At 46.1% G+C, this 144,179-nt stretch overlaps 1 protein-coding gene across 1 annotated transcript; it reads right to left on the bottom strand.

Moving 5' to 3' along the window:
• Window positions 1-27,758: 27,758 nt before the first annotated feature.
• Window positions 27,759-134,381, bottom strand: SKI (SKI proto-oncogene). The gene is made up of 8 exons (XM_082777067.1): window positions 133,857-134,381; window positions 132,816-133,737; window positions 42,954-43,079; window positions 42,348-42,463; window positions 40,343-40,605; window positions 39,055-39,356; window positions 36,398-36,628; window positions 27,759-32,711 (listed from the first exon to the last, which is right to left on the bottom strand). Exons 2-8 carry the CDS (start codon window positions 133,725-133,727, stop codon window positions 32,523-32,525), a joined length of 2,139 nt encoding a protein of 712 aa, XP_082633193.1. The 5' UTR covers window positions 133,728-133,737; window positions 133,857-134,381; the 3' UTR covers window positions 27,759-32,522.
• Window positions 134,382-144,179: the final 9,798 nt, after the last annotated feature.

Here is a 144,179-nt window from a genome sequence, read left to right as displayed (position 1 = left end):
GATTTTATAAGTGAACTATATTAGCTGGTGTTATTAAATAATTTAATTCATTAGAATATCCAGAGTAGTTTACCTCTCCCTCTGGTTAACGCACTGTAGGTTGGCTATGGCTTTCTTATGGGATCTATTCAAGTTTCCTTCCCAAAACCATTACTTAAGTACGATAAGGGCAGGAACAGGCTAAACAAAAATAAAAAAGAAGACCCTCTTGCCTTTCACAGTGAAACTTGGCTTACTGAGTACATTTGTTTGCTTTTCTCATCTATTTTCTTTTGATCAGAACCATCTGACCCTCGTGTTTAAAGGAACGTTCTTTTCAGTTTTGAAGTCTGCCTGTTATAACATCAGTTCTGCAGCCTGCAGCAAAGGAGCAGGCAGATGCAGACTCAGCTGATACTTACAGGTCTGTCTCTCTTGGCATGCAGAATCCACACCTGGAGCGTATCAGCAGTGCCCTTGGTGCCTGCACAGGGGGTAAAAATCCAGGTTGTAAAGTTACAGATCCCTCAGTTTGTCAGAATTTTTCTTACAAGTGCAAAATATGGTACATGGTTTTCATGCATTAATCTTTCTTCTTAGATTTCAAAATGAGTAAGAAAGCTGCTGTTCCAAACACTATTTTCCTCTTCATGAAAAAATATTCCCTGCCTTTCCATTACACAAGCTATTTCGAAAGGCAAAATCAAAAATACTTAGATGCCAGGAGGAGTGCACCCAGCAGCATAAGAAAAGTATGCTAAGAGGTCAGCCAGCATGTACCCATTTCATGCACAGAACCAAGATCAATAGTTTAGCAGTGAGATCATGAAGCCTTCAGGAGGAAATGAGAAGAACTGTGATGGGGATTGCTGTGCTATCTGGGCTCTGTGCTTTATGTTCAAAGAGCTCTAAGGGCAGAACAGAGCAGTGGACAGTTTGTGTTTAGTTTATTGCAGAATGTCAGAATAGAGAGAAGTTCTTTTCTTGGGTCCTGTTTGTTCCTCTCTGACGGTGCAGTTCATTTGTCAGTCAAGCAGCTCTAAGTGGGTTTTGCCTCAGAACTCAATGGCATTGTCATTTGGAGCTCATTTAAAAGCCAGTCCTTGTTCTTTGCAGTGAACCGTAAACATGTACCTTCTTATTTGTGAATGGGTTACCAGTCGGAAAGAATTGAGTAGTCACAAGGGTTGCTGCCTCCAGTTTGGAATTCCTGTCTCTCAATTCAGAACTTAAATCTCTTCTAGAATTCCAGAAACTTCTCAGACTGCTGCTCACCATTTCATTGCATAAACATACCCCTGGTTTAATTTCTAGTTTAAATAGCTTTTGTCAGTCTGAGATAGGAACTGACCTGAGCCATTCATTCTGGTGTGATCTGTCTCTGGTTCTATGTGCTTCCGAAGTGTCTCATGTAAACAGGCAACGCGTTCAAGGTGAGGTTCTGCTGACTACACAGAGCTCTCACTGCAGTCAGTGACCAGATACTTCGTTGGACACTATTCCTAGAATCTTATTTCCTTACCGGGCATAAAATAGGTCACTTGGTGTCTTTGAATTCTGCAGTGAATCTGTGCAGGTGACCTCACAGCAGCGTCCTACAATCTGGCATGGGGGGTTGGAGCAGCAACAATTTCTTCCCAGCATGAACCTGCCACTGCCCTGCCTGGTTTTTCCGATTTACTGATTTTTCCGTAAACATTTAGCTTATGTTTGTGGCAAACTCTCCATTCTGGCCATCACACAAACCTTGTTTTCAAAACAATATTACTTTTAGTAAACAACAGTTTCGTTATTTAAACAAATTAAACAGAAAAAATATAGATGATTAATTACTAGCAATGAAATAGAGTCATGCTGTTGCTACATCAGGAACAACTTTGCCCTTTTCTTTGGAAAAAATGTTTCAAGAATTTTGTTCCTCCATACTATGTTAGAATTGTTTTATAATTCAGTATGCTCAAATTCCAGCTGATAATCCACTGTGTGCGACTGAAGAATTCCTGTCTAAACTGCAGCAAACCTAGCAGCAGCTGTTGCTGTCTTCTCTAAGAATTACTTAGGAACTTTTTCCCAAAAGTGCAAAATTTCTTCTTTTTAGGAGTGCCTGTCTCGAGCTGATGATTTGTAGTTAAGAACTATGTGGGAATGTGATCTAACCAGCTAAATAATACATTAGCCTCACTATGAGTGCGTTGTTCGCATTCACACTCTATGCTAAATGATCAGGTCCTGTATGCTGCAGCTCGTGTTAGCTGCAGTTAGTCTCCGATATATTGGTGATAAGATGATCTTTAGGTACCAAGAGGCTGGATGTGCATGATGATCTTAGCTGCAGACAGGACAGAATTATAATGGAGGGAAATTTCAACTGTATGTTTTGGCATTACACTGTGTTGAAGTCATTTTACGTTAATAAGTTGGAGCCTCAGCTTTTTCTTACGTATACATGTACATGGGCATGCGAGGTTTGATCTCAAGCATGCTTTTTGGGGCATACAAGAACTTTCAGCAAAAATTGCTCAGATCCATTCCGAATAATGGACAGAATTTGAACTAGGATTATTCTGGAGGTGATATTCTATCTGTCGTATCTGGCAGGCTCAGTCCTGAACCCTGACCACAAGGTCTATTCATACACTGTACGTGTGTCTCTGACATAGTGATAATCTTGTAGAACTGTTTTTTATTGTTTGGACATGTATGGGTGTGGGCTCACGCATAACCCAAGGCTTCGGTAGTGCTATGTACAATTATTTGAGATCATTGCCCATGTGCCCAAAAGAAGACTAACAGAAATAAAAAAGCAATAGAAAATTTTATTTTTATTTTCTCTTTCCCATTGCCTTGATGTTTCATGGTTTGGCTAAGACCTTTCTATTTTTCCCTTTGAGTTGCTACCATACGGCTTTTTATGTAGACCTCTTTGGAACTGTTCTTTGATTTCTAGGCTATTTAAGCCAAAATTCTATTCATTTTTTCCTGGCAGCAGCTAGTTCACAGCAAGTACATTAATTACAATTTGTGCTTGTCAAAGACTGTGCCTTCAATTTTTTGCGTTAGTAGAATTGATCTTTTCTCTAGCCCAGTTACGCCATCGCAGAACAGCCATAGAGACAGGATGCACGTTAAGATGCCGAGAACAAAGTATCACCCTGGAAGCATCAATTTAAGCCTTATCGTGCTCATATGCCCCTACAGAGGCACCTGATTTGCAACAGTGCAGTTTACCAACACAGGCCGTTTTGAGCAGATCTGAGAAATTAGTATTTTGTACCCAACTGGAACAACTGTCAGAATTGTAAGGTCTCTTGCTATTAGCTTGACATGAGCCACAAAGGTCTTCATGCTGAAAGATAGTTGGGATGGCAGGGTACTGCCCTCATGCTGGGGATCATGCTGTCCCACTGCAAATGTCTCAAAGCCCTCAGTACCTTTTTTTCACCTCTTCTTATACTGTTAAATAAGATTAAACAGATCCTGTTTAACGCATGCATTATTTCACCACTTCAAGCAGGTGACCCAAAGAAAATCTGCAAACGCTTTACGAAGTTACTTATAGAACAAAATATGGATATAAAATTAACATAATATGTTAAATATTGATATTTAACAGAAAATCCAGGTGTGGTTCTATCCTTGGGCCTTAGTAGAGTGTCTGTCACTGGGATATTTTTTCATTTCATCTTAAGGGAGGACCTTGTTTTCATGTCTTTGAGTTGGATTTACAAGCTGGCAGAAACAATTACAAAATGCTACCACTGGTTTGTTTCATTTTTATGCATAGTAAGGGAAAACAAATTTTCCTGTTACAACAGGTATTGAAAAGTTTCACCGCTGGGTACTGGGTGAGAACCCTAAAGCAAGCATGTGGAACGGTGTCACCGATACGGATGGGAATGTGTCCCAAGATCCTTGGCAGCTGGTCTCTTCCCCTATTAATGATACAGTACAATTAACTATTGCATAAAGGTTTGTCATTACACGGATTTCTAAGGAGGGTATATATAATTTTTTCCATTTTACTGATTGAGGAAGTTAAGACCTCAAGAACGGAAGTGATTATTCACAGAGGCTGGAGAGGAAATTTACTCCCAAATTCTATATAATAGACCGTGTAGACCATGTAACAGGCCCTGAAATAACCGTTGCATTTCAGATATGCATGTGTTGCTTTCCATTCCAAAGAAATAAAATATCCATTGCTCTTCTTTTTAACCAATATCCCTCTTTTTTTTTTTCTTTTTTTTTTTCTTTCTTTTTTTTTCTTTTTTTTTTTCTTTTTTTTTTTTTCTTTCCAGCTAGTAACTTGGATTCAGAAAACACAGGTGATTTGTGCCCAGCAACATGTTGGTGAGTCAGTTAAATTTCACACTTGACTAAAAGGAGTACGAACAGTGGTCCTGCTGTAAGGTTTTCCTTACCAGACAGTTGCAGCAGAACAAGAAGCATGCAGCTGTCCAGCTGACACACCACTAACATGCATGTGACAACAGGTGAAGTTGTAGCTTTCAGCGAGCTAGCAGGGAGAACGTAGCCCACTATAGGGAAGGTGAAGAAGAGGAAACAGTGCTAGGAAAAGGGTGTCAGAGGAGCAGGGAATACAGAAACCCCTTTATTTGCTCTGAGACTTCAGGTCTCAGCCCACTTCTTGGGAACTGCAAGTGTCAGTTATTCAGCAGAAGAGTAATCACGTTTTATGACAAGCACTACTTGTCCCTTTTGATGGCCTTGTGCAAAACACTAAAGGGGAAACATCTTAAAACAGCTTGTCTCAGAGCAGCTAAATGAATTTGGTCTCTTTTGAAAAAGCGTTTGCCTCTGTGGGGCCCTTATACGGCATGGGGATGATGAACCAGATGCTGACAGGTCTTTTGGACAGTTTGTGCCTTTTCTGCTTATATGCCATAAGGAAACTTGATGGTCTTGATTGTGTTGCCAAACTAAACCCAGCTATGATGGGCATTCTCTGGGGTCAAGGGGAGTTTCCTGTGCCAAGTGCCATTCAACGTGTGGCCCACTGAATTCAGGGAGATCAATGCCATTAACTGTTCTGAATTCGGGGATCATTCGTGCTTTCAATCCACAGGTACTAAAGCAGGCAGCACTGGCTGCAGAGCATTGGTGAAAAAGTCAACTTCCCACTGGCTGTAAATCAAGGCTGCCACAGTCAGTTAAAGTCAGAAAATGGGATGGCTGGAGCCGGGGGGGAGAGGAGGAAGGCTGCGGGGTCCTGCAGCTGTCTTCACATTCTCTCTCAAGCAGAATTTCTTCAATTAGAAGCAAGGATTTTATGCAGGAAAACTTGGAAGAAATCAGATTGCACAAATGCCTTTTTTTTTTTTTCTAGGAGCTGCCATAAGTTGCATTATTGAGTGTTATTTTATTCCTCTTTTTTCTCTCTCTACAGAACTGCAAAAGTGACAGTGCTTTAAATGGAAAGATTTGCAGCAAGCCATCAGTCATTGTGCATGGAGGATATATCTCCTGGTTTAGTCTTGCTCGTGCTTCCATAAATCAGCATAGCTAAAATATTTGTGGTTGTCTGTAGGAGATTTATGCAGGTGGGAGATTAGAGTCAGTCTGTCATTTTTGTGGGGGAAGTGAGAGATGGAACAGGCTGGGGAATGCTGGCTTGCAGGAAGGAAGGATTTATAATAATGTCAGTGGATATTTAGGGGTTCCATAGAGACAATTAGCAAAAAGTCTGCGTGTGTCTGTGTGTGTGCATGGATCTCTGATTTGGAAACAGGCAGTTGTTTCCTTGCATCATTTTTGAGTTAATCTATTTGGAGTGTGACATTATGTGGAGACATTCCTCTTCTCAGCTCTGCATTCAGTCTTGGGGGACGAAGGGGGAGGGTGTTGTATTTTTTAGGTCTAAAGTGTTACGTATATGGTTTGTGCCCTACTTTTGCTGGCACATGCCTGTCTTGCAGATTGGCTGCATTAGTAACTGTCAGGTTAAAAGGATCTTGTAGCCTGCCCCTGCCACACAGTAACTTGAGGTAAGCTTGGGTACTTTGCTAACCACAGTGACTGGGTGAGTTCATCTGCACAGAGGATGAAGAGGAAGGAGCGGCATGAGAAATGCACGTTCTAAATCTCATCAGCTATGAATGCACCCCCCAACTTCACTTGAGACCAGCTGACATCCCAGCACTGTCTCTGTGCAACAGAAGTGGCCCACCAGGAGCGCTAAGGATGGAAGTGTCCTCTGGGCCTCTGCCTGGGAATCGTCCTTGTGCAATCTGAGGCAAAGGCCAGCACTAAACTGGGTGCTGGTCATCACGGTGGCTTCTCTTTCACCTCATTCCTAAAGAGATCTACCTTGTTCCTAAGGACTTTCTAGTTTAGGGAAGGTTTAGCAGGCAATGTTGGATGCTGCAGAGTCCTGACACCTTGTGAATAGATTTTGGAAATCTTAAAAAAAAAAATTAAAAAAAATCTGAGTAAAATACGCTACTGAAAAGTTCTCTAGCCTTCTTTCTCCTTTTCTGTAAAAATGTGTTTCTGCTTTTCCAAATACCTCTGGTTTGCACCCTCTGATTCCAGTTTTTTGTCGTTGTTATTTTGTTTTGTTTTTCCAGTTTTACTTCAAAGTGAGCTGTAATATGATATAACCGGTCAGCAACAGCCAGCCTGCTTTCAGAGCACAGCCCAGGGAGGCCTGTATAATTCCAGCAGACGTTTCTGCATGGTCCTGCCCTGAATACCTTTGTTTAGGATTTGAGGAAGGGGCAAACTCCACCTACAGGACTCCCAAAATCAACTCCCCGACCAGTGGTACCAGGAGCTGACTAGGTGAGCAATGACCCCTTAGTTTGTTGAGCCAAAGTGAAACTCTCCAATGCTTTACAAGTAGAGGAGAGATGCTGTGTTAGTACTATTTAGGATTTTTGTAAAAAGAAAGAAAGAAAGAATGAAAATATTAACTGCTTTGCTGAAGTAGCATTGCTGTGCTGTGTCACTATCATCTATTCTATTAAAAGTAAGTAAAAAATAATTTCCAGGAATATGTGTAATATGAAGGAACTAGTGGTTAAATCAGATTTTTCCTGTTATCCATCTTTGCCAAGACCCTATAAATCTTTGCAGTTGTAGAGACAGCCTAAAAAAACTGCTAACGTTTTCAACTACAGAGCATAACACTGAATAAGGATAGCTGAAAATTTTCTGTCAAAACTGTGTTTAATGGAAAGTGGAGTTTTGATAAAATAGCATTTTCACCAAAAATATCTGCTTTCCATGGAGAATGTTAGTTTTTCACTGTAATATTTTGACAGAGAATTTAAAATCTTGGGATGAAATACGTACAGCTGTTCAAGTCCGTCTAGTGCCACTCATATTTCTTCACCTCTTCAGATCTGAGGTATTTTGCCAGCTCTTCGATTTTTAACATTGTGACACTTGGGAATTTTCTTCAAGCCCATCTCTAGAGTCATGGCACAGGGCTATTAGCTTTCCTGTTCAAAACACTGAGTTTCTACAGCTTCTGAGGGTAGAGGGAAAAAAAAAAACTTGTGAAAATGCTAGTGTACCAGGAACTGGAAATCAAAGAAAGCAAATGAAAGTGCTATTTTTTTGTTTCAAATAACTTTCAAGATTTTTAAGCAATTTTAAAATAATTTTCTACATGGGAAGTGTTTCACAATCTAAAGATTTTGAATAACTTGAAGTTGGTGATGCTTTCCTACACGAATTAATTGAGAGAATGCTGTATCGGGCTGAAGAAACTTTGATATGTCAGGATTAGCCATGGATTTATTTTGTGACATCTGTCAAGGCATTTTCTTGACTCCATCTTCAGTCAGTAGTTTAAGATCCCTCTAAGACTGTTGCTGCCGTAAAGGTTCTTCTTGTTCCTGGCCCGGGTTCACCAGCTCTGCTACCAGTGTTAATTTTAGGTCATTTAACACAGCTGTGAAGTTACACTTCATGTGTCTCCAAGGCTTCTGGGTGAAAGACACTATCTAAAAACTCCAATTTAGTATTGTAAGCGTCAATTCCACCTTTTAGAGCTTTCAAAATTACAAATTTTTAAATGGTGCATTTTTAATGATATTTCTTATACATACACTCTCCTCTGACAATGACGGAAAGTGTTTTCAGAAGGAAAGAAAACCTTTACATTGTGGTGCCTTTGCCCTTCACCTCAGTGCTGTAGGAAATTGAATATAACAAATCACATGTGCATTATGCATGAAAATTGAAACAAACACAACCTGTTCAACCAGCGCATTGAAAGGGAGAGCAACCAGCTAGATGAGGTTGCTTTTTGTTTTTCTGTTTAATTGGCAAATGTGTCTATTTCTGGCACTTAAGCTTCCTTGTTTTCAAACGTGAGGCTTAAGTGATTAGCTACACTGATATCTCTTCAAAAAAAACGCAGTGCATTCTGGACAGAAAACCAGTAAAATGTGTTAACTTCTGGCCTTTAACAAAAGTCCTATCAATGTGCACTGTCATGGGCGAAGGGGGGCCTGCCTTATTAACTGGCTTAGCTCATGGGGATAGGGAGATGTGGCATTCGTCAATTAAAAGGCACTTAGGAAGAACTGCAGGACAAGCAGCCCTGTTTGCAGGAAGGGCCTTCTTGTGCATTTTTCTGTTCTAAAAAAAAAAAAAACAACAAACAAGAAAAACCAAAGCAAAACAGCATGTTACAATGTGAACAAATAATTTGTTCAGTGTGCAAATTTTGGTCAAGTCTGCTGTCACTGTGAAAATCCAGAGAGAGCCCATCCAAGATCAGGATTTTATAGTTAGGTGTGTACAAATAACAGTTGACATCTGCTTTTAAGCCCTGATAGTTTTAGATCCTGATCCCCCAGCTAGATGTGCATCTGCTTAATTTCACCCAGTTCCTCATCATTTTAACTGAAATTGTGTAATCTTGAGTAGCTTTTTTGTAATACAAATCACCATGGTCCTATACAAACAGAAAACTCAGCTGTGCCACACCAGTGGCAATTAGGTTATGGGAGGATTTTTCAGAGGACTGTATTCTAAATGCATTTCTCTGACAGTGCTTTTTTCAAAGTTTCAGATGTATTATCTGTTAACCACACTCTATATTGGGAATATATTAAAAAAAAAAAGCCTCCTTAGTTTTCTGCTGAAAAGTGAATGATAAAATGTCTCTCCCTTACCAGGCTGTGGTGAAAGCTATTAGAAGTATGTAAAATATTGTGCAATCTGGATATGCCTGCCCATCAGAAGTAAGTTGTGCTTGTAGCACAGATACGCAAGCATCAAACAGCTCTGTTCCGGCAGATCTAGATTAACAGCAAAGGCAGCATAGCAGGAGCCAGCCTACGGACCTGTCGTGAGGGGGAACCACCCAGGATGCTTTGTTTGGGAGGCTGTGGTATGAGATCCTTACCAGCATCGCTCTCCATGCTAGCTAAATTAAATTCAGGTAAGAGCAGCTATACTGGGTCAGGCAAAAGTTTTGGCTAGCCAGACATCCTGCCTCAGAGAATTGCCAGTGTCCTGTGCCCAGGAAGGAGCAGGAGAACAGACCAAACATCTGGTGCTACTCACCCAGTACGGAGCCCACGTTTCAAGGTGTTGAGCCAAACCCACTGCCTTTTATGTAGTATTTCTTGGTGCTACTTCTCTCGTACAAAGACAGGATGAGGGAGCTGGGCTTGTTCAGCCTGGAGCAGAGAAGGCTCCAGGGAGACCTTACAGAGTCCTTCCAGCACCTAAAGGGGGCTACAGGAGAGCTGGGGAGGGACTGTCTGGGAGTGCAGCAATAGAAAAGAGGGAATGGCTTTAAACTAAAAGGGGAGATTTAGATTTGGTGTAAGGAAGAAAATCTTTACTCTGAGGGCAATGAGGCCCTGGCCGAGGCTGCCCAGAGAAGCTGAGTGCCCAAGGCTAGACTGGATGGGTCTTGGGGCAGCCCAGGATGGGGGGAGGTGGTGTGTCCATGGCAGGGGTTGGAACAAGGTTAGCTTTAAGGTCCTTGCCAACCCATTCTCCAATTCTTGTGTTTGTCCAGTTGCTTTCTGAATTTTAGTATCCACAGTATGCTGTGGCAAGGACTTCACTGTTTACTGCATAGAGATAGTTCAGCGCCTTTAACCATCTCTTCTCCATTTTGTGTACCTTTTCCAGTCCTACTATTGTCTTTTCTTTTAAATCGTGTGTGTGTGTGTGGAATGGAGCGGGGTGTGGACAGATGGACAAAAATGGGCATAGTCATAGACTTACAGAGTGCTCCATTTTTCTTTCCTAGTGATTCCCTGGGTTCTCTTTGCAGAACGTTTCTGTTGCAGCACTAAGATGTAGCTGCACAGCAGCTAGCATTGGTTTGCCTCTCTGTGTTAGAATTACACCTTTGGTGTACTGATCAAGAGACAAAGAGGGTGAAAGAGGTGAAGAGGAAGAAAAGGGAAGCCTCAGAGTTTGTGGGCAGGAAGCAGTGCTGTGTTTGTGCTTTCACTAGCAAAAGTACTTAGTAACATTTCTCATTATAGATGGTGTTAGTTCATGCTTTGACATCCCTTTTTTAATTCCAGAGTTAAAATCTTCCTCCAGAGGTGTTTGTGTTCAGTCCTGTCTTCCTTAACTGCTGGGGTTGTCGTTGTTTGTTGCAGGCTAACAGCAGCTTGAGGGTGTACAACAGAGGCTTAATGAACACCGAGCTTTCTGTCAAGTGTGGAATGGTGCTCATTCCAAACTGGACCAGGAAGCCCTTTCAGGCAGTATTGTTACTGTATAGTGATTTCTGCCATAAATAAGCCTATATTTTTTTATTTTGCAAGGGTTCTCTGTTCAGAAGATACTGTCCAAGTAGCAAGGCTTTATTCTAGTAAGCATCTGGAAATCTTAGGCTGTGTCCATGCTAGTAAAATCAGGGATGCCTGGGAATGTTCCCAGGAATGTTCTTCAACCGTGGAACATGATACCATACTGCTGAAGTGCTGAAATGTTTCTGGGCAGAATTCTGGCCCATGCCAGCTAGTGTTTTTCTAAACGGTTCCCAGGTAGGGCTTGGAGTGGGAGACCGTTCTCAAAAAGCAGTTTATACACAGACACCCGGTGTCAGAATCTTATGAACTGAGGAGAGTTTTCTCATATAGACACAAGCCATTCCCTGTCAGCTGCCCTTAGTGTTTGGGAACATTCCCACACATTTAATTTACTAGTGTAAGTATCTGTTACACCAAGTTAAAATCTGGCTAGTCTCCCTCTTCCCCCATCCCTTATTTTTTTTCTTCTCATGTCATCTTTTTAAAGGATGTGATAGTACTGCTGAACGTATCTCAGGAGGTTGTTTACATGTTTATTTTAGATTTTGCTTCAGCGGGTGTCATTGTAGCTGATTCTGTGTTCAGAAATCTCCTTTGATCAGACAGAAGTATTTATGGCAATTAAAAATGGTGTTCATGGGCATGAACTTCGTGCAGCAGGGTGTGGGAATAAGTAATATGCTTTTGAAAAAAAATAATTATGTTATAGTGGCTGTAAAGACAGATCAAAGATGTACTTCAGAGCAACATTCATACGTAGCAGGAAGTTCCCACTCCAAAATACTACAGTTTAGAGCAGCAGTTCAACCAAAGTAATGCCTTAGGTTCACTCTTTGTTTATTTGAGGGTCCAGTAAAGGCAGGGTAGCGGTGAAAATAAATTCAGACACATGTGAAAGTGAATGCATGGAGTAACTACGGGATAATGACAGACTGCAGGCATCTTTTTGAGCATGGTCATCAGAAACTGTGGCTCTTCGTTTTCCATTTGTTTAAATTTATTACCTTGATTATAAATCCCTGCTAAGATGATGATGATCAAAACTGTGTTTACAAGTTCTGAGTAATTTGAAGTTCATTGGATTTGCCAATATGAATTAAAAAGAAGTGTTTCCATCTTTGGCTTCCAGGGAGGGAATTCAGGGGTTGACTCCCTGTTAGTTTCTGGCAGGATCTCAAATAACCGACAATGAAGTGCTCATAAACAGGCCTGGGTGATGCTGGTGAATGAGTGTCTGGGCATTTAGAGCGCACGATGTACCAGTAATAGGGCCAGGCTGGAAAGTGGAATTGAGACGTGGAAGAAATAAACTCTCTACTGCCAGGAGCTGCATGCTTGCAGGGATTTTCCTCACTGAGCACGAGCAGCCTTGCAGCTCCTTTAAAACAAGACATCAAGCAGATGCCAGTTTACTGGTTTCCATGGGAACTGTTACTTCCATGTGCAAATGCTGTGACCTCAGTGACCACTTGAGGACTAATAGAAAGAAAGTTGGTAAAGAGCTGGGTCTGACACTATTGCACTGAAGCCTGCAAACTGTTCTTATCTGATGGACTTCAGCCTTGGCAGGATGGCTCATCTGACATTTCATCTGAGGCCACCAGTACCCAGCCACAAACTTAACTTCTGATCAGAGAGAGGGTAGCTGTCCTCAACCCCAGCTCACAGAGGACTTTCCTACTGAGTCACAGGCAAAGTGTGAGGCATTACCAATTTGAAAACTTTTCAGAGCCCATGAATTTAAATGCAGGGCCTTCCAGTTGCTTCAGTGGGCCTCGAGTCCAGCCCCCAGAACAGAACTTCAAACATCCAAGCAGCCATGGCAAAATCACAGCGCTCATAAAAGACAATTTCCCAGATTTATTTGAAACCAAGTTTTTGCATTGTTTGAGATGAAATGCTTATCAACGTTTATAAGCCTCCCTGGTAAATTTTACCCATGTGTTGGGGGAATTCCCTGCAGGGGGTGGTAAATGTTGAGGAAAGAGCTATAATGTAATTGTGAAAGCATGAGAAACCATAGAGGGTTTTTCAAATGAATTTTCAGCTTCGTTCACAGCTTGGCTGAAGAGCAGCTGTGGGAAACAAACCCCCTGAGAACTGAAACCTCTGAGTCTAGCTCAGAGTTGCAATCTTCTATAAAGCAGGGAATTTAAGCGTTTCAGTGTTGGGGAAATGAAACTGACCCATGCCCTATTTCACTAGGTGCAAATGCAGCCTTTCTGTATGGCTTGGACTTTATTAAAGACAAATTTTCAAGATACAGAAAGAAGAAACAGTTAATTTAAATTTCCTCTAGCACTGACACATCTGAGAAGGGAAATATTTTTGTTTAAAATTTCAGAACTAACCATCAGTAGCTTAATTTAGAGAGACCTTGAGCATTATTTCTGAAAGCATTGGGTCCCTGTAGCTGCTACTGAGTCAGCAGGAGAGACATGGATATTCATCATATGGTGAGGGAACAAAGATGGCTTAGTTTTTGTGCCCCTCCAAACTTTGGTCCTTCTTGAAACTGACATTCTATCAGAGAAGCAGAAGTACATACAGGCTTTTCATATCTGTCAGTGAAACTAGGGGATACTGGGGTGGAAAAAAAAAGCCTGAAACGTGGTCTCTGGAAAACAGTGAAACAGAAAACTTAAAATACATTTTTGTGAACAAGACTGTAAACTAGGAATCAGCACAGAAAGGAGTTTCAGCACCGGATAATAATTACATTTGATTGTTATATATGTACATAGAGGTGTGTATGTTATTATGAGGTCTTTAGAAGCAGTTGTTATCAGATCAGATCTCTTAAGGCTTTGAAGGAAGTCCTGTGTCAGAACACAGAGAATTACAAGTTAGTGAGATACAGAAAATGGACGCGTTGTATTCCCATTCAGCTGTAATGCAGGCTAAAAAAAGAAAAGGGTTGTTTCAAGCACTGGTCATTTATAATAAATTTGATTGCACTTTAAAATCAGTGCCACTAGGATCCAGATTCTCAGAGACTCTGAAGCTCTTTACTGTCCAATTATGTAAATTGGAACAAGACACCTGTACATCTTTTGAAGGTCTGTGACTTTATTATAGTGGCAATTAAAAGATAAAGAGGCAGGGTGTTTTTAAGCCTGCCTGTTGTTCTGATAACCTCATCTCCTAGCATCTACCCTACAAGACCTCTTCAGCTTTTATCTCCAAATACCAAGTTCTTTGAACCAATTTTCATTTGTTCTTGGACAGATAAGCAGTATCTTTATAATATCCACTCACTACACTGTCTTCATTGACGCATATAGCCTGGGTGGTTAAGTCTTTATCAGATTAGCACTTATCAGACTGCACAAATGCAGCCAGGACACTATTCTTGTATCTCCAGAGTTACGTTAACAGACTGGTGTGTCCTGTAGGCTAACACAGTCTCCATTAAGGAAAGCATTTAAGCACATGCTTAAGTACGTGAGCAGTCCTGTTTAGAGGTAGCACAGTTACTCTGTGCTTTGTTAAGGATATGCCTAAACATTTCCTCAGATTAGAGCTCGAGGTTGGCTGGCTAGTCATGGAAGTATGCGTCTGTACAGGAACAGAAAGGATGTAATTGTCAAGATGGAAATAGGTTCTGATGTTGCATAGATAAATGTGAAATGTAAGCGCCTATTGTAAGTGGTATTGTTGGAAGAGGAAGTATCAGTTTTTCCTGATAGTACACAAGGAGTTCTGAAGCATGAAAAATTTTGGCAAAGGAAACAGTTGTGCTGAAGAAAGCACTGTTGCACAGATGCACTGAATTGTAAACTCCAGCTAAATCAGATTTAATGCAAGAAGACCACTTCTGTAATGGATACAGTGGTTAACTGAAATGTGGCAGAAACACACATGATTTGAATTCACACTGAGCAGCAAAAATTCACAGAAAAACCTTATCAACGCAGGCTGCGGCCAGGACCAAGCGATGTTGCTTTCAGAATACAGAGACATTTTATACTTTGTGATTCTCTTGTGGTGTAGAAATGCAGAGAGGACACCAATGCCTCCTGCTAGCACCGCCTGCACAGTTGGCAGTCGAGACATGGATTTAGGGGAAAGAACAATAGGTCACCTGTTCTCCTGCCCTCCAACCTGAACTGCTCAGCAGCTCTCCAATCACTGATGTAGCTGAGATTGACGGGTGACCAAGAACTGTGCAGTTCCTACAGTGTGTGCTTACAGAGGTGACAGGAGTTCAGCCCCCCAAGGGGAAAGTTTGGCTGCGGGACTTTCCCAATTTGCAATTGAGGTTGCTTTGGGGAGGACAAAGGGAAGAGAAAAAAAGCCCTGGAACATTGGCTACGGTTGTGGGTCATGACCTGTGACACTGAGACAAAACCATGCCCTGGTGATTTCTGCAAGATAACTTAGGGCTTTGGCTCTCCAGAATTTCAGCTGTGTGCAAAAGATAAAAACAGGTCTTTGCTAAAAAGGGAGGAGAATCTGTGTTTTCGGAACCATTTCCCTGGGTAGGGTACCTTTTCAGGGTTGGTTGGGACACAAGTCTCAGATAAATAGCATTGGCTGAAAAGAGATGATAATGCATCTCTTTTTGTACCCTGGCTTTAAAAGGTATCACTCATGGTCTCTGAGGTGTCTGAAGGTACCAGTATGTTCAGCAGGTCCAGTTCACATGTGACTTTCTTACTCTCGCCCCTAAAAGTCCCAAAGGAGTGAAGCTATTCGTTTGTATTCTCCCAAAGTGGGCAGGAAATACTCTCGGATGTTCATCAAGAAAAGCACCAATCGTACAAGCATGCCTGAAACTCGAGTCTTAACATATCCCTGCCTTTCTTCCATGCGTTTCAGTGCAGTCATTTGTGTCTGTACAAATTAGTGGTGAGTAGCTGACTTGCTTTGATCACACCAACTGGAGATAATGAAAAATCAGGCCTAAGAAATGGGATATGTTCTTGGAGGAGCAATGCTCTGCTTTGTTCAGTAAGGAGTCAGAGCTAATGCCCCACTGGGGGCTGCAGTTTGGTGGGTCCAGCTCGTGGTAGGTGTGAGCCCGCCACAGTTCATGTGGGGAATCTTTGTTTCTGCCTTATGAGTAGGTTTAATCTTTGATCTGCAGAGATCCTTGGACCGATCTCCAGTGTGGCCATGAAGATAACAGCCATCATACATCGTAATGAATTATGCCGAGTTTCAATTCGTAGACGTTTTGTAAATGATTAATAGCTGTTTTAGTAAATAATTGTTAACCCTAGCATGTGTAGTACCCTGACCTGTAAAATGTTTATAACATCTGTGAATAGTTTATTGCCTCCATATAAAGTGCTTATAAATGGAAACTTTGGATGACGTGTGACTGAGTGCAGAACAGAAAAGCAGAGGCCGGGGGTTGGCCGCTGTTACCCTGATCCACCCAGTGCTCACGACACAGTGGGGATCCGAGGACGCTGTAGCTCTGTGAGTAGAGGCAGGAAATTGTCTCCCTTTGCACTTGGGCTATTTGGTGTACGTTATCTAGAACTTGTCAGAGCCCTTTGGTCGCTAATACACATGGGATTTATCTTGTGAGTACAGATGAGTAGCTATTATTATGACTGGCAGCCGGAGGGGAAGGGGGAAATGCTGCCGGTTTCAGTGCTCGAAGGCACTGCATGGTTCTCAGCGGGGATGTGTTACGTTTCCTTCGCTGGTTTGTGTGGTGTTGGAAGAGTCAGTTCCCTCCTTTCTCAGTGCCGTTCTTTTTCCAACCACTTTGACCTAACTATATAGCCCATAAATCATTGGAGGCTGGGTCTGAATCTCATACCCAGCCTGAGCCTCCGAATTCTACCCAAATGTAAATAATCAACAATATACTAAAATATGAATAATAAAAATCACAAATATTTTAAAGAATAATTGCGATAAACATGTTTTACTTTATTTTCTCCTTCCTCTTTCATTTAATGATGCTTTTGTGTCTGGCTTGGAGCACCCACGTTCCCTCCGTTTGGATTGGCTTCTGGTGTGAAGTTTAGCAGCTGTACCTTTTTTTTCATGTGTTCTCTCTCGCTGCTGCTGTATGTGAAATTGCAGCTTTCTGTATGACAGACGGTTTCTTACGTGGCTGCATTAGCCAGAAAACACGGCAATCCCAGATAGAAATCTGGGCTGCTATTATCTGAGGCTAGAAGGACCTATGCCCCATCTGTCCAAATCCCTAGGCTCTAAGGGGTATGGATACTGTAGTGTTCAGTTAAATCTGAATTAACTTCTGCATCCTGCCATCGTGTTGGTTTTTCATGGGGTCTTTTCCTTCCACAGGCCCAGTCATGGGCCTAAACTAACAAAAGGAAAACATTGGCATAAAAATCAGACTCTCTTCTCTTGATCGAGGCATCAAAAACAAGAAGAACCCAGTACATGATCAGGTGAAGCCAATGTTATCTTGTCCCTGCAAATGGCTCCCTGAGGTATATAAAAATGGAAAAATATAAACACAAATATTAGAAATACTTTTTTCCTTGAGTAAGACAGTCTTATGTCTTCTTCCCCAGTCCAAGAGCTGTCTTTTGAGAGAGAGCAAGGTGAAGTCTCTCTTCTTGATGAGTGCCCTGCTAGAAAAGTGTGGAAGTTCCTGATGTCATGGATTGTTACTGGCTGTTTGGTGGTAGACAAAGCAGACTGTCCTAGCTTCCTGGTCCAAAGGTAACGTCTGATCAAAGTGATAGTGTATCTTGAAAAAAGGAAACCAACTAAAAATAATGTGTAAAAGTCTGTGGACTTTACTCCACTCTGATTCATACATAAAACTCCAGTTTTACAGCTACAGTGAATAACCTTTTGGATCAATTTATAATCTTACCCGATTCTGTAAAGTACTGCTATTGGTAACTGGCATGAGTAAGTGGTGAGCTACATATGGGTGCTGTTTTAAGGGCTTCCCAAACTGGTTTCCTGTTTTTCTGCTAAGCTACATAATGTTGTATCTACTTAGATTCTAACAATATGGGATCTGAGTTCAGTCTGAAATAAAAGGGCAGGCTCTCTGGAAAACTTGAGTTAGGACCTAATTATTGGACAGAATATAAAAAAATTATAGCTTCTCAAGCATTTCTAGAGACCTTAGGTACAAAACATTGTTGGGTTTGTTTGGCTTCTTGTTTTTGTGTTTTGTTTGTTTTGTTTTCTTTTGTTTTCTCACAGGGCCAACTTCTCCATCTTTCAGTCTAAGTAACTTGTTTGAGCTCAAATGGATGTCTTGTGCTGCATCACAGGCATAGGAGAATCTCTGAGAAGTAGAGAGCTGACAAAATGATGCAGTATCTGTTTGAACTGGTTGCTTTATTTTTGATAAATACCTGGATTGTTGTGCTGCTGAGTCATTGGAGAATGGAGACGAAGAAGGAAGAAAGGGTTATTAGCAATTCTGAACTCTTTTTGGGTGCAGTTTATTTAGCACCTCTGCAAGATTTAACATGATAACTCTTTAAATCTTAGCACACTACTCAGAGAGGTAGAATGTCATAAAGGTGTCTGGTAAACAGATGTTACATTCTTTATAAGCTGCTAGGAAGGTGTGCATCATTCTGAACAAATATAGAAGCAGCTGCAGCTTTGGAAGCTTTAATTTCCTGAACAAATACTTCAGAGACCTATTCCACTTTGGTAATTGTGGCTTGGTAATCTACAGATACAAGTGAAGCATAGCTTACAGTAATAGACACTATCTTTTATTAAACCAACTGATAATATTGGAAAAATAGATTAACATTCAGCCAGGTAAGTCCTTCTTCAGATGATCTATTAATACTTTCTCAACTATGCACCTGGCTAATGAATGTACGTAATGCAGAGGGAATCTTTGTGCAGGTTTATGACAGTTGGGTACATGTTGTAGCATTTTCTTACTAGTTCAGCTCCTTTAAAAAGCATGATGGTAAACAACAATAGAAGTCTTCTTGGGAGGGTTTCATCGAAGTGTTGATGAGACAAAATCCAGAAACTTACAGTAAAATCAGTATTAAACACATTGTCAAAAACATCTGAAATTAGCTTAGGGAAAATTAATGCGTATAAATCTGCCTGATTTTTCTTCTAAGAGGGAAACCATAACCTAGCAGTAATAGATCAGACTAGTTTGCTGTCAAGATTCTCTGTTTACTGGTAGTGATGAAGTGTTACATGCTCTACTAATCGTGATATACATCTTCTGACTGCAGCAAGGGCACCAGAAGATCCTTGGAATTCAGAGCTGCAAAGTTTGTTATCAGACTAACTCCGTACGGTTAGTAGAGGAAGATGTGTTGTTCAGTGTTTTCACTTTCTGGCTTATAACCTGAGACACTCTGGGGAGATGGTTTTCAGGAAAGCTGAGTGGCTGAAGCTCTTATAATGTTGGATAGGGAAAATTAGCGCCTGTCTTTAAATAATATTTTTTTTTTTTAAATAAAATTAAAATGGGCATCCTGCTGAAGATCAGGCTAGGATATTGTGAAACAAAACAACTCAAGACTCTTGCCTGAGCTATCAAAACTGCTATGAGGTTTAAAAGCAACATGTGCAGGGAGGGAAGAAGTGTCTTGCTGGATGAGTATTACAACATGTTCTGTGCTGCAACACATAGGCTCGGAGGGGTGAGCTAAGTGGGGATTTCCACCATGAGTAAAACTCTTCCTTCTTGGAGGTATAATTCAGGCCTTTTCATTACCTATCTCTGGGTTGGTTCATTCGCCTTCCATGTAGTTGGCCATCTATCATTTTTGACAGAGAAATTGCTATGACAAAATGCTAAAAGCTCTTGCTCTGGGCTATTTTTAATGTACTGTAGGTGAAAGATCAAAACACATTTTTGGAAGATTTATATGCTGTACCCTTGCACCGTGCTGGATAGGATAAACAGGAGCTGACAAACTGCAGGACAGGAGATTTAAACCATTGACCTCTGACATAAGGAGTCCTCACAACTGTATGTTACCACATTTATGTTCAGGAGCTAAAGGCTTCGCTCTAAGGGAATCTCATAAATGCTTAGTAGAGGTATAGGAACACAGTTCTTATTCAGTCTTTAAGCTTTATTGTGGTGATCAGTAGTTAAATCTCCTTTCAGGCCATTGTGGATTTTAGTGCAGAGTATTTGTGAGCAATTTCAAGTCTTTGTGTGCACAATAACACATCCCTTTTTCTTGAAAAAGGTGTAGCTACTTAGTGTCAGCTTGAGCAGCCTCGCTATTTTAAGCTGAACAATCGTCCAGTCTTTCAAACTACTTCCCCACACTGGGATCTCTGTTAAATATGTCCATTTCTGAAACAAAAACCCTGATAAAGCAAAAAGCTCTGGGATATATCAAACGCTGCTTCCAAATTATGTATATGCTTCAGTGTTCTGCTGAGCTAAACCCCCACTTCTGCAGTGCATCACGATGCGGGAGAACGGGAGGATGGATGCATCCAGCTGCTCCTCTGCCTGTGAGACAGGTGGCATCCAGTACGTTATCAAGCCTTTTTGGAAAACAGGTGTGAGTGAAGAAGAGGGGTGAAGCTGATGCCATGGAAAGTGCATTGAAAAGCGATGTCGAAAGGAAAGGACTTAGCTAAACGCAAGTTGAGGCACTGCTCTTGTTAATCAGCAGGCTGTAGCCTGGCCTGTGTAGGAGATCACAGTACTTCATTGCCTTTCTTGCTGTCTGCTTTTTTTTCAGGCAACCCTGGCTAGCCAGCTGACCCTCTGAGTTCAGGCAGAGAGTCTCTGTGCAGTCTTGGTCACTGCTCATGGTGTTCACGATGTGTGCTTCCGAAATTATACATCATTATGAGGGGCACATAACCAATTAGTATATGGATTTGTTCTGCATGTGCAAATCTTTTCTTGGGCTAAGGAAGAGTCATACAGAGACTTGGCTGAAGAAAAAAAGAAAATAGTTTAATCTTAAATGGTAATTGCCATCCTCTGGCTAATGATAAGCAATATTATGGCCTGCATATCAGGTGCAATTAAGCAATAAGACACAACAAGGTGTATGTTACAGAGAGATAACGCAGTGTTTAAGAGCCAATGACCTCCAAAGCACATTATCTCCCAGCTGCACAAGCCCTACAGTCAGCTTGTACATGTATGCTAGCAAATCCACTGCCCCCTCTTCCCCGCCTTCATTCGGGTTTTCAAGGTGCAAAAATTGTGAAGGATTTTCTTAATTTTTGTTGTATCACATAATATTTTTTAAAAGCTGTCTTTTTTTACATTAGTCAACTTCTGCACATTTGACAAGCCCGTGTGAAGCGTTAGAAGGGATCCTTCACTTGAGTTCTGGGAAATTAGCATCACGTAAAACAAGGCCTGTCCACCCTTCGCTAGACACGGAGGTGTGGGGTGTGCAGGAAGGGTTTTCACTGATGATGCAAGCACCAGACTGTCAGTAACTCTTAATTTGCTCCAGGAAAGACTTCATGTTGTTTTCAAAGATAGCAGGGGGAGCTTTGAGCTGGAACATCATTTCAGATGAAACTTGCTTCAAAGTAGGATTGATTTTTGGTTAGAATTAAAGGCTGGAGGTGTGAAGCTCGCACTGTTTGTACTCAATACACAGACCTCTCCGATCGAGGTGCCATTTCCATGGAAGTGTTCCACACAGATTGACCGAGCCATGGTGCTGTGTGAAGGGTCTCAGTTAAAACCAGGGCTGGCAGCGCGGCGTGGCACTGACAACAACTTTGTTGATGGACAAGATGGGAGGGCAGTCGTCTTGCAGCCCAAGCTGCCCCATATGTTGTCAGAAGCAAGGAGAGGTTCTTGGGGTCTGAGCCTGTCTGCACCCTGGTTTCAGCTGGATGTCCTAGGTAGTGCTGTAATAACAATAAAAATAAATGACGTTAGGCTTGATGTAAGACCAGAGAGACAGGACAGAGGCAATAGGAACAGCTGTCTGTTCCTCACAATCCTTGTGCTGGGTGAGACTGTTTCTGATTACAGCTATAGCACTGTAAATGCCTGCTAGATGTCTGGTGATAATCCATTCAAAGCAATTACAAGGCATCCGTCACCAGCAGGGTCTGAGCCACAGGCCTCTTATCTGGGAAAATTGATGGAAGGGAAAGAGGCAGTGAGGGAAGAAATCAATGCCTTTCACCAATGTTATCTGCCAAATTGAATTAAGCAGCATGGGATCCCGGCTTTGTACACGATGAGAGTCAGAGCTTAAAGAATCTGTTTACAGCAAGCTCGGATTGTGGGCAGGGCAGGTGAGGGAGCCACACTTGGCTTCTGCTGACCTGCAATTTCTTGGGCAGCCCGAACACCCAGTAACGTCTGTGGGGCTCGGGTGGGCAGAAGGAGTCCGGAACATAACGTACAGAACACTTAACCTCATAGCACCAGTTCCAGTTGTGAACCTTGTGTCTTCTGGGGTCTTAACGTGTTGTTTCATGCTCCTTCTCTTTTTATGTGTAGCACAAAGTATCCCATCGCTCATCGTGTTCTGATTTTCACGTGTGGAGTATTGTAGGGAAAGCAACTCCAGCGATGGAAGCAGAGGTGCAGCAGCTGCACACTTCAGTGGCAGTACAAGCAAAGCTCCACTGCCTACAGACGTGTGTGGTGAGCCTTCTGGCAGTGCACTGATGCAACAGAGAACGTAATCCAGGACTGGTATTTACTGAAAGTCAACAGGTCTTGAGTTCAAGGGCAAGGACGCAGCCTACAGATGGTGCTTTATTCTTTGTTTGTGCTCGGTTGCTTGCTTGTTGTTTGTTTGTTTGTTTGTTTTTGGTGTGAAAGGAAATGCCACGCATTGTTGTGGGCTCTGGTGTTCTGTGTTCATTAGTTTGTCACTTCACTTACCTTATGGGTTGGGAAGGTAACTGAAATGAATTCTGTGTGTCTTCACAGAACGTCGTACTGGTTCCCTGTTTTACAAAGCAGTGTTGAAGTCCAAGACACAGACTGAGGAGTGCTTAACAACGTCAACGTTTTTCCTGAGGTAACGATCACTCGGACTCATAGTTCTTAAGGCATTTGTAGAAATAAGCAGATTTTTTAACAAATCTGACCTTTGCAGCCATAAAACCTATTTTTTCCTTTGATCCATGTAGGTTAGCTACCTTTTCTGTGGTTTCCTCTTGCCTTGCACATTGTTGTTGTTTTGGTGTTGTTTTTTTTTAAAGGTTCATACCTATGGGACATACAAGACTAGAGCTTTGTGATAAGTGCTTTGTGATAGAAGGGCCAGAGGACTGAGGTGGCTGGGTCGGAACAGGCTCAGGGGAAGTATTTAAAAGCACAAAATTCTCAAGCTTGCAGATTAAGGACTGACTCAGCAGACAACAAATACAAAAGTAAATCCAAAAAGATGAGCCAGATAACCCACAGATACTGTACAGAACAATTCAACTAAATCAGTTCAGTGCAGGGAGCTGTGGAAACTTTTTTTTCCTCCCAAATACAAGTCTGTGGGAATTTGCATTGCAGTCAGGTATACTTAAAGTGCACATAAGCCATCTAATAAAAATTCCACTGGAGTGTACGTCATACATCTGGGTTTTATTATATTTGTGCTCTCTTCCCACTGACAGTGCCTTTATAACTGGATTACTCACATATCATCATTAACTGTGACACTCCTGGGTTTTTACTGCTTCCCTGGTTCCTATCATCTTCTGCAAGTTTTATCCCTTCCTTGCAGATGTGCCAAGATGTATTTCTTTAATATCTTTTCAGCAAATGAACATGGGAGCACATAAAAAGTGTGGCTTGGATAGCACGGGCAGTAACGAGGGCTCTCATCATTTCTACCAAACTCTGTATCAAACTTCCACCCCGCTATGCACACATTAAGGTTTCCCTTTGCTCTATGCAAGGTATAAATAAGGGGTGCTGCTTCCAGTGAAATGGAAATGACTGAGCCATGGTACTGAGCTGTAGTTTGATCCTGGTTTTGATATTCTGGAGCCATTTTTTCAGTTGTTCTCCACACAAGGGTGTTAATTGAGGATGTGTACTGTGGCCGATCTGAGGTCTTTGTTTTTTCTGGTGGCCGAATGGCACAACCTGTTGAATAAGACATGAAGACTTTTTTGTTTCAGGACCCAGGAAATTATATTTTTTTAATTTCTGATCTCTAGCAACTAGTTGGTGCTAGATGTTGGTTCATCTCACTTCGCGGCTGTTTTTTTCCCCCACTCTCCTCATTGCTGTCCCTGCTTGAATGAAAGCTCCTTCTTCACCATGCTCCTTCTTCAACCCTGCAGATTCCCTGTGGGAGCTGGCCTGAGGTGCCAGCTGTGCTCTTAGCCTCCCATTGAGAACTCCGGAGACCTGCGGGGCCCAGGCTGGGTGACCTTGTGCTGCCGTGTGAACAGCGGGGCTGGCAGGTGGGTCTGGGCGTATCGGTCACTTCCAACCAGTCAGCAGTGCACGTACCTGCAGGGCTTCTTGCAATGCAGAAAATATATCTAATCATAACAGTCTAACAGCCATCATATGCAAAAACATTGCCTCCTCTGTTGGTCCTTCTGTGTAGCTTACACTGGGAGTGTAGAAAGAGAAAATGTATTGACACGCAATGCACCACTGCAGTGACAAGGTGAGTGCATGTTTGTGGAGGCACTAGATTCGTATCTACTTGGCTCCCAGTATTTTGGTTCTTATATTAAGAATTTTCAAAACCCAATTATTCTCTTAATCAAAAAACCAAGACAGTTTGACTGGTCTCTGCTACCAATAGGTGTTGCTGCACTCAGAGTTCCTTGGTGACAGAACATATAATAATCTTTTCAGCCTGCTGTTCAGAATTATCAATCCAAATCTGGGTTTATACTTTGTTTCTGTAATGGAGTAGCAGGAAAATCAGTTGCTTTGACAAGTAACACCAGGAGAGATGGCTGATCTCGTCGGTGTGTAGCTCTGCTTCAGGCAGCCAGGTTCCTTGAATGGTAACAAGTGCTCTGTGACTTAATAAAACGTGTTAGATAATAAGATCTACTACAGAACTACCTCCATGAAACAGACTAAGTCATTTTCCATTAACTCATATTGTTATTGAACAAGCAATCCCAATGAATTTGCTTCATTTTCCCTTTCTCACTATCTGTATTTTGCCCTGTATTGTAGAGACCAGTCTTGCTCTGGTTCTTATGTGCAAGCGTAAGCGTGTAAGCTGGTTCTTATCTCAAGCGATGTGTTGATGAAATGTTGCAAAGGTCCTTGCTACCCCTTGAACTGTTGCATGGATAGGGGCACATTGCCAAAAGGAATATGCAAGGAAAATGGAGTAAAATAAAAGCTTTTCAGGAGTGACAGTGAGCATTTTGAACACCTCAGTTTCTTGCTGCCCAGCAAGAAACTCTGACAGGCACCTAACTTAATGGCTTTGGAAAATATGATTCTTCTCAGTATGTTCCCAGTTGTCTGTTCAGACCCAAACCACTTCTGAACACCTAATTTACAATGTCAAATTAAACTGGCATCCTTGATACACAGCTGTAGCTGGCAAATAGAAGTTTTTGTTTTTTCCTATGATTTTCATTTCTATATATAAGCAAGTTAGTAAAAAAGAGAAAAAAAAGAAAAGAAAAGAAAAGAAAAGAAAAGAAAAGAAAAGAAAAGAAAAGAAAAGAAAAGAAAAGAAAAGAAAAGAAAAGAAAAAAAAAAGAATAATTGTGGTTTTGTGTGTTTGTTTGTTTTTTGGGCTGGGTCGAGTGCCAAAATTCACCTTTAGCTCTGTGGGCATGTCATAGTCGTCTTAAGTATCCATCTTCCATCCAAAAGACTTGAGCACAGGAGAGTGGAGGAGGCAAATGAAATATGCAGGTTTTTGCTTCATGTGTTTGTGCCTGTAATCTAGGTCAGTAAAATGAAAACTCCTAGAATACAGAGTAGCCAGATAAATTTGGGAGAGCTGCACAGGGACAGTCCAAGAATAAGGAAGGTGTCCAATAGGGCTGGAGACAGACATCTGAGATTTCCGTATGTGAGGCCAAGCCTTTTTTCCAAGTTAGCCTCAGCTAACTTCAAAAAGAAACTAAAACAAACAAGGTTTGCTCCCAAGTTCATTTGAAAACTGTGTTAAGTAAATGCTATGCCTTATCTGCGTTGGCAACCTAGCACTAACCCAGGACTGGTACAGATGCAGTTCTGTCTATAGTAACAAAAATACAACCTGTTCTCATAGGGGAATCATTCTCCCACCAGCAAGGACTTCTGTGGTCCAAAACATCGCCCCACAGCAAAACTGCTTTAGCACTGGGTGTTAGGTGAGCTTGAAGCCATTTTCTTGGTTTGGAAAATGCTGAGTCTTGACTTTATTGACTCGCATGATCATTTTGAAGTGTTCTTTAGCAGTGTAGTAGAACCCTTTTAATCTGTGGCTATGTGAATTTAGGTTAATCTACTGATTTGCAATACGATGGTAAATGAGGCTGAAGTTTGTCACCGTGTTCCTAAAGGAAGGAATTTTACTATTATTTCTTGTGAAGAAAATGAGCTGGTGAGCTCTATAAGGAGCTGGGAGTATGATTGCTGGGTATGCCCACTGCTAATATCCAGGTGGTAGAAACAGGAAATAAACCAACACCTTAGAAAACAAGGCTGGATGAGTCAGAAATAAGTAGATTTTTTAAAGCTCTGTTTGATCATTCTCTGGCTTTTCCACTGTTTTACAAGGGCACATTAAGAAATGTACCAGAGCTGTGGAAATTCTGCAGCCATTTCTCAGAAAACCATGAGAGAATTACTTTAACATATGTTTCCATCTCCTGCTTTTTGCATTTTTCCCCTGTTGTATTTCTTTTTCTTTGACCTGGTACAAACTTTTATATGCTTACATGTCTCACTGTTCAAAAGAAATTTGACTTAATTCATTGTTAAAATTTCCCCACGGAGAGATACGCATCATTTCCAATTAAATTCCTTTCGCCTTACAATAGTCACATGCAGACCTGAAAACAATTGTCTGTTTAAATGATGCCTTAAGAAGCCTCATTACTAGGCTGGCTGGGAAACAACGTGAAGAAGGTGCCATGTTTTTAATGCCCAGCCGCAGGTTGGTTGTGTGCCTGAGAATGTTGAAGGCAGTAAAAGTTGGATTTTTTTTGGTGTGCCAGAAGAGATAAACCATGGCAGGAAATGTGAACTTCCTTCCAACATCTAAGACAATTTAATACTACTTCCACCTATAGGCAAAATGTTTTTTGTTGGTTTTAGGGGGTGTGTGGGTGTGCATTTAGCAGATGAATACGTGGCTAAGTTGCATGATCTCAAAACTGGAATGTAGGAACTTGGCTTGCGTGCTAAAATGGGTTAGCTATATTTTATAGGATATGACTACATGCAGGCAGCAAATATACATAGAGTATTATTAGCACGTAATAATAAAGTGTTCTGTCATCAGACTTGAGAGGTGGCACATGCCACGTGGCGACATCTGGCCGATGTTAGTCACAAGGTTTCTCTCTGTTCCTACATAGCTATGTAAGAGTGGCCCCACGCAACACCCCCAGAGGGAAGCCTGCAGAGGAAAAGCAGAGGGCGGCTGCGGTAGCTCAGCCCCGAGCGCTTCCACGCCTCCGTCACCACCAGGCTGCAGCTGGCAGAGCCAAGTGCCCAGCCTTAGAGGTCTCGAGGAGGTCCCAGTGTCCCGAGTCCACCACCCGTGGCTTCGTGGTCAGTTGCCATCACCGATGGCATTGCAGATGCCGAGCACCTTTTTCCTCTGCGGGGTTTAAGCTGTTCTTGGAAGAACGTGCAGCTGGCACTGGCAGCTTCCCAGCAGCGAAGCAAGGCAGGGTTTGGTATTAGTGCTGTTTCCTCTGTTTGTGCTTTAGGTAAATACACTCATGTCACCTGGGAAATTAACTCAAGGGAAATGAGTACAAATTAACTACCTGTGTGCACATGCAGAGCAGAGTTTCTGTTAGCTTGCGGTGTTTAAATTCAAATACTTTGAGAAGTCTTGACTTTTCAAACAGAGGCACTGAGCACCTTTTCATATACCTGTGAGGTCTCTGGCATTTGCCTGTCCTGAACAATTAGGGCACAGCTGCAAGCACAGAAAACTCAAAAACCGTAGCATATCTATTTATTTTTTTCTGGACAAACAATTTTATTTTAGGTAATGCGTCTATACACTGTACATTCAGTCACTGTGGTATATAAGCATAGCTATTTTCATACATAATCTCATAAAGTCCTTTATTTTACAATATTATCTGCTTCAAGGGGAGGGGATGTGGAAAAGGGAGTGGAAAAGGACTATCAAGGTACACAGCGAAATAGATAAATATGCCAAGCTTTTTTCTTATTTTTTTTTAAATCAGGCATTTATAAACAAGAAAGCATACATTACTTACATAAAAATAGTTCTAGAATAGTAGAGTAAGTCATAATATTGTCATTAGCAGCAGCATAGGAGAGACCAGGATAACAAAAATGTGCTGAAATGCTATTGGCTATTATAAATGTAAAGATTTATTTTTCTTCAATTGAAAAAATGTCATTTCTGTGATTTCTTTTGATTAAAAAATGAACAACAAAAAGAAAAACAACAAAAAAACAAACCAACAAAAAACTTCTCTCTAAAACACCTGGACTGATGAGAGGGCAGAATGGAAAGAAAAATCAGCCTTTTGGTAATAAAATACTTTACAGTGAAAATATGGACAAATAAAATGCAAATGATGGAGAAAGGTTAACCCACATTTAAAACTTGCAAAAAGATTTTTTTGTTTTGTTTTTCCTAACAGACAGCAAAGATTCGTCTTAGTTAAAAACACAACTCATAAAACAAGACAACTACCAGGTAAGAAAGAGTTTTGAAAAAGTAAACACCATATACACTTATAATACAACAGTGTAAAATGAAAAAAAGTATTTACATGTTGAATTTACTGTTAACTTTTTTTTTTTTTTACATTGGCTAGTTCTGTTTGAAAAGCAGAATATTATGTTATACTAGTTAGCTGCTCCATAGATATGAATGTTATTGCTGTTGTTTTTTTTTTTTCCCTTCGTTAAGTCTTCTTTCAGTAATAGAAACAATGAGTAATTAAACTGAATATACAAGTAATATATTTTTTAAGTACAGGGAGAGTCAACAGCCTGTATGAAACACCTCTTCTCCCTTTTAACTTCTTAAAGGAAACTAAAGAGCAAATGAAATGAGAAGATATGACTTTACAATTCCTACACTCACAGGTTGGAGTGCAACTGGAATGCAGCAGGGACTCAACAGTAAGTCGAAAGAAGAGCAATTTCATCTGAAAGGGCTAACAAGTGTTTTACTGAAGTGTAGCAGACACAGAAATTACACACAGAACTCCCTCACCTCAAGCACCTTCACAGAATTTTTCCTCTAAAGATTCCCACCTTTTCGACAGATATTTTCTAGAATTAGTGTCTCTATGGCTTTATGCTGGGAAAATTATTTTAAAATAAATTACGTGCACAGAAATTCTGAATTAAAAATAAATTATATATTCTGCAGAAATAATAAAGATTTTGTTGTTAACATATACTTAGGAAAGTCACAAAATCATTTAAGATGGATTCCTATCCTGTGAAACTCTCCTGTCAATTCACTGCTGGTGTAGAAGGTTTTAACCAGTTTTCTTGCACCTTTTTTAATCACATTGATTATTAAGCCTTAATTTACAGAGACATGTTTTACTAGGATGTTTCCACTCATCTGTTGTACTTAGTAGAATTATCACAATGCATGGCAAAAGAAGAAAACATTTTTATAACAACGGTAAGTAACTTCATTTTGGAAAAATCTTTCCTTAAATGTCTCACCCCATTTATGTGTGACACAGAGGTGGTGGTTGTTTGACAGTTAAAGAACAGTAAATAGTCTTAGCAGTTCTATTTTCTTATTGAAAAAAAATGCAGAATTCATTTTGGAGGATAAAAGCATCATATGCACAGAAGAAACTGAGACGTTGAGTAAGTACGCTCCCTCAGCCACATGAAAGAACAACTACGTTGTGCCACAGGTAAGGGGGCTGCATCTGTTAAAAATCAACAACAAATGGAGCTGGACGTGCTGCCATTGTTTGTTGAGTTGTAAGGGGAGAGACGCAATCAAAGGTCAGGGGAAAAATGAACACTATTAAAAAAGACAGGTTTCAAGGAAGCTGACAGTGCGTGTGGGAATAGATTTGTTCTGTGTGTAATTTCTTAACATGGCAGTAAAACGTAGCAAATAGGAGACTTGAAATGCACAATGATCAACTAAAGCTAAAATTGTTTAGTTTCCCTTGAAGAAATAAGTGAATAATACAAATCTGGAAATCATAAGGCTGAGAACATTTTTTATGCATACTGCATAACAAAATAAACCCTTTACATAAGACAGTAATAATGCCCATTAATGAATATACGTATGGCAGAGATTTTAATTCCATGCATATGATTTAATAATCGCAGAAAAAAAAAAACATACAAAGAACCAAAAAAGAAAAAAAATCCCACATTTAAAAAAAACAACACTGCCTAAGCATAATCAAAAATCCTTTTGCATTGCACTTTAGAGGAGGAGATCTGCATCTAGCCTCAGTCTCCAGCATCGCAAACACACAGGGCAAGCCCTGTATAAACGGACAGGTTCACGTAATTTACTTGGTGTAACTGTTTCTTGCTCCCGACAGTTCTACATTGTCCCAGTAATCCTACGCCTTTCGTATTTTGTCTTTTTGTACCTAAAACATATATATGAACTTCTTTGTTAATGCTCACAGTTATTATAATGGTTATTATAATGGTTTCAAGCAAACAGCTCTTGTTTAAAAAAAAAAAAAAACAAACACCTCTAATGTACTGTAAGTAAATACTGTAATTTTAGGATTGGAAGCCGCTTTCTGTCTACTGGGAAATAATTTTTAAGCTTACATAGTTTGTATTAATGTCCAAAAGCAAATAAAGATTACTGGAAATACATTTATTTGTTTAGAATAACTTCTGGGTATGATGATGCATAGGGTTTTATATTTTTTTTGTTTTTCTTTTTATTCCTTAAGGTTAAAAAAAAAAAAAAAAGTGTCAGCATTGCCTATATAAGATGCTGAGAGGAAAAATGAACTGGAAGGCACATCTGCAGCCCCAGATCAAATTTTCACTTTATGCTGATAAGCTCGAGTATGTAAGAGGTGAGTGTTTATGGGTGAAAATAACTTGTCTCTTGTTCGGTAAAGCACCAACTTTATTTGATAAGCACTTCTGGGAGCATCTCTGCTGCTTCCCAACTCCTATAACACGGCCATGCAAAACAGGTTTAAAATGCAACCAGTAGTGCACTGGTCTGGTGGTTTTGTATTTGGTGGCATTCCGGACCTGCTGAGCACGTGCTTTGCATAAATGTAAATGATGATGTGAGGTGTCACGTGCTGGAAAATCGTGTGGATGATGTTAACATCTGCAGGGTAGAATCTAGAATGCTTAACTTGTAAACTTTCAAAATATGGAATAAAATGCAGAGTAAGATTCTGACAAAGTGCAGTTTAAAAAAAATATTAACAACAACGACAATAATAACAATAATAATAAGACAAAGTGATGGCATGCTGCATTTTTATTCCGGGGCTGCGGCTTGGATCCCAAAATTAAAGTAATTTCTTTTTTTAAAAACAAAAGTTTTTCTTTTAAAAAAGATGTAGGCTTATTCACAGCAGCAAAAATGTTGTTTCTCTTTTCTGTAGTATCCAATAATGCAATGTTGCACTCTCCTTGGGCACAGAAATCCTGACAAACAGTTCAGAATAAAAGCAGGTAAATACTGAATTTTATGGTAAGATGGTGCAACAAAGATGAGTTTTCCAGAAAACTGAAAGCTGAAGTAAAGATTTCAGAATGACTTCAAAACACGTGTCTTCTGCTTTATTTCTTAACCGACTAAACAGATCATCCATTTCCTTCCTTTATTTCCTTCTTTCTTTTCCTAAAGCTGAAGTGGCTCTTGGATGAAGTGAGTCTTTGAACACATCAATTAATGAAGATGTCTTTAGAAAATATGGCATGATTTGCAAACACTGAAGTCTGTAAGGCTGGGTTTGTAATTCTAAAGCATACATCTTCTCTTCCCGCCCTCCCCCCCCCACCCTTACAATCCTGCATCTTCCTTTCTTCTTGTGTTCAGGACAGGAAATGAAGGTAATTGTTTCTAAGGAAAAATATCAACTCGGAAAAGCACTCTGAAGTTCTCATACAAGCACAGGACAGGATTAAAACTGTGATGGCTTCCTAGATGGCTGGAAAACTGCTAATGAAATGGCATCATCACCAGAGGGCTTCTACATGAAGAATCCCAAAGCCTTTAACAAGTCATTAAAAATTGTGCATCGAAGGTTTTTTGTTTTGCTTTCAAAGGTTCATTATAAAAAATCTTGTTAATTTTTTAATACCAAGTCTGTGTAATGAATTATTTTAAATAGCTTATAACAAAAGTTTGTTTTTAAATTCCAAAATGTTCCAACAGGCAGAAGGGCAACATAAAAACACTGCCATGCTTGCCTTTCACTCTGATTTTAGTTGGACGATGCTGCTTGCTTGGAGTTTGCCAGTAGAAAATTTGCTGTGGACTTAAAAGTATTTTGTTTATAAACACTTTGTGTTTTATAGGCACAGTAAGATGTTGTGCTATATGGATTGGAAAAAAAAAAAAAAAAGAGGTGTAATTCAGTGCTTCTGTTATAAAGAGTAACGTTTGCCTTCCAACTAATAAGAATCCATATTCATAGCTCCGTGTGCTAAGACACAACTACTCACACATGCACTTACACACGTACCCACACATCCTCCCTTACTGTGCATATATGTCATTCTGTAGAGGAAATAGACGATGCTCTGTCTAGTTAGTTCTCAATGTTGCTCGTTGTGTTTTCACTGGTGGGTTGACTGCTTGATTTAGGCCACAGCTGTTCCTGAAGTTCCTTGACTACTTTTTCCAAGTGTTCTCGAGCCTCCCTCTCATGCATCAGGTCAGCTCGGAGCTGCTCCCTGTCCGCCTCTGCATGCTGAAGCTTAACCTGTAGGTCCTCAATCTAGGGAAAAGCATATGAAGAAACATAATGAATGACTCCAGCATTTCAGTTCAATTGTGATTTTGTAGACTTAAACAGAGACTAGTAGCTTAAACAAGGCCAAAAGAATAATAAAGCCCTGTAGTGCCTGCCAGACAGAAGACTATCAGCACTGAAGTGAGAAGGGGATTCTCTTTTCCCCATGTTATTTCCATGCAGGACTGTACCATTAGCCATGTGCATTACATGAACCATTTACCTTAGAAATGCTGAAATATTTCTGGTGGCTAACTCCAGAAAGGAAGGAGAGGGGTTTAAGATGCAAACATATTTAAGAGTACCTTAGTTTCCTAGAAGTCTAATCGATACATGTCTTCAACCATTACTCTTATTTCTTTATCAGACACCAATTCAGCAAAGTAAAGTAGAAGCTAAATTTGCCCAGGCAGTGACTTACTTTCAGTTATTTTATAATGCTTAATACAAGTGACCAAAACATTCTTGGCTGCCTATGTAAAAGACCCTTGCATCAGCCCTGTAATGTCCAACAAAAACAAGTGTTATGTCCTCCCGCGACCAGGACCCCTCCCGTCTCCCACAGTAAATGTGAGGGACTGCAACGAGGCAAGATGGCCCCATGCATAGCACCTTACTAATTTTGACTAAAATTTGCACTGTTTCAGTTCAGCCATACAAAGCTGGACTTTTAGGGTAGGCATGGGGTAAAACGCGTCCTAACGTGCAGTAACTTCACACAGACAAGGCCTCGAAGAACTCCCTGTTCCCAAGACCCTTAGACGGGGTCGTTGGTGAGCTCTTACAGCCCTGTTCCAGCTCACAACAGGACATGCAGGCACCCTCAGCCTCCCCACAGGCCTCAGAAGGAAAGCTTCTCGGTTGTTGCTTATTGATAACAAAAGCAGAGAAAAGCCCCAGTACTGAGGGATGAATAAACACAAAGAAAAAAAGGCACCTTTTTGAAATACACAATTTTAGGCCACCAACAGGTAAGATGGGCAGTTACCAGGAGCTGCCATTTAACAAAAGAAAGGAAAACTCTTGTGTTTTGGGCTAAAATGAAGGCTTCCCTACCCCCTCCATCCCTATTTGGATCTTAGTGTCAAGACAAAATGAGCACGAGGCCTAACCCACAGCGCTGCTCAATTACAGGTCACCAGCTAACAGGTTCAGCTTGCACAAAGTCTGAATTTAATGCCTTATTTCCTCGCCTGCCTGATGCTGTGTGTCCCAGACTAAGCCTGTGTGAAGAATTGTGGTTTCCTCAAAAGTACCAACAAGTGACAAGCACAATACAACTAAGTGACAAACTTCCTGTATGCATTTGCCAAAGTAGAGTTAAGAGAAACTGATGTACAAAGTCTTATTTTAAAATTTCTAACACAACTTTGGAAGTCATACTGACTTCTGGTAAAATTCAGTTGTTGCAGTTGGTTACTTTTCTATGAAGAGCCATGCAGAACTCTCTGAGGAAGCTGCTCAGTAATGTGTTTATTCCAGACCCTGAACCATTAGGTGCCCTCTAATATTTTGCTCAAGCACAGCACTGCTTTATCTTGCCTGCCTGCACTGTACTCTGGTGCTAGGACAGGCAGTGACAGACATCCAACAGGACCCTGCAGGCAATATTGCAAATATGCCTGGTCCTTAGGAAAGACAAAACTGCTGCACAGTCAGCTCCTTGAATTCTGGTTTTAGCCTTTTACTTTACTTTTAGCATTTACTCCCACCCAAGGAAGGTAATGTAGTAGGGGATTGAACAGCCCCACTGTCACAGCTTCCATGCCTATTTCATGCCTCTTTCATTCAGCAAGGGGGGACACACCTGCAGGGTTGTGACGCTCTATTCAGAGTGTATGGAGTTGGAGTTCACTTTTATCTGCACTTGTTGTTGCCTTTTTTTTTTTTTTTTTTGGTTTTTTTTTTTTTTTTAAGCTAAAGTGGAAGTCAACTGCAGGTAACGCCCAGTACAGCAGCTCTCACTTTGGTTATGTTTAGTCTGGACACCTCTTATCAGTGAGACATCCTGTGATGCTAGAGAGGAAGCCCACATCATTTCCTGCTTCTGGTCTCCTGGTTAGCCATGTCTCATAGTGGTAACAAGCAGACCACTCCCCTTCCCGTTATTGAGAGCCTGGGGTTAGAAGGATTTCTGATTTCTATTGCTTTTCCTTTTTCCTCCTTCCTTAAAGTAACCACATCAAGTGTTTGCAGCTTATGCTCTAGGTGTAGCAGCTCCTAACACATGTGTACGTAGCAGCACACGTGGCAGAGCAGCTGCTGTAGTGAGTGCAGGCTACAAGAATTCCCTTTAACATTAATTCAGGTGGTTACACCAGGCAGGTTAGTTCCCTTGCAAATGCACAATACCTCTGTGGCATTTGCATCTCTGCCTGCAGGAGTTTAAATTTAAGCAAGCAAGCCCCATTTTTCAGAGACCTGTTGCTAACTCTGGCCCATGCCTTATATTACGCATTTCTCAGCCAAGCTTTCAGTTCGGGAACCACTGATGGGGAACCAGTGGTCTGACAGAGGGCTATTTAGGTGGGAACAGGTCAGAGCAAGACTACTGGGGAGGCTGATACAGCAAGGAAAGGAGGCTTAGGAGGAGGAAAGCTTAGGAGGCTTAGGAAAGGAGGAAAGCAAGGAAGGCTGCTTAGGAGCCCCCCTCCACAGAGGAGGTCTGGTTTCAGGGGTTAACAATGGGTATGGGACTGTGCCCTTTTATAGGAAATGCATTACTGGGCAGCTGGGACTGTTTTATCGGAGGAAGGGGAAGGCAGGGCATGCGATGGATTGCTCCTCAGGGCTGTTTCTCATGGAAAGCCAGGAGGCTGCCATCCTGCTTTCAGCTCAGCCTGTTACGCTGGGTCATTTCAGAGGCTTGCAGCAGTGGATGCCTTGCACCCACGTGCCCTGCAACACCAGGGCAAAGCAAGGCAGCTTAAGGACACGCAGCCTGAGCCCTGGGGTCACTCGGCTTTGGTTAGTTTAAATAAGCTTAAAAATCTTACATGAGAACCTGATGCAGAGAGGGTGGGGACGGATTTTTTAGTTTGAAAGCCTAAAGTACCCATGTCGCATGTGATGACATGTTCCTGCATTCCTAGAACTTTGTCACTGGGCTCACACTGGAGGGTTTCCTAGACCTGACACTTGGTCTTCTTGGGCTGTACGGCCCTAACAGCACTCTGGCCTGGCTGCAGCTTGCTTACTGATGGGCCCTGCCACCTCCTCCTGTCTTGAATAGATCCTGCAGGTCTGGCTTGACCTTTACGAAAAACACTGTCAGGTAAAGTGACTCTGCCTATTATTTATAGTATTGAAATGGATCCCCATACACTGGCATGGCCAACAGAGTATTAGTGGAACAGAAATCACGTCTGGCACTTGTCTTAGTTCCCTGTAAATGGTGACTTTCAACTGACAGACGTGTGAAGTTCTGGGCAGAGCTGGGGGACTGCCACAGCTGCCGAAGTGCAGGCATGTTAGTAAACCCTGCAATTAGGACTAGGGCTGTAAACCGACACAATGGAGGCACAGAAATTCTATGGAGAGGAGTTGGACTTCATCAAATTAGACAAAATGAGACCACTGGCAACCAAGGCAAAACAGACACTGGAAGTACCCCTGAGAACTGCCGCAGCAGTAAGCTGACATGCCAATAGCTTTCCGCGTTCAGGTCTTACCTGGGCAGAGTACTTGGCCCGAAGCCTGCCTGCTTCACAGCCCTTGTCACAAACTCGGATCTGCCTGGCTTGTTCCAGTTCCCTCTTTAGCCGTATCCGAGACTCGTTGGCTTCCTTCATTTTCTTCTCGTTCTCAGCTCTCAGACGTTCAATCTCTTTCCTTAAGTTGCGCTTCGCCTCTGTTGCTTCTCTCAGTTTCTCCTTCTTAGCCACTCGTAGGAACTCCAGCTCCTAGAAGACACAAGCAGTAAACGTGTGAGAACGGAGGCGCAGGGACCACATCGGTGCAAGGGCACAGAACCGCAAAAGGAAGCAATTCCAACTGAAGCCCTCCCTTCTGGTTAACACCATGGCTCACGTCTAAACCTCGTTCTAAACTTTCTGCAAGCTTTTCTCCTGTAAATCAACAGGAGATCCTACGCCCAAGATACATACCCTGAATTCTTGGATAATAAAAAGCTGTGCTGCATTCACATTTTGCTTTGTCAAGCAAAATAGCTGTGACCATCTGTGACTGAATAAAGATGAACTGGAGTTGGAGACAGCTACCAGCAACATGCTGCTGCACACTAGTTCGAGGTTTCAAACAACCCAACTGCAATGCCTGCGCTTCTTGAACTGGAGATGTACCATGTGAAGACAGATGCCATTGGTGGATGCCCTTTGTGCACAGCAAAGCTGAACAGGACAGGTTATTAGTTGCTGAAGAAATCAATAAGCAACTCCATCTTACGAAGCTCCCCAAAAGAACACTTAAGGCAAGTATGAGAAATCACCACCTGTATATGTTCTTTCTAAGGAAACTTGTTCTGCTGTAGGTAAGTGGTGCATAGTCCTAGGTCTCCTGGCAGCCAGCCAGCCAGCACGCTGCTCTGTGACATTTGGGAAACTGCAGGCTAAAACCTTAAGCTAAATCGAAACCATGCTTTGCTCTGGAAAGTGCCGCCTCTCACTGTCCAGGTTCTTAATAGGAACTGCTGCCATGAAATCCCATCCCCGGGGGAGCCATTAGTGGGAGTGATAATGACAGGGAGACTAACGGGACAAAGGAAGAAACCCCTAAGTTGTTAAAAAGTTGATGTGAAAAGACAGGTTCAACACTATACTTTGAAAAATGTGGCTGACTAAAGGCCTGTCTCCTAAATGGTTAAACTAGAAACTAAAGTTCTTTCTCTTTCTTTTTTTTTTTTTCTTTTTTTTTTTTTTCTTTTTTTTTTTTTTCCAGAAGCAGCATTTCCTCTCTGTCAGACACAAACCCTCATGGCAGCATGTTTCTGTTAAGTAACACTGCAGTCGGGTCATGGGAAATTCACTCTTTTGACAATCTCACTTCCTAGCCAGGCCATTGTTAGCTCAGCCCTGCCTCTGGAAGCCTGCACACATGTACTTTCTCTGGCCGTGCAACTGGAAACCCACAGCTGCCCAACTGGAAACTGACAGCAATACCACATTCCCTCTCTTTGTGCCATGTTGCTGGATTTAATGCCCCAGTGCTCAGTTCTGCTGCTTCACCACCTACCTCCTATCATTCCTATTTTACTTTGAGTATGTGCTGTTGACTTAGTTAACAAGTTTGACAATTAGCTTTACGTATATACACTACATCTAAATGTTTAGCTGTACTTTTAAATACACGAAATTAAACAAATTTACTGAAATATGAGAGAGAAGCAATTTCCTCGAGATGACAAAAAGCGCAGCTCAGTTGAAGACAGCTCTCAGCTGCCATTCTCTGGGACTGGGGGCACACAAATCCCATCCCTGAGCCCCTGCCCTTTACTCTGTTCCCCAGGACCAGGCAGTCTGCACACCCCTGCCTCTGCCCAGCTGCACAAGTAGCAGTGTTCTGTCTCCAGGCTCGATGAAGCCGGGCCCTTCTTGTCCTGTGGGCACCCCAGGTCCATCTCAAGGCCCACACTTCTCCCTTGGTTACAGCTCCACGTACAGTGTTCAAAGGCAAATCTCCTGAACTGGCGCTGTCTGCCATTGCTGTGCAGTAATTTTGCCCTGTGTCAAGTGAAGCAGAAGTTCCCCTGCCATTCTGTTCAGCCACCGTGACTTGCTAACAGCCAGCAGCAGCACGTATTTGCAGCTTTTTTGTCCAACTTCTCTTTCTTTGATGTGACATATCAAGGATTTAGAGAAATAAGGAGCTTCTCTACTCAATGGAACAGGAAACGTTCAGTGAGGCAAGGTCACTGGAAAGCTTAGCAGGACTTGTAGACTCTTCACCAGAGCTTCTGCAAGCGTCTCTGTCCCAAGGATACCTTCCCTCCAGCAGCTGGGCAATACCAGGATTTTTAAAAATCTTTTAAACTACAAATAAAGCCTCCATAATGACAGGAATGTTTCTTGTTCAGTGAAATTAAAATAAAATAAACTGTACTGGAATAGAAGATTTTTTCTCAGTAATAGATGTTGATTTTGGTAACCATGGACTTAGACCCTAAAGTAAAAACAGGTGACAAGCTTAAAAAAAATGTAAGAATGATTCCTGCATACTTCAGTTTCCCAGATGAATTTACCAACAGTTCTCCAGTAAAGGCTGTTGCTATTTGGGAAAAATAAGGCATTTTTTTAACCGTGAGACTACCTAATGGTTTCTATCTGGAAGCGTATCTACAGACAGTGATAACAAAGCTATTCTGCGACTTTACCTGATGTAGGCTGCGTTTGGCTTGCAAGGCAGCATTTAGCTTCTCTTCCTGCTTCACTCTCATTTTAACAACTTCATGAAGGAATTTTTCTTTGGCTTCTTTTGTATCTAGGCCACTGTCCAGGGCCTGCCTTAGGTGCTCCAGCTCAGCTTCCAACCCACTGTTGTGAGAGTCAGAATGTGTTGCAACCTCATATGAACTGTTGACTGTGACTGGGGCTTGCATCCCAGGTGAGCTCATGTCCTTTGCAGAGCTGGATGAAGTAAAGGATGGGGAGGAGAGCGAGGATAAGGAGGAGGTGACTGAAAAATAGAAATATCTAAAATTAATCAAAAAATGTATAAAACAAATATAACTTAAAATATGCTGAGGCCCTTTTCTAAAGAAGAGACATTCAATAATTAATGAAAAAATGGAAGAAAGAAAACTCTAATTTTATATTTTGACACCTGGAATGTGATGACAATGCAAACCCGATTAACTTATGGGACCAACTTACAATTTGCCTGAGTTGTGCACTTTGGGATTTTTGTCACAAACAGTGTTTTCTCTGTGTGTATAAAGAAACCGGTTCCTTCATGGAAACCTGCGTGAGCCTGATGTTTTCAGTGGGTAAAATTTCTTCTTTTGCATAAACGGCACGTAGCAAATGAGGAAGCCAGCAGCAGCAGTTTCTAAGTGACTTAATAATGAGGTGACGGCAATATCTTCATCTTTCGCTGAGGAGCCCAAGGTGTGAATGCTTTCTAAGAACAAACTGACTCTTGATCTCTGCTTTGTGTATACAGCTCCATGGATGCAGTACTGAAACCGAGCACGTCCTCTGCCTGACGGAAAACTGTGTGTGAGTATGTGCATTCTGGAATTGTTACGGGCTTCTCGTGCATATCCCACAAAGGCCTTTATAGAGAGCTCTTGATCAGATAGCAAAGCATCACTATTTTTCTATGAACAACAACCCATTATGTCCGCCTCTGCACAACACTTACCTGCTCTAACGAAAGGCTATCTGCTTTAGTGAAAGCCTCCAGGTTTGTAGACACTTGTGGTTCAGGTACTTCTTTTTGTTGAGGCACCTCTGTTCCTCTCCCAAGAAAACACCCCCTCAACATATGTCCCAATCTTATTTTTCATTATTACTACAGACCGTTTGTACATGCTGTGGAGGCACTAGGCTTCCTGCATTCTGTTTAAACACAACCTAAATTTAGTATATAACTCCGGTGGATTACTAAGGAAAATCCAGCACAAATAAAACAAAATAAAAGGAGGTGTAACTGTCACTTACATTCTTCCCTGGTTTCTACTTCAATTTCTGCTTCTGATTCCTTATCCTCTTCAGGGGCAGTAACAGTGGCCACTGGTTCTGGGATAGTCTGGTTCTCTGCAGCAAGTTTTCTTTTCCGCGGCTGGACGGTGCTGCTCAATGGCTCACTGCTCCGCGACACTACTGTGGCACAGGGGGGGTTGCTCACGATTTTCTGTTGGGCTGGAGGTGCAAGTGCCACATTGGGGGCCACAGCATTCTCAAAGCTTTTGTAGGAGTAAAAACTGTTGGAGAGGGGGAGGCAAAAGGAAGGAGAATAGAGTCATATTCTTGGCTTTAAAACACCTCCCAGTCCATGTGCTACACTGAAACTGCAAGACACAAGACACTTACAGGTGACAGTGAGGTTCCATCCATTTGCACCAGCTAAGAATCTGGCTATGTATTTCTTAAGCGTTATGCACTCACTTAACTGTAGAAATGATTTATACTGCTAATTTCCATCCAATTCAGGAGGGATCGTATTTGAAGTACCACGTATTCTAAAGGCACCAAACAGATTAGATCCCGAGTCTAAAAGTTATTATGCTGTTTCCTCATGATCTTCAAGCATTATTGATTTTCCTAGTCAGACTTCTTTAGTTCTGTCTGTCCACAAATATTTTGTAAACTTGGAAACAGTACTTCCTTAAGAAAGGCCACAGGAGTGCAAAAAGCATGTTCTTGAGTATCTGTAATTTCTTGACACAGAATGCATCTGAGTGCACGTACGTAAAGTCGCACTTAAAAACAACTATGTTAAAGAAAAGCAATTTGTATTGTCAAATACACAGAATTTTACAAAGTACAGATCAAAGACTGCCTTTGCAACTTTAATTCAGCATCCACAGTATGATGTATCCTCAGTCATACATTAAAACTTCTCCGGATCTGTTGAAGGTGTTTTTATCCCAAGACTTAGGTTGGCCAAAGGCACACTCTTACACCAGTTTAACCCTTCTCACCCTTCTCTCCTGACCTACTTTAAAAAATCTGTTTAAAAGCAAGGATATGATGGGAAGCTTTTTTAAAAAAACAAAACTAAACTAAACAAACAAACAAACAAACAAACAAACAACAACAACAACAACTAAGAAAAGTCAGTCCCCGTAACTTCTAAGAAACTTGTTCATCGGGGCAGCAGAACATGTTCTCCCTAACACCCACTAAAACACCTGGCCACTTCAGTCAAACTTTCCAAAGAAACCACTACCCTCAGGCAGAAACCTGGCAGGAAGATTTTTCAGGCCGAACAGATTGCCCTGACACTTTCCGCTCTGTGACACCAGCAGCCCCACCTATGGGGGCAGTGACTCATTCCTGTACCGGTTTAATCATGTTGCTACTGAAGAGCAGAATCTGGCTAACAGCATCAGCTCTTTGATGGGTTCTGCAGCCCGAGGACTTTTCCACTGCTGTGCCGTGACCCCCAGGACCACTTCCCACCAGGAGGGCAGGGGTAGCCCGCTGTCCCTTCAGTCCCCTGCCCTCCTCTGCTATTGCAGACACAGTTGAGGGCCCAGCCGTGGCTCTGCTGGCGGCGTGCTGCCAGGCCCGTGCTGCAGAGCTGCTGCAGCTACCAGGCAGCAGTTGCCTGGAAATGGCTGCCTGGTCCCTGGCCACCTGCCCCAAGAGAATAACTCAATCTTCCTGTAAATAGCGAGGCCCGAGAAATTCTGATGACAACCCCATTATCAAAATTATCAAAAGTTCATAGAAGCAACCTTTGTTTCAGACCTTCATGGCACATTTCACCACAGAAAACGTATTTAATAAATGCACAGAATACCAATTCCTATTTTTGTTTCCTTCCCTTCTGCTAATTAGAACACTGCAGCTGCAAATGCTTTTTATTCTGATACCAGTGGACTGACTGAATTACGAAGCCAGTGGTAACAGTGCGAGGCACCAAACACAAAGCAACTTGCTCTCAAATAAACCTCCACAGTTGCTAGCCCCATCTCTCCTTCAGTTCACCTCTCCTTACCTGTCTCGGATCAACGCAGGAAGATGGCTCGAAAGCTCTTTCTCATTTGCTGATACAGCAGGGGACCAGGGCCGGAAAGCTGAGAGACGCTGACGGGGGTGGACACAGCCAATGCTCTGAGAGAAGGAGGGGAAAGAAAAATGAGTAAATACAAATATTCTTTTAAAAGTATTAATCACAAAGGGGCATTAGTTGTTATTATTAAGGCCACATTTCATTACCCCTAAAACTGCTCCCCCACTGGCTAGGACCTACTTGCTTAGCAGGCTCCACTGAAGAGGTGACTGTACCAATGTCAAACCCCGCTTTTTTTTCTTTGCTTTCCAGAGACCACACAAGGCTCCTGAGTCTTTCAGGATTCTTGTACCTTACGGGCATGGAGGAATTGCTTACTTTGTCAACACAATCAAGGGCAGTGAACGCTGGAAGATGGCAAGGAAATTGGGAGGACCGCCTAACTCTATGCTTACCAGGAAAAGGACAGAAATGTTATTAATTTATAAAAGCTGGGCGAGGTCTTTCTCACATTTTCTCTTCTGGTTTTAGTAGAGGGATGTTATATGGGAATTTGATCTCTCTTTTGATTACAAAATACTCAGCAATCACCTTATTAGATGAACTGGATAAGGACCGTAACCAACTGGACTGTTTCTCCTTCTCAGTAGAAGCTGGAGTTTGGGAAGCAGAGTCATCTATTTTGTTTTTTTTGGAAGCAGGAGGATCTGAAGGGACCTGAAACAAAAAGAGTCAAATGTAATTACTCATTTTGCAATCAGCTTAGAACCAGGTTATAAAGCAAAAGCAAAATTTATATTTAAAAGTAAAAATCACTGCACTTTTTTCCGCATTTTTAAACCTAAGGAACAACAAAAGAGTGAAGGCATGGGAGAGGCACAAACTACGACACAACGTGGTTTCATTCCTTCGTTTAGAACACCCAGATAAAGTGTAGGTGGTGCAGGAGTGACAGGGAGAAACATAAGTGAGACATTCACACCATGTTGCAGGGAAGTATCTGACTTTTATTATTTTTGTATGCAGAAAGGTAAGTTTTAATGTGGTTGCTGAACTGGAAAGATTATTTTAAACGAGAACAGAACAGACTTTGTTATTCTGTTTGCAGTGGTTGTTATGCCGATGACTTCACTACCCCACAGCTGCAGTGGATTCTGGGGGTGCTGCCAAGAGCTGCTTTGCCTTTTCCACAAGTGGCTCAGCTTGGCCCATAAATCATCCCCAAGCATAAGAAAGCCCTTTGGCAAGCAAAACGCCTTTCCTTCAACACTGTGAAGGAATAAAATTCCTATAGTCCCAGCGTGGCTTACAAAAAAATTGGTAACTACTGGTTTAACTGGTGTGCTGGGGATACCAGCTTGAAGCCCTGCCAGTACAAACACGTCTGTCGGCAGGGAGGGAGAAGGTTCTGGACCTTACTCTGCCAACAAGAGCAACATACCACCTCCGTTCCTCTTCCTTCTCCTGCCTTTTTTGCAGTTCTGAGCTCGCTCTGTTTCCATCAGCCTGGTTCTAAGGAAGGTGGCAGAACCACGCTGCGAGTACCAGGAACAGCTTGACTCCGCGCTCGATTGTACAACCCCACAGCTCACTGTGGTTTGGTGGGCAAGTATTTATGCCTGTTTTGCAGACACACCTGAATGGCAACATTTTGAGAGCTGAAATGCTTCAAAAAGAGGTGTAATCTGTCAGTGAAAGAAAGGATCTTACTCGCCTGTAGCTTGTGTTCTGAAAATCAGCCCCCTTTAGGGCATCTGAACTGGGAACTCAGAGACTGTTTCTGCGAATGGTTTTTCACTTCTGAAAGTCGTGATCCCAGTGACTTTACCTGAAGCATATGCGAGGGACTGAAAGCAGCATTGCTAAATTGCGCTTGTCCAGACTCCCAGCTGACTTCCAGGCAAAGCCAACATCTAGGTAACTAGAGCAACACCATCCCTTCTGCACACCTTAATTAGCAGGAAATGATGACCTGTCCAAGAACAGCCTGCTGCTCACATGGAGGCAGGGTACGAGTACAAATACCCAGCCAACGCGAGCTCCTCTGGCAGCACGCGGTGCTTTTAGGGCTCCTCCAGCCCCATGTGCATAGTAACAGAATCAAACCAAGGCTGGAGGCTTTAGTAAAACATTCCCTGGCACTCTGGAGCTTGGGACAGCTTTCCATATGTAGCAGATGAAATAGTATGACATGGGTGTGTGTATGTGTAACTGCAAGTACAAAATTAGCCCGTAGCAGTGCCAAATGCCAGCCTCGGTGGATTTGCAGAGGATTCCTCCGGCACAGCCTCGGGCTTTCTTGGGGTTGACGGTGGTACTGGCTATGGCGTGGTACCTCCCGTCTGACCCAGCTAAGACGAGGCATTCCAAAACACTTTTTGTAGAAATCGCAGGACAATGCATTGGAAAAGGTTTGGTTTTGCTTTCAGAGATGCTGTCTGTGCAGAATTAGTGACAGCATGAGAGAAGTATTTGGCAAGTGACTCCTGATCCCAGCCCTATCCACTGGGGATGGTGAGCAGTGTGGGGAGGGGAGCCTGGGCGGAGGGTGGAGAGGAAGGGGCTTGGAATGAAAAAGGCAGCAGGTGGCAAGGCTCAGTGCGGAGACCCCTTCCTGCCCCGAGCACCACTGCCCGCGGAGCAGCCGCCCCGACACTGCCCCTCCAGCGCCATGCGCCCAGCGTGAGCTGGAACCACACCCCGGGGCAAGTGCAAATCCAAGCAGCCCTGGGAGAGGAGAGCAAAGTGCCCGGTTCTGAAAGGGCTGGGGGAGAGGTTTAACGAGAAAGATCTCATTTGCACTTTAAAGAAATCAAGTCTCCTCTCCAGCTTCCTCCACTGTCCCCCTTCTTTTCCCTGAAGTCGAGGCCGACATCCCAGGCGCAGGAGGGCTCTGAGCACAAAACCCATCAGCAGACAAGGGAAAGATGCTCGACCTTTCGTTGCCAGGAGCCAGGATTGACCTGAAAACATGAAATGCTGCAAGAAAACACGCAGTAAACAAGGTGTGTGCATGGGGGGAAAATGGTTTTTCCTTCCCCACAAAGAGATGGGAAGAAGGTGAAAAAAAGGGGAGAGGGAACAGGTGCTGACTGCGGATGCAGGTTTTGTACCTTCAAGTCATCTCCCACCACAGCACTCCAGCATTCCTAATGGGTCGGTGCTGTCTACAGGGGTAAGGCACTTCAGCTGGACTTAAAGGACTTCTACCAGCATAATTCATGAACTGCTGGGATGACCTTGGCCAGCTTTCTTTCCATCCCTCTCCCATTTTGTTTATACAGATCTCTGCTGCTTACAGCACGGATTGCCTCTTCCTACGTGTTCAGCAACACCCCTACATAAGAAACAACTTTTGGGTCCCGTTTTAACAATGCAGACATGCAGCACTTCCACCAGTTTTCCCACCTGGTGGAAAACATTCAGAGAATACATGTCATTATGTGTCAAAAAGGGGAGGATATCCCAGAAACTCCTGAATTGGAAGGGGTCTGGCTACAGCCCGTAGTCATCTGGCGAGTCATCACTCTGGTGTGTTCCTGTCCGCTTGGATATCCCCCTCCCGCTGAAAACACTTCTGTCCCTCTCCCCCAAAATGTTGTGGCTGTGTCATGAACTCATCAAAAACTCCACCTACGAACACCAAAAGCAGGTCAGAGCTGTACTGTACTGCACTCCTGGAAAAGACAGAATTAAGTTGGCTGTAGGAGATACTGAGGGGAGGCACAAGACCACGTCTCTTGCGACTCACCGATTATATCCCATCCGGGTTAGATCCCAGGCAGCAACAAACAGCAAACCCTGCTCTGACACTTCCATCCCAGCCCCAGCCCCAGGAAACCTCGGTACTGGCTCCAGTGTGGATGATTTTCTTTCATTTTCTCTCTTTGACAAATATTGGAATATATGAAGTCACAAAAGAAATACAGAAAATCTGATGCAACTTTTTTTGCCATCTCTTCATGCATGACTTACCAAAAACTTCAACCCAAACCCTACAAGACTGGAATAAATATTTCCTCATTTCTTCCTCAGTTTTTCTTCCACTGCAGCAACTTAATGACTTGTTATCAAATAGGCTTTGCACTTGGCAAAGCGGTTTGTTAATACACATTTTCTCAAATCCACAGATGTAAGAAACTTCATGACACAAAGTGGGCCCAGAAATATTATGCAAAGCATTTACTTAAGCTTTTGGACCGTTGTTTTCTAAAGCAATTGATATTTGAGGGAAAAAACATACATAGAAAGATTTACAACGTTCCTTGAAAAGGAATCTCAAAGTACGTTCCAAAGGGAAATTTTGGCACGTGAACTTTCATGTCAGCCCTTTTAAGACAAACTGAGACTAAGCAGCCTAATTTGGCCTCTAGCCAAGCAGGGCCACATTTGACATGTCAGATCAAATTTCCCGGCTCAGTTCAGCAGTGGAGTAACAGAGCACGAGACCAGTGGAAAGGATTTTTGGCCCTCTACTTCTCACACAGCCCGGCCCCACAGCACCAGGCCAGCATGGGGAAGGGGGGTGAGAGTTGCTTCTCATGGCAGAGGACAGAAGATGAGCCCAGAAGAAATCCTTTAATTTTGTGATTTGGGACTGATCATGGAGAATATCCTTGAAGCCTGAGGATCTACCAAACTATGCTTCCTGAAACAATTTGCCTCTTTTCCCTACCTTATTTCCACTGCTACGCTGGGCTGATGAGGTGGCTTGAGCCCTTCGCTCCTTCCTCTCCGCTCCGCTGCACCCACCCAGCGCCTGCCGCACCTCTGGGGCACTCTGTGATGTGAGCAGGTATCCACCAGGGGATAAGCTAAGACCACTACAAGCAGGACAGTGCTCCTCTGGGAAGGAGGCCAAGCACAGGCCCAGTCCTGCAAAATGGTGAAGCCAATGGGACCGCTCACAGAACACCGTGGGCACTGCGGTGGGGAAGCTTCTGCCTTGTTAAAGGGGGGAAAATAGGAGGTGAAGACTTGCCTAGGGAACTTAGCTTAGAAATGTAACTTCAGACAAGAAGTCTGTGCTCCACCTTCTGATCTGTCCTCTGGGGATAAAACCTCACCAGAACTGGGAATAAATTTGGCATCAAATTCCAGAACCTAATTGAAAACACAGAGCTGTGAGGACAGGGAGGAACGGCGCATGTTTATCTGTGTGTGTAACCTTTCCCAGGCTAGGTGTGAACGCATTTCTGCTGCGTGTGGTGATGGGAACGAGTTGGGAGAAGAAGGAGGCCAGGCTTCTGCTCTCTGAATTCAGCGCTGCTGTGCCCTGGGGACCAGGAGCAGGTGCTGAGCCCCGCACAGCGCCGCCGCAATTCCTCCCTGCAGACACCGAGTGTGCTCCGTGACAGTGCGGGGTGAAGGCTGGGACCTGTGCCCTGGCCCAGTCCCCTCTGTTTAGAGAGGGGCTGGAAAGGTGGTTCCCACACCAGCACAAGTCACAGCGTCCTAAGTGGCATCCTTAGAAAGTTTTGTTTCTCCTCCCAATTGGTTTAATGTCCTCCAAGCTACCCCGATACCTATTTCTGTCTCCACAAACACATTTTGGAAGTAGTGGGAAGCTGAAGAACTCAATTTCATCCTCTGGTGTAAATCAGATGTGTCTCCATTGAAAACTGCAGCTAAAAAAGCATGTAAAACCAGAACAGGCAAAATAAAAAATGGGCTCTGAATCTACAGACAGCATAGCAGCGTTTTGCTCAAGCTATCTTTTTGCTGCTAGCTCATGCAAACAGCTGAGTTCAGTTATACCATGAGAAAGGGTGGGGCTTCCTGTCTCAGCTAATACTCCGTCTGGGTGTGAAAATTAAGCAGCTTTCTCATTAGGGGCACAAACCACAAGACCAGACGCCCGTCTGATACGAGCATGGAGAAACCCCAGAGATAGACTGCTCGGGTTCAAAACGTGTCAGACATCCCAAGATAAAAATACACGAGAAATGAAAGAGAGGAGCTGGTGGTGAGCACATTTCACCACCAGCATCTAATGCCCACGCTGGCACTCGGTGCTGAAGCAGCAACCCAGCTGGTGCTGCAGTGGCTCAGCACCCCACTGACCTGATCTGCATTTGAGGTTCATTTCAGGTTCGCTGGGTGGGCCAGGTCTCCCCACTGATTTTGTGAGCCTTTGGTTAAGAATTATTTAATGTGTTTTTCCTGTTACAAACTAGCCCTGGACCACCTCAGCTCACATTTTTCCCCACAGGAGCTTGGTGTTTGGCAAATGCCTGGCACAGCACCTGTCCTACAGCCGGTGGTAAGGCAGATGCAAGACCGTGGCTTTCCTCACCCAGCAATGGAAGTGAACCCAAGCGCTTATCCCGATCTCTCCAGTTCATGCTTCTGGTAATGCCTGCAGAGCCCTAGCAAAGTCTCCGGATAACACTTGCTTAGATCACTGCTGAGAAATCAGAGTATCTGAGCTCTGTTCCTGCTCCATGAAGAGTGCACTGGGTAACAAAACGGGAACTGAAAGGCAGGACTTTCAGGTGCTATTCTAAGTGGCTTTACTTGGTCACTGATGTGACCATGGACCAGTTGCTTACACTCAGCTGACCCCCAGGAATAACACGGGTGCTGTTACTCAGCCATCTTACAGGGGGCCAGGAGGTTTTTCTTCTGCTCTGACTTGGAAGAAAAGGCTGCGAAGTCTGCTCGTAAGCACAGGGCGATGATTGTAAGTTGCACAGCCTTGTGACATGCCATTTCAGAAGAAACCTTTACCAGTGATGAGTATTCAAAGGTGCTTCTACAGGCTGCTGAGATGACAAATCCTGAGCTTGGGAACTGCCGCTGGAATTCTCCACGTGCAGCTTCTGTGAACTGCAGGCCTGGGTCTACCTAGGAAGAGGCTGAATCACGCAGAGCTACAAGAGCTCTGTGCTTATCTCGTTTGTCCTGAGACTTCTTTCAGATTTCTAGTCAAAATCAAACTAAAAAACAAAACCAGAGGTATCTGAAATATGGAGAAGAGCCCTTGATCTGCATCCTTTAAGCCTCCATGGGCACACCACCATGTGGTGAGAACACCTGCCTGCCAAAGCCTCTTTGTGACTTGGCCCAGAAATGATTCCTAACGTATCAGACGCCTTTAGCAGGACTGCATTTTCACATGGATTAAAGGAAAATCAGCTACAGACTGATAGCTGTCTCAATAATACAAGCTAAAAATAATGCTGTTCTGTGGAGCCGTAAGATTTACTGCTTGTCTACTGCATGTTTTTAAGACAGAAAAAGCCTACCCTGCTGCAGTGTCAGTCCTAGAAGTGTATGTAGCGTTTGTTTTATTCTCCTTTTTTTTTCCCCAGCTGTGGTTTTGCTGGGCAGCAGCCCAGGCAGCAAGACCAGGGAGCTTTCCATCTTCCCATGTTTAACTGCTCTGGTGGAAGCACAAGCACCCATTTTACCCCATCATCGGCGAGCGTACACCCACGGGAAGCATTTGCTTTTGTTCCTGCCTTCGGAGCAGACGCTGCCTTCAGACCAGCTCTGTGCGGGGGACCCTGCTGGGAACCCCCCGGCTGCAACCAACCTGCTCCCACTCCCATCACCGAGCCCTTGGGGCCTCGCTGTGTCTCTCCTGGAGGGAGATGTCCTGCTCGTGCAAAGTGCAGCTTTTACTGCACGACAGCCAGGTGAAGGCGACTGCTGCGCCATCTGATACAAAGAGTGCTATGGCAGGAGGTGGCCTTATAGACATATGGTGGTATAGGAGGTTAGTATTCTCTACAACGTTTCTACATAGCTCCTGGCTTAAGTCACCAGCCATTTTCAGGGCTTCTTGTCTTCTCTTTTATTTCAAGATTTCTCCCCTTGTATTTATCTTACTATAAAAGTTGGTTCAGGTGCCATTCGATGACTGCACTTACCCTAAGAAGGAGCAAACATTAATGCATTTCTATAATTCATGGTATTAAAAAAAAAAACAGAAACAATGCCCCAAGAAAACACCAAATCCAGAAACTCAAACTTGAAATGGAGGGAGAGAATGCAAATAACGTCACCACTTCTCTACCTCAGAAGGATCAGTGAGCCTTCTGGGATTCTTTCAGGCCACTGTGCACTTTTCTGCACCTCGCCAACTTTTCCCTGTCTGCAGTGTCAGGGAGGCAGGAAGGGGAGCGGGAGGACACAGCTAGTGCTACTGGAAACTTGTGCTGAAAAAATGCTGAGCCACTTTGATTAGCTGCTTAATTCCCGATTGCAACAATTACTCTCTGATTTCACTGCTCCCCCTGTAAATCTATCAGATAAAATTATTCTTAGATACAGATCCACCTAACCTAAACCCGGCTGCCAACCCCAGCCTCCCAGCACCCCAAACCCCACAGCCGCAGCGCCGCAGCTCACGGTGCACTCGGAGCCAGCTCTGCACCACCCCCTCGTCCCAGCAACGCGGCCACGATGACAACACCGCTGCGCACAGTCCACAAACAATATGCTCCATTGGAGGCTCCAACAATGAGCTCTGTTGTGTTCTAGGCTCTGTGGCCTGCATCATTTGTGTCCCTGTAAATTAAGCTGAGTACCCTTGGACTGTTACTCAGAAGCCACAGGACAGGCACCCCACGAAATTGGCAGTTTCTCTTCATTTTCTGCTTTTTACGGTTTGATGGGAAAACATCAAGTATCTCAGGCCTGACAGTCAAACAAAGTAGGAGGCAAATTCTGTGTAACTGACCGACAGGTGGAAAGGGAGTTTTGGGTGGTAGGAAGGCAGAGAAAAAAAAAACAGAGGACATCCTCTGTGCCACAGAACCATGGTCAGAAAGCACAGCTCCCTGCACCATGGCTGTAAGGACCGCATGGGTTGTTCAACCTTAGAAGTTGCCAACTCTCCAAATACCACGTTTTTAACACCTATTCCTTTAGTCTCAAAACTCTAGGAACTTTCGGGAGTTGCTCAACAACAGCAGGATCTCCCACCCCAAGTGATCCTGCATCTCCGGCTGCTCTCGCTGGGACCCCTCCGCAAGGGGCGAGGACGGGGAGCCGACGCGTGACACGGGGCCATCAGCAACATCAACGCCAGGTGTGGCTGCAGCTGCCTCCTATCTGCACGGCAGCAGTTAGCCCCTGAATAAAGCTCTCCTCTGATTTTCCTTCCTTCTTTCTTTCTTTCTTTTTTTTTTTTTTTTTTTTAAGAGACATCTGAAAAGATAGCTGCTTATTTTCTAAGCGATGTACTTGGGATTTGGCTCCTCGTGAAGCAACTGGGAGCCTCTTTTCCACTGGCTACAAGTTTGTTTTGCCCTTCCTGTGGAAACTAAAAGTTATGGCTTGAAACGAATTCCCTGCCCTGTGGTTTCAAACAAAACAAAACAAAACAAAACAAAACAAAAAAAACAGCTCCCGCTTCCCGCTGGTTGAGTCGAGCCAGTGGTGGAGCCCAGCGCAAAGCAGGTCAGGGGACGGCGAAGGAAAAGGGCCCCTCTTCCCCTGGCCGTTTGTGTTGGCAGCGGCTGGCTGGGAACTCTGCGATGCTGTGGCAGGCCGAAGGAAGGGGGGTGCGACTGACTGAGAAAAACAAATTAAGCAGGCATGTGTGCCTGCGCACACACAGGCACGGGGGCGCGAGGCAAACAAGGCAGGTTTGGCAGCTGGAGGGAACCGAGGGCTCGGCCCCCGCTGCAAGGGAAGCGGAGGGAAGTTCTGCCATCAGATTAATCAAGGAAAATCAAAATTTCCTCTGCGAACAGATCTGCTTTGCCTGATCCTCGCTGAATTGTTTGTGGGGTCATGGTTCTGGACGTTAAAAAGCCCTCTGTGGATATTTTCTCCTCACATTTTCTGTGAAACGAACCCAGGAGCTCTTGCCGTAACTGCACGTAAGTTCCAGCTGCACACTCTCTCCAAGGCTTCGGTTCCTGTACTGTGGAGACATGTCCACTCTGCCAGCCAAGAATCTCATTTTAATTTCAAACGTTACATAAAAGGGCAAATATTCCCCTTGCGGTTTCCACTAGTATCGGCTCTACCAGGCGCGGTGTTCTTCCTCCAACACCAACTGATGCACCAAGGCTCTCAGCGATGGGGTGGTTTGGGAACCCCACAGAGGGGTGGGAGGGCTCTGCATGGGGCCGAGCTCTCCCCAGGTACGAGACCAGCAGCTGCAGCTCCAGGGTGCCCTGGTTTGGGTTCCTCCCCAGCTCCCGTGGGGCCTGCAGAGCTCCCTGCGGCACACAACTGGCCTCTGACTCAACGTGGTGACGCCCCCACAAAGCTCCCAGCACCCCACAGTTCGCATTCCTCCTTTTAGTTAATTACAAGGACGGTATTTGTCTGCAGAGACCTCCTTGCTCTTCAGCACTCCTTCCTCTTGGGTTCATCTGCCCTTCACTCACCTCTCCCCCTTCACCACCCTTCCTGAGCACAGGCCGTGCTCACGGGGTGCACGGCCAGGCCCATGGCACAGCGTTTCACTGCTCTGTTATGCTCCAGCTGGGTCCCCCATAGCCTTCTGTGCCAGAACTTCACCAGGCGCTTGGGCGTGAGCTGAAACCCCCTCGTATAGCACTGAGCATCAGGCAGAAATAAGGCAGGATTGTAAGGATCAACTTTATGGAGAGCTGCCAGAACTACAGCTCCTTAATCATTTTGTATTTTTAACTGCCTGTGTGCGTTCTGAGGCAAAGCTCTAAGGTCTGTGTTTAGTCTTAAATCAGAATAATTACGGGAGGGAAAGAAAAATAATCATAATGGCAGAGTCAGTAGGAAGCGCGTATTTTACAGCACGCTCTCACAATCCAGGGGCAGGATCAGGCCCTCGCATCCCACCACCTCAGCAGGGACTCGCGGCAGGCTGCTCCTCCTCCTGGCCCGTGGCAAAGCCTGGCACATGTGCGCCGGCACGTGACGCCCAGGGGAGAGGGCAGCGGAGCCGGGCCATTCGCCAGCCTGCGCCAGGGCCGGCAGTCTGACACGTCACGATGAATTACTTCAAAGGCAGAAGAGCCAGCAGAGCGTGGCAAATACAACCCCACTTGTCTGCACAGCGACCCACGCTTCCTCAGGGTTATTTATAGGGCCCCTCTGACAACCTGCTCCGCATCCCCACCCTTCTGCGACCTCAGGAAGACACCGTTTGTCAGCAGATGTACTCGGGTTCTGGGGCCATCTTGGTAACCAGCACAGCAAGGCCAAGGGTAACAAGTGCAAGGGGATCAAACGCTCCCAGATCAGGGACTGATGTTTCCAGATCTGATGCAGGTTAAGGCAAAGTGCAATGGAAGCCCCTGGTGCTGATGAACAAGTGGTGCGAGGCCCCCATTAGCTCGCTGGTTCCCGTAGGGACTGCTACCTGCAGTCTTCACCAGAAGAAGATGTACAGACTTGGCTGAAGGAGCTCAGCAGTGACCATACAACTAGAGATGTTTTGGGTGCAGATGGGTTTAGGTGCGTTAGACACTGAGTGCATTCAGTATCATCAACGAGAGGTTCTTCTCCTCGTATCTTTGCTGTCAAGACAGGCCATTGCTATAAAAACGCCGTTTCTGAGGAGTATCCTCTTACCAGCCATATATAGAAGATAGGAAAAAACGTAATTCTTTACTTACAAAATGTTTTGAAAGCTCCAGACAGGCAGATGCTTCCTTAAGTCCCCGACAATAACATGTTCTACAATTCTAGGAAAGCCACAAGAAGCTCATCCACTTTAAGTAACTGTTATTACTTCTGAAACCTCCCCAGAGCACCGCGGATGAAGGCAGAGAACCAATTACAGCGTTAGGCTTCCAAAGCTGCTTTGGCTGCCTCGAGAAATGAGCATCACGCGCTCTTTGCTCCAGATGCAGAGTCGGGGGGCAAGTTAGGAGGGGAGAGACAGGACAGGAGGGCTGGGGCGACGAGACCTGTCCTTGTTCGGCAAATCCCTGCCGCATGTGGCTCCTCCCCGGCCAGGAGGGCTTGGTTCAGGAGAACCTGCCCTGTTCCAGTGGATGCCAGACCTCAACAGGCCTTGTTTCAGCTGGGATGTTCACCATGCATATGCGTTGGAAAAGACTTCTGTCCTTTACCAGGGCTGGTACCAACCACCACCAAGTGGAGTAACTGAGCAAAATGCTCCGGACACCTGACACGCTCACCGGTGAGGCAGGGGAAGCCGTGAGCAAATTGTCTCCTTCAGGACGCAACAGAGAGACAAAAAACCCACCCATTTTCGGTCTATCCCAAGATAAACTCACCTTTTGACTTCAGATAAAAGATCTAACAGGAAACACCCCCAGCCCATATGCAAATATATAGAGCTGGATACACCTCATCTCAAAACACTAATTTTGTATAACCAAATGAGGCAGTAGAAGATAATTAGACGGGAAAAATGGAAGGGGAACGGGATGGACAGGAGGGGAGAATCTGGGGCAGCACAAGAAGGCTTTCAGCTCTTGTGTAACGTGACAGATTTTAAGCCTTTAGGGGGAGAACTGGCTAAGCAATATTGCAGTGCAGCGTGACTGCGCAGCCACATGGGTTGTGTCTGCTGCAACTCTATTAATAGGACGGGAGATTAGAGAGGTCTGACTCCGGATGGGCTGCATCCACCAGGGTGATTCCTGCTTTCTGTCCCTGCTGTCTCACCGCAGAGGCTCGCAGGGGCGTTCCAACAGGACGTGCACCCCGACGGGGCCGCTGGCCACGCTGCCGCCGGCTTGGGCTTCCCGTAGCGGAGCGAAGGGGTTGCCGGCCTGACTCATCCCCCAGATCCCACAACACATCCAGGCTTCTGTTTATATCTACTTCAGTTTAACGGACTGTAAACACAAATTTAATTTTAAGTGTTTAAGTGAATTGTAGAATTTAGGGCTCAGTTGGTACGCCTATAATGAGCTGGGCTTGTTGCACCGAAATACTAAACGTGAACACCCACCGGGCACGACAAGCACGTTTTTTCCCTCTTACTTCTCACTTCGGTGTTACAATGTGAGTTCTATTCCACATCCCTCTTCTGCGTGCGTAATGGGCCCGACCCCTATAAAGACGGTCAAATAAATATCTGGTGACCTCACGAGTATGAAAATAAGCTTATTTGAAACAAAAAGTATATCTTCAGGGGCTTTGGCACTAACTTTCAATTATTTTTAATTGCCTGGAAAATTAAAGTAAGAAAATAGTGTGGTATAAATGTTAGGGAACATTATTAAGCAGTTTTCATAATATCTTAGCCGTAGCTTAATGGACAAAAAGGGTTTTTAAACCTCGGTCATCTGTTCAATATGAATGGACTGTCTGTTCCCATACTTCCTCAAGGGGCAACTGAACCAAAATATTCCGTGATAGAAACCAGACTCAGTTTGACCTGGTAGGCATCGAGGACTCCACAGAACCTCCAAAATTTGGGTTTAATTACAAACCACCACAGAGCCTGGACTGCAGCCTGAGACCAGAAACACAAAAAAAGGAGTTGAGAGAAGGTTTGGAGCTACAAACACCAACCTCCCTTCCCCCATTTTCCTTTTCTTAGCCATGGGATGGAGTTTTCTCTCCTATCACCAAAAGAACTGACTTACAAACTGCGAAGTAAGCAAGATTTCCAAGGTAACTGTCTAAGTCTGCCCTTCTTGGGGAATAATGCTATCACAAGTCTCTGACATGTCATCAAACACATCATGGGAATCAACACAGAATTGAAATTCAGCCCTGGTACCGTGACAGCTTCAAAGTCTCAGGCTTTATTTTTTTCTTTTGTCTGAAACTTGGAAGCCTCAATCCAGCCTTGCAGCCTAGCCAAAGAGAAGCAAAACCTTACGTAAGCTCCCATTTGTGGCCTGCTACATTCTGGGCTGAGTAGAAGCGTGCTACATTTGTGTCAAAGTCATGGTATAAATTAGCAATAAATACCTGACCCAGAAGTCTTGGGTCGTGGGGAAGACTGAATCTGGCCCTCGCTCTGTGAAAGCAGGCAGAGTACCGCCAGTAGGAGCACAAGGATGATCAGACTCCCGTGTGCTGGGAGTGAAACTGCTCAGTTACACACTTGCTGCAGTCAAACACCAAAAGAAAAAAAGCACAACCTGAACATGAAAGACAATGACGATGAAGCTAGATTGGCCACCCTTTCACTTGGGCAGCCCAGCATAAAAAAAGGAGTTCGAGTAGACCAAGTCATAGAGTAGACCAAGTAGACCAGTAGACAAAGTTCAGATGCAAGCAAAGGCTTTGTATCGATTTTATTCCCTAGTTAACCAAGAAACTACACCACCAGTTCCAATGCCAAATCTTTACCCTGTATTAAGGACCCCTCTGCTCCCCATTCACAAGAAGGAACCTAACACCAGAGCAGGTTCCCCTGGAGGTTCACCAGGATGCCCCTGTGTTAGAGCCTACAGCCCGCCCTGGAGCAGAACAATGCACCCTTACACCACTCGCTTGCATGGGGCAAGGTGTGTGGCTGGCTGGCTGAGATTTGTCACCTGGTGCTAGGCACCAACATGGCAGGATCAGGCCTGAGGAGGTAAAATGCCACCCAGAGACTGAGCACAAGCAGACGAGATGGCTCTGGGGGAGGGCTGGCTGCAGACAGGGCAGGTTTTTGTCTCCACAAGGAACAAAGTAACAGCCTGCTGGGATAAATGCACAGTGCTGCCCACGGTGTAAATTCAGCTTAGAGAGTGTGAATCAGAGGGAAGTTGACATTTCACCTACAGAAACGCTACCGATGCTGAGAAATATAGAAGTTCATCTCCAGGAGAACCTTCCTGGCCAACAATGGGAACAAAAATTATCGCCTGCAAGTAGACATAAAACTAAACTTACCACTGCAACAGCCAAAAGCTTCAAAGGCCTCAATCACATCAGGGCAACAATAATTCCTAGACATCTAAACTCTCCCGTGCATGGGGCTTGGGGGTTGCTTTCCAAGGAATTTTGCTCAGGTTCTCCCAACCACCATGGTGAGACTTCTGCTTAAGGGGGAACAGAACTGAACGAGGCTGCGAATTCACCACCTCCGCAAAGCTCTCTGCAGCGACCTGCTAACCCTGTTCTCTGCAAGGCCAAGTTCAGCTAACTTCCCCAGGCTGAGCCGTTACTGTACAGAAGCAAAATCCTGCAAATGGAACAAAACCTGAGCATAACAGAGAGAAAGCAGCAAATTTCAGGAAGTGGGAAGGAAAATTATTTAAAATACAGAACAGAACCCACAACTTTTATCAAGGAATACGGATTAATTTTGTGGGAGAGAAGTTTATCATTTCCACTGCTGCTGCTGAAGTGGGAGGAAGGAACTGCGGGAAGCCAGGCAAATAATGTCTGGCTCAGCTGTTCAGGGTAGCAGCTGTCCTGAAATCCTCATTGGAGGGAACAAGCCAGGAGGTCAGGGAAGTCATGATTATTTGGAATGAAGAAGGAAAACAATAGGTTGAGGCCCTCTGTCTGCTTGCCTTTCTCATGTCTTTTGTTAGCTGTTGTCTTCCCAGAATAACTGGCAAGCTGCGTTCTAGGCAGGTCTGGACTTTGGCTTTGTCCGTGCCTTTTCTCCCTGCAACTTCATAACTAAAAAAGTGAGACCCCCTTGAAATTTGGCTTTCTCAGCCCCCGGCTTTGTTGAGTTTCTCTCCTACGCACGAGCAAATGCTGAGCTGCAGGTGACAGTCAGCGAAGCCATCCAAATCACTGCTGTGGCACCAGTTACCTCAGAGAAACTTCAGAGGGGAGGGAAAGGCAAGTGCAGCCGGTCACCTGGCTGTACACCGCGAAATTCCGCTGGACAGATCCTGGGGGCTGATGGCGTTCCTCGTTCATAGCAGTCAGTGAACAAAAATGGCCCAAACCCAGTTCGTTTGGGGTGCTGTGGCAAAACGTGGTCCTCATCCTGTCTCTCACAGGAGAGACTCAAAAGATCGGGTGAAACATAATAATAATAATAATAATAATAAACCACTTTAATTTAGGATTAGCAGTCAGTGGTAGAAGCTCTTTGCCTATGGATGTAAGGATGAACACCAACCCTGCTGAATGTTACACTGCAAGCAGTACTAGGGTAAAACTATGATCAGAGAAAAAAGATTTCTGGTTTTGAAGTGCTTCCCCTCCCCCCCCCCTTTTTCCTCCTCCTCCATACAGCTTTAATGTTGAACCACAGATTAAGGGTTTTTGTTGGGTGCCATCAGAATTGTTTAATGGGATGCTTCTTGTGTTCAAATGTTGGTAAAGAGACTCACGCATGGATTTGAATAACATCTTGGAAGAAGATTGAGAGTTTAATAAGAGGGCAGATGGATTGAAAGATTAAAAATTCATTTGATCCCCAACTCCCAGGCAAGTAACTCCTCCCCTACACGTACCTGATTCCTGACACGATATTAAGAGGCAGAAGGCACGAGAATAAAAGCCCAACAAAACCCAGAAGTTTTCATTTTATCCTTGGGACAGGCTTGATCTGGTTGCGCAGGAGATGAAACCACATTACAGTTAGGTGATTTCCATCCTGGATATTCACCATCAATAAACTTGAAATATCCTGTTGCAGAGCAGTGCTATGTGATTTACAACATCACCATACTATTTGTGAGAGCTAAACCTTTTTTCTTTTTTTTTCTAATGGTATTTGGCTTGGCTTGTTTTTTTTTGAACTGCTGCTGTTCAACAGAAGACATGTTTCTCTAAGCTGATTTCTCCATGGCTGAGGATTTAATCAGGTCAAAGTAGCGATTAAAGCCTGGACTATAACCACAACCCTTAAAGGGATCGCTGTAACATTAAGCTTTCCCCCACTCCCCTTTAAAATCCAAAGTGATGTAGTATCTATCTGTCGGAAATGTAAAAAATATCTCCGATTTGCTACCTTCTGTGTTGCCCTGGATAAGCTGTAAAACTATGGGTAAGTACCAAGAGACTAAAATATGCAAATGAATTAAGGGCTGTACTTAATGTGAATGCATTAGCACCATCAAGACGTCCCTGAAGGTGGGTTTTCTGACACTCACTTTACTCCAACACATCCACTGCGAGCTCCCAGCACAGCTACCTCAGCCCGTCAGGGCTCCTGACATTCTTTCCTACGGTTTTCCACTTGCTACATTGTAGGTCTGTGGTTCTTTCCATCCATCCAAAGACAGCACGACAGCATGTTCAGAGTGGTGAGAAACAGAATAAAACATGTAAATGGAGCAGCGTTTCCACAGCCCTGCACAGAGCAAACATTAAGGCCAAAAATGTTTTTTTTTTAGTGGCAACTAATGTCAGAAATTACACCTGACTTGACAGCAGCTTCAGGCATGACCTGCACGGGGAGCCAACAAGCTTTGCCACCTTGCACACCAGCCCTGCTCCCAGCCTCACTCTGCACAACAAAAGCAGGCCAAGTGACTCACTCCGGTGAACGCCAGAGCTCGGGATGAAGGCTGCTGCATTCTGGCTCCTGAGGCTGTGCTCCAACCACCAGAAATGACTGCAGGCTCGGTGGGTGTATTATAAAAGAGGCAGAGCACCACCAGCTTCTCCTGGGCTTGGTGGAAGACCCGCATCGGGCGTACAAGGGACGTTTCCAAAAGCATCGATGGGGAGCGCGCGCCCCGCTGGCAGTCAGTGTTTGTCTGGTGAGCCTGCTTGGCGGCTCAGTCCTCTCCTCACTTCCATCACTGTGACACCTTTGAGATACCAACTCCTGCTTGGTATGTGGGATAACATCTTCTTCCAAGCTATTCCTGACACTCTACTCCCACTCCCCTTCTATGTGGTTAACCATTTTAGAGCTGATTTGGGTCATGACTAATAGGATCCGATACTAAAATCATATGCTGTTGGCAGTATCCTAAGAGCTATCGGTACCCAGGTAGGATGCAAGTGGGGGCAGCCTTAAGATGGGTGGGAAGGCATTCGCATGGGTGTTTTCTTTCTTCCCCTTTTAAATTATATTTAGCATTAAAGCTGGAAAAAAAAATAGAAACCTCACCTTTACTCTTTTTATAGTCTATTTCTTTACTTTTTACATCAGTCTAAGCCCAAACTTCCTAACAAGGGCTGACAGAGTGGTCTCCAAGCATGGCTAGGATGGAGTAGGGACACTGAATATGGAAGTGCACACTGCTTAATTTAAAGATTCAATGAATTAAAGCAGTCATGCTTGTTGTTTAAATCTGGGATCACACACCTGGGTTTTGTACAAAATTCTCTGGTTCTAACTATTTCCATCTCATCCCAGTTAATGCAAACAACACGTACCCTTCCCGTGGAGAGCTCCAATTACCATTTCTTGTTTTCACAGAGAAACTCATGAATTTGAAGGAAGAGACACCCCTTCCCACTTCTGATGTTGGGAGGACGGCAAGAAGAGCACCCTAATGGTTACAAAGGGCAGAACTGCTGGCTGAACCTCTGCAGAACGGCTGCGAACTGGGGATGCTCAGCCTGGAGAAGAGAAGGCTCCGGGAGACCTCGTTGTGGCCTTGCAGTACTTGAAAGAGGCTTTTAAAAAAAGATAGAAAGTGACTTTTTGTATGGGCAGATAGTGATAGGACAAGGGAGGAATAGTATTAAACTGGAGAGCAGAGATTTGATAACATCTTACTGAGGCAACACCTCACATCTGGTATATTTTTTGCAGTACTTTCTGTTCCATATGAAACACTGAAGCTACAAGAAGGACTTGAATGACTGGCTCTCTTCTTGCCATTTCTTTTTTAACTCTGACACAAATAACCTTCTGGCTCAGAACAGCAAAGAAAACGATGCACACTTTTCCCCAGATACAGGAAGCCCTTGGGGCAGCAACCACACGGTGAGCGGCAACCCCTTCCTGGGGCAGAAAGGTGTTACCTGTGAATGCCTGGAACTGCCCCCAACATGCAGACCACAACTAGAGCAAGTTATCCACATGCAGATGCAGTTTAGCAGTCACAGGCAAGGTACCCGGCTCTGAAGGCTTTTACCACTCCAGCTACACGCCTGCCTCATTTTCCCTGCTCGAGCTGTGCTTTTGGCCAGCCTGCAGCATGTTTACACAGGAGGCTGCAGCTCAGCAGCCCGCCTCACGTCACCTCTGCACAGACAACCCCAGCAGGGCTGTCTGGCACGAGGACACCGCGCAGCCGTACACACACACACACTGCCTTGTTCCCCGTCTCCCCAGAAAGGATTCTGCAGATCACTCTCCGGGAGAGAAAGGAGCACCACCGTGCTCTGTAGAGTCAGAGCACTTCCAGTGCAGTGCTGAGGCTGCAGTTTTGCTCTGTCCTCTATTTCCACTTTCCCTTATGTCAGATCACATTAAAGTAACAATCAATTTCTCTGTCTGTCTCTCTCTCGCGCCGTGCAAGCACCACCTCTCTTCCCCCCAAGTCTTTCAGAGGCAAGGGAAACTTGGCTTGCAGCCCAACATTCATCAATAAGCCAGCGACATGGCTGGTGGAATAACCTGGCAGCAGTGTGTCTTCCTTCTTCTTTTTATTGGCTTATATTCAAGCCTCACACCTGCTAAGTATGATTACTACAAAGATTAAAATTTGCAGAGGTGCAAAATAAAAATAGCAGACACGCAGCCTGGGCAAGGACATGGCTGTCCGACCAGGCAAGGTTTAACCCGAGAGACTAAACAAAATTAACCCCTTCTTACCGCTCCAGCATCATACTTGGCTTTAAATAAAGATGTTTCAAATGCTCAGGCAGGCACTATGCAGGGCTGTCAGCTGAGTATTGACAACACCAGCAGTATCCTAATGACTTCTAATGTTCACTAGAAGCTGGGGGCAAAATCCGGTTTTCTCATCTCCAGGCACGCAGGGATGGATCTGTGCAAGGAACGCACGGGAGCGATGGCTTCATCCCGCAGGAATGATGCTTTCATTGCACGTTTTCCTTCACCACAGCTATGCCATGTTCACAGGCAGAAATATTTGATCAGTATTTAAGGGTCCACCGCTCTGAGCCCTGCGTGAACCACAAGTTCCAATTCCACCCTGAACTGACCCGAGGGTCCAGCAGGGACGTGCCGTGCTGCCCACACCACAGCAAAGCCAGGCTGAGATTGAGCTCCCACGTCCTGGGCTCGCCCAGCACCCTGCTCACCTGGACTGGGCACCATGGCTGGCAGAAGAGCCAGTTCAACCTGAGAAGGCTGCATGAAGGAAGACTAGCTCTCCACAATCTGCTACCTGTGCTGTGAACTCTCGATGGACATGGATAAAAAGCAGGACACAAAGCCTCTGGGTGTGCACACCTTCCTGTTGTGTCCATGTTAAACTAGGGAGGGAAGGTGAGCAGACCCAGGTAGAGCAGAGAGGCACAGACACTCCTGACTTGCATCAAGCAGTGCAGCAGGACAGGTTAAATGGCTGCACACAGAGCACAGAACAACCCCCAGCACCTCCCCGGGGCAGGGCATCCCGCCCTGCACACCTCTGTTTCCCCTGCAGATGGCAAACAAGCTGCCCTGCACCGTTCGTGCAGTTTGTGCACATCAATACAAACTCGCAGAAACACACACTCTTTCAAAATATGTTGAAAATCTGTAATTTTAAACAGCAGTTATTCCGTTTCTTGATTGGCTGGGAATTTTTGTAAAGAAAAATGAAATATAGCAAATTGCATTTTTCACTGTTATTGACAAAAATCCATCTGTTACTTAAGGAGAAGAAGCGATCTCATTTTCAGCTCGGGCTCTTCACTCTGGGTAACGATCGCATTTCCCCTGGCCACACGCTGTCCCCCCCCTTGCTCGCGGCTCTGCTCTGCCCGAATCCCTGCAGCTGTGCCGACAGCCTCGAGCCTCCGTGCAGCTCACAGCCAATTCGGAAAGGATTGCTGGGCCCAACAGCATTACTTCTCGCTACCAAACGGGGATGAGATCAGAGCAGGGGTTCCTGGCTCCCTGCTCCACGACCTGGAAGCCACTCTGCCCCTAAAGCAAATGCTCCTGCAGCAGCACCAGTGCCACCAAGGCAGCCGCCGGGGCTCTGCTCCAGGAGCAAAGACATCAGCTCCCAGGCTCATCGGGTCCTGCTCTCCCCTAAGCCCTCCGTATAAACCCAGCAGAAAGGGGAAGCCGGCGTCTCCGAGCCTTGCTGATAGACCAAAGCTGATTATTTTAGCTCCTGCCAGAGGCTCGCAGGATTTTAGGGGGAAAATAAAAAAAAAACATGCAGCAGTGCAGGTGTCTGTGAAAATAAAGAGAAACCACCAAGTCTCCTGGGAGGAGGGACTGCGAGGAGGAGGGGAATTATTGTGGTTTAGAAAAGGGAAGGGGCTGGTAGAGAGAAATGCTATAAAAGCACCATGACGACAGCGAAGGGTGATGGAAAGGTCAGTCCCTTTCAATAATGCTCCTTTTTTCTTTCCAAATGAAACACTTGGCCACGTCCATCGGCAGAGTTCAGCTGGAGGTAAATGACCAGACACGGGGCCATAAACCGTCTCGGGATGCAGCACTGCTCTGCCATGGGTGGGGCTCGCCCTTCAGCCCTTTTCCCCTTTCTCCTACAAAGCCAATTTCTACAGCAAAAGACCCCAAAATTGCACCAAACAAAAGGTGCTCTTCTGCGCGTCACAGGCAGAGCGGGGCTGTAACTCCTATTTACCTCTAGCAAACACCTCTGGATGCCTAGCGCCCGTCAGGAAGGATTGCAGGAGTGAAAAATAAGGTATTTTCAATAATGAACTAGTGATTAATCCTGATAGGCATGCAGCCCTTAGAATTACTTTTCAGCTGCTAGTGGTAGGTGGTCAAATTATACCTTTCCATCACATTTCCCGCCATTGCACATCTCCTTGGTACATTCTCTCATGAAACGCTGTAAGGATTCAGAACAATTAAACCTAACCACTGAGTAATTCCCACTCCTTTTTTTCCCCCTGATATGAAATCACTCTTTCTAGTGTGGTACTGAAGTGCTTTAGGAGAATAAATGTGAGCTCGGAGTTGCAGCTCAGTATTAATGCACAGAAATGGAGCGCTGTAACAAGAGGTGCAATGCAAAGGTTGATTGTTCCATGCACGAGGCGCTGTGGCCAGCTGAACGGTTATTTAGGGTTTTCTTCTGTGTGTGACATGGGGAAAAGCTTTCAGGAGGGAAAAAATGATTACTGGGTAGCTAATGTTTTTAATATTACACAAATGAGGCATTTCATACCTACCCTAATATTCCTTAAGACCACGAGTTTTTGTTGTTTATGCACTGACAATGGAGCCTTCTAATTTATTTGTTAGGAGCAGCGGGGTGCTGGCACATACACAAGGATGGCAGGGAGCAACAGATCCAATATTCCTGTAAAGCCACAGGAAACTTTGAGTAGCTCTCCCTTCAGGGCTGCAGCTTTCCCTTCACCACCGGAGCGAAGCCTTTTACATGTATGGCAAGTTCAAACGCCCTTCATCTGCTTTAATGTATTTGTGCCTGCTGCTCCTCGGTAGATCTGGCAACTGCCCAGGTCTGCTGCCAGCTTCTACACACCGCTCGCTCTTCCTCGCAAGATCCTTCCACCTGAACAGGGTGGGTTTGGTGCTTTTAAACAAGGGGAGGGGGTGGAACAGTGTGGTCATTTCTCGCTTCTACCGAGCAAGTTGGTTTGTATTTTATTTATCGTTTGTTGATTAATGCTGTCCCCTTCTCACACTGCTTTGGAATAATAAAACGGAGTAGTTCCTTCCTTCCCAACTAAAATTGGAAATATGAAAAGAATACACAGAAAACAAAAAGCCCATTTTTTTTCCCTCAGATCCTAAACCTTCAGCTTCTCTTCGGCAAATTCTCTATCACTCTTTTCCCCTGTGATATCAGTTCTCTTCCCATGGTCACTACCAAGCATCTGGCATTTCAGCTAGATGGCTGGGCTGGGCCTGGGGGGGAAGAAGGGGATGCCGGGTTCTCTGCTGCCATCAGGGATCAATAATACAAGAAGACTTCTCTTTTCCATCAAGAATTAGAGGAAACACTGAACGTAGAAATACAACATGGGCTGTGGTGTTATTCTGCTTGGGAAGTTTATTCATTAGGATCCTGAGTACGTGAAAAAGGAATGATTTGTAGGAATATTAAGGTAGCATGGCTATGCCTACAGTCTCTTTGTTTACAACCTGTTCTTGGGCTCTTTTGAGTTTTGCTGTTAAAAAGGCTTTACAATGTGGCTGACAGCTTTTCCTCCCTTTATTTTTCATATGCTAACAGTGAGTGCATTTTCATGCATATTTTTCAGCAACACAAATCTTAGGATTTCACAGCGCACGACCTCTGCAGGAGGAGCAGGCTCTGAAAGTCCTTAAAGAATGGGGTTGGGGTGGGGGGTGTTGGATGTGCCACCCCCCAAAAAAAGGGAAAATCAAAAAGTAGGGAATGAGCAGAGCTCTGTGGACAGTAATTACAACAACACCTCACTGCCTTTCTGAGCACTCCAGTGTGACTCAGCCCCTAACAATGCCTCGGAGATAGGAAGTGTCGCTGCCGCTGTGTAATAAGTGGGGAAACCGAGGTAGAGAAATGGGGATGTATTTGTCCAAGGCCGCACACTGAGGTCGTACTGCAACAACAGAATGGCATCTGCCAACCCCCAGCCATGTACTTTCTTCTGAATTGAAGTTCCCTTTAGCCGGCAAATTGCTCATGCAAACCGAACAGGTTGCTGATATCCTTTCGGTAGCATCCACGCTGGTATGCCTTTGTGAAGAGCTCACCAGAATGGAAAAGAATTTGAGCTGTTAAATTACATAAGTGTGTAGTCACCACCTAGCAATGGAGAAAAAAGGGCTGGATATTTTCAGTTACAACTAGATTTTCTAACCAGATGGCCAGGAGAACTGACGTCACTCACATTCCAAATTACAGAGCTGCTTGAAAGCTGCTCCAGCGCTAAGGATGCAACCAGGCCTGCATTCTAAGTTGTTTTCCAACCCCACTCTGCAAAGATATCGGCACTGCTTCTGCTGTGATTTTTGTTACCGCTGGTGAAAATCTGCTTCTTCTGGGACACACCTGCCCCAGGCTCCCTCAGCCTCAGGGATGTTCACATCTCCTTCCACCAGAATGAGGAAAAATTCAGTTAAAAATAAAGCACGGGCTTAGTATTCAACACAAGCTTTGGAATATGGCTTGACAGGGTCATCAGAAATCCTTAGCCTGGGAAGTTTTCTAACTTTCACTGAAAACTTCACAGAAGAGACTGTCCACTGATGTCTGCCCAAACTGAAATCACCTGAGCGGTTCGTGCTGCGCTGCAGAGGAAAAGCTCAGGGAACATACAAGGATCCAGGCAGTGCCACAAGACAGTGGGACAAACAAAAAAGGGCATTTGGAAAGCCACCTGAAGTTTTAAATGTCAATTTCAACCCGGAATCAACCGAAATATTTCACGTCTGCTGTGCTTTTTGCTGCTTTTTGTTGGTTCTGTTTGTTTGTTTTGATTTTAAATTTAAGAGTGAAAAGTCAGTAAGAAGCCAGCAGGAGCTTTGCAGCACAGGGAATGCTGGATCCGATCCAAATGCAAGACTCCCCCGTCCCAGCGAAGTCAAATGTCTGAACAAGTTCCAAACCCGCATCACTCACTGCCTGGACATTTTCCCACCTTCAGTGAAAGGCAATACAAAAGGGGCCTGCAAAGCACTTTTAAACCAACCCATTTCAGAGTTACAGGGGAGCGGGGGAGAAAAGCAGAAAGATCTGAAACCACAACGCATTGCACTCTTATCCTACAGCGCCTGATGAAGCAGGAAAGCAACATTACGAATTTTAAGATGCTGTTCCTCCTGAGATTCGCTGTTGTTATAGCTCAGGACAGCTGCCCACACTCGCACAGAGCGCTAAGGCTGACAGGCAGTGGAGAGCCTCCAGATGTAGCACATCCAGCTGCGGCAGGGCTAACAGCCCCGGCTCACAAAGCTATTCAGCAGGGGAAGAGGACAGCTTCTGAGCAGTATATCACAGACGACGCTGAAGCATGAAGAGGGCTTAAAAGTGAGAGGAGAGTCAGGCACAGGATGGCATTACCCATTAATCGCTAGTTTTCAGCTCGTTGCAGTAACATTTTAAGGCCACCCACCAGGAGTCCGTAATTAACACGTATCTGCAAAGTGTTCTGGGCTCCTCCGGCAGAACTGCGGAGCACTATCGCTATTTGCACCAACATAAAAAAGAGCAACAGGAATGATCTCTTTCCACTGGCTACTGTCCTTGAAGACATACAAGAATGTGAGTAAAAGTGATCTAACTCTTGCAAAATACCCAACTATAAAGGTGGTAACAGAAAGAGCCAGAAGGAGTACTGAGAAGAGAAGTTCTAGCATTTCTAGCAAGAGTTGTAATTCTTTAAATCATCCCTCTGTGCAAAATAAGCCCAGTATTAGTTGTGTCTGGAAGCTGGCACGTGAAAGCCTGCCAAGTTTCCATGCAAAATAAAACCTTTTATTTGTTCAAATTTCTCCAACTCTATCTCTCTTTCCACACAAAAAAATTGTGGTTGAATTATACATTACAGTTCAATCAATGCGCAAAGGAGGGATCAAAATCCGAGGGGGGAAGGAAGGAAGGAAAGAAGGAAGGAAGAGGACGCTGGGCAAAGTAAAAAGAAAAAAAGAGAGGAACTCGAGCAGCTTTTGGAAAGCTGAGAAAGGGTAGGACGTGCTGCTGCTCACAGTTTTAGAACAAAAGCCAAACAAAACAGAATAGGGAATGAAGGAATTTGGAGATGTACAATACTAGCCTGAAGTTACACACTGAAACGCCCCCAGAGCGCTGCTCACCCTGCAGGTTACCCAGCATTTGGCAGGGAGAAATCCCACCTGGCTCACTCGGGAGCAGCGCCTGTTTTGGAGCTGTATGTCCTGGGGAAGGAGCTGCGGTAACGCCGTGACCAAACTGCTAGCTGCAAACCTAAGTTATCTGCGATGGGAGAAGAAAATCCCAGTTACAGCACTGAACTCTTTCCTTCTCCATAATCACTATTTGCTGTACAAGGCAGTTGGAATAAAAGGCGTGTGTCTCGGCTGCAGGGGCCTCGTGCACGAGGAGAGCGAGAGGTACAGCGCAGCCCCTGGCACGCTTATGGCTCTCCCTCCCACTCACCTCCCCTCTGAAGCTTCCCCTCACCTTTTCACTGTTTGGCAGCCCAATTTTAACCATTTTATTTGCCAGAACCACAAGCCTCAGGCAACAGTGAGCACAAGGAAGGCAGTGACTCAGGGTGTAGGATACCCTAGCACAGTGTTGCCTCGTCTCCTTCGCCCTCGGAGCGGAGCAAGGCAGAAAGCAGTGATCTCATTTTTACAGGCCTCCTTCAAAACAGCTTCTTAGTGCTTTTGTTCAAATGGGATTTTACCTCAGAAACAGGTCTATTCACAGAAGTTGATGTAATGAGAAGAGCTAATAGCAGCTGTCATTTCACAAGACCTACAACTGACAATTACAGGGAGAGGGTGTGCCACCAAGCACTGGAAAAGCGCCGCCTGTGCTCGCACTACAGGCTGCTGCTCTCACACAGGAACACAGACATGCTTTGGTTTCTCACTGCCCACATTCCTGTGCTGCAGGACACCAAGTTTGGGTGCTAGCAGTGCCTCACGGCTGCCCTGTTCCTGAGAGGGCCGAGTCTCGCTGCTGGTCTCTCGTACTCCTGCCGCGGGGCCTACCCGCGGCCTGCAGGCCTGCCTGGCAGTGCCATGAGCTCACCAAGAACAGCTCCTCATAGTAGTGGTCTGAAGGCACACACAAACCCATGTGACACATTTACACTGGAAATAGGTAGGGAGATGTCTGCATGTGACCAGCTTGGTGATGGAAGGTGCGGGGAGCAGCACACAGGCCATCCTGCGACCTGCCAGCCGCTCCCTGAGTCCCACAGATCACAGTGGAAAAATTCCCTGTGTGACAACCACCCCGCCACCCCAAATACTTCAAATCTAACTTCACAAACGGCCCACAGCACGAGCTTTGCAGTCTCTGATCATTTTTCTTGTTAATAAGGAAAACTAACACTTGCTGAATAAAGTCATAGTGTCTAGAGGAGAATTTTAAGACTGCACCCCTAAAAAAAGAAAGTACATTTTGCTCACTTCTGTCCCAACCCCACCAGTGCAGCTGTACGTACACCACAGACACTAATAACTCCATGGCAAAAACCACTGCCCTTATTTATAAACTCCAGATGCCACACACACCCTAACTAAACTTACTTGTCTTCAAAAGTAAGTCTTGAGATGCTTTAAAAATACTTTTAATCAGTGAAAAACAGCTGTTAATTACAAACCTAATATATTGGGGACTGAGAGGGTTCTGTAAACTCAGGAACTCTCCAAGGAACACACTGGGCTCAAACAGAGGTCCTACAGCCATTAAAGGTTCTTTGCTTCTCCACTTGTTGGGCTTCCCTGTGCTGACTGGGGTGCTATTATGCATCAATTGTCCTGTAAAATCTATTTTTTACCATGATCAAGGAAGGTGAAAAAGGCTTGTTTGACTAGAGCCATTAAAGATCCATTGGATTTATTATAAAGTCAATAATTACTCCATTGCTTCTTGAGTTTCTCTTCAATTTTCCTTCCTCGATGAGAAGAGAAGCCCGTTTTTATCCGGAATAACAGGCGCAAGACAGGATCACCTGCAGCTGACTTCACTGACTGCAGCGTGCCAGGCTGAATTTCCATGAACACTGCCCCCCTTTTTCAAACCAACAAACAAACCAAAACAAAACCCCAACAAAACCTACCTCTTATTACCAGACAATACAAATTCAACTAAGAAACAGCAGCTAATGCACTTGAACGGAGCTCCCTGAAATGCAACAGGCACAAAGTCAAGGTTAAAATGGGAACAGGGGCTGCTTGTACTGGACAGCCTGGTATATAACATCTGCAAGTGCTGTTCCAAAGAGACATACAGATTCTAGACTCTACAATGATTTCCCACTTGTAAAGAGATTCAGGAACAACACAGAAGTCAAATACATTAAGGACAGCAACTTCCTGGTATTTGCATTGTATACAGGATGTATTTATTAGCATGGAAACTAATTAATGTGAAAAATAAATGCAATACGGGTAGACAAAATGTTCTAAGAATTGTGCTCTTAGAGAGTTAACGTACTATAAACTCATCAGGCAATGGGAAAACCATCCCATGACAGCCCTTAAGGAAGGACTTCAGAGCGTTCCTATGCAAGAGTGTTCCTATGCAAGATCTGCCACCAAATAAACTTCGAACTCTGCGACTCGTGGTTTAAGTGCTGGGCTGGGCCAATAAAATGCCTGAATTCCTCCATTATTTATTCAATGACAAAGATGATCATAGCTTGGCAAAGCATGCTCAGTTCTTTTTTTTTGGCCAAATTTGGGCTTTAAGAAAACCAGACCCAGAAGACAGTCATGTAGGAACTGACTACACTCGTCTTAGTCTCCAGAAAAAGGAAATTATTCTCTATGAGCAGAATAATAGCACTTTATTATCCATAGATCTCAAGCCATTATCCTAACAGGTAATTATTATCATCACTAGCACTTTACACAGGCAGCATGTAGATGAGTGAAGCAACCTGCCACGTGGCACAGTCAGGAATAGAAGAATGCTGCTTGAAACCAAGCTTGGTAACATCATCCTCAAGGTTTTAACAAACACACAACCCATTCCTCCCTCAGTCATGTGCGGTCTGTGGAGACGAGTCAAGTCCTTGAAAGAGTGAATATTCCAGACATACAGACAAAATAAACAGCCTTACAACCCAAACATCCAGCACAATTAGACTAAATTGTTGATCATTCCAACAGCCTGAAAAGAATAGATGATGAAGAAACATCTGTGTAAATTAAAAGGATACTTACAGCCAGAGGAGCCTTATTTGAGATCTCAGGATGCACTATAAACACTCAAAGCAGTATTCCTGGAGCCTGTGCTAACTGTGAGACAGCTGTTACACGTTTATACTCTGTCAATATAGTTTACCATTGCTGTTCAGACTTACAGTAAGGTAGCAAATGCTTTTATTATAAACAATCTTTTGGAGAAACAAATGTTTTTTCCCCAGTTCAATGCGAACAGCTGGAATGATCGAATGCACAGATTACATGGGAAGCGAAAGAGAGCAAAGTAGGTGTTATTATTTTTACTACATAACTGATGTGCTTTGGAATTCATCTTTAAAACAAACAGCAGCAGCAGCAAAAAAAAATCCAACCCAAACTCCAAATACTTTGACTTTCCCATCACTGCTGTTCTTCCCTAGACACAAATTTATTCCATGAACTCTTATAGAAAAAGTTTGGGGCATCATCTCCCAACCTGTGGAAGAACCTTTGCGGAAGACGACAGGATCGGTATGTGCATACTGATGTATGGACATGCCATCTCTGCATACAAGAAAAGCTTTCATTAGATGGAATTTTCCTGCTCGAGTTTACTCATGAAACCTCTATATAGAATGCGCTTCTGCTCTCACACCTACATGACTGTACAGGGTGCAGGGAGTTGGTATGGTTTACATTTATATACTTACATTTAGTACAGTGAGAAACAATCAGCTATCTTGACTACTGCTACACCTACTTCGCTTCATTTTCTGTTAAATTAAATTTCAGGAACATTTTGCCTCAATGCATTTAAAGAGCACTAAGCACAGAAGGCTATGATTGTGCCTTCCAGCCTCTCCTACATCCCAATAAGAACGAAGCTGGTCTTGGTATTGCTGTGAAATGCAACCTATAATTGCAACAGAAGATCAGAAAGGGACATACTACTATTAGCACAGAAAGAAACAAATGTCAACAAACGAATGCCAAGATGATGTCAATGGAGACGTTCCAGATTTGCAGACCTATCATAGAGAATAACATCTGAAACTTGGGGAAGAAAATCAGACCGTTCACTTGCACAGATTATCCTCCTGATCCACAAATACCCAGAAGTGGGAAAGGATTCAAATTAAGTTCAATTCTTTCAACTGTCTCACCACCGTCCTAGTTTGACATAAACCTGGAGTAATTCCAAACTCTTGTTGGGAAGAAAAAAAAAATAATTAAAATGACTAGCTGAAACTTAAAAGTGACAAATTAAGTAATGCAATTGGATGAATGCTGGTCCACACTTCTCTCAGGTCTTTGCAGAATGAGGCTTAATCTGTATGAGAAACAAATTCAGGATCATTTTTTTTCCCTTTTGAGGTCAAAACTGTCTGTTTAACAAGGTCTCTTTGTTAATTATATACGCATATGCAGTTTACAAACTGAGTCAAGGGAGACATTTTGTGCCGTTTTTGATAACAGTTCAGCAAAGACTTAAACACCTATTTAGCACTCAATCTATGAGTCAACACTTCAGCACACTGACTCTCCGAGCTGCTGTTTTTCTCCTATGGCAACCACCATAATCATTTAAATGAAAACATTCTTAAAAAAAAAAAAAAAAAAAAAAAAAAAGAAAAGGGGGGAATGGGATTAAATCTTTGCCAGCTCAGTTTCTTCTACGATCAAATTAAAAATAACAAATCCTGGTAACTAGATGGGGCACAGTTGTCTGCACATTCTTCTGCAGGTCATACAGAAACGCCTGGGAGAGCAAGAAGAGACACAAGTCTGGGAAAGGACAAAATCGAGCTCAATTTACGTTCTCTATAATCTCTTCGTTCTTCATAGCAGCTGTGGCTCAGAATGCTGATGCATGTGCCTTTTGAAAGTTAACATTTAACAGAGATTTCAGGTCTACCGAATTCCAAGAAATAAAAATAAACTCTTGTCCTGCTTTAGCTGCCAGCTGAGGCCAATGTTTACCGAGGGGAGCGCAAGGAAGCGAGGAGATTTTAGGGTGGCCAAGTCTCAGCAGGCTGCCTGGTGCCCCCCCACGTACCCAAGCAAGGAGCTTGGACCCCGCACCTCTTTTCTCTCCATCAGACTTTTCCAGCCACCCGTTATTAGTGGAATAGTTACAAATAATCATGTTTACTGCGCTAATATCCGAGGATACAGCCTCCTGGCTGTGCCAGGCACTACTCAGATGGCAGAGCTCAGCCCTGAGCACCCCATCGCTGCCGCTCACCCACCAGTGTGTAACGGCACAAGGTCACTACGCCTTCCTCGGCCAGGGCTGGGCTGTTGAAATGAGGAGGATTACAACAGAAATGTCTCACCCTCCAGACCATGTTGTAATTAAGATATTTGAAACTGCCCTTGGTGCAGCCAGTGTCTGAACTGTCAAAATGCAAGGGCAAATGTGGTTCCGTTTACTAGTGAGTATTCTAGGCTTTGTTCTGAAACCAACTACTGCTGGGAGAAAATCCTCGTTTCCTAGGTTCTTTTTCATGCTGAGCTGTAGTCTGGCTAAAAAACTATTCAGATTGACGGTGTTCAGAAACGTCATGCCCCATCAGGGCATCCTACAGCTCTTAGGGCAGGAGCAGATTCTAAATAAGCTATCTGTGGGCAATTAAAACCAACACCAACAAAATCCCCTGTGAGCCAGTCCATCTTTTTCCTACCCCAAAATTACCTTCCACTGCTGGTGAGCCAGATGCTGATCTGCTGGGTCCATGCACTGTCCCGTACTTTCACCTCGCCTATCCCCGGGTAAGGCTACCAGCACACAACACACGGACGTAGCATTGTTTGTGAAGAAAAACCCAACTATTTGGTTAAAAAGGAAAAGATCCACTGGACTGCCTGAAGCAAGCACACTTATGTCTTGAGATTGTCTTTGACATCTTTCTGGTAGGCTTTTCTTTTTTGTTAAGCAACCCTTTCTCTGCAAAAACAATATATAAAATGGAGCATGTTTTGTGACTATTTCTGAGAATACATTATGCAAATATGTATGCTTACAGCATAAAAAATTTGTTCCTTGAATTCTCTTGATTTCTGACACAAAATGTGGAAGCAATAAGAGCCCAAAACATGATAAATCAGCACAGGGAAGTTTGTACCCAGAAGCACCCATTTCTTTTAAAGGCAAAGCTTCCAAACTTTTGTGACTCAGCATTTCTGAGAGACGTATACCTTTAGGTCTTCAAAGGAGGGAAATTCCTTATAGTGAGGAACACCAGTACTCTGCTGCAAGGAATTCTGAAGTTCTGGGTTTTCACTTCAGCTATGTATGCTCGTATACGCCCTCTGACTATTTCTGAAGGCAACAAAACCAAAACTTGGTAAAAAACAAAAAACAAAACAAAACAAAAAACAAACAAACAAACAAACAAACAAACAATACAGTACAAAATAAAACATAAATTCTGTCTGGTTTCTACACAAAACCATAAATTGCTCCCAGGCTTCCCTGAAACCTAGCTCCAGGTCTGCTCAGAAAACAAGTTCCCAAACCACAGTGACCTCGGCCCAAGTTCAGATTTTATCGTGGCACCCGAGGCCCCCCCAGGCTGCTTCTGCTCTGGGGCTGGGGCATGGAGAGGGGGAACAGCAGCTCTTAGCTGGGACTGCTCCAGGTTCTGTCACCGGTGTCTGTCTGTCTGTCCATCTCACCTCTAGCCACAGAGTAGCCCAAAGCTAAATCGTGAAGGATGCCCCTGAATTAAGAAGACAAGGGTTTGCAGGACAGGTATCGATGGATGGCTGCGGTTGTTCTGCCTTAGGAAGACCAGAAATGCAGTTTCAGAAACCATCCCAACACACAGCCGCGAAATCATGTATTTAAAAGGTGACAACTCTCCAGGGGACAGAGGCCAGAGCATTACTCTGAGGGCAGAGAATTTCTTCTTGATTCGTTTTGCTTCCTCCTGCATCCTGAGCAGAGCACGTAATGCTCCAGCACATTACAGGAAGCTACAACAACTCCTCAGAGCCGGGGTCTCAAGAGACATCTTCTGAACCAGGCAGATGGGGAGCAGTGCTCTAAAGACCATTCGCTGCCATTAGCAGAGAACTTGCAGGGGCTTTTATCTGATGCCAGAGGATGCTACTGAAACACTTGAAACGTATCTGCTGAGATGGAACTGGGGACGCTGATGGGAACAAGTGTAGGTGAGGGAGGGGGACAGTAGCCCGAAACTGCTCCTGCAGGAGGGGAACACAGGGCTGGCTGAGATGGACTCAGAGCCTAAGAAAAGTAAGGGATGGTTCGGAAGCCACGTGGGTGGAACACGAGCTCCACTAACCTCTAATTGGGCAGCCCATCCACAGCTTTGGCAGGAGCAGGCACCGAGCTTCCCTGTGATCTGTAGGGCCGGGCCCTGCTCCTTCCCACATCGCTGCGTGCACCAGCAGGGTTCGGCCGGCCCTGCAGTGGCTGCGGGGTCAGAAATGAGCTGTGCCGAGCACACCTCCGGTACAGACACGCCTTTTGGTTCGACTTCGCCAGCCTGAGAAGACAAAAGCCAGCAGGTACAATCCCCTGCCGGGAGGAGAGGGAAGGATCAAGCCTTCACCTTCCCGGCACGCCAGGATCACATTTCTTCTCCACCCCGTCCTCCCCCCACTCTCTCCTTCTCCTTTTTTAATACTCGCTCAGGTCTGGCAACCCGTGTGTTTTTTTTCCTCCATAGAAACCGCCATAACAGCGAGCCCGAGCCAGCCTCCAGCTCCACAAACACAGCCTGGCCTGAGGCAGACTCAAGAGAAACACGAAGACATGGAAAGAAATGTCCAGGAGAGCCAGGGGCTGCCAAGCACATGGGCTCCGTCAAGGTATTGTTCTGGGCTGCTCGGGACGAAGGCAGCAGGCCTGCGAGCAGCAGCATGCGGTGCCCTCCATGCCACGCCATTTTTCAGCCCAAATGGTCTAACTTGTTGCTTTTTACTTGCCTTTTTGGTTTTCTCCAGCAGAATGAGCTCTTCCAAAAGGAGAGGGGGATCAGGGATCCACACGTGGCCTGCAGCAGGCTTGGAGGGTCTTCCAAACAAGCAGACCACAGCATCATAAACCCCCCCCATGAAAAGCAAACAGCCCATTCACTTTCCTTTGCAAATAGGATTTGCACAAAAAATGGACGTAAATACATTCTGTTCCCTATTAAAAAGGCATCTGTGGCATGGGATAAATACAAAAACAACTCTCAAAAAGGCTATGCTGGTTTCCAAAGAGAACAAAAAGTAGAGGCCATGGTAGACGGGCACAGATTTCCAGCATGAAGTTGGCCCAGAAGAAGCCCCGCTCCTCCCTTCCCCCACGGGACAGCCTCTGGGAGCACACAGTGTGTGGGTGCTGCCTGCCCACTGGTAAGGGAAACAAACCCCACAGCCTGGGGTACCTGCACAGGGGCATCCACGAGCCCAGACTTCAGTCCTGTAGGCTTCTGGCAGCGCTGCCCCAATGGGATCGCTCTGGGACACCCTGGTAATGTCCGTAGGTAGGACAAGGTGACTCCCTCTGCCCTGTAGGGAAACTTAGGGTTCATCTAGTTGTGTTCATGTAACGCTCTTGATGTGCTTGTTCTTGTACATGGGACATTTCTTCGGGGTTTTTTGTACTCATAAGCAATGGAAGATGCTTGCTGGCCCTGCCCATGCCCTGGAAGGTGCTCACACATTTCTGCATGTTCTTTCTGGACTCCAGCACCACCACGAGCCACCCCAGACACAGTAAATGTTTGTCCCAACAGTCAGTGGTCTCTGTTCCTTTCCCTTCCCACTTTCCCTTACGGTACCGAGGTAGAGGTGAGTGGAGTGAGAGGTCAAAGGTTTTTATGTGCATTGTGCTCCACCACTATGTGCAAACTACCTGATTCTGCAGCTTTTTCTACCTCAAGCCATCCTTAGACTGAGATCACTTTTGCACACAGAAGAAAAATTCCTCCAGCACCTCTTCACATGATTCCTGCACTCCTGCTTCTAGAGCCACATGTGCCAATAAAAATAAAAGCTCGCTCCAAAACACAGACAATGTGGAAGAAAACTGAAGGCGCAGTAAACCGAAGGCTTCTTGGAGTCTCCATTTTAGCTCTTCAGCGCTCACTGGCCCACGGTGAACCTCACAGCATCTCCCACCGACGCCGGCACTCGGTTGCCTTTGAAGCATTTCTGCAGCTCTGCTGGCAGCTCCGCGCCCCGTGTGCCACACGCTGTCCTGCTGCAACAAATCTCTTTACACTAAGTATCCAAAAGGACACTGTAAATCACCAACTGACCTTAAATTGCTGTTTTATTTGGGTCACAGCCTTCTAATACAGCTTAGAGTGAGTCACTGGCTGCAGCTAGCAAATAATGGAAGGGGGGGATGGGACATGGGAGGCTTCCCCCTTCAAACAGTGCCTTATGGGCAGAACCCAGGGGTGCCCAGGGCAGCAGGTGGCACATCCTGCTGCCTCCAACCCCACAAAACTGGGAACCAGACCTCTGAGCTTGTTTCCACCCTGCTGTTGGACAGTCCTGAACCTGCCTAGCATGTTTTTTTCCATATATAAAATGAGCGTAGTAATATCATGAAACTACCTAGCATAGGTAATTAAAAACAAATCCAAACACGACAGAAAAAATGAAGTGCACAGAAGTGCACCGCTGTACAGCACCGCAGTCAATGATCTGCATCCAACAGGGTGAGGCAAGAGGGGAGGACAAAGAAGCAGTAAGTGGAGAAGTGTTCTGTCGCAGTTTAAGGCTCCTGTAGTATTTTTGGTTTGCCTTTCAACACAAGAAGCCTCAAAGCTTTGAAGTGGAAGATTTCGGAGAGGTCACAGTGAGCGAGCTCCCAGCCTCGCAGCGTTACAGCGATTCCTTTGCAACGACAGGTAAGAAAACCAAGAGGGCCAGGCAGTATGGAAACGCCAAGCGCAATCCATTCCTGCGCTCAGAGGCAGGCTCACAGCTCCCTCCGTGCTGCTTCCCCCCCAGGCCACGGGAAGCAGAACAGGGAGGACAGAAGAGGCCACAGGAGGCTCGCAGGCACAAAGCTCGAGGAATCCAGCTCTTGGGAGAGCACAGAAAGGGGCTGGGACTGCTCACAGCCAACCACGGTATCCTGCAGGCTGTGAAAACAGCGTGTTTCAGACAAGTTTGGTGGCTGCTGCTTTTGTGGGCTCCTCCAGGGCAGATGGGAAGGAGGGAGCTCCAGCCCCATCCTTGCTGCAAGGGGAGGCTGCAGAGCCCCGCCGGGGAAGCTGGCGTCCCACTGGACCCCATCTGCTCGTCCATGCTGCTTGAGAAATACACAGGTAAGAGGTAAATGCAGCAAGTGCAGATCTGGGGGATTTCAAAGCCCTGGGACTACCAGCTGAACCCTGCGAGCTGCTGCGCACCGTGCCCGGCAGTTGGGCAACCCAGCTGCAGCTGCATGCAGCAGGAACACGAAGCGGGCTCCTGGTGGCATGAGCACCAAATCAAGGACACCGTTGTGACAATGTGGTGACGCCGGTGACCAATTCAGCACCGCACAGGATCAAGCCAAGGGAACTCCCTGAAGAGTGAAACAGCCCAGAGTGGGCTCTGACCGCATCCTGGTACAAGTCCCAGATTTGGTTATTTTGTTTTCTGCTGCTGATTTTCCCGTGCTGGTGGCCATCTGCGACTTTATGCCACGATGCGCTGGGCGAAGCAGAGGTGCAGACTCACTTGAATCAAAGACTCCCCGTGCCCCCCGTGCCTCTCAAGACACCGCCACCTCTGCGCTCCTTTAACCCAGCAGCTGCGAGGAGCAGAAGCACCAAACAACCCTGGTGTCTCGCTCGGGTCACAGCGGAGATTCCCATCAGCGCTCTGCCATGTGACTTCCAGCAAGCTGCCTTTATTTACCCTAGCTCGAGAGAGCTCAGGATCAATCCAGCCGAGTGAAGAGTGGCCCTCCCTCGGTAACACCACTGATATTTCACCCCAACACCAAGAGAGGTCCCCTCCTGTGCCATCTCCATTCTGCTCCCATTTTCCCTCTTGCCCGCTGCTGCCATGACCCTTGCACAGTCACACATTTGGTTGGAGTCCAGCATGCAATCGCACCAGCAATAAACAACTCGTCTCAGGATTTTATTCCACACCCCCCCCTTCCCTGTCCTGTGTATTTTGTCTGAGACTGCGGTTCCAACACCCAGACAGAGTTATTGCAACCCGTCTTTTTTACACACTGCGCAGACTGTCTCCTCAGCATGATGCATTTTTAATAGGTTTTCTAAACGCAGACAACCAGGCTGCTAATGACAAGCTTTTTTTTTTTTTTTTTCCCCTTTCCTCCTCCTTTTTAAATCTTTTTTTTTCTTTTTTTTTTTTTTTTCACAAGGTAAAGCTGCTGCAGAGCTTTGATGCCTTGCTGCACCTTACCCAAAGGAGCACAGTTCAGGTGGCAAACAACTGCAAAATTTACAGCACTCGAGCGGTGAAGGCTGTAATGTTCACTCCACAAAGATTGTACTCCTCGCTTGCCACTTCGATGAGGTCCACCACACGTTTCCCTCTCGCAAGCCTGTTCTGTTGGAACATCAAGCAAACAAAAGCTCTCAGGATGCTGGGCACTGAACCAACACCAGCTAAAGTCCAAATTTAGCATCCTACAGGCAAAGCCCATCTCCTCCTGAAACACTTGGCCAATTTGGGGAGAGCTCCTCCTCCTCCTGGGGCTGAGACGGAGACGAGAAATGAGGCAGTCTGCTCAGGACACCTTTCATCTCCTTTCCTATCTCCATCTCTCCCACTTCTCTGCTTCTCCACTAATCCCCCTGCGCTCTCGGCACCTCGTAAATCGTGAGGCTGTCCTTGCACCCATCAGTCCCCAGAGCTCCTTGGCACAGGGCTGATCCCACGTTACAAGGTGTTGCTTCAGCGCGCACCAGGTGCCACGGGCAGGTCGTTAAATAACAGCAGCAGGGGAAGGAGGCTGTGGCAGGGCGTGGAGGTGGCTGCAGATAAGCAGAGGCCGGTGTGGCTGGCAGGCACTCCTTGCTATAAACCACCCTCCTTAGCCTCCCCAGCCCGACTTCAATCCCAACTTTTAGAAGTCGAGCTCCAATCTAGCCCAGCAAAGAAATCTGCATGTAAATAAAACCTAGGAGTACTGATGTCACTAACTTCTTTTCCCCCTGCTTTTCCAAAAACGGAACTTTCAAAATGGGCCAAAATTCAGGAGAAAAGGCTCTACTGTCTCCAGAGCGAAAATGTACCAGTTTGACTTGGCAGCTGCACAACTTTCCACTGATTTGATGCTTTCCCCCTCCTCGAATTCTCCCATCCAAATGCAGCTGGAAATGTCATTAGAGAAAAGAAGAGGCATTTCCTGTGCGGTTCCCCCTCCCCCTGCCACATTCTTGGCACAAAAGGGAAGGGAAAAGCTAAAGAGACAGTGTGCATACGCGGGAGAAAGAGAGGCAGTGTGGAGGGATTTCTGGCTGCTCCCCAAGAAATGTACAACAGCAATCGCACGAATCAAAAGAGCCAATTTACCCCCTTTCTCCGCGGCTCTGAACGCCAGTCGATGAGGCACTGGTTCGGTATGGGGTGGTGGTGAGGGACACGAGTGGCACCGCACCCTGGAAAGGAGGCTTAACAGATACTGCAGTCCCTAGAGGAGAGATCAAGGATACGGCCCGTGACCAGCCACATGCAGCTCAGTGACCTACACCTGAAATCCAGCTGCATTAAAACCCTTCAGCGGTCCAAATGGATAACAAATAATGCAGGAAAAAAAAAAAAAAAAGAGGGAGAAAAAGGCATGTTTTAATGCTACAGAGACCATATCTGAGTGCCTTTTTTTATATCATCGCTACAGCATTTGAGAAACCAACCAAAGAGCAAACATTTTCAAAAGGCAACAACTGAGGTTTTTCATATGACAAGTTTCATGCGTCCCATTTTTCAGAATGTGTGCGTTCAGCACTTTACGAAAATCAAATCCCTCTAAGTTATCCACATCCGAGCACTCGGAGGGGCTGGCACTTCTCGAAACGGCCTGAGGAGCCCCACATGTGCTGGGACACTGGCTGCTGCCCAGTCATTTTGCACTTTTGTGCGCTGCAAAAAGCAGCCATTGTCCCGGCTCCAGAATTCACGATGCCACTCCCAAGCTGCCTCTAACACTCAGTGTGCTTTGTGAAACCGATCCTACAGCAAGGGCCCTAAGCTGGGGCATTGCGAGCTGACTTCCCCTGGTTTCACTTAGTCACTCTTCTCCAGAATGGATCAAAGCCTTCACAAAGGTTGAGTCAATTTAAACATTCAGTTTGCTTCTTGAGCTGTGAATTAAATGCATTCTTTGGTGGCTGGGTAGGGATGGGTGACTCAGGCTGTATAAACATTAACTGCCTCTAAAGCTAATGGGAAAAAGAAATATGGGAAGGAGAAAAACAGAATCGTACATGACTTCTGGTTTCACATGGCAGGAAAAGCAGACTGGGTTGGTGCACACTGTCCATGTGCTTGGTACCTCTGTTATTTCTAGAGGACACCCCTACCTTTGAGATTCTTTAAGTTTCGGCCTGAAATCCACAGCCACGCAGGGCAAGGGAACGTATAAAGGGTGTGGCCTAATTACTTCCTTCTTTGTTCAGCAATCATCGCTTAGCAGTCCGAGGATATCTATACCCTTTCTTCCTCCTTGGCAGAGAGGAAGAATTCTCGGTTCACTGACAAGACCTTGCTCTCTCAAAAAACTTTGAATTTATCCTCTTCTTCCTGTAGTAACACTGCAAAAGTTTCCACGTATCTTAAACAAGGGCACAGTGTTACAAATACACGCATACACAAGCAACTTCTGTCCCAAAGAGTTTACAATCCAAAGAAGAAAAGACAGACCCCTCTCTACAGATCTGGATTACGCTCAGAGGGGATTTATGTGGCAGAGGAGCAAAATGGATATATCCTGAGTCCCAGCTTCTGCTGGAGTGCCTGTGACTCTCCTCTGTGCTGCAGTACCACGCGCAGATGGCATCTGGATACAGCAAGAGCCAGGAGATACCAGCACCACGTGCAGGCCACCTGCGGATGCTGCCGGCCTCTGCTCAGCGCAAGAAGTGCCCTACCTGGAGCCGGGCTGGAAAAGAGGCAAAGAAATAGCTCCTGTAACGACTCACTAAATTGGTACCAACAGCTTTGTAACCAGCAAGGGCACTAACCTCTCCTTATCTGTGGAGACACAATGCAGTACGGGCTTGGCAGGCGGCGCCGGGAGCTGTTTAACACTGTTGGACTTGGAGATGACTCCGAGGGTCAGCCCCTACCTGTCTGCTCTGCTGGGGCATTTCACCATCTTCTCTGCCTTCCATTAGGGAGGGAGGGAGGTGGTCCTCAGGAAGTCAGCCACACTTGAACAGCTGTTAATTCCCTCATTTGTGTGCTTGGGAGCTGGTGACGGACTGCGCAGTGCATTCTGAATTGCATTAAAATTGCATTAAACCTCTTTACAGTAGCATAAAGGAGCCTCAAAGTAAACAAGAAGGGCCCCATAAGAATAGATCTTAAACAAATGGTTTCTATAATGGGGCGAGCTCTGCTTCAGTCCCGCCACAGGTATAGCAGTGCACTGTGCTGGTGGCTTGCACACTCCCAGGGTATGCCTATGCTGAGAGACGAGGCTGCTCAGGCTGCTCTCAAGTTCTGGCTGACCAAGAAAAACAGCTCACATTGGCAAGACTGCTGGTGGATGTCCACTTCTCTATGTATGCAGGCATCTGAAGCCCCACATCCATCATTTTCTGAATGCTTATAATGCTTAAAGATCAATTCAGGGGAGGTTGAGAGGCCAAAGCTACAAGCTAGATCATTGAGGGAGAGCAACTGACAAGGGGCATCTTGGCCTCTTCTTCCTCCACTACATCCAACAGCATCCCACACACTGGGACCTGTACCTGAAGGACAGTGTGCATATTCCCTAATATAAATAGCACAGGCTATATGAAAGCTCAGTAAAGCCAGCTTTCTATGTATTTTTCTGACATCTTCTGTAGGCATGCATTAAGGACAATTCAAAGCCTTCTCGCATATAAAAGGAAACCCACCATGAATAAAAGGCAATTTCATAGGGTCCTCCATATATCAAGGCAACCACTAGAGCTTTATGCATAGGAAAAGAACATTTTGGAATGAAAGCAAAAGTAATTCACTCCCATTAAACAGAGGTGGTTTACTTCTCTCCCCCTCGCACCGACTCTCCCCGTGCTGCAGCACAGCCCTGGCTCTAAAAGCACGCATGCGGGGCATACCGGCAGCAAGAACAGCATTTATCTACGCTTTGCTGTTTTTCTAGAAAAGGAAGTGAAAATGCAGGAACATGGAAAGAAGCTTAAATTAATGCTGCAGATCAACAAGAGCTGCACCACACTGGCTGGCTGGCTCTCTTGGCTCCAGCTCACTGTATTTTCAAGCAAACTCTTTGCAGACAGTCGCAGTCACGCCAAGAACATGTAAGTAACTTTCTTCCTGTGGATGTCCTTCTCCTCCCCTTCCCTGCATGTTTAGAGGGAGAAGGTGTCCAGCCACAAAGCACCAACCAGGTGGAAATGCAGAGCTCCCTTACGCAGCAAAAGACAACTAACCCCAAAGTCAGAGGCTGCTCCTGAGGCGTACAGGTGAAATTTTGGCATTCAGGAACCCAGAACAGTTCAGACCTGTGCATTTTCAGGGACAGAAATGGATGGAGGACACCACAAAGCTGCTACGGACAGTGAGAAACTGGAGGCCTCACTCGAAACTGGGACACTTGCTCACTACAGCACAAGGCTGATGCTGCCTTGCCTTCACTAAGAATTAATTTGAGCCGCTCCACCTAGGAGTTGAAGCATCCTGAGCCTTCAACTCCAGTTCCTTATAACTGGTCACGTACACACCAGGGCCAGCATCCATGGGCAGAAGAGAGGGAGAAGTGGTGTGAGGACAAAGCTGCTGGAGGTTCCCCACCACATCAATTCATTAAGGGCCTCGGGCTGCTCCCCTCTGCCTCAGTTTTCCCAGAGCAAAAATAGGGTAACAGAGACCTGCCACTGCAAAACTGACATGCAACAGGCAAGGCTTAAAAATCATTAACTGACTTTTTGAACTCGCTTCAGAGCCTGACATTCTGATACCTCTAAACTCACTTTGGAGCAACGAAGCCGAAGGCACTGCTCACGACCGACCCCGAGGTCACGCGGCAAGTTTCGAACTAAGCAGGTCCCCGCAGGTTCATTACGCTGCTGCAGCTTTTCCTTCCAAAGTTGCTAGTCTTTACCACGATTACCAGTGTGGTTAGATTAAGTTAAGAAACTGTGGTTAAAAATTTGTGGTCATAGCAAGTAAGTGGAACAAAAGTGGTTAAACTCGGGAGAGGTGAGGTGAGAGGAGAAAAGGAGGAATAGTCTGGTACCTTCTCAAACCTTCCTTATATGCAGCCACGCTCACTTTGTTCTGTGAAAAACGAGGCAAAATACCCTCCTTTTTACTGGCAAATCTCAGTGGTGATAACCAGATGTGTTGGAATTTACCAAGCAGCAACATTCACATGGAAATAAACACTTCAGCTTTGTCAGGATGTTTATCCCTGGTGCGTGAACATCACTGCCAACTGCACTTGGATACTCCCAGCTGTTATCACCGTTATTTTGCACTACGAAACTGGAAGGATGGAAACTTCCGAGCTGCCAGGCTGTTATCAAACAGCAAGGGATCTTTCTTCGGATATGAACTGCCAGGCAACGTTACACCAGTCACCATGATTGCCACGTGCAGGTAGCAGAGCAGCCCCGCCGTGCCCTCACCCCGAGGGACACCCGGTGCCACTTAGGCCAGTCAGCACCCCTGGATGACTGACCCGCCTGACACGGAGCAGCCTGGCTCCTGGCCGCTCTCTCGGAGCCCTTGTTGCCTCCCTGGGACACTTTGCATTCCCGCTGTCTGCCGCCGCTTCCTCCCGAGGCCAGCGAGGCGTGGGCCCAGGGCCAGCTTGGCGCAGAGCAGGTGGCAGCCAGGTGGAACCAGGGGAAGGAGAGATGAGATTTCCTCTCGTCTTGAGGAGCTGCGCTCCCTGCACCGAGATCATGCTCAGAAAGCAGGTGCTGGCATGCCATATGTCTCAGGGAAAGTCACGCTAAGCAAATTCTGCCCTGTGACACAAGAATCCCTTTTTCTTTAGGTATCAAACCCCTGAGACGCTGGGTTTCTTAGGGAAAAGGTGCCAGGAATGTAACATGTATTGACAAACCTTATAGCTGAGTGTACGTGTGGCGATATTTAGTCCATTACTCTCTTTCTGTATACAAGATAAAAACCTAGAGCCTGCCGTAGCACGGTACCAACGCAGCTTCCTTTTCACTGCTTCCCTTTCAGACCCTTTAAGCCAATGGGTAGAAAAGTGATCCAAAAAAACTCTCAGACATAATTATGTTAAACTTTATTAGGAAGCCATTAAAGAATCCTTGGGGTTGTCAGAAAGGCCTAGCAGAAACCCTTAAGTTATCTGCCTCCTGTCCTCTCTTTCACCCCTCTTCTTGGCCCTTCCTTTGCAGATGAGTATCTTGCACAAACAGAATTACCTTTGATTGCAACAGCTGAACTTTTGAGAGCAGTGAAAAGAAGCTTGCTGACTACAGGGAGTGGGTTGCCACAGACATAAACACAGGAGAGCGGACAAGAAAAACAAGTTTTAATTAAAGCCACTTCTACATAATCAATTTTCCTTTTTGTATCATGAAGTCCTAATATGCATCCGAAGAGCCTGATACAACTGACACACTGCACAAGCTGCTTCAGTGACTGAGAGCAAGGTGGCAAAGTGTGAAAAGCCTGATCCTGCAAAGTGCTGAACACCTTCAAAGCAGAGAGGCTGCTCAGTGCAGCTGGGGGAGGAATTCAGCCAGTGACACCAGCGACAGGACTCCAGGAGCATTTCAGCCTTGCCTTCAAAGCCCGAGATGGAAATGCAAGAGCGGTGACCCCACTGCAGCAGCACTTCAGGGGCCCACCAGCAGCTCAGGGACCACCTGTGCTTACCCTGGTTGCTCTGTGCAAGGCTCATTCTCCCAAAAATCTTGTAATTTGATGTAATCTTGTGGATAGAAGGTGGAGGAGTTGAGGCAGCTCAGTTCAACACCCCACAGGTGGCCAGCTACAAAACTACGCATGGCTCCAGTGTCCCTAAGCCAGCGCCCGCTACAGCCTGGATCCCAAGGAGCCGTAATTAATTCTTACACAGAATTGAAGGGTCCACATTTTTACATCAAATGTTCTAAGTTTAATTGATGTAATCCGAGAGAAGAATTTGGGGTTATTTTTAACCAATGGCTGCTGCTGCTTTTTATGTATATCTACACTGAGTAGCCAGCTACTGCCAGGATCATTTTACACTGTGCCCGTGCATAACTGGATATATGGCCTTATATAAATACACACGGATAGACACATACGCACGCTCCCTCCCTATTTTATCTATGCATTTTAACATATATGCTGGAGAATAATCACACGTGCAAGGAGCCCAAGCATATGGTATATCATCCTCCCCGTCGTTTAAACGATTCCCCTTAAACCAATCAGCTCTCGCAATCCTTAGAGACTTGTAAGTTGTCGTGACATCAGAAGAGAGAAATTAGTCTACAGCGTTATAAAAAAAAAAAAAAAGAGCAAGCACAAAGAAATGAAATTTGCAATTCACGGGCTGGGTGGTTTTTGGTGTGGGGGCGGAGGACGAGGGAAGCCGCTGAGCCTTTAAACCCAGAGGACGGGCTTGCCCCCGGCCCAGCTCCCCACCGCCGCCCCCAGCCCTTTTTCCAAGTGCACAGCGCCTGTAAAAATTCCTGCGCGCTATTTGCAGGCAAGGTCACTGCGAAAGGGCATGGCTGGGAGCCAGGGTGTTTTTCAGCCGAGCTGCAGGGAGGGGAGGGGAGGGGAGGCTCAGGAACTCAATTAGAAGTTTCTCCAGTCTAGCCAGGAGGCTGGGAGCCCAGACTGCGGCTGTTCCGTCCTGCGAGCGGCCGCCCCGTCTGCCCGGCTCGCCGCCGCGCCAGGCCTGACGCATTTCGCAGGCATCCTCCCAGCCACAGGAGGGAGGCCTGGGAACGAGAGGCAGCTCGGCCTCGGTGGCCTGGTAAATCCCTGGGTGGTTTTCCGGCAGGACACACCGGTACGCACGGCGCACGTCACAGGGCCTTCACCGGGCGTTCGCGGGCATCGGCGTCGCTCTGAGTGCGGGTACCTGGTTAAGGAACAGCAATCTTTGGGGGCAAGCCTGCCTTGAGATCTGCTGAGCTGCTCGTGCAGTGCTGCCCTGCCACAGCCTGCAGACCTGAGCCTTTGTCATTCAGCAACAAGCCATCCCCAGAGCACATCGATTCTCCAAAGCCTCATCTGTCTCAGGGCAGAGGAGGAACGCAGGCGGGTGCAGGAACGCGCTCCGTGCCTGTGAAATACAGTAAAATGTCACCCAAGGGGAACCTTTGCCCTAAAATTGTCGCACGATTTCCCTGGCTGGGACGAGGTCCAAGGCAAACCCATTCAGCAGCCCCGCATGACTTCCTCCTGTGCCTTCAGGACAGGCAACCCCCTGCCAGCCGCTTAAAGGCGCATTTACATGGAAGAGGCTTTCTGCATTTCTCTGCATGCAAGCACACAGCTGCTCCACCCCAAACTTTACCTTGAGCTTCTTTTCGGTTTCTGACCTGAATTCCCAGCCTACAGCCCAGCAGCAGAGGCTGCTACGCTGGTAGCACGGTTCTAGCCCTGAAAACTGCCAGCCTCGTGCCTGGGAACGGAATGCATCAAAAGAGCTTTTGGATTCTGTAAATGTAGGGCCTGCTGCTTAAAAACAAACAAACATGGGCATATCCACTTCACACGGAAGGTTACTCACCTTCAATAGTTTTGAAACCAAGCTACTTTTCTAGTTACACTTTCAAATTGGAATCAATTTGGCACATCATCTGGGAAACGAAATGGCATGTTTAATCACCCACAGAGCGTTTCAGAGAGACATCTTGAATACGCATCCACATACATCCATCCACATCCTCCTAAGCATTCATTCTGCTTGCTGAAATACCATGAATTTAAACCTCAAAACAATAGGTTAAATGAAACCCTAGGGTTTTTCTCCCATGCCTGAAAAGAGCAAGTCCAGAATTATGCACACCGAATCCTCCGCTAGCAGATGCACACAACAGTCCAGAAAATCCAGAAGCCCAAATTTGCTCTACACTGTAAGTTTTTTTTTGCAGGCAGATTCTATCTCAGTGAGGCTTGTATTGCTCCCCCGGAGCCAGTGCATGCCAGTGTATCTGAAATTAGAATCCATTTTCTGAAGTTTTTAAGGTCATGTCACCTTAGATTTTTTGATAAAGAAGGCTGAGTAGTGCTTGCCTGAGAATAAATTCAGCCCGTCCTCAGAGGCGTTGTTGCATGCCAACTGGAGGAAGTGATTAAAAATTAATGCAAGCTAGGAGATACAGAAACCTGAAAGGGTGTGCCCGTAAAATACACTTTCAATCTGTCTCATCAGCAAAAGAAAAAAAAAAGCAATCAGATTCTTATAATACCAGCCTCTTGGGAAGCAGTTAGGGCATGAACTCGGTGTTCTCCTGCAGATTCACCTCGAAGAGTTAATCACAAGAAACGCCACGTTACCACTCGGAGGCTTGTCTCACTCTGCGGGTGGGGTGCTGCTGTGGGTGGCCCCTGCCCTGCTGGCTGGTGTCACCGAGTCCCTGCCAGGAGGGGGGAGCTGTCCTTGCACTATTCCCTTCTGGCTGGTTTAGTTTGTTGTTGCTGCTGCTTAAAATACATCACACAACCTCGAAAGAATACAGAATCTGTTTCTCAAGGCTTCTCATGTTGGGCTGCTAGGGCACAGAAACTGTAATACGTGCAGAGCAGGAACCGGGCCCACCAACTACTGCTTTTTGGGAAGTTAGGTTGGGGGCAGATATGTTGTCTTACCTACACACAGGGACCTATATTTAGGGCTCTCAATTTGGCTGGTAACCACACCTGATGTACCAGCAGAAAAGCAGAACCTCGCACTGCCCGGTAAAGCAATGCTCATCCTCAAACCAAGAGGTAACTTTCCCCAGAGCAAGCAGCCCTGGGTGGAAGTTCTGTGGCTATTTGGATTTCAGTAATTTAATTAGCAGATATGGTTTCTTGTTTGGTTTCCTGGAAACAGCAGGATTCAATCTTAGTCTCCTAAACAGACTGAACAGTTTATCCAGAAAAAACGTTAGGTTTTGGCTTGGTCAAAAAAAAACAAAAAGGCAGAAAGAGGTCTCCGGTTGATTGGATTAGCAGGAATATTCACAACTAAGCTTCATGAGCCTTCCCTGGAAGCTTGGGCTGCTCTCCTTCCCCAGCCTCCTCACTTTCTCTCCCCACCACTACGAATCCCAGTCATTTCATTAACAAGTCCAGACTGCTTCTGTTCTCTCCACTACAGGGCCTTAACCTGTGACCTTTGCCATTTTCAAGCCCTCTCAACTCCCTCCCGCACTATCACCTGCCCCTGGGACTTCCATTTTTTACCGCTCCCTCTGCGTGGCTGGCAGCACAACGAGAGCTGGGGACACGGCCCGGGAAGCGGCGATGCCACACGCGTGGCCTTGGCATCAGGGCAGAGGTTCTGCTACGGCACAAACACCTCACTGCCGAGACCCGCACGGCCGGCAATGCCTTGGAAGAAGGCGAGCATTGGGCCCTTGGGTCAAGCCCTTATTGCCTCGCAGAGCTGCATCCCCACACCAAAGGTATTAAAAAAGAAAGAAATTGATTCTGCAGCAGGGTCGGCAGGACCACTCAGGGCCAACACGACACGGGCTCCAACAAACCTCCCGGTGACCACGGAGGGAGCGCCACCAGCACACACAACAAACCCCGAACAGCAGAGGTATCACTTAGAGGAGGGAAAGGAGAAAAATTAGCGAAACGTCCCCTTATCGACAGAGAAACGGTCCCCCTCACCACTTCTCTCTAGCATAGAGCACACTCCACTTTTCTTAATTATTCCTGATGTTCATTGTAGGTTGCATCATTTTGGAACACCGACGGTATCATTTTTAAAACTCTGGTTGCCATGGCAGCACAGAATGTGGCTCTTAAATGTACTCCGCTTGCACATTCCTCTGACAAGAGGCTGCTTTAAAAAAAAAAAAAAAAAAAAAGGCAACTCCTCTGAGAAACATGATATAATGACAAAAAATCCTTGAGAACAAGCATAGGAAGAAAATGGTGGCTTCAGAAAAAAATGGAGGGGGTGGGCAGAAGAACCAGGGCTGAGAACCCAGCTGAGGGGACGCTCTTCTTTCGAAGGCAGGCTCTAAGCGGCGCGGTTGGCATGGTCTTGGGAAGGCTGTAAACTCAGGCAGGCCCGGCCACTTCCTTAGTGGCAGCGTTTATGGCACTGCATTCAGCCTTTGTTTCCTTTTGTCACGTCTTACGCCAGACTGGTTGCTCAAACCCAGAACTTTAAACCTTTAGCAACTTGCCAAGCTGCGGTGGCAGGCGATAAGGGCAGGTCTGTACGGCAGCCAGCGGGCACTCCCTCCGGAGCTGCCACCTCTCCTGACCCCAGCTCCTCCCTTCTTCACACATCCCCCGGCACTACGGGCATCGCTTCCAGTGGGGCAGTGATTTGGACCTGCTTTGGGACTCCCGAGAGCTCACTCCCGATGGAAACGCCCTCCATCAATCTGCTGTTGGACACCAACGACCTCTGCCATCACCACCGGGAAGGTGCTGCAGAGCTCAGGGTCCTGAGTATATTTTTCTGGTCCTGCCTTCGCTCCCAACCCCTTTCATTAGGAATCTCCTAAACAAGAGCTTTAGCTCAGATTAGCAGGGTGCTGAGCAGCCCCTGGCTGAAAAGGAACAGGGTATTTTTAGCACCTCATAGGACTGTCCTTAAATATCAGCGCTGGGGCCTAAAGCTTCGTTTAAATAAGAATGCAGTCTTGTTGGTGATTCTCCAGCCTTATTCATTAAAAACAAGGGTTGCACCTCTTTCATGAGAGCTGCTACTGCTTTCCACGAGCCCTACAAGAAAAAAAAAAACGCGAGCGAGACTTGCTTTTTGAAGTACTGCTTCCCTTCTGGCTTTCACTAGCAACAAGAGTGAAAATTAAAATTAAAATCAATTTCTCCAAATGTTCAGTGCAGTCTAGTTTTGGCACAAGCACTCAAGTCATTTTATCCTTCTCTAACAAGCAGCCTATCAAAAAAGATAACCCTCTAAGTGCTTCGTATAAGTCTATAAGCAGCATTATCTCCATTTTTGCAGATAGGTTAACAGAGGCAAGGATTCTGAGTCCATCACTCAGCAACAGACAGAAATAGAAACCAATTGTTCTGACCTTCATGCCTGTGCCCAGTTCTTAAGATCATCATATACTCTGACCATAAGAAAATAAGTGATGTCCTAGGTCAGAAAATCAGCTGGAATGATGTAAAAAAGGCAGATAGCAAGTGAACGGGAATTGCAGTGACGTAGCTGCCTCCCGATGTTCATAAGGTCGTTGAGATGTTGCTCCAAGTAGACTGACCACGTAACAGTCAGGGCTGCTGGTAGGGCTGGTTCAAAACGTTAAGAACAAAGGATGATTTCAACGTGCCTTCATTTCTGGGGGGCAACGGTGAAGTTAACCTAAAATCAACTCCTAGAAGTCAAAGCTGAGAAATCTGATTTCCAACAGTTGCCCGGTCCTTACTTTCTTGAAAATCAATGTTCTCAGGCTTCATGTAGTCAGCCCAAATTCAAAAGGCACTTTCAGAAAATAATGAAAGCTCCTGGATTGAAAGTTACTGTAATTTCATTTTTTTTTCTTGCAGATTTTCATATAGCAATTCCACATTTCAAATGCCCTGGGGTTCACTCAGTGACCACTATTTTCACGATATAATTACAATCCAAGAAGACGTCTCATCCTACTGCTGTATTATAATCAAGAATCATCTTTTCTACGTTCTGAAGTCTCCTTGAAGAGGTATTTCTCACATAAAAGACCTAAAACCAGCAGTCTTGTTCATATGTTCAAAGGATCCAAGTTTTGTGTTCAAGAAAATTGCACAAGACTTACACAACCCTGCCCCTTCCCCTGTTTTTCTACACAGACAACTTCTTGGGAAGAACACTCAGAAAGAGCTAACAACAACAACCATGAAAAGGAAAGCAAGTCAAGACACAAACGCAGGAACAGGCCTCTGCTGATACAATATCAGACCCGCAGTCACGACTGAGTCAGAATTTTCCATGTTGACATTAAAATATTTCCGATTGAACCAGGCTTTCATTCAATGCCGCTCTTCCCCTTCTTTGTGGCTTGCACCGAAGCAGGCAGGTCCTCATCAGCTGCTGCCACAGCTGCCAGAGAGTCCCCAGGCCTGACCCCAATGGCACCAAAAGATGCGATTCTGCAGCAGGAAAGTGGAGCTCACCTTCCATCCAGCGGCCGTGGCACGAGTCTCTTTGGCTGCCTTTGAGAAAATGAATTCCCTCGTGACATTCGGCACAAGCATCAAGTTAAAAAAAATGTTTTTGATTCCCTTCATACAATTTTTAACACAACTCCTGATCCAACAGCAGTACCTAAATAAAGAGCAATGGGGGGAGGAGTCAGGTGTCAGAGAAGGGGTCTAATGAAAAAGTTACACCAACAAATCTTCCCTGCCAAAGATCCAAGTTTTGTATGCCTGAACTGACTACACAGCCTTCATACGAGCACTTCCTCAATTTATTTTTATTTTTTAACACTGCTGCTCTACGTGCCTCACAGCACAGGACTAACACGCTGCCCCTTCTTGGCCCTCCTCTCAGGTGCAGCGGCCTCCTTGCTTTGTCTAAGCAGCTCTACCAGGAGGAGCAGTGCCCTGGCTCCGTCAGACAGCTGATGCTGCTTTTATTGGTGGAGATTAAGGTATAAACTGGATTGTGCCCCGGGTTCAGAGTTCAGCCTTATCTATGGAATCCTTCCCCTCTTTACACATTCCAAGGGTTCTTACGGCCTCAGCTCCCTCCAGCCTGTACCATTAACCCCTAAACACACGCTCCCAGAACTGTTTGTCGGAAGAGTGGCTTTGGAAAAAAAATTGATGACGTTTAAAAATGCTCCAGCTTGTAGAAACAAACCAATTCTCACTTCCTTCAAAACAATGTGCCCTCCTTTTTGTGTGTCTGTGCTATCTAATGCAAATCTCTCCGCTTTCATGTCGTGTACAGACCCAGACCAGGCACTTGTCACTGGGTGCACCACAATAAAGCAAGCAAATAATCTGGTAACTAGTTAGGCAGCCAACAGGGACATCTCCCTGTGACCCTTCATTTTTCAAATTTCCTCTGCAAGTGCAGCTGGGGATGAGATCTGTTCCGTATTCAAGCAGTGACAGGCAGATCTGATGTGATCTGAATGCTCCGCTGTTATTATTCTGCTGGACACAATGGCAGCATGCTCCCAACGCTCTGGTAAAGCTGCTCTAGTCTGGCAGTCCAGCCAAAGGAACCTGGAGAGCATTCGGGTTGTTTTTACAACACACACACCACTACACGTTGGGGAATTGCTTTTTCTTCCTCCACCCATCCCACACATCCATCAGCTCGCTCTGGTCACATACACTGAACTTCTCCAGAGAGGCAATGTCTACCCTTCACGCTAACACCATGGCCAGGGGACTTCCAGTTTCTACAGTAATAACCTGTGAATAAAACCATGTGCAATGCTCAAATAACGTTTTGTGGAAATACCTAAATACACAAAGTGCTCACTGCTTCCCAGAAATGGAACCCTTCTGAGGTGGTTTTGGTTTGGACAGCCACAGACAGATATAGTCTGTGAGCCTTCTGAAAAGCCGCTTCCAAAGACCTTCGGCTTGCTCGGAAGGAAAGACATCTGTGGGGCTTCACTGAGGAGGTCGGCCTGGTCCCAGCACAGCCTGAGCAATTCCACATTTGGTGACACAAAGGGGACAATTCAATAGCAGCCAAGATGCTCAACACTGACCGCTGAGCTTGGAGCCCTGCGGCCACCACCTGCAGGAGGACAGGAGGTGGCAAGAGGCAAGGCTGGGTCCGACGAGCTTGGAGCTGGCCCCGCTCTCGCTGGGCAGAAATAACCAGTATGTTCTAAGGCCTTCCAAAGAAGTCTCTCTACAAATACGAAATTCATGCATGCAGAAAACAAAGCTCCATCTGGCAGTGGTAAACCCCAGAAAAGCCCATATTACAAGCCCTGTGGCCTAAAGTCGACCGTCTCAAAGCCGTGTTCCTCAAGAAGATGGGTTACTACGAAAACCCAAAATACCACAACAGGAGCGCTACAGGGACTAACTCGGCACGTCTTTCTCCTCTCCAGGACACCGCTGCTCTGACAGCACCTCAGCAAAGCCTTTTCTTGCACTGCCACCTGCAAAGCACAATGTTACTGAACAAGAAAGGCAACATATCTCATAAACAAGACAGAGGTTTTCCTGGAAGTATCAGAAGACAAAGCAAAAACCCAAACTGCACCAGCAGCGGACACCCGCTGCTTTCCCTCAGGAGATCTATGCTGTAATTAAACCCACCTTCATCCTCTGCCTGTTCACAGCTGTAATACTTTCCCACTCTGATAAGCGACTGTTTCTCTTTGGGTCTTGTGGTTTTTAGCTTTTGAGGTAAAAATGCTCTTACTCAACATTAACCTGTTTCTGAAGTAGCAGGTGAAACACTAAGGCCTGTGCCAACATTTAGGATATTTTTCGTTATGTACTTAGTCTGGCTACCTCGGCGAAAGACCAGATTCTCTTTCTGCTGCCTTTTCAGGGTGTTTCTTGGAAGGTGACTGATGGATTTGAAAAGATCCTAGTGAATTACAAAAGCTAGTAAGCAATTCAGTAGCAGGCACTTCTCAAACACCTGGGTAGAGTTATCAGTGCCCTTAGCTATTTCTCCAGTGAAACAAATTCTGTCTATAGAGCCCAGCAGCTTTGCTGTACCTCTGCAGAAAAACAACCCGTTACTGCCTCTTATCAACACAAGAGTCCATTTGGAAAATATTTTCCTATACTATTTACAAGAAAATTAAAATAATTTGATTACAATGCATAGGAATGGCAAGACGGATGTCTTTAACAAGCGGGAATATGTAGCCCTGGTGTTCAAGTGCTTCAGTGGTTATTTGTTTCCTTTCTGTTTAAATACACTGGGGAAAAAAAAAAAAAAAACAAAAAACGAACCTTTTTCTGGTACAAAATAAGGGTCTGAAACCCACAAGGAGTGCCCCATGCAACAACCCACCACTGATACTTAAACAGAGCAGACCGGCTCCTCCTTTGAAAGGTCACAGTAAGGACAAAACGTGTTTTCTTTCTCAGTAAACATCTTGCTTTCTGGCTAGGAGCTTTCAAAGCCAACATCACAACGTAAAGGTGACACAAAACACGCTTTACTTACATATTGTATGATCCAGTAGAGGCAGAGCAACAAAAGGAGGCAAGACCAAACAGTGTTATAGTGCACCACCAAGAAATCACAGCTTCAGCATTCAACAAAATGAAGGGGCAAGTTCAGCCCCCTGTCCTTCCAGCAGTAATTTCACTTAAATGGGTAACACCACTCCCACAAGAAAGGTTTGCAAGGTTTTGCCTTAAATTACATGCTTGAAAATGCACTGCACGAATGGCAACGCATTGCAATTTCAGAATGTACTTTCCTAAACTGCGACGTGATCCCATTTTCACCATTGGTACTGAAATCAACAGGAATCTGCTGGTTTCTCAGCTTATATATATATGTATATATATAGATGTATAATTTATTTATTTTTTTGGAATCAGGTCACCGATTTAACTTTCTATGTTATTTTTTTCACACAGTTCTTGCTCCTTCCCCCCAAGACTGTTCACTTCTCACCAGAATTTAGGTGTATTTTCTTTGTGTTCCATTCTCAGAATTAACTTTCCAATTTCCAAGAAGAAAAAAAAAACAAACTCCTGAGAGCTCTTCAAATGCTTTATGAATTTACTGGACATCTGTAAGCAGAACCTTTCACTGGGAGGACGAAGGATTCCTATTGTTAGGAAAGGCAAAAATGATGCATAGCTGTTTCTCCCCTGTTTTCAGCCCCGCTATTTCCCCTACACTTAGGCTGTTATTCTAGGCAGCTGTGAAGTCTCTCAATTGCTTTGGGTTTTAAAGTTTTTTGTCTTGTTTTAAAGTTAAGGTAAATACTCGGCTTTCCTTAAAGAATAAAAATGTTTAAGAAGTCGATAGCCAGGGTTATTTATAGAACTTTCAAATGAGCTTGTAAGAAAGAGAAAGAATGACTACCACTCCTAAAAAAAACATCCAAGAGTCATAAAGAAAGAGATAACACCCCTGACCTGTCTGATGCCCTGGCCAGGACTGATGGTGGTCATGAAATGGGACTCCTGAGAACTGAACCGAAGGCAATAAACGCGTGCACACAAAGGAGCTGTGACCTTTTGAGCTCGGGGGCTACACAAAGGTACCAGACACCACAGCTCTGCTGGGAGAGGCTACCTGCGAGCTCGCTGCCCTCGCTCCTGCTGCTTGTGAGTCCTGGAGGAGATGGTGGGTTTGAAACCTGGGAGCAAGGCAGGCAGGAAGGCTGTCCTGATGCCAAGACAGCCGGGGTGCAGACGCACAGCATAACCAACAGCCCACAAATGGGTCCATTAACAGGGACCATTCACAGTGGAGTGGATTATCCATAAATAACCTCATGGGTTATTCTAGCTACGTGATGCCAAGTGTCACCTGCGTCCCTCTCCTGCCCTGTGCCATCCTCCCCTCAGTTACGAGGACGCCGGCAGAGCTCGTGAGCAAGCAGATGGTACCTGATGGTCCCCGCAGCAATCGAGGAGGCACGGCTCCTTCCTGACCACTTTCACACTCCCTCCCCAGCGACAGGCACAAAATCCTGACATAAATCACTCACGCCTGCTTCATCTACCCACCTGCATAGCAGCTCCTAGCTGCAAAATGGGGATGTGTCAGCCTATTTCCCACAGAGCCATCATTCCAGGCTCGTCTTTTACAAGAAATCATACGTCCCGTACTTTTTAACGTGCTTTAATAAACATTCCGACCAGCCTTTCATGCTCAGCAGTTGATTGATAGCAATTAGTTGGCACTGACAAGGATATTGCTTGATGTGACAGACCAAGAAAACACACCAATTTATGCCAGGAAAATGTGTTCAAAAAAAAAGTGGTGTATCTGAAGCTCTACCAGTGCTCCAGAAGCAACAAAAAAAATTTAAATATAATGAGCAGGTTCAGTGCAGAAGAAGAGAAAGTAGCACCTCGCTGCATTGATGTAATTGGATTTAGTAAGCTATACAAACTAGGCTTACAAGAGAGGGGTAATTTTTTTTCTTTAAATAATCACTGTAGGAGGAGTATCAGGGCAAAATGCAGTTTTACGCTAACAAGGCAACTTCAGAGAGCTGTATTTTCATCTCTGCACTTAACATCACTTTCAGCTAGGCCAAGTCATTCAAATTAAGTGATTTTGTATGCCAATAGTGTTGTTAAATAGCCAGCAGAAAAAGACAGTTCAATTGTCATGCATGTCAGGAGGCTGGCATCCACTCAGCTGGAGATATAAACTTCCTTTTTAAAGGAGAGCAATTAAATCGTGCATGAGGAGAGGACACTGACGTCACTACTGCACTGAAGAGCTGCACTACTTTCAAACTAAACTGGTGTCAGCTCCAGTGGACTCAGTTTGTGTTGCTTATATTTGATTTTAAGATGTTCCTAACAGACAAACCTAAACAAAAAGGCCATTCTTATCAGGCCTGGTTGCGCACATACCAAGTACAGCTGCGCTGACTTAGCAGTAGGAGATTAAATTCACCCACTAGGTTCAAAATTACGCCAATTTTCCATATGGACACAGCACGCTGTGGATCCCAGATGTGTAGGATCTTAGGGCCTGACTCCACACGCTGCTGAACGCTTTATGGATATCCGGAGCCCACTCTGAGCTTCGGTGTCAGCTGGGATGCTAACCAATGCTGTTTGCTCCTCTTAGCTAAAAAATAAAAATAAAAAAAATCTGAAACTTTATTTAAGGCAGGCTTCACAGGAGTTCTTGTTATCCCAAGCTGTTGTGCTTAATGGCACACAATACGCTCTCTTTCTTTTCTTTGCTCGCACTTCTTATACCCCATACAAGCATTAAAATTAGTAAGATGAAATATTTCATCTGCCACTCTGAAACACAGGCTGCAGCACAGCTTTTACAAGCACAGTAAGCACCAGCTTCTAAAGGCTACTTCTTACAGAAAATACAGTAAAAATGAGGGGGGTGGCTTGTTTTTTGTTTTGTTTTAAGGCAAAGGTACCAGAAATTCCCTTACTGCTAAGTTCTCTGACATCTGGGAAAAAGGGGAAGGAACAAAGGGAGGTGTTTTTCAGACACCACACACAGCTGGGGAACTCACTGCCACGAGGTACAGCGGATGCCGAAAGCTTCTAAAAGCTACAAAAGTAATCAGTGAAATTTGTGGAAGAAAAAATCCACTGAGATGTAATAAAAAGGGTCAGGACTTTCTGGATCTGCAGGCAGTACCTCGGAAGGATATGCGAGGAAGGTTCTGGATGTTTGCCTTTGTGTTATTCTATAGCTGGTGCTCCTTCCTCAGTGCTCTTAGAAACAGACTACACCAAATCAACCTGGGAGCTAGTCCAGCAAACTAGTTTTGGGTACCCACTGTTGAAACAAGAAGAACACAGCCATTTTCCACTGGCTTTGGTGTCAAAGCACGTGTTTCACATGCAGAGCGGGACTGTGACCTACCAGGCTGCCACTAAGAGGCAGGGGGGTATTTCCCCTATGGCACAACTGAGTAACAGTGGGACAAGTTCATTTCTCTGCATACGTGTGTGCGGTACTCACGTGCTGCCCTCCAGATCGAACTGATTCCCGGCATCAGGCAGCCCATTATGTACTAAAGCTGCAGGAAATACTCCCGCAAGGAAAGCCATGAAGGACGGTCACTGGGAACTGAAAAAAACATTGGGTTTCTTCTGGCTAGGACAGACAGGAACTGCGTCAGTTTTCCTTCATCTGCATGCAAATGTGTCTCTGCTGTGAAACAAAGGAAAAGGTCCTGGAGATGAACTACCTGCATGTAGCCTCTCTGCCTCTCCGAGTCCCTGCTTCTCTGTGCGACAGCATTTTAAAACAAACTAAAAGGAGGCAGTTTGTGCCAGAGCAGGATATAAACCCGTGCACATTCCGCAATAGCTCCTGATTTCCCCCATTAACACTGGGTAAGTAGGGAGAGCACTTTGCATGAGGACATGCAGAACTGCCGGACAGGAAAAAACCACTTGGCCAACAAAGTATGTTGTGACTGTACGTCTGCATAGATTAAGGAAGGTTTCTGCGGTTTTCCGGCAGACAGCTGTGACTGACACAACGCTAAGAAATCAGCCCTCCTTCTTCCCCTTCCTGTCTTATGACCTTTAGTGCCACTTCTTAGGGTTTACTGTACCTAAGCAGCTAGGAAGCATGCTTTAATTGGAAGCTCAACACACTTACTTCAAGCACTGCTTCTTGAAAAATGCTGCAGAAGTTTTCCTAATCCACCAAAACAACTCATTTAATTCTTGCAAGAGGTTAATAGAAGTACAGTTTCGCTAGCAGTTACTTCTAACTTTCTGCTAGACATCTCCCCAGTACGTCTACATGAAGAGGCATCTTCATGTAGAGAAGTTGCACTTTTATTTTTTAATCCATGTTTCGCTGAGCCAGATTTCTGTCTATATCAGACCCAAGTTCCCACTTTTAGACCCAAATGGGGGAAAGCATCGCTCGCCAGGCCAGACCAGTGTTCTAGCATGAAGCACCTTTAAAGCATGTTGTAAATCTCACTGCCTTTAAGGCTCTGAGAGAGTTATCCTGGGCAACTTCTACAGCCATGTCCTGCAAATTGGGATTTCAAAGTCTGCATTTCCAATCTTCCACATATCGTTAAGAAACCATTCAACCCTCAAAAGTGACCCCTGCCATGCTCCCCTTGACTATCTATTGGTTTAAGTCCCCACCACTGATTTCAGAGCCCAGCTCCACCCTGACTACTAGCTTAGTCTGGGTAGGGATATTTTAAGTTCCATGTTGCTCAGATCTGCTGCAGCATTCAGGCCAACTGGTGGTTATGGTTCCAGCTCCCAGCCCCCTGGCAAAAGCTCTCAAGATGGCAGCAACGAGTGGCTATCCCAACAAGAAGAGGGTGGACAAAAGCCCAGACAGCCCCAACCCATCCCCTAGCACACTGCTCACGCTCAGCCCGTGGAGCTTTAACAATGGGAGGGAAGCTGTGCGTAGATTTTATGGTATTTTGAGCTCCTCAGCAGGACACTAGATTGAGCATAAACTGGCCGTTTTAATAAAAATTGCTTGGCAACGGGGGTTTTGTATAATACAAACATTTCTACATAAAACCCAAGGTAGCTTTCTCCATGTGATCACAGGCGGGCCTGCAGTAACGCAGACCAGATGTGCGCTCTGCATTCCAGAGCGTGTGTTAACCGGGAGGTTCTGCGGCGAGAGGGGGCAGAAAGCTTATGGGATGATTCACATTAACCGGGTCCGACTGCTTCAGAATGGCCCTCATTGCTCGGAAAAAGAAACTAAAGGGGTTCTCCTCCATCACCGAGGAACCTTCCCCATCCCCGGCTGAAGCTCAGCTCACGGCAACCTCCCTTGTGTCCTGTACTTGCTCCTGGTTCAGCCGTTTCTGAGCTGCTGCTGTCAGAACAATACCTCGCACCTCATCCGCCTGCCCACTGGCTCGGCAGTGGGCGTAGCTGTGCACATTCCTGTCCTCACTCATCTGCTCGGAACAAAAACAAGGCATGAGGGTGAGGATTGGGCCCGCTGCTCACGGCGTGCTCTGGGTGTGCAAAGTCTCTGCCAGATGCGTGCTGCCACATCTGGGACGTGTCGGCCTCCAAGCGAGGGCACCCACACCGCTGCCGAGTGGCTGCGAGGAGGAGGTGGGATCGTATCCTACGCGCAAGTCAGCACTATAGACTTACTGCAACTTTTACTTTCCAATGGTATAACTCAAAGAAGCAGCAGACCTGCTGAATCACCGACCTGCCTTCCCCTTAATGCCACCTGCTTTTGCCATCGCGCTCCCCACAAGGGCTGTGCTGACAATGCCTCGGCCCCTTCCCAAACCAGCAGCCTTGGAGATCTTCAGCTGGTTGTTCCCCTCCGAGGTCTGCTACAGCCACGTAACAATCTTTTATAAGCTACTAATTGTGTTCAGGGGGGAAAAAAAATGTAACTGCAAAGCAGAACTTGCCAGTTCATTGTTTGGGAGGCAGCCTGGCCGCTCCATCGAAGTACAGCGTTTCACAAAGTTCAGGCCGTGCCCAACTCCTCTGCTCCCCATTGCTGCAGCCACCCGAGGCCGTGCTCGTAAGGCAGGCAGCGATGGACAGAGGGGGAGAAAGGGGAAAGGGGCTGCCCAGGACCAGCCCCCACACGGCCCCTCGGTGTCTCAGTCCCTGCCTAAATCCCATCTTTTGGAGGAAAAAATAAGTGGGGGGGGGGGCACGGCCTGAACTTTTGACCCGTGGTGCAGACACCCAACCAGAACAGAGAGCGGCCATAAAGGTGTCTGTGTAGGGCCCTGAGCTCATGACAATCGTCTGCAGCTTGTTTCCTCACCATCCTCCTCCAAAAAATGTTGATGACTTGTTTTATGATTGCCAGATGGTGGGCTCTCTGACTGCGAAGCTCCCTCCATCCCCGGTGACTGCCTGACCCCACATAAAACCGAGACGGGCTGAACCCTGCAGTGCCCACCCCGCCGCAGGATGCGGAGGCCCACGAACCCCTGAGCCGACCCCGTTTGTATCTCCACGCTTGCAATTGCTTGACGAATTCAGGCCTGGATTTAGCAGCAGGTTCATAAAAACCTGCTTGTACCAAACGTGTCATGGGTTTTAAGAGGAGGACACCGAGGCAGAGGAGGCAGTGAGCCCTCTGACCCCCACGGACTGGCTCCGATCCGAGGGCACTGCTCCTGCACACAGCTGGGTTTGCTGTAACATTGTGCTGTCTTTTCCCCAAATCCTTTTCTCCTCTTGCTCTACCCCACTGCTGTAACCAGCTGGCAAATGCAGCACAACGCTGCTGCCGGAGCCACGAGCCCAGCCCAGCTGCACGCTCAGCCCCCATTCTGCCTTTGTGTGGTGAGCCGAGGTGCCTGACCTCCTCCTGCCACCCCATTCCCTCCGTCCATTCCCCCCTCTGCCATTTTAACTGAGAAAACTCCAAAGTTCACAACCTCGCTGTCCGAGGATTCCCCTCAGATATGGTGTCCTCCCCCACATCGGTGCTAAATAAGATTTACAGGGATGCTGACTGCATAAGCCTCTAATTTCCCCCCCAACATACCAACACGCCATAAAGTTTAGTGCGCCCCCCTTTCTGTTGTTGTTTACAGCACAATCCTGCCTCAGCTTCTGTCTTGAATAGCCATCACGAAGGTCAGTTAGATCTAATTGCTCTGGGTGCCTCCTAATGACCACAAATAGCACCTTTTTAAAGAGAAGGGAAGGGAGAGAAAGGAAGAAAATGAAAAGAATTCGGCCTTTCAAAACCAGAGAAAGCCACAGCTCCTTGCTCCTCTCAATTACCCACTTCTTTAACTTCTCGGGAACTTTACGAGGAAATACACGTGCAGGAACTCCAAAGGTATCTTAATTTTGCCTACCTAGGTTTAATTAGGGGACAGATTCCCCTCTCGTGTACCTTCAGTTGGATTTTAGTGCTTGTAGGGACTCTCTTGTCCCTTAGTTCTCTGTTCAGTGCAGTAGGTACGTGTCCTGGCACAGCAGCACAGCCTCACCAGAGCCAGAAGTTAGCCTCACAGTCACAGAGGAACAAGCGCCCAAGCTTGCTGTAGGTAGAGTCTCTTATTCACAGGCAGACTTGCTCAGGTCCAATCATCGCTTCAATGTTAGCTCCCTTGCACGCCTTCATCCTGGTCTGATACAATTTTCTACCCACAGCACTGTCCCAGAAGATTGCAGTGCTCACTGCTCCTGCTTCCCTTGTGCTCCTCGTCTTAACCCTGCTAAGTAACAAGCCCAAATGTCAGAGGCGTCCTCAAGATAACACATAATAATGCATCGGAGTCCTTTGCAAACAACACCCACCAACACCAAAGAAAACAAACATACAAACACAGTCCGCTAAAGACAGCTTCTACAGATTTCTGTAGATGTTGTACAACTGAATTAAACTGTGAGTAACTCCTGAATGAGTCCCAAAATGAGATCTGTTGAACAAATGACCGCAACCAAAGAACATGAGACAGTTTTCCCAACTGTTCCGTTTGGGAACTTCGCTAATCGCTTCACCTGGGGAGTGTGTTGCTGTGGAAGAGAACATTTGTTGGCCTTAAGGATTTGTCTTCACTTCTTTGGGAAATTCGGCTTTATCTGGGTGTTTTTACCCTTTCCGCACTCCCAGAGACCTGAAGCTCTAATTCTGTTCCCCTGTTTTCTCCATTACCCTCTGTACCAAAGGATCCATTATTTTGACCATTCTGAGCTCTCTTGCTATTTTTTGTAAAACCTAGACAGAGCTGGAAAGTAAATTCTTAGCACACCGATTTTCTGAATTATTTGTCTTTTTCCATATAGGATTTTGTATTTTCTCTTTTAATCTGACATCTGGTTAGCAGAAGGGCTGATACATCCCCCTTATTTACTGCATGCCTGTAACTTACATCCTAACGCTAAACAAAGACCACATGAGTCCTCCCAAGAGTGCCAAAAAGTCTGATACTTTTCAAATACTTATAAAAACGTAGAAGTTATTTACTGAATTTAACATGTACTCTGCCTATAAATAAGTTAACACCATGGAAAAATAAAAAAAGCCTTTTATTAACAATGTGCTGGGAAACATTTGGAGAGAGGGGCATGTGGAATGCGGCCACCTTTTATAGCGGCGCCTGAGCACCAGCGGCCTCTCCATCTTTAACAAGTTAGGCACTTACACACCCACCCCTCATTTTTCTTCAGCAAAGTGACAGATCATCAGGATCCGGTCCAAATTCGAAAGAACACTGCTCAGCCATAGTATGTGCAGCTGAACGAGAGGAAAGGGACGTGAATCCAAGGCTTCCTACAGGTAAGACAGGTTAAGTTTCAGTGTATTTACTGTCAATTCTTGCTAAAATTAAGAGGCCCACTTAGGTATTTCCTTCAGTGTCTTCTCTATGGAAGTACCATCCTGTAAGCATCTTTCACCACAATAAATTCCAGTTTGCAAAGCATGTTTCCATGGAAAGCTCTCACAACATGTAATGCCACATAGATATTTTTCTCACACCAACTTGAAATGAAATCTGGGGAGAAACCAGAGCTCCAACGCTAAGCACAGCCTCCATTTTACAAATAAACACTGTATATGGGAGCGAGTATTGTGACCTGTCAGTCTAGAGCTATTTAATTACCCCCTGTAATTTACATTTCTAAGCAACTCTGCTTTGAATGCAGCTCAGGGCATTTTGATAGCCATCCAAACTTTTATCTGTCTCCTACACTGAGGGCTGGTTTCTGGGCTTTTTACTTCTCTAAAGAGACGCCATGTTACCAAACAGGATCCTGCTCAATCTTTTTGTGGGTACAGAGGGCAACAATAAGTCTTTCCAAGACCTCACCGGGCCAAAGGTGTCATATGGATTTTCTTTAAGGTCTATCTTTCTTGTGCTCCCGACTAACAGCTCCGTTCAAGCCAGCCCTTGATCCGGCTGCTTGTCGCGGCGCTGGGGGCAGGAGGAATTTGGAGCACTGCATTTGCTCTCTCACCTGTCACGACAGTGCAGCATTTCCCAAGTCCATCTGCAGCTGTTCAAATGGGTAAAAGAAAAACAAACAAACCACCCCCGAGAGCGGCACGCAAATCGGGCGCTCACTGGAATAACGAAGGCAGGCTTGGGGACAAGAGAGCAAACGCGACACAGAAGGGAGAGAAACTTCATTGGAGAGATTTCTTAACACAAAGCCAGAGCTGTGCATTGCTCAAAACTAACCAGACACACGGTAAGCTTTCATAATTTCATGGTGTTCATGAAATCCTGGAATTTCTGGAGAATTTTGCTATCTGCTTAGCAGTTTACAGTTTGTCAGCCACGGCAAAAGCACTGTGAAGGAGCATGTGGAACAGCACTGCTCTTAGGGTGAGACTTTCTGATCCTGCCCTAGGTGCTCCTAGAATTTCATTAATACTGTCAGCCATTAAAAAATAAATAAAATTACACAGAACTCCAGGTGTCATCAGGAGGACTTCCACGTGTCAGCCTATCTGGCCCAGAACCACAGCAGGGCTCGCTGGGCAGCGCACAGACGTCGCTCCCACAACCTGAGCTGCTGCACGCATCCAGCTTCAGAGCAGCCCCAGCAGCCTCCTGAGGAAGGGCAATAACAAAGTTTGGAGCCCATTAAGAGGAAAGCCTACATCCCACCAGATGAGATCTCCGATATAAAGCTTCCTTTATATGCCAGTTAATTGGGATCTCCAAAGTGAAATGGCGTAACATCTATTTTTACCCCTGGGAAATGACTGAGAGGAAGAAGCAAAGATGAAAAAGAAACTGCATCTACTTGTGCACTACAAAACCACCTCTTAAACACATCTGGTTTTGCTTCTCTGGTCTCATAATTTTCAATAGAGTGTATATTTATCTAAACAACGTAAATATTATACACCATCTCAGGTTCTCTTATCTTTGGGAACCTCTAAAGTGTTTGTGTATTTCATTTGCTACCAAAAATGTAATTTCCTAAGAACCCATACAAACCTAGCACACGGAAATCAAGATCTAATTTTAAATTATTTAGATACACTTATCAAAAAAGCCATACAGAGACGAGCTGAGAGCTAGACTGTATGCAGCACAGAACCGCTCAAAAGCATCAAAATTATGGTTAAAGAGAAAAGCTTTTTGACAGAAGCCGGGTACTGGTGTTTCTTGCCCCCTCTTTAGGTTTCTTATCCTCTTCCTCACCCCAGATGACTGCTTTACCACTGATTGCCATATCCATACAGGGGTCAGACCCTCAACGGTATTCCCCCTGTAATGTACTCTGTCTGAAATGGCCAGCCCATTCGTCAAGGCTCCTCTGGAACACCCGATACAGGTGACACATCCATGCAACACATCAATGTACCTGTTCTGACGATACTTGGTAGCTTTCCAGCTATGCAAGGAGCACATGATTGCCTGATAGGAATGTCAGAAGTGTCCAGGAAACACTTCTTAAAATGCTAAGTGATCTTAGAAGGCTTTTAGGTTTGGATATTCTCCCTGGAACGTTTCAGTAGGACTTTACTTTGAGGGTGCAGGGCAGCCACCTTCTGAAAATCAGACCCTAAGGAGTATCCCTAAGCTGAAAACCCCAAAAGGGAAAGGGAAGGGTGGGAGGCGGGGGGCAGGAAGAGAGAACGCCTGTCCTTACTGGAGCAGTACTGATCAGAGCAGCCAAAAAGGCTCGAGCAGCGCCTAGGGAGGCAGACGAGCCACGGGTCAGCCACCAGTGCTGCGGCGGTTTGGCGGAAGGTGGCATGTCAGCGTCCTCATCCACCACCCCGTTCCCTCTGGGCACCCGAACTGCAGCCTGCTGCTTAGCCACGACACCCAGGCTTGTTTGCAGGGCTGGAGGCACAATGGGGAGGTCACAACACAAGGCTGGAGGTGAAGACTCCCCGGTCTGAGGCTGCATGCCTGGGGAAGAGCTGACCAAGCCCCCAGACTCTGGGGTTCTCACTGCAGGTCCCCCAAATAACGCCTTGTGTGGCCACAGCCAAGCCCCCGGTCACTCTCTCTCTCAGTTTACTATTCCTTGGAGGAAATAATAAAACTCTTTGTCGCAGGGTCACACAATGGCTGTTTAACGTATGTAAATGATCCCAATAGTCTCGGGCAAACTACCCGGGGAAGGCAGAGCTGCTGGTGGTGCTGCTGGAGCTGTGGCACTGACAGCCCGTGATGTCAGAGCGACCTGGATGCTGAGCAAAAACGCATCTCACAAATCCTTCCCGACAGCACTGGAGAGGAGAGGAGCCACGGCTGGATCACAACAGCCGCCTCGAGTGACCCCTGCTCTGCCTCACAGAGGGTTGTATAAGCTTTGTGCGGAGCCAGGAGGAACGCAGCACACCCCAAGCAGGGGCTGGCTTGCCAGTGGGTTCCTTGCGGTCGCTTGCGGGCACCCCTGCACAAAACTCTCCTCTAAACCACCCTAACTTGGGGCTGGCCACCCGCACGGCACGGGTGGCACCAAGGAGGGGAGTACAGCCCCTTCTGTGTCAGAGAGGTGAGATGCAGGTCACAAAATCCAGCCCTCTGAGCATGCAGGCATATCGGGATTCTTCAGTTGTGTTTATCAGGAAGCCCCCAGACAGAAAAATTACCTCCAGCAGGTTGACTCCTGCTTGGCCCTGCCCCTTTGCCCACGCACAGTTGTTTAAGATCCATCATTTGATGGACATGCTCAAGTTTTGGGGCTAATTAACCACATGCTCCTGACTCAGGGGTGAAAGAGCCAAAAAGCTGTAGGTCAGCTCACAACAAACCCCGCAGAAACGTGCAGTAACACCTCCTGATCCCGGCTGGGCTGAGATGGACCAAGAGCTCAGTGCCTTCGTTTTGTTTCCCAGGTACCTCCACAGCCAAACCGGAAAGTGGCAAAGGGCAGCCTGAAGATCTCAAACACGCCTTATCCTGCAGCTGCCCAAAATAGCATCTTGTGATGTACTTGTGAAATTCTGGAGAAGCCGCACAAAAGCCTGGAAGCCACAGGCTGCGGAAAATGGAGCAGAGCAATGCAACTTCTGATCACACAGACCACGGGAACACATGCAGGAGGAGAAAAGAGACATTCATTCTGTAGATGAGCAGTGAATGAGAGCCTGGGAACCTCGTGGCTGGGAGAACTTGAACAGAGGGACTTTTAAAGGAGGGGCACGGGCTTTCCCAGCGCCTGCCGCCACCAGTAAATCACCGTGCGCTGGTTTTTCACCACCGCTGATATCACGCTGGCTGAGAACCTCATCTGTTTCCACCAGTATCTGACCCGAACTGTGAGCTGCTCCCAGGAGATGCTAGGGCACAGATGAAAGAGTGCTGAATGCTTCTGAAGGCTTGGGTCAGGGCTCTATGCTGTGGGTAACTTCAGTAATAGCACCCAGCACGTGACCACTGCCAGCTCTGGGACTCTTCAGGCCCTTGGAGAATCACCCACAAACATCCCAGGAGAGAGAGACACTTCCCCTTGCTTCTCAATCCTAGGTCACTACACAGAGCAAAATATGCCAATAAATTACGAGAGAATCCTTCTTGCTAAATCCTTTTTTTTTTTTTTTTTGGCAAAAGCAGAACTGGCTTTTAGAATGCACATTCAGGTAGTTCTGCTTTTGCTCATTCAAATGGAAAACCAGTAGAAAAAGAGAGGCACAAATAATACGGACAGCCTCGGTAGTGCCATGAAAAAATCTGCCTACCAAGCTCTGTAAAGCATCCTTAGATGAACATCGCATTGTCTGGCTCTTTTAAAGGAAGATGTGAAAGAGCACAGGCTGCTGAATATTTTCCTTTATCTCAGGAGAGCTGCAGAAGGCTGTGTGTCTGAGAAAGATGGCACAGAAGAAAGTTACCTTGTCTTCTCAAACTGTCTTTTTTTCCTTTATTTTATTATTATTTTCCTTTCAACTCTCCTGGGCAGGACCACCCCTGTCTGATCATTCCCCGTTTCTCCATGCTCACAAGACTACAGAGGCTCAGTGGCATGGGCGAGTTTCCAGTTTCCAGTGCTGTATAGCAAGCAAGAGATGAAGAAGTGGAACAGATTTTTCTTCAAAGGTACTACAAATGTCAAATTACATTTCTCATACCAAATTTTGCTTGGCAAAAAGCTCTCTAAAATTTCAGCTGCATCAACGCGCACAAATAGGGTTGGAAGCTTCATTTCACTATCCTCTTATTTAAACTGATGATGATGCATTACACTACAGCCATTATACAAAACAAAACAATCCCATAAAAAGAGGCTGAAAAGCCTGCCAGACCTTGCTCTGCACTCAGCTATCCACAAGCAAGCCCGTTCCCATCAGCAGAAATAAAATACGGGGGCTGTCACTGCTTGCCAGCCTTACGTTCCATCTAGGAACGAGCCTGAGGACTTCAAAAAGTTATTTCTATCAGCAACAGTCAGAGATTTGGGATGCATCCGTTTGTTTCCTGAAAACCAGGCCGACACAAAGCACGTCCAGATGTACACCCAAACTCACCAGGGTCATTTGAAAATCAGAGGCAAGGCACAAGCGATGCTCCAGTTCTGTCAGCGCACATCCCAGATCTCACTGAGCAGCCTCTGCCCTAGTTACTGCACCAAGCACAGGCGGGCAGCTGCTGTCCCACTGGCACCGGGCTGAGTGGGAGCAGCCCTGCCATAGGAGCGTTTAACGCTATGCACATGACCATGAGCATTTCGGAGTCACCGTTTTTTTCTTTTCCCTTTAAAGAGGAGGAATTCCCCACCCCCACCACCCCTCTGCACCTCGTTTCCATCTGGCTGACGCTTTGTTACTGCTGCACCTCCAGCTGGATCCCCCAGCGTTGTCTCGAACATTTTGTTCCAGCAGAGCTGAGCTCCCCGAACACAAATCCCAAGGCTCTCTGTGCGCACAAGAGCAGCCTCTCAGTGACAGCCCCGTGCCCCTGGTACCGTGGAGGCCAGGCTGGAAACCGGGCTCGGTCGTAGAAGGTGGCCAGTTGTTGTGCTCTGGGGTTTGTTGTTTGGGTTTGCAGACACCGACTCTTTTCACGGGGAGAAGACGAACAGGGGCGACTACTCCTTTCCCAGCAGAGCTGGGGGTTGCTCAGCACCTCCTCGAGCCTCCCGAGGCTGTGTTGGGAGGGTGAGAGCCCCCTTCTCCACGCCGCCACTGCAACAACCCCTTTTAAAGCAGGGCTCACTGAAATCAGGGAGTGAATTATGAGCACTGAAGCTGCAACTCCAGATATTTGCATTTCTCCTCTCCTCCAGCGATGCCTGAATCCTTGGCCAGGCACTGGGTGCCCAGGACTGGCAGCTTGCCCTGCTCACCCTGCCTCAGGGGGACACAGAGAGCCTCGCAGCCAGGGTTAGCGGGACCGGACTGCTCCCACGCCTCAGCTCTTCACACGTGGCAGGGACCTCCCGTGCTGGAAACTCGTGTGACCCACTTAAAAAAGACAGTGACCCAATTTTGTTATGCCAGGAGTGAAGCCTTTCTCATTCTCCAGCGAGAGCTGTCTCCACCAAACAATTCGACTACATTCGAAGTAGCCCTCTCGCAGCGTAAGAATTTGCAAGATGCCTTTTTTATTGCCACAAACCTACCCTGGTACAGCACCATTTGGGCCAGTGTGTCTTCAAGTGCTTTACAAATTAAGAAAGCCCATTTCATACAGAATAACTGCCCGTACTCAAATTCCCCACTCACTTCCAAAGGTAAGGATCCAACATCCAGCTATGAGATCCTTCCAGTAACCGAGCGGTGATTTCAAGGCAGCAGTGCCCCTGTTAAACAAAGCTCAGATTATTGCTCATCTTCATTTTTATTTCTCATCCCTTTGTCACTAGCAGAGAGGTAATGGAAACGTGCCATGAGATGGCGAGGGGCGTGCTGGAGCGTACCCACTTCACAGGAAGCCACCTCGGACGAGAGCTGTGTGATGAGCCTTCTGCACGGAAGGATCAGGTGCCAAGCGACACGCGGGTCTCGCTGTAAGGATGAGTGTGACAACGTGAAAAGGCAGCCACAGATGCAGAGAGGAAGTGCTAATCAGTGCACTCGGGCTCAAAACAAGGAAATGCAGCAGTTGTTTTATGTGAAACTTTTAGACTCTTGTGGAAAGCTCTGATTTACACCAATCTCCAACCTGGAGCCCTGCTGCTGGTGCAACCTTAACGTGAATTAGTTGCACTACGGCTTCTCAAACCTCTCCTTGCAGCACAAAGCAGAGAGCGAGGTAGCCAAAGGGGTAGGTAGGCAAAGGAAGGGGTCAAGTAACAAAACCCTCTCGAGCAGCAAAACAAAGTGAATTCAGCCAGCAACCTCTGTCTCTAGCGAAAGGCAGCCAGCCTTTCCTCTTCGGTAGGCAGCACGTGCATGGGAGCGGTTTGCTTTGCGCCCAGGAAGCAGAGATGCATTTTGTGCAGAGCAGCCATTAGCAAGAAGAGCACAGCCCAAATTGCTTCCCATCTTCCTGCAGTGAAAGCGTCAGAATAACACCAGTTGTTACAAAGCACCTCGTACTCACACACCTCTTTCAATGACTGCAACCCAAACAGGAAGTCCTAAAACAGCTCAGTGGTTGGGGTTTTTGGGGTCAGGTAGACAGGACAACTAAAAGAGTGAAATGCTGGCAGGGATGAGTAACCTAAGACCTTAAGAAAACTTAAACTCATTCTTCACGAGGCATCCTGGAGCATATATGTGTTAAAGAAGCCCTGGCTGTCTATGGCAGCACCAGTGCCCCTCCAGGTGCTCAGCCCCAGGTGCCGGCCACACCAGGTCTCTCCAAGCCTCCTCCCATCCCGGGAGCCCCACAGTTTGTGAGAAGAGCACCTCCGGCAGGCTCGTGGACACGACTTTCAGCTTTCGTCCAAGGAAGTGCTCCCTCAGCACCACTGGGCTTTTGCGGTCACCTTGGTGGCGGCCCCGCCCCTTCTCCCCTCTGGAAGGACACGAAAGGAGCCGGGGCTCACCCCTTGTTCCCCTTGCAGGCTAGCCGCCTCCCAGGCACGGCGCTGAGCACAGCTGCACGGCAGCGCGGGCTGGAAGAGGAAGTTTTCCTTGACACCGCTGCAGCGACACCCTGGAGACGGCGCTTGTGCAACCTGCTCGCGGGTTCCTGCGCGGTTGTTCCCCTGCTGTGGTGGTCTGTCGGGACTCAGAAATACAACTTGAGCACCACGTTTCATCATTTCTTCCCTGCTCCCTCAGCAAGAGCTGCAGTTAGGGTCTCACAAGAAGTCTGTGGGGAAGTAACACGCACTCAGTTTGATGGGAGCCCTCCCAGTCCCCATCCCCCAAACACTGCGTAATCAGAAAAAATACATTCTTCTTTTAATGCAGTGCTAATTAGGGAGGGAGAAATGGGGTTTGCCACTTTCTCTTCTGAGAGTGTCAACAGTTTCTGGGGATAGCGCTCCTAATCTCTTCCATCTCCTCCATTACATAAATTCACAGCAACCACAGCCTGTAATGAGTTGCGTGTGAGGCCCAAGGTGAGGCAATGTCTTAGCACCTTTCATACATATTCATAAAAAAACAACACTCAGCAATAATAATATAATCCTGCATGCATGTAAAACGCTTCACAGAAATCCTCTCGACAGCCCTGTCGGGCAGGGAGGAAAACATTGCCGGGCCAGTCTCACGGAGGAGTGAAGGAACTCGCCCAAGGTCACCCAGTGACATGGTGCCAGGAGCGGGGGCCACAAAAGCTCTCTTGCCTCAGCCTCCTTGCACCCTGGGTAACAAGGGGAGGACAGTTCCTTCCCCACCACCCATGAGCAAATTTTCCCTAGCAAACGCCAAGTAATTTGAGAGGAGGAATGAATGAACTCCTATGGAGGTAATTCCACCAGCGGATCCAGCCTGGGCCTGCCCGCGAACAGGAGGAAATTCTTTCACATACGCATGCATGGGGGGGAAAAAAGAAAGGAGACGGAGAGACAACATTTAGGTGCTAAAATTAGAGCAAAGCTTAATAATCTCTGAATGGGAGATGAAACAGATCGGCAGCCCTACCAAGTGAGTTGTCTGAACAGGGACGTGATTTTTCAGGTACCCAAATTTCTTGCTAACCCGACTTACCCTGCAAAGCCTCTGAGGTGTGCTTGTGGCTTTAAATATTTTCTTGTTGCTGCTTTGAAGGCAAGAACAGACACGATATCCAAAGCATCCGCTGATATGCAGCTGAAGGGAGGGGGCCGGAGGAGGAGGAGGGGGAGGAAGAGGAGGAGGAGGAGAGCGGTGCAGCTAGCTGAGAACTGTCAGATCGTGTTTGCCATCAAGGAATGCCATTTCCCAATGCCTGAGTTTAACTCTGGAATGAGACGCACGCTGCTGCTGACCCCTCTGCTGACATTCTATAGATTCCCTTATCTCATCAGCCCCTGAGCATCCCGTCCTCACTCCTCCGCGCTCGTGTTCCCAAACTGTCAATCTCGCGGCAGTGACTCACGAGGTTCTGAACCCACCACTCGCCTCTGTGAGTCGCACTATTTTTTCATACACGTCCTTCTGGTTGAGATGGAGAGGCGTCTTATTCTTCTGAAAAGTTAAAAACAAAATTAAAAAGAAGCACTGAAAGCAACGTGCCCTCAGCACAACAGCCTCCCTGCGAGCGCTGCGTACTTCAAAGAAAAACACACGGATCTCCTTCGGCTCTCCGGTTATGGTGCTGTGAATTAGGGATAACTCCACTCAAGTCAATCAAGCCACAATCATTATGAAAACCACCGTGAGCAAAAGCAAAGCTGGGCCTGCATCTGTGGGCAGATTTCGGGAGCAACAAGGCATTGCAAAATAGATTGCAAGGGTGTATTCGAGTTCAGGTCAGCTCTGCAGGTTCTCTCCGTACTCCCTGTCCAAGCCAGGTGAAGTTGGGATTGTCTTTATGCTGCAATCCTCGTTACAGACGGCAGCAGAGTTGTTTGTGCCTCTGCTGGAACTGTTCGGAGGCAGTGGTGCACCCACCTCCTGCATGGCACTGCCACACTTCTGAGGAGGGCAGAGCGGTGCAAGGTGGCTGCCAACAAAGGCTTCCTCTGTCACACCGCCATGGCATGGGTGCACCTCGGGGATGGCCTCAGCTCCTCACCTTCTGTCACCTCGCAGTTCTGGCTGTCCCACGTGAAGGCTGCATTTCTTAAACTGGAAGAGCTGAGAAACTGGCAAGGGAGCCGCTTTAATGCCCTCCCATCTGACACCACTGTACAGAGCAGGACGATGAGAAGAATAAAATAAATCTGATCCCCCCAAGGCATTTATCTAAACGCTCTGATATTCTGTAAGCTACTGAGGGGCTCAAGCGAAAGAGTTAAAACCCAGCACGCTTAATTTTCATAGAGCACAGACCCAACCATGAACATGCACATCCATATGTTATTGGATTTGCTGGTTTAATCAGCAAGTACCAGTGACTCAATTAGCCTCTTAGCAGTGCCTAAATGCCACTAATTCAGCCCGCTGGCTGCTGCAGCACACATACACAAGCTTGTCCCCTTGGATTTAGCGGTAACAGCACCGCTATTCTTCTCGTGACAGCACCGGGGGCCCGGATGGTCTCCCTGGCTCTCCCTCTCTCTGTTCTGCCAACCACACAGAAAAAAAAGACCCCAGGGCTGGCTGTGTGCGAGCCTCGAGTAGGACGAAAAAGGAAGAGGGAGACACTATTTCTATTCATGTTAGAGCTTCAGAGCTTCAGCCACCAGAAAGCCTTCTTAAAAAAAAAAAAAAAAAAAAAAAAAAGAGAGAGAGAGAGAGAAAAAATGTATTCAAAGAAGCCCCTGGTTTAGAGCAACAGCCTAATAAGGTGTAAAAAAATAATATCCTGAGCTAATCTTTACCATCTACTATACAGGGCTTTAACAAATTAGAGGAGCTAGGGCTGAAGAAGCACTGTTTGGTTCCACCCAAGCTATCCTCCCACCACTGCTCTGCTCCTTGAGTTGTTTGGCTGCATGATACAGCACCAGCCCATAGGCCAGCACTTAACGTTTGTTGCTTTGGCAATCTCAACTAGGAACACATAATGCCAGGGAGCAAAGCAACCAACCCTCCCCGACCTGCCCACTCCGTTGGTTAACCAGAACATTTGTTGGGTTAATTTTTGCGACTCTCCTTTATAGAATGACTAATTTTCAGGCAGATCGATTCCCTAGTGAGCTGTTGCACATCGTGCAGCCATAAAAGCAGGGCTGACAGTCAGAGGAAGTGACAGGAGCAGTAGACTGGTGTTAGGGCAGAAGCCAAAAGGAGTTTTGGCAGCAGCGAGGTACATGTCAAATTAAAGTGACCAAGCAACGACGGCTTCAGAAGTATTGACTCAGTATGAACAAAATGTGCTGTCAAAACACAACGTGTCAGAACTGAGCCCGTCACATCCATTTTACTTGATGACTATATAGAGAATTACAGGTCAGAAGACACACAGGAGATCCCAGAGGAGGAAAAAAGAAAAAAAAAAACACTGTACTAATTAACTTCCAACGTGGAAAACAGAGTATTCTTCCCAGAAAAGAGAGCCAAAAGACACACAAGCTCTTCCCTCGCTTTTTTGTAACCCTTCTCGTCACTTAAAAATGAAGGTTTATTAATAAATGGTCAAAGCTGAAGTCCCTCTAGGTTTTGGAGCCCCAGCACTTGCAGAAGAAGCATTACTGCTTTCAATCCCTCCCAGCAGCTCCCCAGCTGAAACCCACTTGGCATCCAAAGGCTCGGCAGGGCCCTGCTAATCCTACAGGAGGACCTCCACAACAACACTGCAAACACAAAATGTAACAGCCAAGGTACCAGACAGTGAGCAGACCTTGCACTCCTACTCCCCTTTCCTTGTTAATATTCATTAGTTTAAAAGAAAGATGCCCAGGAAGGCAGGGGATGCACAGCCTCTGTTCAGCCTTGGGCACTTCGGCTCAGCAGCCCCAATCCGAGCAGAGTGCTGCCAGACCTGAGCCTGGGGACGAATGCAGGGTGGTTTGGGAGTTAGAAAGGAGTAAAGGGAACACAGGTTCTTAATTACTGCAAACCAACCAACCTGTCCCAGTGAAGACAGGTACACGCACAGCTAACGCATCTCAGCATTTCTCAGAACCATTAGGTCCCCAGAATATGAAAACTGCTGACAGTATGGCAAAAAAAATGGCAAAGTTTCCTGCTTTGCCCTCTGTCCCCTTCCTGATAAACCCCATTACTCGCTGCTCCCAGAGCACCCCATCGAGCAGAAACCACCGCTTCTCTTACAACTTTGGCTTTACAGAAACAACAGAACGAGACAGGCAGATCTTTGCAGGATTTTTTATGTTTAAATGGTTGGAGCCCAGCCACCCAGGGCGGAGCATGAGTGAATGTGAGGGAAGCCTCCTCTTCTGAAGGTGTGACAGCAATTACAACCGCTGCCTGGTTCCTAGGGAATGCTGCATTTCCCTAAATGCTGTGGCGAGCAGGCCAGGCAGAAGTTCTGCCCAAACGAAGATCCCAAGCAGCCAGAGCAGAAACGCAGAATGTTCACAACCCTTCCCGGGTAGGTGATGTTACTGCAGCTCGTGGACATTTTGTCTTCCCTTGTCAGAAAAGCTGGCTTGCTAATTTATGGGCAGAGTGGGAAAAGCAGAGGGAAACAGACAGACACAGAATACTTAAAACAGGCCTCAGAATGGAGACAAAGCTCCCCTTTCACCTCCTGCTGCTATTTACCATCTGGGATCCTGAAAAGGGGGTGATGGGTAGCTTTGTGATAGGTTTGGCAAGGGGCAGGTCATTTAGGATTTTCTCTGTGTAACGAGGTCATGTGTCAGCGCCTTCACAGCACATGGGAACACAGTCCCAAAGAAGGTTCAACAAAAGGGTTGCCCTGGCCAAACTGGAAAGAGATTCTATTAAAAATAGAATGGCACTAATACAGCTCCTTAATGAGATTAATAATAATAAACTGGACGAAAACGTCCCTGGAATCTAGCTTAGAAAACCACAGAAAAAAATATGGAGTTAACACTCCCCATTACAAGTTGGATGTTATTTGTTAGCACATTTTTAGAAACGGGATGATGATTAAAGGTAAAATGAAGCTTTTAAATCACTGCATCTACACTTCTGTTTGGAAACCCAGCAAGCCAGTAGAGTCCATGTTTGTTAACTTTTGCTTTCTTGACCAGCCCACACTGCAATCAGCAAGCAAGATGGGACTGTACAAAACGTCCTGCAGCTCTCTGCGGAAAGGGAGCAGCACCCAGTGCCACAGTAAGCCCTGATATTCCCATTTGTACTACTGGGGGACAGACACAGCAGGGCTGAAATACTACACGTCAGAAGTGTACCTTTATTTATTTATTTGTTTGTTCATTTATTTCTCACGTGGCTTTGTTTCACAAAGGCATTTCATAAAAGCAGATGCATGAAACGAAGAGCACTGGTTTAGAAATGTTTTCCCCATTTTTATAAAAAGAATTATTAATAGGGTGAGCTTCTCATCATACAGTACCACCGTAAGTCTCTAAACGGGGTCCTTTAATCAAACCTCCTAGCCTGTTGCCCAGGCTGGATGTCTGCTGACTGCAGTGATTTCACCAACACTGCTACTGCTGGCACTATCCGGGCACTTGGTAAATTATTTAAGATCTATGCGAGCAGCACGGGTGCTGAACTGCTCCCTACAACTAGTGCAGGAGTTGCTTATCTATGAGTCTAAAGAAATTCTTTAGAAGAGTTGCTGGCAAATACCTGCAAGGCTGCGGTGCAGAGGGCTCTAAGTGAAAATGTTGCTCTTGTTCCTCCCTAGCCTCTCCTCTAGGCACAAACGTGCACACACACGCGGTGAGCCACGGCTGTAGGCTGCAGGCAGGAGAAGGAGTCGCCATCAGCACGTCGCTGTGATACTGTCCAGCTGCACTAGGGCACTCCTGCCATAAAAGCCCTACACCTACCATCCTAAGAAGCTGTTGGTGAAGCCACCCAGCTCCAGACGTGCTCCCAAGTGTCTGCTCCTTCAGGCAGGGTGCAAATGCAAGACCCCAAGCCAACAGCGCCCTGGTACTGAGATCGGGATGGCAGGGACAGCCTGAAGTGTCGCAGAACGAAATGGTGCCGCTCACACATCCCCAGTGAGAAGCTGGGATACAAAATCCAGCCGCAGTTCTGCACCAGTATGGCCATATTTTGGGTTTTCGTGCCGGGTTCCCCCAGCTCTGCAGCTGACACAGCACCACGCTGCCTTTCTGCAGCGGGGCAGAGAAACGACCTGCCCAGACAGAACTGGCAACAAAGGCAACGAGTTAGCGTAAGGCAGGGCAGCTCGAGGAGGCAGCCACCCCGATACCACAACTCTGGTGTCACCCAGCTCCCAAAGCAGAACAAACAGACGGCCTTTCACTCCACATTTTAAGTAGAAAAATCCTTTTTTTTTTTTTTTTTTTTTTTAAAAAAAAAAAAAGGTATTGTTCTACTCCGAGACAATAAACAGTCTGCCTTCTCGCCACAGCTCTGAAAAGAGCTTTGCAAACAAAGGGGCACACACACAGCAGCAGTGCAGAGGTCAGGCCCGCGGGGCAATACCCAGCGTTCAACGTTACCCCTCCCCACCCCCCCCCAAAAATCACAGTTTTGATAGTTCGGTGGAAAAAAAAAACTTCGCAAATTTGCAACAAAACTGTTAAGTAATTAAGGCAAGACACTTCACACATGAACTTAAACTGCTAATTAAATCCCCCCTGCTTAATTGACTAGATTTGCATATCATTCAGCGAGGAACGGGAATGGCTCGGGCGTTACACAAGCCCTTTCTTGTGCTGCAGAAGGCTAAGGAATAAACCAAGGGTAATAAGAAGCAATGACAGTTTCTGAATGAAGGGGAAGTTTTCAACAGATTTTCAACATTTTTTCTAAAACATCAGCACACGATAGCTGACTCCAACCGTAACATCCAGAAGTGCAGGAAATGTTTTACAGCCACGCCAACTCCTGCCCTACTTCAACCTGCCGTCGCTGTCTGCTCATGTGCACAGCTCTCAGTTACTCTCAGCACTGGTTTTATGCCCAAGAAAATCAATTCCTACATTAAAAAAAAAATATTGATTTTGTTAACAACGGAAGAAGTAGTAACAATGTTGGCCCCTCTCTGCCACTAAACTTAGTGAGAACTTCAAGAGGCAAAAACTTTCAGGCCTATAGTAGGGGGAGAAAAAAAGCACCCTTGGACTGTGAGATCAACTAGAGTCAAGGAAAACAGGCACATAGCTGCCAGCTGCAGTGCTTATACACGACCGACAGCATGCAGGATGGAACTTCCCTGCTCCAAGGATGCCAGCTGATGCTTTTGTAATTGTGTTTAAGTGGACCAGGATTTGGAGTTGAAACACAACCTCCTCGCAGCACAAACGGACTCCTTGTTTTGGGCTGGGAGCACAGGAAAGTTAGTACCTGCTCCCACCTGGAAGGTTACTACTGTAGAAATGATGCTAACACACTTCCCTTCTTAAATGAAGGGACTCTGTAGAATACAAACCCGCTGTGCACGCCAGCAAATTCAGATATCTGAAACCCAGATGTATCTGCTGTCTGCACGACAGCACTTCCTTCCAGCTCTGGATGTTGTACTTGCACAACAGAGATACTTCCATGGCTACAAAGTGGTGTTGTACACTATCAACTTCTCTCAGTTCTGATCTGCTGGATTAGAAAAAATAGAAGCAGAACAAAACCCAGTTGTCTCATTTATCTCAGGGCAAAACGATTTGCTATGTAGCCCCTGATAACAACATCAGGACACTTGTGATGCCTAGCGAGTTGCACCGTGACTGTAACAGGATTCTGCAGGACCACCACCAAATTTACTACTTGTAAAACATCCCAAAAAAAGGTTGGTGATCTGAGCTATCTCTGAGTAGCCCACTTTTTCAAGTGAGGCTTCTTAACCCAATAAACTAAGAACTAACTTGTTATCCTACCAGCAGCCCCTACCAGAAATGGAAACAATCGCATCCTGGAACACGTACATGAACCCACAACAAGTAGTGGGCTCGCTGCCACAACTGAGTATTCAAACAGCAGAAGCTGGGAGCTGCACCTCCCCTGCATGGGGCTTTTATATGACGAGATGGACATTGAGGTGGATTTATCAAAAGTCCTTATGATGATCTCTTTAGCGTGACGCACATAAGCGGTTTGGTTGGGTGGTTTTTAAACCCTGAAATTGTTTTTGAATTGATCTCCTGCTGCCTTGCTGAGGGAGGGGAACGAGGACTGCGGACAGAGCTAAACACAGCTGCCCACTGTAATTTCTGAATGGTCCTGCAACTTGCCCATCTGATCCTTGTCAAACAATCAGCAATGTAAAAAAAAAAACATTTTCAACACTCATCATTTGTGCAGACTTTGCTGCTCCCAGCTGAAGCAGCCCCACATTAAGCCTGGAAGAGCTACTCTCTTCTGCTAGGGCACTTGTTGCACTACCTAGGAGAAACTGAACTGCAATGAAGCGACACAAGAACCGTGGCCACTTCTGAACTCCAGTCTGAGAGGAGAGCCCATCACAACGCAGCTCGCTGAGCTCAGGGGGGCCGTGGAAGTCGGGCTGGCAGCCACCAGCAGCGCCTTCCTGTCACATACCCAGAAGGACAATTTTTATTTTCTTTTTTTTAAAAAAAACCTTCATCTGATATATATATATATATCCATCTTTACTTCACTTGTAATGTTATTTAAGCCTACTCTAACATTCTCCCCAACGAAGGGGGCAGCTGCCATGCTGGCTGAAGGCACGGCCGGTTTGGTGCAGCGGTTCCGAGCGTTCCCCCCACCCGTGTGCCCTGCATGCGAAGCAGGCGGCTGCCCCGCCGCATCCAGGGGGACCTCACTTCCTCCCTGGCGAACAAGCAGCCCATTCAGCAAAAGGGAAATCCCAAGATGCACCCGGGCAAAGGGCCTGCTGAAGGAGCTGGGAAGAAAACCAACCCCCACCCCACAACCAGTCACCAAGGCGGCAGGAAGAGCAGCCCCGGAGCTGCAATCGCGAATCTACTTCTGCAAATAGCTACTTTAGGACGCGGATCTGCCGTGCCCCTCGTTTAAGAAGTTTTCCAGCATAGCATTTCAGCTCAGTCCTACAGAAACGTAATCCCCAGAAAGGAGCATCAGCCCCAGCAATGGCACCACAGGAACGCCAGCATGCCAGCTCAGGGGAGCGTCTGCACGGCTACTGAGGTCGACTGCAGAGTGAATTTGGAGCAACTCGATTGTTGCTTTGCAATTATAATCTAAAGCAAATTTTGTTGCAATTTTTAAAAGGAAAGCAAAAAACGGGCATTTTTTTCCCCTAGTTAAGAAATTTGGTGGAAACAGGATCCATGTGTCTCCATGTTTCTCTCCCCTGAGCCCCAATGCTCGCATGGTGACACCCAAACTGTCCACCCAGAGATCGATCCCAACGTGACTGCACATTATGGGTTTAACCAAGGGAATCACAAGTTTGAGGAGGGGGCTGATAAATAAAAGAGCTCATTTCAAGAAAAAAATCCCCCCTAAATAAGGGAGCAACATAAATGTAAGGGTTTTCACATCTGCCAAGATGGGATCCAGCTGCTCTGCCAGGAGATGAATGAACATCCCTCTTAGAATTTCTTTTCTTAGAAAGAAACAGATGAAGTTTGATTACTGTGAATCCACGTAAATCAAATCGAGATGCCTTAGTCCAGCTAACAAGAGCAAAGTTGATGCATTCTTAGAAAACCTAAATGTTAAATTTGCATGTACGTTTGTAAAAGCAGAATGTGAATGCAGAATAGAATTCTGGAAAGAAATCCCACTGAACTCCCGTGAATTGATCGGGACTTCCCCTTGCAAAATCTCAGCAGAATTTGACCACCACTTTATAACCACAGAGGAAACACTAGCCACAGGCAGAAGCTAAGACAAGTGATTTCCACACAAAGATGCAATTGGAAGCACTTGGGCCAAGCCCACTGACTTCACTGGAGTCAAACCCCCAAACACAGCATTGCCAGAATGACCTTCCCCGACATGAAGCACGGCACCACCGCACGCCAGTTACATTTGTACTTCGGGGTCTCTTTTGAAGCATCTCCTATTTCTTCCCCTTACTTGATTCAGTTCCTGGCATGGTTTGCGTGGCAGCATGACGACGCTGATGCCGTGACTAATCTTCATGGACAGCAGACAAAATAAACCAATTAAAGACCCCCAAGGTCTCAACCACTGCATCATTTAACTATCTTTTATATACCAGCAAAAGTTAAAACTCGTCCACACACTTCTAAACTTGGCAGTTGAGTGGTGTAAGGCAGGGGCTGCTGCCCCCAGGAACTCCATATTTACTGTCCCTGCAGTTGGCATTGGTGTAGCTTCCCCAATAGCTACACCCAAACTGATGAAGCTTTACCAACTCCACCAAAATCAATTTCTTCCCAACCTAGGTCTAATTGACTGGGGTTTTTTGTTTGTTTTTAAAGACCAGGCTGTTCCTCAGTTCACAGAATTAGAAGCTGTTGTCAGAAAAACCTCAGCCGCGCACCACAGCTTGGGAACACAGGTGGGGCAATAACCCACTGCTGGGGTGACCAGCAATCTGGGCAGAATAGGAAACCACAGCTCATGCTCCGGCTCCTTCCAACTCTTCCAGTGCAGTGGCCGCGTGTCGCACCACTGGGAAAAAGATACAGAACATTTTTTCTCCTGAGCACTGAACTGCTGTATCCCAAATAAAGGGAAGCGTGACAATCTGTACAAATGCAAATGTCCCAAATGCCAAGACTAACATTTCTAAAACCTAATTCAACTCTTTCATTTCTTAGCTGCGGGCCGTTTACTGCCACTCCTTTTTTCCACCCAAACAAAAGACGAAAGGGATGACTCAAAGCAACTTGAATTTCAAGCTAAAGCCACAAAGCACTGAATGCTTGAACTTTAATATTAAACAGGTGTGCAGATGAGATTCATTCAAGCCTCATCATGGCTAGGTTAATTGTTAAAAAAACTGCAAAAAGACCTAATTTACTTGAAAGACACATGGGTAAGATAAACAGAGCTATAAGGAACGACCAAGGCATGTGGTAAATACAAGCAGAGCACTGCCAACTCCCTCCACCCCCTTGTCCCACCAAATCCCTTTTTCCTTTGTATTCCAGTAATTTTATTTATTTTGTTTGTCAGAATTTAATAATACCACACATGATCTTTGGTCTAGAATCAAAAGGGCTAAAGACAGATCAGAAAGTCCATTACAAAGTAGATGTTCACCTAAATATGAATCTAGAAATCAAGGGTTTAGCAAAGGAACTCCTGATTTTCTATGCTGCATGCACCAAGTCCTCTGAGCAGTAGCTCTGCATACCCCCAGAATGGGATAATCGAGCACATTACACCACTCATACCACTATCTGCTGCTGAATACAAAGATTTCCTCACTTGCATCTTCAGTCCTCTGTTTATTGGCCTCCACCTTTTTTTGCAAAAAAAAAAATAAAAAAAAAATACACCGTGTAGCAAAAAAGAAAAAGGCAAAAAGCCAAACAAAGCTACATCTCTGGATGTATTAGTGCAGGAACCCATTGCACAGCATGTTTCTTATTAGGGAATGAATGGGAACAAAGAAATATCTATAATGGACCTAATGCTGCAGTCTGGGCTCTTTTGAGTCTGATTTACTTCTCACAGCAGCTCTGCACCACTCTAAATCCATTTATTTCAAAAGCATATTTCTAAATCATAGCAGCATGGGTGAGATAATTCACACCCACCAAATAAACTGAAACTGCTAGGGGGGAGTTAAGAATGGTGAAATTTTTTATTTTTTTCCCCTCCAACTTACACGAGACTCCATTATCTTTGAACTCAGGCGAGTTTGTCAACTCTAGAGCAAAGGGATTTTAGAAAAGTGTGCTTAACATACAACAATGAGAAATTCTTAATAACAGAAGCGTAAATCTGAAATGCATAATATCAATGAAGGCTACTGAAATCAGACCACAATACTGTCTATTTTCTGCTTTTCTGGTCAATTATTCTGTATAAAAGCTCCAAAATTTATTCTACTGCTATAAAGATGAAAACCTCTGGAATAACCCAGAGGATTTTTCCATTTTGTTTTTTAAAGATACTTGTCAAATAAAATACTGGACCCAGCAAAAGTTAATATGTAAAGGAGTGTGGTTTTTAATTATTTGAAGTAATTCACTGTTTCTAATTGGCACTACTACAATATCTGTTTTAGTAAGCAGCCGGCTCCACACATAACCTATACATTTTAATACAGTGGAATTAATTTTGTTAGCTAGATCCTGGAAAAATCATCTACAAGCATTATGTATGCGGTCCAAGATACTCAGCACTTCTGCATTACATAATAATAGAAAGAAAACGACTATCAGGATCTCCTTTCTGCAATCCGATCTGCATGGGCAGCTCTTTCAATCTGTGCAGCTCCCCCAGTGAAACTGATCAGGGCTGCAGGCACAGGTCAGGTGCCAGATTTCGCACAGCTCCCATTTAACCAAGGTTAAAGTAACGAGGTTACTTTGGCCTCTTCAAATTCAGTAAACGCACGTGGGTGCAGTAGCTTTCTTCTCCTGCATTAGATGTCACAGAACAGCTTAACTGTGCTGAAAACCAGAAGGAAAGTTTTTACTCAATGGTCACAGCTCACTAAGAGCAGCATTACAGAAATATTTTAGACCCTTGTCTTCGCTGACGGAGCTGGCCAGCTTCACCACCCATGTTTTCTGTTTAATGGCAATAAAGGCAACATCTTACAAAAGGAGAAAATCTAAAGATAGAAAACAGGTGTTACTATTCCTGATTTTATCAGTGCCACTGGCACATACCGCTTTTTTTTTTTTGTCTCCAGATATGAATTACAAATTCTGCAGATTCCTCCCCAGAAGTGTCCAACTTCAGCTCCTGGCTGATTCCACCTGGGCATGAAGAGTCAGAGCCATGAGCATGTAGTAAGCGGAGGGAGCTTGATGAAAACACGGGTTATGACAGTGGAAAGATAGGAAATGTTTCTTCTCCCAACCCCAGCAGATGTTGTCCAATTAAGGATGCAAATAAATCACCCTCTGCATTGCAAGTCAGAAAACACATCCATAAAAGCTCTCTAAATACATTTCAGTTTAAACTTGCATAATTCTCCCAGTGGAGAAATCATCTTAAACTTATGTAATCCTTAGAAAGAGACATTACAGACAATTCAGTGCCACAAAGAAACAAGGAAGACATCTCTGGAAAAGAGGTGCACCCACACACAATTAATTATATAGGTGTAGGGGGGAAGCGCTGGGAGAGCGACGCAGAGCCCCGAGCCTGCTGTTTCCACAGAGACCGATCTGTAACCGAGCTCAAGGGGCTGCTCCCCTTCCAGCAGCCAGCACTGTCTGTTATACTTAACCCAGACTTCCTAACACTTGATATCCTGTCTGCTCTTTCAATGCCCTTACTCAACATTTCAGACAGACATTACACAAACTGGCTGGTGAAAAGGGTTGAGAAACCAATGAGCAATCCAAGTCAATGACCTTATTCTATAAAATGATACCATTGACGGAACAGAGGGCGAGGAACAAAGCTCAGGGGTGCAGGTCTTCTGCATATATCCCTGAAATCTTCCCCAGGAGAACTAAGCCAAGTGCTTTGCTCCACCTGAAGATTTTGTTTTGTGGCGCTGCTGCTCTGTAAAACCTCAGCAGTTCTCGTGCTTCCAGTCCAAATGATGGTCGCACCAAAACAGAAAGGGTTTCAATTAAAAAATAAATAAATGTCACATTTTCTACAAAGCATGTGCAAAGGTAACTGTACATCAATCAATGAACAACAAAGCCAGAACCCGGGCTATCGATTCGCTCCTTTGCTGCTTATCTCCAGCATGCAGAGCGAGGCTGCAGTTTCTGCACAACCTCTGGCCTCGTGGACGTCTCTCCTGACTTTAAGTATAACTGCTTAAGCAACTCAAAGACTACTTAAAATAAGTAAGGGTGGCAGGACACCTGCATTTAACAGAAAATGCCATTATGTTGCTTAGCAGGTTGTTTTAATACACACCCAGCCTGGAGAAACCCAAACAAAAGTGACAGCGACCAAGCCAGAGATGGAGGCAGCGATAAGAGACCCACACGGGGGAATTCCCATTGGCTTCTCCCAGAGCCCTGGCCATGAAACGCTGGCAGGATCAGGGCTTCAATTTGTATCTGTTTTCGTTACCTCATCCAAGCAAAGGTCAGAGCAGCACAATGAGCCGGGCACACAGCGGCCGGCAGCTGCCTGCCAGCAGGTTTGCCCAACGCGGGCACACGAGGCATGTTCAAAGAGCTGCACCTGATGCAATTCTGAGGCTAAGTTTATGGCCCTTCAGCTTGCACTGAGGAAAAGCAAGGCTGGCCCTGGTCCCAGCTGCAGAGATTTCCCCATCAGGAGAAAAAAATAAGCTAAAATGCTGAAACATAGAGATTGACAAATCCTACATAAAAGAACAAAATCACCATTAGGTACCTACAGCAACCTGAAACCCCAATGGTGCATGGAGCAACCAGCAGGCAAAGGCCTCCCTGTCCAGAGGCAGCTCCAGCTGCAGGAGCCAATGCCCTGCTCAGTAAGACCTGCCCAGGTCACAGCACCCCCAAACACCTACGGGACCAAAACCTAGTTATTGAGCAAAACAAAAACACTGCAGTGCCAAAACAGGCCCACTCCCGGCTTTGGCACAGTCCTGTAAAGGTGGGGGCACGGCCACAAGCTCACTGCAGCCACTCCGTGTTAACCCTGGCGCATGTCGGTTCAGGATCTGCCCCTCTTCCCCACGGCTGCAAGCACCGCCAGCACGCACGGGAGGAAGTCTGATACAGAGACAAGTCTGCTGTGGTTTGTGGGCAAACTGGTTCCAATTAGTGCGCCTGCTGATTGCCTGAGTGAGAACTGCTGAACGAGCCCCAAGCCCCAAACTTTCAAATTAACCTCGGATGCTCCAGAAAATATCTCAACAGGTGATTTTGGTAACAGTCTGAGGCTGAATCTGCAGTGGCAATGAAGACAAGAACCATACAAGACATACCTGCCTACCCAAGGTGGGCACGAAGATAATAATGCCATGAATTCTGTCCACCCCCAGAGTGACACACACTAACTATAGCAGAAACTGAGTGGAACAGCACTAAAAGTAAAAATGGAGATACACGCTCATTAATCTGTACTTCCAAAATGCAGAAAACAGATGCAAATTAGCAATTCTCTAATAAAATGTATTATTAACATTATAATTGGTAAGTTTAAAATAAAGGCATGTTATATTACTACGCATTAAAGTAATGCTTCCTTTACATGAAAATCAATTTGATTTAAGTGTTCTATGGCCACTCAAATGAAACAGGTTAGCTTAGCAACTGACAGTACTCTACTGATAGATTTCCTACAGCCCAGCTGGAGTTCCTTCTGTCCATGCTTTAATTTCTTTCCAAGAACCCCGTCAGATTTAGTGCAACTCTTCCATGAGAGCTCCCTCTAAATAAGAATTACAGCATGAAGTTCGGGAACTCAGTCTGCCTTTAAAAAAAACACAAGAGTGTAATGAGTTTTTTTGTGTCTGATACTTTGCATGGAGATGCAACTCGGTGTAGTGGCAAAGCAGTTGGGCCGGCTAAGCCAGCAGTGTGAGTTCCAGTCCTTCGTTATCACCAGCAGCAGGGAGCCAGCCCACTCCTTGCTGTACTCGGTGCCACCGAAACCCTGAACTTCAGCACAATATCCTCGCTAGGAGGCAAAAACGACACGGATTTTCAGTAAGAATGGACAATGGACCTTGTCGAGTCCCCAAATCGTGCTTGGCTCAGCCCCCTCGATGCAGCCGCAGCGCTGCTAGCGAGGTGCAGATAAGGTACTGGCGGCTGCCAGGAGTTTCACCGCTGCGTTGTCTAGACATGCTCTGAGCAACCTCACGCAGACACCGCCAGATGCTTTTACAACGCCGACGTGAACACTCCTCCCAGCAAAGGAAAACACACCCTCGCCAGGCAGCCCAATAACCGTGCCCGGCTGCCAGTGGCCAGGCCAGGTGCTGCAGGCTCCCCGACCGACACACTGTGTTCACACCACCTTCAAAGCGCGCTGCTCTTTGGGGCAGAACACACGGCCGAGCCCCAAACCACTGAGATGGAGAGGCGAGGGAGACTGCCCAGACAACGAAGGCAGTGGCATATATTTTAATATTTTGGGCTGTGATTGTCTGAAGTATAGATTTTGTGTAATTCCCTCCCTAACTCACAAGGGCTGAGTTCAGGAAGTACAGAACAATTCTGGGGTAACAGAGAGCCACAGGTGACTCAACATCATTAGCTCATTATTTGCAGCATACTCTGTGTCTCGCACACATGCACGTACCTGCTTCTTTGTTCTCGACCTACAACATCTGTAAAACTGTTTGCACTCCTGGCAAAAAAATGCTGATGTCTGCTTAAACACTGACATCTCCTCAGGTACACAGGATTTCACTTAAGCTTGGCATGGTTTTTCAGGTCCTATTCCTAAGGTGTGAAGTGTTTGTGAACTTAGGGTACTCCTTCAAGGCTTCAACACTTGTGTTTTAGGGACTTCAACATTTTTACTGGGTATTTTCTAATGAATTCTTAAGCAGCAAGCAAGAGAGCAAATGACTTCTGTGCTCCATGGGGAAACACCTGAACCCATAGCTCTCAAAGTTTTTCAAGAGCATTCATCAAGCCAGTTGGTACAGAGAAGAATAAATCCATCCAGCAGCCTGAACACCAATGCCTGTGAAATCAAAAATGAGAATCTCCCTGCTATACCCCATTAACAGATCAAGAAACTCGCTACTGCCAGGAGGCAGGACTTGGGGATACGGGAACAGAAAGATCCGCATCGTAGCTCCATCACGTTTCACGTGGCCACAAAACACAGCGCAGCCACCGCTGCACGGCACCTGAAAGGCCCAAGCCACCCCAGTGCTCGGCAGCCCCACGCTCTTCCACTTTCGGCAGCGTCTGTTCTTCGAGTTGGCCGCACACTTGACCTGGCTAAACCTCTCTCCAGCTGAGAAAGCCGTGTGTTGTGGCAGCCCGGGCTTGGGAGGCATTGAGAAATGAAGTGCTCATTTGTGTGTCAGTACCCAGAAGGCTGCTTCCAGCTCCCAGCTGCTTCACCCGAGTGCTGCTGGGCCCCGAGCTATGGGAACACGGCCCTGCTGGCATTGGGGGTGCTCGCACGCGTGCAAGGAGAGTTCTCATCCCCCCTTGCTGCCCGATCAGACAGTTTTACTGAACATACAGATGTCTGGCACACAGCTAGGAAACGTGGAAGCACCAAACTCTGCTCAGTTCAACGTTAAAAAGAAAAAAAAGTTGAAAAGAGGCAGAGGCGAAGCCACCCTCCTCTCCTGGAAACAGCAAACAGAAAGCCTCGGGGCGTGTTTGTTTGAACTAGCTCCATCAGAGACATGCCTGTGTACAGAGCACGGTGCTGCTCCATGTGGGGTGGAGAGAAGATCTCAAAGACAAACCAAGGCCGCAACTACACCAGCAAGAGGACACAACGTGCACCAGCTGCTGAGCTCAAGAAAAAGGCTTTGGCACTGATGGTGGATTCCTAGGACCCCGTTTTGAAATGCTGTCAGGTTCTTCACATTTTGAATCTCTGGAAATAGCCCAGAATAACATCGGTTGGGCTCCATGCTGGTAACCATGGATCAAATGCAAGACAGGTAGGGAAACGGGCCTCCCCCTCATGTAACAGCAGTGCTGGTACTCTGAGACCGGACAGAAATCACAGCAGAAAAAAACCTGTGTGAGCTCGTGAGAAGGTGGAAAACCCAGCAAAGGATATAAAGGATGATGGAGAGGTTATAAAATGGCTCAGGAAAAGAAAGGATCTTCCGCTCATCCAAGGATTAACGAGGAGGATACAAAAATCAAAATGTTGAAAGGGGGTAAGGAATGGGGCTGAGACACCTCTGGTTCCTGCTGTGGTGGGGCTCCAGCTGTTAGGACCCATGCCAGCTTTTGGTGAGGACCCTTTGCTGACTTCAGAGCTCCAGAGGCAGATGGAAGCTGCTTCTGCCAGTGGCAAGACCGGGCAACACACATCTCGTTCAAGCAACCCTGCTGAGCCAACCTATCTGGCTGAGTACAGCGATGGACAGATAGGCACGGCAGATGCTGCACAGGAGCACACGGTGAGACTTCAGTATCTAGGCAAAGCTTTGCCTTGCAGCACCGCTTTCGGACCAACCCAACAGGAGGGAGGAGGAAAAGGCAGTTTTGCCAGTATGTCCAATCTGCAGCGGGGGCTCGTGCCAGCCCAGCTCCTCCATTTAGAAGTCAGAGCCTTAAAAGGCAGAGCTGTGCTGGCAGAAGCCTCCAGACCTCCCCACACAACCCTCACAAAGACGCACGGAAAGGTCAGAAACCTTGCTGCTTCTTCTACAGCCCAGCAGTCCCATCCATCCCAAGCTACCAGCATCCCAGCAGAGCGCCGAGCCGATGTGTACACAAACACACAAATAATCGGGAAGCTGATAAAAAAAAAAAAAAACAAAAAAAAACTCTTGCAAGTAGAAGACAGAACATCTGACACAGCAGATTACGGCACACACCACACCACCACCTCTGTATGGAGCAGAACAAAGCAAGGCAGAGATCTACATCAGAGAGGAAGCCCACCACAAAGGCACACACTTCACACTTTCATCCCCCGAGACAGACAGACAGACACAGACAGACACGGGGCCCAGCAGACACACGAACCCCCCACAGGCTGGCGGTGACTAACGTAACACCCAGACACGGGATCATCCTTGCGTTTCCTTACGAGGAATCTAAACGGCACCCCGCTGTTCCTTGCCCATGGCCACAGTCTGCCAGCCTGTGAGCCAGATTAAATCTTGCCGTAATTATCTGCGCACACGGCTCCAGCACAAATGACCTTAGCATATGATATCCGCTGGCTAAGGCCAATGGACAAAGACCACAGAAAAAGGCAGGATAGGCATCCAAAGCCCCAGCAGCGACGTCAGGGTTTCTTCAAGACTGCGCCATGTGAATAAGAGCTGCGGGGACAACCCCGCAGCCTGGCAACTGGGAGCCCATTCTGCACGGATGCGGGATTTGTGCCCTGACCCCTGAGCACGTACCAGCCGGATCTTCCCCATCAAACTCCTCCCAAATGAAACTATCCAGAGACTTTTAATGTTTTATTATGACAAACTTTTGCTTTTTTTTTTTGGAAAAATGTACGGTTGTGATTTTCTTATGTCATTTTTGGTGTCCACTGTGAGGTGCCTTGAGGCCACCCTCCAAGGGGCTGCGTGCACATTGTGGTGGGTGGGTTAGGAGCGCTTGACATGCTCTGAGCTAGGACCTGTTAAAAGGTCACCAAGAGCAAGGCAGTGCCCAAACTTGGCAGTCTTTTCCTCTTCTCCACCTGCACCCTCACCTGGGGCACAGATCAGATCACACAACTGAGCAGTGCCATGGAAGCCTTGCAAGGAAAGGCACTCAGCCCTCTAACAACATCCATTTTAATCAAACTGGGGAAATGACCAAGCCAGGGCCATGCGACCCTACCGGAAGGAAAATAAAAAAGCAGAGATCGTTTTATTTTGCCCCCCAAACAAAGCATGCCCTAGAAAATTCATTTCCCAACCTGGGAAACGTCTCCAGGTCCTGAGCCCTCTCCTCCCCTCGCAGACACCTGCAGGCAGCCGCCCTGCCAGCCCTTTTAGCACGACTGCCAGCAAGCAGCCAGGCCATAAAAACACATTTACCTCCAGCCACGGGGAGAAGGGGGCTCCGCACAGCCTCTGGCTGCTGCCACCTGGGAGGGAGGAGAAGGAGGGAAAAAGGCTGAAATGGGGCTAAGAGACAGGCCTGGGGAGCACCTGCATGCAGCTGGGGGGGCTGGTCCTTTTTGGGGGGCCCAAGCTGCTGCCCTGGGTGCCTGGCAAGCCTCCTGTGTGTTTGGTTTTCAACTCCAAGCTGTGTCGGAGCCCAAGCGGGTGTGCACGTTTAACATTATATTCATGAAGTTAATTGAGGGATTTCACCGAGCGTTCTCCGTGGGCTCTAAACACTGCTTCTTGTGTTAGGGGTTGTGTCGCTGCCCTTCCACTCCTGACACACGCCGAGGACAACTCCTGCAGCCTGCGATGTTGGAGCCGGGATGCAGCCCCAGAGCCACAGGATCCTGGCCCCCCACCTCTGGGATCCAGCTCGGAGCGAAAGGCAAACAAAGGCCGCCTAAAAAAGCCGATCCGCAGGGGCTGGCTGGCCTGGGGCCGGCACGGTGTGCCCTCAGGTGCTGCAGCTGGCCCTGCGCAGCTCCGCTTACCCAGCCTGCCACAACCCAACCTGCAAAAAAAGCCCGGCTGATGGGAGCTGGGGCTCCCTGGGCTCCCCTAAAAGCACATGCTTCTCCATCCCCGTCCTGCGCTGCATCGCACACCAGCAGCCTGTGTGACGGCCAGTATCTCTCGCAGCAGCCCCGTTTGTGTTCCAGCAGCAGCATTCAGGCAGCCCAGCCCCTGCCTCCCTCCCTGGAGGCATGCAGCAGACAGCTCGCCATTGGGGCTGGAGGACCCAGCGGGATTTTTCTCCGGCTCCTTCCTTGTCCTGACCCCTCCCGAAGCTCCTCCGAGCTGAAATCACACACTTCCTGCTTGAGCAAGGGGTTGCAGGGATCAGGCTCCACATCCAAACCCCCCCAAAAAAACACACATCACCCTGCAGCCCCTGCCAGAGGCGCAGGGCAGGGGCCCCCCAGCACACGTGGCGAGATCGAGGAAGGCGATGAGACCGCTCCCCGACCCTACAAGGAAAGCCAGTGGTAACACATCACCCATCGACGTCAGCGACATTACAGAAGATTGCTTTTCTCTTTCTCTCCCCCCCTGCCCCTATTTAAAACAAGAATTAAAGGCGTGACTTACCCTGGGGGCTTTCCTCTTGTATTTGTTGTTATAGTCAAATTTTTCTTTCATTTCGTCTAAGAGCTGGCCCAGCCTAGCCTTCTCCTCTTTCCCAGTGTAATCCTGGCTGAGGAGGATGTAGGACCTCCAGTTTGCAGAGTCAAAGCCCCAGTGGCAAGTCCTGTTTTCCAGGGATTTGTGCGAGTGGACCACGAATTTGTGAGGTGGGTACATCAGCCTGCAGTCCAAGCACTGGATGCAGGCTGCGCTGGGGTTACTGTAAAGCTCTGGTACCAGGAGTCCCTTACACTTCCCAAAGCACTCATGATACACCTTGAAGCTCTTCTCCGTAAGCTCCAGCTCGATCGTGCTAGAGAATTCCTTCTTGCAGTGGGGAGGATAGGTGCCACCATAAAGCAAGGCGTTACAAAGCCTCTCGGCATCAGTTTTAGTGATGAGCCCGCAGGAGGGAGCGGAGAAGGGCAGGATGCCCATGACTTTGAGGATCTCCAGCTGGTCAGCAGTGCACCTGGAGCAGTAAATATGCAGCTCGTCACACACCGAATTGATCTGCTGCAGGGAGAAGTCCCTGAGCACCGAGTTCAGGATCTGGGGCAAGCAAAGCCGCTTTTCTCCACCCACCACGAAGCAGGAGATGGTTTCCCCTTCCAGGATGGTCTCGCACCTCTCCGTGGACCTGTCCGAGGGCATGAAGAAGGGACCAGGCATCACCGGAGGCGGCTGGATGGGAGGCAGATGCAGCACGGGTTCCGCTGGGTCTTTGCCATTGTCTTTCTTGTACATCTCCTGTGCCCATCGTGCTGAGAAAGCAGCAGGGCCACCCAGGGAGCTCATAGAGCTCAGATGAAACTGTTCCAAGGTCTTCTGCAGTCCTGGATGAGGCTGGAAGCTGCTTCTACTTACAGTCTCCATTTTTTAGTTTCTATTCCCAAAACAAACAACAAAAATCCCTGGTTATCTTCCACGCCGGTACAAATCCACTCGAGGGATTTCCCCCCCCCTCCCAAATAATTTTTTTTTAAACAAAACAAACCAACCCACCCTCGCCTTTTCTCCTTCCCACGCGGCTTTAGCAATCCACTGTCGCTCCTCGGCGGACTCGTGCCTCTTTTCTTCTCTCTCTTTCCCCGCCGGGTTCGTCACGATCTCGGCCCCCCCGAGGCTGCGGCGCTGGCGGGCCGGAGCAGGGCGACCCGGCCCGGCCCGGCCTGCATCCGAGCGGCCCCCGGCGCCCCCCCGGCCCCCTCCCCGGCTCGGGGCCGCGCTCAGATGCGCGCTGGCGGCTGCTGCTCTGCGGCGCTCCCCCGCCTGTCCATAGCCGCCCGGAGGAAGGAAGGAAAGGAGCGGGGGAGGAAAGGAGAATTAAAAAAAAAAAAAAAAAAAAAAAAAGCAGCAGCAAAGAGGAGGGAAGCTGGGTCCAGCCGGGGGGGGGGGGGGGGGCGGCGGGATTCAGGGAAGCGGGGCGGCCCCGAGTGCGCGGCGGCTGGGTGGGCAGGAGGGCGCCTGGCCCCTCAGGGCTGCCGGCCTGCCCGGCACATCCCCGCCGCTCCTCCTCCTCCTCCTCCTCCTCCGGCACGGCGCGGACTGCGAGTGCCTGCGAGCTGAGCTCATGCGGCTGGCCCAGCCTCCTCCTCCTCCTCCTCCTCCTCTCCTCCTCCTCCTCCTCCTCCTCCTCCTCCCCCCGCTGCCTCCGCCGCCGAGCCCGGCCAGGAATGCGCCCAGCTCCCCGCGCTCTGCCGGGAACGCCGCCCCCCCACACAGCCCCGGCGGCTGCACGGGGCACGGAGCCGGGGGGGGGGAGCACCGGGGGGGCACCGGGGACGGCTTCTCGCCCCCCTCAGACGGGTTCCCCCTCCCCCTCCGGGCGGCACCGGGGGCGCTGCGGGGCCGGGGGGGGGCCCCGGCGGGGAAAGGAGCGGGGAGCGGCGCCCCCTGGCGGGGCCCCGGGGCCTGGCCCCAGCCCCTCCTGCTGCCCCCCCGAAAAACCACGGGGTTTGGGGGTCCGCTCGGGGTTGCTGGTGGTCCTGGTTGCTGGAGACCCCTTCTGGTGAGGGGAAGAGGCGGCGCGCCCCACGTCCCGGCCAGAGAAGGGGAGCCAGGCGGGGTTGAGCCATGGCTTGTGGCCTCCCGGCCTGACTCTCAGAGCAGCCCCGGGCTGTGCTCACAGCGTGCGGCCCGTGGGGTTACAGAGAAAAGTTTGAGAAGCCCCACAGCCAAACTGCACACACCTAACGCTGCAGGCCAGGCGGTCCCTGCTGCTGCAGGGTGACCAGAGCAGGGCCAGGAGCATCTCTCCCAGGGTACCAAAGAGCTCCTGGTTAAAAACCCCTGCCAGCAACATCCTCTACAACTCTGCCTATCACCTGGAATAATATGGAGCACATCCACGACATTCCACCCATTCCATCGCTCATCAACCAAGCGGTGTGCTTTATTATGAAGAAACCCTTCCCACCATCCAGCCTCACCTTAAAAAAGCCCCAGCTCTGTCAAGCAGCAGACACCCCTCAGTCCATTAGGGGTAAGGCACACGCTGACCATCATCAGATAGCAGCAGAATAATTCCCTAGATGGATTTAATTGTTTGTCTTTTTTTTTTTTTTTTTTTTTAACTCGCTGAAATACAAATGCCCAGATAGACTCGGCCGTCATGCATGGAGCCCCTGATTTTGTTAGAGCAAAATTAACATTTGCAGGAAGTCTGCTCGGTAATGGGAAAGCCTCTTACTTCTGGCTGCTGGAGTTTTGGTTGTGTGTTGTGTTTTGTTTTGTTTTTCCCCTCCAACTCCTTCTCCTTTGCCTTTTGTAAAGAAAGGACAGTGATAACTGCAGGTCAGTTTAAGAGAGGTATTTTTTTCCCTTCCGACTGCCTCTTATGCCAGTAAATCACTGGGTCGTGCAATAGACCGCTCATGGGTGCAATTCAGAAATGGAATTCCTGCAGCAGAGGGGACTACCAAAACGACAGGAAGGATGGTCTTGTGGTTAAGGCAGAGAACTCAGGACATCTGGGGTCTATTCCCAGATCTCCCACAGACTTCCTGTTGCCTTGGGCAAGTTGTTCAGTTCCTGCGTGCCTCAGTTTCTGTATCTGCAGTGCTCAGATGGCAACCAATTAGAGGGGCAGCTTCTGAACCTAAACTCACGGCGTGACAGAAACCAGTCTTCAGCTCGGGCAGTAACGATACAGCAGAGCCTGCGTTTGTCTCTATCCCACAGACTTTGTGGGACTAGGCAGCAGAAAGGCAGGAGAAGGGGGAGCGAGGAGCACTGTCGCTGGGGATTAAGGTGGCGGTGGTTTCTGGAGGCTCTGCCTCCCCTGATGACGGATTGTGAGCGCCGTGCATCTTAAAATCCTATTAATCTTTCCCCCAGTAACTGTTTGTCTTGCTCCCGTTCCAAAGCCCTCTAGCTGGAGAAACAAGAAGGGAAAAAATATCTCGGAGGAAGGGCCCCAACACCACAGTGTTTTTCTCACTCTCTCCCTTTTCTCCTCCCCCTCTCCATTGGCTTCAAGGCCAATAGCTCCTGGAACACAAACACTCTTGTAAACTTCTGAACCACACAGCCCTGTGGTGGGTGGGTGTTTGCTCCCTGCCTGCCAGTTCCAATCCACCCACAGATTCCAAAGGCCCAGAACAAAAAGCAGACTCCATTTTCCATATTTAACAGGCGATTCATTTCCCCCCACACCTCCACATCGCCTTCATTTTGCAGATCTCGGTGCCTCTCGCAAGTATCTAGTCCCACCCTTTACGTGTTCCCCAAGCAGAAGGTAGCATGTTTATGTATATTTTTCCATACACTTATGAAAAGTATATTCTAAACAAATTCACTGCAGTCCCCCTCTGGTTTCAGATGCCTGCTTGGCCAGGAAGCCCTGGGGACTCAGGGACTGTGCCGCGTATTGAAGCTATTTGACAAAACGTTTGGGAAGGGCCGATAGCAAAGAAGGAAAATAAGTGAAAAAAGAAAGCACAGTGCAGATGTGACCCATCCAAATTCCTACCGTAGCTTCCATTAGATGGTAAATTCCTTACGGCAGCGAGCATCTAATTTCTCCATGTCTGCCTTGTATATATTAATTCCTAGTTGTGACACTCAGGTACTGAAGTAGAACCATTTCTGCATGGCTAGGATATTTCCTTCCCTCTCCTCCTTTAGAGATCTTCTGCGAAAGGTCAGTGTTTTCCCTGATACTTCCCTTACAGTGAAACTTGGGAGTGCCAAACTATCCAGAACCTACAGAATAAGGGTTCATACTCTCCACTGAAAAGGACTGATCTGAGAGTTGGGCAGTCTTTTTCAACCGAGTATTTCTTTTTTTTTTTTTTTTAATCAACATACAAATTCAGCTCACAAAAAATTATTTATGTGTATCGACTTCTTACCTTTTTGGCTGTAAAAAATGTTTAAACATTTCTTTTTAAAAATAAACCACTTTTTAAGCATATTTCTCTTAGAATTGCACTGAAATAAGTGAACGTAAAAACATCTAGAAAGTCACAAGAAAAAAGAAATTTCATAAATCAGTGATATTCAAGATGAAACAAACAAAATATTCACTGAAGATGTCAAAAATGAACCCACATCAACAAAAATATTCTTTTTTAAAGTTATTGGAAAAAGCAACTATTAGATTTTTTTTTATCAAAAAAAAAGATGCAGCTTGAGATATGTGATATGTAGAAGTGCTATGGGATAGTAACAAAGCCATCTAGGCTCTGCTATTCGTATCTTTAAGCCAAATTTTGAAGGCAACCATTTTTAAAAGGATAATCCAATGCATATTGGAAGGCTGCAATCATAAAGCATCTCTACTTCAGTTGCTCAGCAGCTCGAAAATCTAGTTGGGTGCAAATGAAGGGAGGACAGAAAAGCAGACCTCCTCTGTCACAGGTTATTCCCATTCCAGCCTTGCTCTGTGGTGTCAGTGAAAATATCCACGTTGGAAGCAGATCTCTGAGGTTATATATTTTGAACCACAAAGGCTAGGGAGCTGCAAGACTGACCTCCTCAGTCCTGGAAGGCAGGACCAGCTTGACTATGCCACATACAGTCTTGTACAGTTTGAGAGAAACTCAAGATCAAGGAATAAAGTGAAGAAAAAAAAACACAGTGGCAGAATTTGGGAATGGTAGAAACATACTCTGAAGTAGGTGTACAGAAAACAGAAGAGCTCTTACCTTCCTCCCTTTTAGTATCTGCGACCTGGGCATAGACAATAAAGCAGCCTCCCTCCAGAATACTGCCCCACTCCTGGGTCTTGCTTCTCCTCTCTCTGCAAAACAGGTTGGTTTAATATCTGATCTTTTCAGTGATGGCAGCTAGTCATGCTGTACTTTATGGTCTTAGTTCAGCTAACTGATGATGTTTCATTGTGCTCATAGCAGGTTCTGACACCACTAAGCAGAGAATCCCATGGATTCAGAAGACATTTTTGTTATTGTCCTAACTCCATTCACAATTCTCAGTCCCAGCTCAGCTCTCCGTCCTGTCTCCTTCTGTATCTTTTACATCTTTGCAAAGCACAGAACCTCCTAACCCACATATGGCTCATATTCCTCTCTAGTTCGCATCCTTAGAGGACAAATTATCTAGTGTAAGATTCAGCCTTTTAGCTCATGTTAAGACAACTGACGGTTTGTTTGTTCTTTTTTTCTTCAGAAGTCCCTCGTGCTGGCCAGGAGAGCAGCTAGCACGCTAACATGATTCAGAAGGCTATTCAGAACAAAAGCTGTCTGACTCCACTGAACCTAAGAACTGGCTTGAGTCTTCATGAAGTTTGACTGAAGGGCATACATCCATGGCTAATACACGTAATGAATGGATGACCTGGTTAAAATAAGACTTGCTCACAACCTGTAATTCCCATTTACATGGCAAGAAACCATCAGATATCCTAGGAAATACAGGAGAGGTAAGGTGTTGTTAAAAACACATGAAAGAGCTCTCCATCTCTCAGATTTTTTTCGCGCCAAGTTGCCTGGTATGTTGCCCAGGGCTGCCCCTCCTACCCACACACTGTACCTACATGCCCCAGTGGATGCTGCCAAACACCTCATTTTAAAAGAGTCATGCTTTCTACCGCCAATAAAAGGAATAATTTACTGGAAACAGTCAGAGGGACACACAAACTGGAATTCTTGGGATTTCCACAGGAGCTCACAAGATAGCCCTGGTAGATCACCCAGAGGCTTTGTCATTTCTATTAACACAGATCTTTAGCTGCTCAGCATGCCCAGGAACAGGCAAACAAGGCATAGCATAGAGCCAGCAGAGGAAAGGAGAAGGATAGCAAGACAGAACCTTATTCCTGTGAAAAGGTAATGGAGCTGTTAGTATTCACCCTCAGTATTTCTCCCCAGTACAGTTCTCAGGCAGGATATCACCAAACAGTCACTAGCACCACTCTGGGAAAGAAAAATCAACACATTTCAGACAAAGTTAAATCTAAGACTTGGGCAAAGTATCTCATTTAGGCTATCCCAAAGCAATCAGTATCAAAGGAAATGAGTGTGCCAACCTTGCACTACAGGAGCTGCTGTTTAGCAAAGCCTCAGCTTTGAGCTTCACCAAAACAAACTGGGTTAACACCCCTCTCCTGCCCTCCCACACACACTCGATCATGCAGAGAAGCTGTGGGAATACCGATCTGATCTGCTGCAGCTGCTGTGGTGAGTAAAAGGGCAACAGAGCTGGGCTCTACAACTAGCATGTATCAACTTGCACCACAGCACAATTAATACTGCTTCATTTCCATTTCACCTGAAGCCCACATGCAACTTTAAGGCCAAACGTTTCCTTCCCCAGTAGCCTGTCACAGACTTTGGGGCATTCGCGTATCTTTTTCTCTAATCTCTTCCATCTTTAAGATAATTTCTCATCGTCACAGTATCCGCATTCTGAAAATAACATTGGTATCACTAAGTGCACCTTTCCTAGAAAGGCCCTGTAACACCTTATTATCTGCAAGTAGGGCTTTCATGAAGGCTGCTTGTTTTAGCATCTCTTCTCAGGGGCTTTGGTACATACCTTACAACAGTTTAAGATCCAAAACCATCATGGGAACGAGCCCCACGGTCTGCTTGAAAGTTATGTTATCTACTGTCTGCTGAAAAGCGATCTTCTATCTGCTGGTCTGACATATGAACCTGCGATTTATTTTAAAGGCCTATGTCTCCTATAAATATCACACAGCACTAGACACTCTATGGGCATAAGTGCTTGCATCATCACTTCAGTGATTCAGAACACGCTGTCCTAAAATCTGGAATTTCTACACCTCTTTCCCAAGTTCTCAAGGGTTCATCTCGTATTTGTTTTATTTATGGGCTTTCTGAATGAACCTGTGATTAAAGGATATGCACACCTCATTAGCATAATGAGATTTTCCTTACAAGCACATATTGAAAAAGAAACATTCATACAGTCATTTTACAGATGTGGCACTGAGGTACAGAGATGGTATCCAACTGGCTTAAGGTCACCCTACAGACCTTTATCAGAACCCAAATCTTTTATCACATTCAAATCGACTGCTTTCATCTAATAAGTGTTTTTTTTCCTAACAAAATTCCATTTATATTCCTAGAACTATTCCTAAATGAAATTTATGCGAGAAGAGAATTCGGTGCTAAATGGTCTGAGTTTTGTGTGTGTGTGTTTTTGGTTTGTTTTTTTTTTGGTCCACAAGACCTCTTTCATGCTCTAGTGAGCAAGACAGGCTGTTTGTTTTTTTCAATTAGACGCCTCAGACACCTCCACTGTGGTAAACTCAGGTAACGAAAGTCCTCCGTAACACCAGCATTCGCTGAAGCGTCTGTGACTTAACATGGCCCCATTCTCTGTTACAGGAAAAGTTGTTTACATTTTAGATTCCAGGCATTTTAGGCTTAAATTGTCAGGCTAGTTCTTATGTAAAGCATTTTCATTTCACATTTTTTCCTTTTTCAATTAGCTATCTCAGAGAAGAGGAGTGCAGAGGCTAGCAACAAGAGATGTTCAGGCAGCAGCTCTCAGTATCCCAGCAGAAGGACGTTTCAGCAACCTGCCCCTTTGTAGCTACACCCAGCAGAAAGGCAATTGCAATGTCTGAGGCTGACTTGCGAGGGTACTGCCCAAAAGGGCTGGCACAGCAGCCTTTCAGTGAATTTCACTTCTGTCTTCAACAGCCCTCCCCTTTCAATATTCCCTGTGTCTACAGGCAGAGTGCCTCCATAGATCCGACCCAATTATCTTGTCTTACGTTGCCTTTGACAAACAAACTAACTAAAAAATCATCTCTGGAATAATTAGGGTTTAAGATTATTTTAAGCAAGGAATGAACTCATATTGCTAAACTTGCATGTATAGCTTTTGTATTCAAAACCAGCGACTGTGAGAGAAGGGGTAGCAGGAAGGGCTGGCCTCGCTTACATTTCCCTTTTTCATATTCAGTTTTTCCAGAATTTCTGCTAGATTCCTTTTCTGCATGCAGCAGGCCTGAGAATGGCACCCTCTCCTTCCTGCTATCCATTGTATAATCCAAAACCCATGCTGAAGCAATGATCATGTCTGTACCGTGCATACTGCAGCATTACCACGAGGACCCCAAATCCATCAGCTAACATGCCAGCTGGCACCTTTCCTTCCCCTCTGCTTTCTTTCCCTGAGCAGGAGAAACCATTCATTGCCTTCTGGGGCTAGCACTGGACCCACACTGTTCCTAGTAATGAATGCAACCTGTTCTAACGAATGTGAAGCTTATTTGTGAGTGTGGAGCTGCACTCAATTGCCTGACATTTCACATTTCTCACCATAAATCTGGGTAACACTTTATTTTAATTACTGGGACATTTTCTAACTTTTATTGTTTCTGGCAAACACAGGCAAAATGAGCTCATTCATTATATAAGGTATGCAAGCTATTTCTTCAGGGGAAATTGTGTTCTATATTATTCTTGCCATCCAACAAGATGGTCCATTCACCTCCCTTCTAGATGTCAGTAACTATCACAAAGGCTGAGAATAATTAACTAATCTGACAGGGACCTTGTAAGATGAGATATCCATCCATCCATCCATCCATCCATCCATCCATCCATCCATCCATCCATCCATCCATCCATCCATCCATCATTCATTCTGCATTTCTAACACCCTCATGGATGTGTGTAACTCAGGGGCAGCATATATCAGCCTTTTTCTAGATCCCCACTCCCAAATGGGTGTAGATGCCACAAAGGAAATTCCAAGCTGCAAGTTTCAGACGCTGATTTGATTTTGCTCTACATGTGTTACAAACACCAAGAGGAGAAACAGCAGGGTGATACCACTGATGAGCGCTGCAGTCCTCAGGAAGATGCTGCATATTAACGCCTAGGCAGCAGAGACTGCTGTCAGGGCCCTGGAGAGACCAAAGGATTTTACAAATATCTTGAAGCCTCTATGTAAAAATCCCTTTATATCCTCCCAGCAACGTTCCATAATTTCATTAAGATGAGCACTGTTACATACTGGAGAGGCTGAACTCCTCTAGCTCCCCAAGGTCAAATCAGTAAACCTGCAGAAAATAACACACAGCACCTCTGGACCTTATTTATCCCACAGCAATCAGTGCCAAATTTCAAGTGGCATCCCAACAAGGATTACGTTCAGTCCATCCCTACACCAATAATTTAGGGACAGTAGGTGCTGAACACTCTGCAGGCAATGCAACCTCTCATTTGCTAAACCAGGCCCAAAGCTTCTTTAACCAGGCCATCACTTATGTTAGTGAATTCAGACAGGACTGGAGAAATCATAACTCAGGCAACTTCTTCTGACAATTGTCTGAGCTTTGGAAATCGACTCCTGCTCTTGGACTCTCCCATTGTCTGTGCATTACAACCCTTCCTCAGTCTGTACCTTCCTTGTTCCTACTGCTGAGCCCGAGATGATGGAATTGGCCGTTTGCCCAGGTGGAGAAGAAAAAAAACCTCAGTTGCTGTAATGGAACGGCTTTCTGACTTTTCTGAATGCAGTAAGTGAAAATCCCATGCAGACAGAACATAGCATGCTTAATGACTCACACTCCACATTTTCACCAGGGAAAAATTTAAGGCCTGCACTCAAAGTTAAAAGATGGAAATTTTTATAAAACTTCCATTGTGATATGTTACCATCTGTTCTGAAATCAACAACAACAACCAAAAAATCCAAGTCAATTGCTTGATTTTCTCCTTTCTTGTTTTTGTTGTAAGAGCTTTCTGGTTTATAGATAAGATATGAATCTCAGTGGGAGGGACACAAGCATATACAATTCAGCATTAAAAAAAAAAAAAAAAAAAAAAAAAAAAAAGAGAGAGACCTCAACCTTTTTGTTTGCTGGCTTTGGACACATTTAAATCCTGCAGAGTAAACTGTTCTATATGTTATGGCCATTTTCTCAAACAACCACCAGTCGTGTTTTGTATCAGTCAGGGAGTGGATTTTATATCTGTATGCCTAAGTGTGCACGCATGTGCTCAGCCCAGAAACTCTGAATCGCCTCCAAGGTCTTCTGATGAGATGGTTTTACTGAAAAAGTGTTCTCTCTCTCTTGGGAACCAAGCCACTGAGAATTTGGATGAAATGCATATAACAACACAAAGTTTTGAGCTTGCTTGGAGAAAAAATAAGAGATTGCAGTCCGCAAATTTCACCCCTTTCTTTCCTCCTTCGTTCCTTCTAATGGTTCGTAAAAACACGTAACTTCTTCTGCCTGTTTTTAAGCAAGAACATATATTTCTTTCTTTTCAGAGAGTTCATTTCTTGGAACTCATACCATTTTCATTTAGCTATTTTTACCCACCCTGCTCCTTCCTGTATCCATGGAGTTTCATCAAAACATTGAATTCCAGTCTCTAATGACATAACCTTCCCCTTTCCTTCCTGTTCTCATGTCACCTCTCATTTTCTCACTAGCTCCATAGACTTCTCTGATTTTTTAGACTTTTTCTGCTCTACGTTTCTTATTTTTGTTATGTCCTTTGCAACAGCACTGCCCTCTTCTCTACAGAATACTAACTTGGGTATACTTGGAGGCTGTTCAGATTTTTTGGGGAATACTAACAAGCCATGAACTTCTGTATAAACAAGAAAACAAACAAAAAAATCAAACAACAACAACAAAAAACTTTGCCAACTGCCTTAGCTAAGGAGAACAGTTTCTCTTCCCTACTCTAGGGTAAAAATCTGACTTTAAAGGCCAGTTCCGTCTTACATCAGCATCAAACTGGAATGGTTCAACTGTAATCACTATTGGAGAGCCTCATCTGCCACATTTCGGGATAAATCAGCTCTCGAACAGCCACAGGAAAACAATCAGAATGGCTGTGATTCCAAGTGGAGACAAAAGGACTG

Source organism: Aythya marila (genome assembly GCF_965140915.1).
Source record: "Aythya marila genome assembly, chromosome: 21".
Taxonomy (NCBI): Eukaryota; Metazoa; Chordata; class Aves; order Anseriformes; family Anatidae; genus Aythya; species Aythya marila.
The sequence above is the reverse complement of the archived record's forward strand: the minus strand, read 5'-3'. Positions and strand labels throughout refer to the sequence as shown.

Coding starts and splice junctions, on each gene's coding strand:
- SKI (XM_082777067.1), bottom strand. CDS start 133,727: ATGGAGACTGTAAGTAGAAGCAGCTTCCAGCCTCATCCAGGACTGCAG. Junction 43,080..132,815: donor ACAAGAGGAAAGCCCCCAGG/GTAAGTCACGCC, acceptor TTTTTGTTTCAG/GTCCCTTCAGATCCTCCTGC. Junction 42,464..42,953: donor TATCCAGTTCATCTAATAAG/GTGATTGCTGAG, acceptor TCCTTCTCTCAG/AGCATTGGCTGTGTCCACCC.